Source organism: Bos javanicus, chromosome 8 (assembly GCF_032452875.1).
Source record: "Bos javanicus breed banteng chromosome 8, ARS-OSU_banteng_1.0, whole genome shotgun sequence".
Lineage (NCBI taxonomy): Eukaryota > Metazoa > Chordata > Mammalia > Artiodactyla > Bovidae > Bos > Bos javanicus.
In genome coordinates this window covers 84,087,304-84,231,482 of record NC_083875.1, presented here as the reverse complement: position 1 = coordinate 84,231,482, position 144,179 = coordinate 84,087,304, and the positions used below count along the sequence as shown (strand labels likewise).

Genomic DNA, 144,179 nt, shown 5'->3' with positions numbered 1-144,179 from the left:
TGCCTACCACTCAAATTCCTTAAAGGAAATTGGAAACATATTTTACAATTCTATCACTCTTTTAGAGGATTTCAAATCCTCTCATAGGTTCATGTGAGTTCCTGGAGGGGAGACCTTCCTAGGACAATAACATGAAAAAAAGGGAAGAAATTTGGCAGAGGATCATCCTGAATGGGAAGGATGCCAGCTCCCATGGTTTTGTGGTAATTGAGGGCTGTTTCCCTGGATCTAGTTCCAACCTTCTCTACTGCCTTACAGTAGGATTCTAGATGAATGATAAAAGCAATAACATGACCAACAGATCATATCTCAGTTGCAACAGAGGTCATGGCAATGTTAATGTACCTTTGGAATGAATGTCATTCAAGGATATGTCCATTTTAGAGAGAGAAATTCTGAATGTGGCTGCTTGTATCAGTATTCATGTTATCTCATTTAATTTTTAGTACAATCTTACGAGGTGATTAGTATTATCCACATCTTATAGTGGATGAAACCACATCTTATAGTGAAGATATGGTTTGAATCTTCAAGGATGAAGCTTGGAGAGGATATGTTATTTGTACAAAGTTTATGACTACCAAAGTTGAGCTTGGAACTATCTATATTTTGAAGAGAGTGCAACTGGGTAGTAAATTGGGTCAAAGCCTACTGAAAATTGTTGCTTTTATTGGTTTGTCATTTTTCCACTGACTTTTTCATGAAGACATGGTCATAACATAGAAGAGTTTTAAAGTAGAAGTTTTAGAATATTATTTAATTGGATATCAAAGTTTAATGTTTTCAGCAAAGAATTTTTATTTATCAGTTCTCTCCTCCATTTCAATCAAAATAATAAACAGGAAGAAGAGAAAGTATAAATGTTTTTCACAGCTTCTCAATCCAAAAGAAAGACTGTAAAGGTAAAACAGAAATGAAAGTTCACACAAGTCCCCAGTGTTTCCTGCTCTTTCACTAACTGAGCAAAATGATCAAACTATCAGCTTTCAATTGCAACTCCCCATTGTTCTTACAGAAAGATTTCATTGTCTATTGGATTCAGTGCCTAGATTTTCAGAGTATTCAACAGAGGGAAATGTCACATGATACCAAATGAATTTATTATGTTAGTACAGTGTGTTCTTGGAAATCACTAGATTAAACACTTGATTAGATGAGTCTTACTTGCATGCTCATTTTTACTATTTCTCTCATGCATCTCTATTTCTTTTTCCTTAATGTCCCTTTGCTGCTGCTGCTGCTGCTGCTGCTGCTGCTAAGTTGCTTCAGTCGTGTCCGACTCTGTGTGACCCCATAGATGGCAGCCCACCAGGCTCCCCTGTCCCTGGGATTCTCCAGGCAAGAACACTGGAGTGGGTTGCCATTTCCTTCTCCAGGGTTCTCCTAAGAGAGGTGCAGGAGAAGACTAGCACACCTCCTTGGGATCAGGCAGGAATGAGAGCTTCTTGGCTTACCATCTAAAGAGGCCACTTACTGTTACCTCCTGGACTGCCTTGGTGGATTCCAGCAGAGTTCTAGCATCAGGACTCTGAGGATGGGGTGGTGAGACTCAGGGCACCTTTGCTGATTAGCTCCTGATCTTGGAGACTCTCTAAGGAAAGAAATAGTTCTAAGCTCCCTATGGTATTTCTAAGCATTTGAAAGATAGTGAAGAGGGTCTAGGATTTCTGTGTTCTGGGAGCAAGAGAAGTTTCCCAAGTCCACGGGAGACCCATTGATTTCTGGACCAAGTACCATGGTCCCCAGGAAATTGTAGTCAAATTGGCAACAATCCCTGTCTTAGCCCAGTGACTGTCATTCTGCAGTGATGTTTATTGCATGTCTGTCACACACTGGAGACCCCAAGACTGTAAAACAAAGTCTTTGTCCTCAAAATGATTTTGTTGGGGAGATCAAATATGAAACTTAGCTTTGTCAGTCCTCCTTGTGCAACTAAAACACATATTTTTACATCAAATTATCCTTTAGTTCCATTTCCCCTTTTGAACTTGGAGAAAAAATTCTTCTTTTACCACTATCCAAATTTACACAAATTCCATTCACTTTCCACATAGTCATGCAACCATCACTGAACACTGTTACTGAGCATTGCATGACAATAATTTTTACAGTAAGTCTGCGGAAATGTTTCTTATTTTTACTTTTATTTAATTTATTTATTTATTGGCCTTGACACACAGCATGTGGGATCCTAGTTCCTTGACCAGGAATTGAATCCGGGCCCTTGGCAGTGAAAGCAGAGTCCTAACCACTGGACTGACAGGGAAGCTTCAAAACTGGGAAAGTGTGTGTTAGGGGTAAAATGCTATGCAGAGGGGTGGGTGCATTTAGAAGACATACATGCCATATCCTCAGTGTAGATGCTAATTAGCCTTGGAATGGCCACCTTGTGTGATCTTTGTTCTTTAGACAAGAAGCATAGCATGATGGAAAGGAAACACTCAGGCAGAATAATCAGACTGCAAGCTTACTAATTCAATGGTGTGGTGGGGCTACAAGACTGGTCAGAACCTATGCATTCTGCCATCTGCCTGTTTTCTCTTCCTGGAGTTGGAGAACACCATCTTCAACCAGAGTTGTGTGTTCTATACAGAACTCTTACATGCTATTTTATCTGGCCATGTTAGCAGTGATTCCCAAAAAAGATCAGATTCCATATTTATAAGAGTAGGTTAGTTCTCAAAGTAGAAGCTGAGTTCCTCCGTGGATATTATGGACATAAGGATAAAGTTTAGATGTGATTGAGACCACAGCTATAGGACTGCTTTGAGGACAATGAAACTAAGATAGAGTGGTAGCAATCACAGGTTTTTTTGGTGGGGGGCAGGGAGTGGAGGGTTGAATACACAGGACACAAGAAAAAGCATACATAAATGACCAGAGTGGATTCGGTAACTCAGCAAAATTACCAGAGCTTCTATTGCAAAAAATTCCCTGGTTTTGGTTTTTGAGATGATCATATAGGGAATTGGGTATACCTAATTCTATGGTTATATTTCCTTTTTGTGGCTTCAATTTTTAAAAAATGGAATATTTCATGTGTGTGTTTTTATGATTGGTGAATACATGAGCTTCTCAAAATCATGAGTTGTTGAAGCACTGTCATCAAAGGTAGGCTTAAAAATCTAACAATGACTTGATTATAGGGAAGACATAGAGCTTTTGTCTCTGAGAAATGATCAAGCAGGGAAACACTCAGGAGGCACAAGCAAAACACCCTGCTAGAAGCTGATCCGGTGGAAAGAGGCCCAGCCCAGGGCAGGCATGACTCCTCAGGCAGTCACATGCCTTCTGTGTGACTCACCTATCTTTTCCTCCTTTCACATGACACCAGGTAAGCCAGCATCAGCATTGAACTCCAGAGCCTGGCCCTGAGAAATTGTGGTTCCTTATCTCACGTTTCCTCAGTGATCGTGCTTCATTTTCCTTGTGCCCTCTGGCAACCAGAATCCAATTTGCAGAGTGAGGGATGGGGGCTGGGGGTGAGGGACAAAGGCCAAGTCTCCAAAGCTCAGCTTCCTTTTCTAAGCTCTGCCTGCCTAGAGTGCATTTATTTCTTCACTTTAGAGAGGAATCTGGCACCACCCTTGGTTCTGTATAGCCCACTGCCATGACCATCTCCATCTGTAAAATGGGGCACCCGTCTCCTGGGGCAGTCGTTCTCCAAGTGGGTCCCCTTATCTGAAACATCTACATCACTTGTGAACTTATTAGAAGAGCAAATTCAGGAACCCTATGCCAGATCCACTGACTCAGACACTGGGGGTTAGAGGTCAACAATCTGAGTTGTTACAAGCCCCTGCCCTGCCCCCAGGTGATTCTGATGCACTTCAAGTTTGAGAATTACTGTCATACTGTTGTTGGGAACTTAAATGAAGGCACACAAATAACATTCTTAGAACAGTGCCTGGCACCTGTGTTATTTAGCTATTAGAATCATCATTATCATCAGGGGACTCTTTTCTGATTATATTTTAATTTCCAGAAGTACCAGGTATTCACAGATGGAGTTATCTTTCCTATGAAACACTGCTCCCCCATACCCCCACCCCATGAATATATGCAAGCTCTATTAACAGCACAAAGGTCTTCTCTGTCTTGACCTCTTTACATAATGATGCAGTATGTTCAGGGAAAGACTATTAATAGGGATGATTGCAATAGAAAGATGCTCAAAGCCTAAACCAGAAGTATCTCAGGGTAGGAGTGGGTGAGCAATGCTTTTATATGCAGAGACCATGGAATAGGTGGTTGTGAAAAGAGGGAAAGGGAGGTAATAAAAACTGCTGTGTGGGAGTCTTGAAACCTAAAAAAACTGTGTCAAACTTTGCACTAACAGGAGAGTTAAGGCAAAACTGTTGTCTGCAATAGAGTACATGAGCAAAAAAGTTACAGAGTGGGAAGGTGCCATACAGGGCTTAGCTGTACTAGTGAAGCCAGCCTAAAGATATGTTAAACACAAGTTTGAAACACAGTCAAAAAAACTGATTCTCACTTATACCATTCTTTACATATACCATGTTGGGACCCCAAACATACAAGGTCTTAATTCTTGGAACCTGTAAATGTTACCTTACATTATAAATATTTTGCAAATGTGATTACATATTTGCAATGGAAAGATTACCCTGCATTATCTGGGTGGGCCTAAATATTCTTATAAGACGGAGGTGAGGGGATATGTGACACAGACTGAAGGGGAGAAGGCAATGTGACCACAGAGGCAGAGATGAGAGTGATGCAGCCGCAAATCAAGGAGTGCCTGGCGGCCTCAGAAGCTGGAAGAAAGGAGGAGCAGGTTTTCTCTTAGAGCCTCTGGAGGGAGTACAGCCCTATCAACCCCCAGTTTTCAACCCAAAGGGATGCTGATTTTGGACTTCTGATCTTCACAACTGTGAGAGAATAAATTCTTGTTGTTTTAAGCCACCAAACTTGTGGGAATTTGCTATAGCAACCATAAGAAACTAATATACCTTGTTTCATTAACAGACTTTCAGATTTTAGGAAGAGATCCTCATAATCTTAAATAAAAAATAAAAACGTTGCTCAGTCGTGTCTGACTCTTTGAAACCCCATGGACTATACAGTCCATGGAATTCTCTAGGCCAGAATACTGGAATGGGTAATGTTAGGTAGGTAGAATAGGGAAAAGGAGCCCAAAATGGCGGTGGCTAAAAGACAAGGAAGGGAAAAGCCCCTGAAAATAGAACAAAAGAAGGTCCAGGACTGGAATGAGGACCTAAGGTAAAACAAACAACACTCCTGGCTGGCCCAATTTACATAGGACAGGCCCAGGGAGAGATAAACATATAAAAAGAGGAGCCAAAGCTAGCTCCCTGCTCGAAGGGGCTCTCTCTCTCTCTCTCTCTCTCTCTCTCTCACTCTCTCTCTCTCTCTTTCTCTCTCACTCACTCTAGCTCTCGCAGGGCGCTCTTCTCCTCGTGTCTTTGGATTGACGTGCCCCCACACCTCGAAGATGAATTTTCCTGCTATCATCTAAATAAAATAGAGCTACAACACTGAGCTGTAACACTGGTTTGTCTAAGAGCTATAACATGGTCCATTCGAGACCTGAGAGCTATAACACGGTCTATCCAAGACCTGAGAGCTGTGACACGTCGAGGGGGCTTTAATGTCTGTCACTCTAAATCTTTGTTGTGACGAGACAAAGAACTGAAGAACATACACTCATGTGACATCTAGCCTTTCCCTTCTCGAGGGGGTCTTCCCAATCCAGGGATTGAACCCAGGTCTCCCGCCTTGCAGGTGGATTCTTTACCAGCTGAGCCACAAGGGAAGCTCCTTATAATCTTAGGAGTAGGGAAAATCCCCCAAGGTCAGCTCCTATGTTACCTACTGCACCAATATGCTTTGCCATAATCTCATTTAAATATATTAATCATGGCTGTGCACATATGCTGTAAAATCAAGACTACTGTAGTTAATCTTAGTTTGTTTAAATGGAAAGGCTGAGCTTCAGAAAAGCTGTCGGGAACGTTATATGTAGAATGTGCGTGCTGCGTGCTGTCACTCAGCTGTGTCCGACTCTTTGCAATCCTAGGGACTGCTGCCCGCCAGGCTTCGCTATCCATAGGATTTTCCGGGCAAGGATCCTGGACTTAGATTGCCATTTCCTCCTCCAGAAAATCTTCCTGACTCAATGATTGAACCCATGTCTCCCGTGTCTCCTACATTGCAGGCAGATTCTTTACCATTGAGCCAGTGGGGAAGTCTTTACATGTAGACATGTCTAAGAAAATGCACAAACTACACCAGGAGTGGTCAACAAGCACAAAGTAAGAATTTAATTAATTCTTGTAGATTGATTTACTCACTCACTTAACAAATTGGCTGTTTAACCCTATAGGATAAAGCAAGGTTACAGAAGCTTAAATAGGTTATTTCTTCTTCTTTTTTTTTTTTTAATTTTATTTTATTTTTAAACTTTACAAATTGTATTAGTTTTGCCAAATATCAAAATGAATCCGCCACAGGTATACATGTGTTCCCCATCCTGAACCCTCCTCCCTCCTCCCTCCCCATACCATCCCTCTGGGTCGTCCCAGTGCACTAGCCCCAAGCATCCAGTATTGTGCATCGAACCTGGACTGGCAACTCATGTCATACATGATATTATACATGTTTCACTGCCATTCTTCCAAATCTTCCCACCCTCGCCCTCTCCCACAGAGTCCAAAAGACTGTTCTATACATCAGTGTCTCTTTTGCTGTCTCGTACACAGGGTTATTGTTAGCATCTTTCTAAATTCCATATATATGCGTTAGTATACTGTATTGGTGTTTTTCTTTCTGGCTTACTTCACTCTGTATAATAGGCTCCAGTTTCATCCACCTCATTAGAAGTGGCTTTATTTGAACATCTAATCATAAACAAACTTTTCTATAAAATTATAAACACTTTTCTATTAAATTATAACTAGTAAAACACTTTACAAATGGATTAGATAATGATTTTTAGGAGTAATTAATGGCTTATTGAAGTTAAACAAATTAGAGGGGGCTGTTATATTGGGGAGAGATGTTAAGTGGCCTCAGGGTCTTGAATACCACCACATAAGATTTGTTCATTCCAGTATGGTTTACACTTCCAGAGATGGGATAAAGAATTTATATCCTGTTTCACAATTAAGCAAAAGAAATCTAGACAGATTCACACAAAAATATCCTTTCACAGATAGTTGTTAAGTTATACCAACTGCATTTTATCAAAAGCAGAGCTAAGGCTTGGTTACTTGGCTAAAATGTGACTGTTTCAATAATTAACACTCACCTAAGTTACTTTGCAAAAAAGTGGGAATAGAAGAAGAAAAGGAACATAATGGTTAGTAATAACACAACTTTGTAATGCATTATTTAAGAGATAATGTTGTTAGCATATTTCATGAGTTTTCCCGAATTTAGATATTTCTTAAATTTAGGGTTTGAGGATATTTGCTTAAAGGAAAAAAAGAGTCCATTTCCCCTACATTGTGTTTTTATCACATTCCAAGAAACAAAGGAGATGCCATTCTTTGGAGCAGCACCAGTTACACAGCCTCCCTTCAGGTATTGCTCAAGGCAAACAGTCAAGAAGTAAGCAGGTTTTTCCACCCTCTGCAATCTTAAGGAGCTGTGACCCAAGGGCAACTGTAAAACCCACGTGTTAGAATAACTTAGATTTCTTGTGATAGACTGAGTAAACAAACGGACAATGATTCGACTTCATACGACAATAGAACTCTTAACACACAAAAGAAAACGTTGCAGCAACCACTTCCGAACTGTCAGGACTTAAGTGAGTGGCTAACAACTTATTTTTTCTTTCCAATTCCAGGACAAACCAAAGAAATCAAAATATTCTCCCAAAACGTAAGATGTATCATTTCTAGGTACTCTTCTTCCAGCTTGCTTATAATAACAGCCTGCAATCAGGGACTTCCCTGGGGGTGCAGAGGGTAAAGCGTCTGCCTACAGTGTGGGAGACCTGGATTCGACCCCTGGGTCAGGAAGATCCTCTGGAGAAGGAAACGGCAACCCACTCCAGTACTCTTGTCTGGAAAATCCCATGGACGGAGGAGCGTAGTTGGCTACATACAGTCCATGGGGTCGCAAAGAGTCGGACACGACTGAGCGACTTGACTTCACTTCAATCAGGGATTATGGAAACTTTCCCCTTTTCTCATTATAAAGCTTTCCATCACCCAGACAAGAATTGCATCCTTCCCTATATCATGTTGTTTCCATGTAGGGAACAAGTTGTTCCCATGTAGGTGCTCTTCACTTATTTCCACGTGCGAATGATACTTGCGTTGACCGCCATGCGTGTGTACATACTCAGTTGTTCAAGTGTCCAATTCTTGCCACCCTATGGACTGTAGCCCACCAGGCTCTTCTGTCCAAGGGATTCTCCATGCAAGAATACTGGAGTGGATTGCCATGCCTTCCTCCAAGAGAATCCTCCTGACCCAGAGAGACGCATCTCCTGCATCTCCTGCATTGGCAGGCGGATTCTTTACCACTGAGCCACCTAGGAAGCCCCATTGATCACCCCAACTACTTCTAAATAAAGAAAAAAAAAAGAACAAAACAAAAATTTCTAGTGATTCACCATACAATATATATTTCTGTAACCACCCGAGAATTCCTGGCTGCTAGCTGTGTTTGAAAGGAAAGAGATTCTACTTCAAAGAACATAAAATAGACATTTTTAATAAATTGATTTTTAAAAATATTTGTACTTCTATGAAAGTTACTAATTTTAACTAAGTTTTCAAATCGATATGCACTATGACTATTTTTGTTATATACATACGAATGTTTCTTATATAATTTTTAAGTAACTTTTTAAAAAGTTTCTGAATTAATTTCCTCAAATCTTTAGCTCTCTATTTTTTCCTCTATCCAAAACTTTTCTTTTAACCATGTAAACTTATATCCTAACATTAAACATAATTAAACCACTGATTTTAGAAATGGATTTCTTACAACTCAAGAGAAGTACTTTGGATACTTCTCTTGAAGTAAGATAGTCTATCCTTCTCTTGAAGGAAGACAATAATCCATAATTCAGAAAGTGGGGAAGCAAAAGTGGTTTCCACCCTTTTTCCTCGACTCTTCTCATTTTTATTAAGACAAATTTTCTGTAAATAGCTCATTTCTGTTGGTTTTAAGACAGGCTTGAAAGGCGAGAAGACCCCCTGACTGGGAAAAACAGGACAGGGGCTTAACAAAATGCACTCCATCTCTGCAGACCCACCCAGCCCATCCCTTTGCCTCCTGAGTTTTGGGCACAAGCTTTGAGGAAATGCCATTCCGCTCTGATTCTTCTCAAATTCAGCTGGTACCACCCTCAACCCGGGAGGGAACACGTCTGCCTGCGGGCTCGGGGTTTCTCCAGGCTGCCCCACCTTTGCTGTTGAATAAGCGGGAATCCCTAGACAAGACAGTTCTCAGTGCTCCCGCAGATTTTCACCAAGGACTAAAGGAGGTACAGAGTTACACTGAAAATACAGTTGGGGCTCCCTGTAAGCTTCTTTTTGTGAACCCAGCCGAGCATAGGAATTCGAGGTAATTAGCTGATGTTGGTCCCCAGGAAGGCGCCGGACCCCTCCTCAACACTGCCCACGGACCCCCAGCTCTTCGTAGTCGGTCCCATTGAGGCTGGGACGGCCTTCCCTGGGACAAGTTGGAACAGAGTCGCATCACGCGCCCAGAGTACCCACGCCTGGAGGCCCTGCCCGCTGACCAGCTCAGCCAATCGCTGCGCGGGCAGGCGGGAGGGGCGGGGCCGGGCGGGCCGCAAACCCAGGCCTTAAAGGCTGAGTCAAGCGCGACCTGGCCAGCACCTCGGGCCTCGGCGACCTTTGGAGAGATAAACGTGCGACCGTGGAGTGCGCCTGCGCAGCTTTGGAAGCCGCAGGTCAGGAACCCAGTCGGGCTGAGGCGGGTCCGGGCCAGAGACTGGAGGAGGCGATATCCAGGGACTCCGGGGAGGGAGTAGGCGCGACCTCCAGGAAACAACAGCGTCTATCCGCCGGGAGTTAACGAAGTTGGGTCGGCACTGCCTCGAGCTTTGGCCTCCTTGAGGTGGTGAAGGGGGAAGGGCTATTTTGGGGAAACCCAGGGCGAAGCTGAGACCACAGTGGGTACTAGGCCGGTCAGTCTCTGGGCACAAAGTCCCGGTGGATCGCTGTAGTCGGACCTCCGAACGTAGGGTTACGGGACCAGTCGCTGGCTGCGCCACCGTAAACATCCTCTGGAAGCGACTGGCTAGTGTGGAGGAGGCCTGAGAGTGGGGCGGCACGTTCCTGGGCTGGCCCCACCTGCAGCGCTGGTGCGAGCTCAGCCCGGCAGGGTTCTCCGAGCCCTAGGAGTCAGAGTCGGGCCCTGTCTGGCACGAGAACTGGGGCTGAGGTCGCCGTCGTGATCGCGTGCCAGTTGGAGGGAGAGAGAAGGAGTGTGGGCTACACAGGACAAGGGGAAGGACGGGTGGAGGGCTGGGTGCACTTCGGCCCATTTTGTCTTGGGGAGGCTTTTCAGAAAGTTTTCAAGTAGCGGAGATTCGAAGGTGTAATTCTCCCTCTGCCGTATATTAATCAAGAAGAAAGGTGTGAGGTAGCACCTAATTTTTCGGAATTCATGTCTGTCCCTACTTTGGATCAGACGTCCTGATAAATAAAATTTTTCGTCACCTCCGTACCTTCTTCAGTAAGTAACCTGAACCAATGGTTTCTTAGCTATTATTGTCTGGACTCCGACCCGTAAGATGGCAGAGACCGTGCGTGCCTGCGTACATGTGCATTCAGTCTTGTCCGACTCTGCGACCCATGGACTGTAGCCGCCAAGCTCTTCTGTCCATGGAATTTTCCAGGCAGGAATATCTAAGTGGGTTGCCATTTCCTTCTCCAGAGGATCTTCCCGACTGAGGGGTTGAACTGGAGTCTATTTGGTCTCCTTCATTGGCAGGCGGGTTCTTTACCAGCTGAGCGATCCTTACCATGGTGAATTTTCAGTGCACTCATAGTGAAGTCGGTTTCAATTCCTATAGCACTTGTCAGCCTGTTTTTTCAATTTGATGGCTGAACCAAAAAGTAATAATTTTGTGTAATATTTTATCTGTTTTTCTCCATCTGTATCTTTAACCTTTTTCTACAGACCTTTCATAAATATTTGAGAAGAATCATTTAAATGTTCTCAGTCCACTATAGTAGCTGTAACATCTCAGAAGAAAGCTTTTTTTATTTAAGGATTGGCCTCATCAAATGCTTACTAATTTCTTTTTCTTTCTTAGGTTTTTGAAATATGAATCCTTCATTCTTCCTGACTGTCCTTTGCTTGGGAGTAGCATCAGCTGCTCCCAAACTTGATCCAAATTTAGATGCACATTGGCACCAGTGGAAGGCAACTCACAGGAGGTTATATGGCATGGTTGGTAACATCTGAAATATCCAGAGGGACCCCCACAGAGAATGGTCTGTGCTGTTGGTCTGAATAGTTTCTGGAGTAGTTTTGTCAACTTTGACCAAGGTGGTAACTTAATAGCATATATTTCTGAGCACAGCATGGGCATTCCTGTGTGGGAGTTTGGAGAACGGCTCCCAGAAGTATAAAGCCATTCCTGACAATTTTTCTCTGTCTGAAAATCCATTTGGTGAACATGGGTTGGGTTTTAAGGAGAAATAAAAATGATCAATTATATGTTTACATCTAGAATGAAGAAGAATGGAGGAGAGCAGTGTGGGAGAAGAATAAGAAAATAATTGACCTGCATAATCAGGAATACAGCGAAGGGAAACATGGCTTCCGCATGGCAATGAATGCCTTTGGTGACATGGTGAGTGTGGCATGAGTTGCTGAATTTTTTGTGCCTCCTCTCCTCTGTACTTTAGCAAAATAACTTCTTATTTTTTCTACATTTTATTTACTTTTCCTTAAAGACCAATGAAGAATTTAGGCAGGTGATGAATGGTTTTCAAAATCAGAAGCATAAGAAGGGGAAGCTGTTCCATGAACCTCTCCTTGTTGATGTCCCCAAATCTGTGGATTGGACTAAGAAAGGCTATGTAACTCCTGTGAAGAATCAGGTATGACAGTATTCAAATCCAGGTCTTCCTAGGAGTGTTTGGGTATATGGATTGTTGTTGGTCTTTGCATCTGGCTTGTAAACTGATGGCTCTTTTATTTTTAGGGTCAGTGTGGTTCTTGTTGGGCGTTTAGTGCCACTGGTGCTCTTGAAGGACAGATGTTCCGGAAAACTGGCAAACTTGTTTCACTGAGTGAGCAAAACCTGGTGGACTGCTCTCGGGCTCAAGGCAATCAGGGTTGCAATGGTGGCCTAATGGATAATGCCTTCCAGTATATTAAGGACAACGGAGGCCTGGACTCAGAGGAATCTTATCCATATCTTGCAACGGTAAAAGGAGCTCCTTATCTTGTCATTACAGCTCTGCTTTCTAACATTTTCAGAGATAAGAGACACCTTATTCAGCATTCACATTTTAGATGCAAACTGTTAGAACCGCCATTATAAATTATCAGCTATTGCAGAGGTCTGATTTTAGATGGTTAACATAGTTTGTCTTCTATGCAACATGGAGAATATGTGTGCCATTTCTATGCATGCATGCGTGCTAAGTCACGCCAGTCATGTCAGACTCTTTATGACATCATGGACTGTAGCCCGCCAGGCTCCTCTGTCCATGGGATTCTCCAGGCAAGAATACTGGGGTGGGTTGCCATGCCCTCCTCCAGGGGATCTTCCTAACCCGTGTCTTATTATGTCTCCTGAATTGGCAGGTGGATTCTTTACCACTAGAGCCAGGTAGGAAACACCATTCTGTATATAATGCACATTTCTCCATAGTGAAAAATTTATTATGGCCAGGTAGATCTTAATGGCCTCATTGAAGAAATATCTACTACTTTTTCAACTTCAAACCAATCAGTAGCATTTTTCTGGGCTGCTTTATAACAAAATTGACTTAGAAATCATTAAGTTGCAAACTGCTGAGTCTTAATGGTCCTAGAATTCATGTTGCCCAGGAGGTGAATGGTAGTAATCAAGTCTTTTTCCCCTTTACCTTTAAAAGGACACAAATAGCTGTAACTATAAGCCTGAGTGTTCTGCCGCCAATGACACTGGCTTCGTTGACATCCCTCAGCGGGAGAAGGCCCTTATGAAGGCAGTGGCAACTGTGGGCCCCATCTCTGTTGCTATTGATGCAGGCCATACATCCTTCCAGTTCTATAAATCAGGTAGGTGTTTGTCTTTTATTATAGAAATTCAGGCAGTCAAAATTGGAAGACACCACCATGATTGACTTTGGCATGGAGTCCTGTTTTCTAGGACTAAAGAATTTTAAGTGTATTCATTTAATAATGGTGTTTCCATTTGACATTATACTTTAAGTATTTTCTCATGATGACAAACTCTTCATAAATATTTTTAAATGGCTATGTAATTAATTCTTTATATACAACCTATATGTAACTATTCTTCAATTGTTGGGCCCTTTTTCAGAGTGTTTTACTATTATAGTTAGAACTGTAAAGAATCCAATAGTTCAAGTATTTTTTTAAGTGCAAAATTTATCTATTTTGTTGAATTTTGTTGATTTCTAGTAAGTTGTTTAAGTCTTATTTGGAATTTGTTTATGACATTTCTTTGAATTTTGAGATGCTTCTCTTTTAATTAGTCGATAGGATGGGTTACTTTCATGTGTCACTTGGAGCTCCTTATCCCAACATTGAATTTTACTCTCCCAGGTATTTATTATGATCCAGATTGCAGCAGCAAAGACCTGGATCATGGTGTTTTGGTGGTTGGCTATGGCTTTGAAGGAACAGATTCAAATAACAATAAATTCTGGATTGTCAAGAACAGGTATAAAACCCCAAATGTTATATTTTAAATTGAAAAGGGAAGTATTTAATTACAGGTACAAAAATTCTGAAATCCCAGAAAGTCTTTCTCCTTGTTAGAATAAACAGAGAAGTACTAATATGTGATTATAAGATTCTTTAGTGAGTTTGTTGGGGTTATTATGTATTTGTAACATTGCATTTTTAAATTCTGAAAATTTTCTTAATTCAGAAACACATTTAGCCCAAGGGTTTTAGATAAAGAATTTTTCACCTGTAGAGTTGAGAGCTGCCTTCCTTTTTCTGTCTCTAATTTTTGAACAAGGAATAGTGGGCAAAAAACATTTGCCTCTGCTGATTGTTTCAGTCTGAAAGATTGTCCAAGAGTCCAGTGGCCTCTGTGCATCCTTTCTTTCTATTATCATTTGATGTCCTGCCATTGCATTTTACTCCCAGTGATTAGAGGTCTGTGAGGGTTGTAAGAATCAATTTTCACAGCTAAAGCTCTTTAAAGTGAGGTGTAAGATAGCCTGTGGAGATGGACTGCTACATTGGAATCTCAGTTCTGCCTCAATTTCTTACCTTAAAAAGTAAAGATAAGGACCCACAGGAGTAATATAAATATATGTAACAGAACTTACAATTGTACCTAATACATGATAAGTACTGTTTTAATTATTAGTTGTTATTATTAATGAAACTAATGTGTACTTGATTCTTTGTATAAAATGGAAAACATGTTCTTCTTTCAGTTGGGGTCCAGAATGGGGCTGGAATGGCTACGTGAAAATGGCCAAAGACCAGAACAACCATTGTGGAATTGCCACAGCAGCCAGCTATCCAACTGTTTGAGCTAATGGATGGTGATGGTAGAGGACTTGAGGACAGCCTATCTGGAGGAATTTTATCTTAAAACTGACCAAACCCTTACTGTATAAGATCATACACTTGAATCATTGAGGATCCAAGTTGTGATTTGAATGCTGTGACATTTTTATAAGGGTAAAATGTTACCACTACTTTAATTACTATTATAAATAGCTTTATAATGTTGAAGACTCATTGCTTAACTCTAAGACTTTTGAATTTTCATTTTTTAAAAAGATATATAAAACTCTGCCTTTTACAATAAATTTTAATTCAATACATAAAGGTGGAACTTTTTCTTTTTAATGCATTAACTTGCAGTAGTTGGAGTATATAATTGGCCTATAAAGACATAAGTGACTATGTCAATGTTGCATTAGGACTAGACACTGGGTGACTTTGCAAATATTTTAGTTTTAAATACGCATATTTTATGTCAACTGTGTTACCTAGTGTTTCCAAAAGTAAATTTAATGGTTGTGATTAACAGATTTTCAGGTGCTTGTTAATAACTGGAGAAATGTGTTCAAGATCCATAAGAAATGAGGCTGAGCTACAAGAATAGTCCTCTGGCCTCAGAAGACTGATGAGATCACTAGGGCACACTTGGGCTTAGCTACCTAATCTCTGAATTAAAGAACCTCAGAAAGGAACAAAAGAGGCTAATCATATGGCTATACAGTGACTACAAATAAAACAGTATTTTTGTATACTTAAAAGATGGGAAGGAAATATGCCAAACTTCTGGATGAATTAGGGATGATTATTTTCTTTAAGCTGTTCTGAAGAAACCATGTATTTTTATTAGGAAAAAAATTGTAAAAATATATGTACATTTCCTGCAACCTAAAGAAGCACGCATACATGTTTTAAAAGTCTCATGTTCCCAGTCAAGGAAATACAAAGAATGCGCTGCAGAAGTATTTAATTTAGCCATAATCTATTGTGAAGGAAATAAGAAATGGAGGACAACTGGAACCTTATATCCCACAAAACCTTTAATAGTCTTTGTCCACAGCCATTTCTGGAAAATGCAGTTTATCACATTCAGTCAGGCTTCCCTTCATCTTACTTTACAACAGCAGGCTAACTCAGTGCTGTCTACAGACTCCTGAAACAACTGAAGACTAAGCAAACATGTAGATGCTAAATTGAGTGAAAGTATGGTGGATTTTTATTTAAATAATAAAGTTTCAAGTCTGTCAAAGCAGAATACCTCCTGTAGATGTCTAAATTGTATTTTAGTATATTTGATGTTTCTATAACTTTAGCTTGCAAAAAGTTCCAAACCACATCTGTCATCTAACAAGATTTTTTTTTCAGAGGAGACAATAGACTTGAAATAGAGCTGGAAACAAATTTGATCATCACAAAAATCTGAAGTACAAACTTACTACAAGTATTTCCTATAGTCCAGATATTTGAATAGTTCCTTATAATAGTAAAATTGCAAAGGAAGTAAAGAAAGGTGAGAGAGAATTCAGCAAATTAGTTTATGTGGGTATGTAGCTCTAACGCTTGCATGCATGTACGCTAAGTCACTTCAGTCATGTCTGACTCTCTGCAACCCAGTGGACTGTAGCCCACCAGGCCCCTCTGTCCATGGGATTCTCCAGGCAAGAATATGGAGGGTTTTACTATGCCCTCCTCCAGGGGACCCAGAAATGGAACCCATGTCTCTTACGTCTCCTGCACTGGCAGCAGGTTCTTTACCACTAGTGCCACCTGGGAAGTCAAAGGGAAGGAAAGGGCTCTGTAATAAAGCTTCATTCATAGCACATACTTCAGTCAGTATGTATTGAAGGTATTTGGGGGCTTCCCTGTGACTCAGCTGGTAAAGAATCCACCTGCAATGTGGGAGACGTGGGTTTGATTCCTGGGTTGGGAAGATCCCCTGGAGAAGGGAAATGCTACCCACTCCAGTCTTAGGGACTGGAGAATTCCATAGACTGTAGTCATGGGGTTGCCAAGAGTCAGACATGACTGAAGCAACTTATGCAGGCATGTAAGTGTTAGAGCTACATACCTATATAAACTGTTTTTACAAATTCTTAAAATTTGTAAACATTTTTTAAATCCTTAAAATCAAGTGTAGCCTGCCTATTTCTGTTAATAATTGGTGATTGACAAAAGTTAGAGCAATAAGGCCACATTAAGTGTTTTGCATGTAAAATTTGAATTTGGTCATATTTTCTAATCTTAGTTACCTTTTGACTGGTATATGAAAAGCAAAGGAAAACTTCTGGAATTTAGAAAAGCAAATATTAGTGAGATCTTCACTTTAAGCAGTGGAGAAGGAAATGGCAACCCACTCCAGTATTCTTGCCTGGAGATTCCATGGACAGAGGAGCCTGGTGGGCTCCAGTCCATGGGGTCGCAAAGAGTTGGACATGACTGACCGACCATCACTCACTCACCGACTCACTTTAAGCACAGAATTTCACAAATGTCCATGATCATCTCTATTTCTAAATAATAAACTATTGCCAAGAGCTACTCCATGGTCTTGTTCCTTAGTACCATATTTTGAAACTTTTGTAGTTTATGTACATTCAAGTATTAAAATCCCACTTTTATGTGACAACACTGGATGGGCTCTGGGGGCACGGGAGTAAAGCAAACAGTCACAGTCCCTCCATCATGGAGCTCACATTCTCATGTTGCTGAGCCTATGCATAACCTCCATCCCGGCCACAATGGCCACTTTGTTCACAAGCCCATTGGCAATGATAGGAGTGGCTGGGTAAAGAATCTGGTATCCACAGCACACTTCATCCTATTCACTTGATTTACTGAGGTCACCCTTAGGTGAGCATTCACCTAGGACTCAAATATACTTATGCTTTTTGCCCATTCAGAGAGCTCTATCCACATACCTCTTCTCCAGACCTCTATGTTGTCTCCAGACCAACTTTCCAGTTATGTTCCAGATCTCTGATCATCCAGCCAAACCGTGGCCACAGTCCATGGATCAGTATATACTCCTGGCCATTTTTCCTTCTAAGCAAAATGAACAAGATGCTCAACATTCTGCTTACAGGGAGAATTATCCTTTGTCCCTGTCCTAGGAATGTCCCAGAAAAGGACTTTAGTGCTGCAGCTGTCCATTTCACTTGGCGCCTGTATATCATGCAAAACCTTCTGTAGCCCATATTTAAACATTCATTCTCTACTAAGACCCAGTAGCAATATAAAAGCTATTTCTCAAAAGCATAGTTATCCACAGAGGATACCATGACTTTGTTCCCAAAGCCAAGGGTCTGCATTAAGATTTGCCTATCAGAGTCTCAGTGATTCCAAATAGCATCTCTCTTTGCTACTGATACTTTAAACACAATTAGATCTACTGGATCACTTAGCTCAAGTGGCAGAGCAGCTTACATGGCAACACTGGCATCCTGGACTTGTTAGAGAATCTTGTTCTGTTGTTCAGCTGCCCAGTCATGTCTGACTCTGCAACACATGGACTGCAGAACACCAGGCCTCTCTGTCCCTCACCATCTCCAGAAGTTTGCCCAAGTTCACGTCCCTTGCCTCAGTGATGCCATCCAGCCATCTCATCCTCTGACACCCTCTTCTTCTGCCATCAATCTTTCCCAGTACCAGGGACTTTTCCAATGAGTCAGCTTTTCACACACATCAAATGACCAAAACACTGGAGTTTCAGCTTCAACATCAGTCCTTCCGAGTATTCAGGGTTGATTTCCCTTAAGATGGATTGATTTGATCTCCTTGCTGTCCAAGGGACTCTGAGGAATCTTCCCCAGCACCACAATTTGAAGGCATCAATTCTTTGGCACTCTGCCTTCTTTATGGTCCAGCTCTCACAACCATACATGACCACTGGGAAGACCATAGCCTTGATTATATGGACTTTTGTTGGCAGAGTAATGTCTCTGCTTTTCAACACACTGTCTAGCTTGTCATAGCTTTCCTGCTAAGAAGGAAATGTCTTCTGATTTCATGGCCGCAGTCATCATCTGCAATGATTTTAGAGCCCAAGAAGTGGAAAGCTGTCACTACCACCTTTTCTCCCTCCATTTGCCATGAAGTCATGGGGCCGGATCACATGATCTTAGTTTTTTTAGTATTCAGTTTTAAGCTGACTCTCACTCTCCTCCTTCACCCTCATCAAGAGTCTCTTTAGTTCCTTTTCACTTTCTGCCATTAGAGTGGTATCATCTGCATATCTGAGGTTGTTTATGTTTTTCCCACCTATCTTGATTCCAGCTTGTAACTCATCCAGCCCAGCATTTCTCATGATGTGCTCAGCATACAGATTAAACAAGCAGGGTGACAGCAGACAGTTCTGTCATACTTCTTTCTCAATCTTGAACCAATGAGTTGTTCCATACAGGGTTATAACTGTTGCTTCTTGACCTGCATACAGGTTTCTCAGGATACAGGTAAGATGGTCTGGTATTCCCATCTCTTTAAGAGCTTTCCACAGTTTATTATGATCCACACAGTCAAAGGCTTTGGTATAGTCAATGAAACAGAAGTAGATGTGTTTCTGTAATTCCCTAGCTTTGTCTATGATCCAGCAAATATTGACAATTTGATGTCTGGCTCCTCTTCCTTTCCCAAACTCAGCTTGGACACTGGAAGTTCTTGGTTCGCATAAAGCTGAAGCTTAGCATGCAAGATTTTAACCATGACCTTACTAGCATGGTGGGGCTCAGCTGGTAAAGAATCTGCCTGCATTGCAGGAGACCTGAGTTCAATCCCTGGGTTGAGAAGAGCCCCTGGCGAAGGGAAAGGCTACCCACTCCAGTATTCTGGCCTGGAGAATTCCATGGACTGTATAGTCATGAGGTTGCAGAGTTGGACACGACTGAGCAACTTTAACTATCACTTTAGTAGCATGGGAGATGAGTGCAATTGTGTTTGTCTGAGTCCCACTCAAAACTAAGCTATTTGGGTTGCTCAAGCAATGGACCAAAGTAGCTTGCCCAAATGAGAACTATGCTGCCTCTAAAATCCTAAGAAGCACACCAAGCATTGGGCCTGCCTCTCTTTTGGTTATAAGAGGGGCCAGATGAAACAACTCATCCTTCTTCTTAGAAGGGATATCTTGACAGGTTCAACTGAACAACTAGAAATTTAACTGAGATGAGGAGCCACTGAATTTTTGTAGAATTTATTACCCACCCTTTGTGAAAGTGTCTCCACTAATGGGACAAATAAGTCTATGGTAGTTGCTACTTCTTGCTCACTAGTTTAACATAATGTCACCAGTGTAATGAATCAGTATGATGTCTTGATGAAGGAAAAGACAATCAAGACCCATGCAATCTAAATTATGAAATACAGCTAGAAAGTTGATATATACCCAAGGCAAGACAATTATAATGTATTACTGACCTTACCAGTTGAAGACAAACTGTTTCTAGTGATCTGTCCTAATATGTATGGAGAGAAAAGCATTTGCCAAATTAATATACTGTATACCAGGAACTAGGGGATTATTAATTTGCTTAAGCTACTTAACAGAACATCTGGAACAGCATCTACAGTTGGAATTACCACCAGGTTACATTAATGATAATTCACTGTATGTCCCCTAGATACATCTGTTTTCTTCACAGGTCAAATAGGCAAGTAGAATGAGAAGGGGGTGAAAGTTACAACCCCTGCAACCATCAAGTTCTTGATGGTGGTACTAATCATTGTAATCTTGAGGGAATGAGTCATTCCTTTTGGTTTATTATTAATATTGTGCTTGATAGAGGCAGTTCTAGTGGCTTCCAATAGGCTTTTCCTACCATAGTAGCCCTCAGCCCACATGTAACCCCTTCATGAATCACAACTTTGTCATGGTGAAGGGACTTGCATAACTCAATGAAGCCATACCATGCAGGGCCACCCAAGAAAGATGGGTCATAGTGAAAAGTTCTGACAAAATATGCTCCACTGGAAGAGGGAATGACAAACCACTTCAGTATTCTTGCTGTAAGAACCCCATGACCAGTATGAAAAGGCAAAAGTATATGATACCAGAAGATGAGCCCCACAGGTTGGAAGTTTGCTATTGGGGAAGAAGGGAGAACAATTAATAATAGCTCCAGAGAGAATGAAGAGGCTGGGCAAAAGTGGAAAAAATGCTCAGTTGTGGATGTATCTGGTGGTGAAAGTAAAGTCTGATGCTATTAACAATACTGTATAGGAACCTGAAATGTTAGTTCTATGAACCAAGGTAAATTCGATATGGTCAAGAAGGAGATGGCAAGAGTGAACACCAACATCTTAGGAATCAATGAACTAAAATGGACAAGAATGGGTGAATATAATTAATATAACCATTATATCCATGACTATGGGAAAGAATCCCTTAGAAGAAATGAAGTAGCCCTCATAGTCAACCAAAGAGTCTGAAATGCAAGACTTGGGTGCAGTCTCAAAAATGACAGAATGATCTCAGTTCATTTCCAAGGCAAACCATTCAACATCGTAGTAATCCAAGTCTATTCCCCAACCACTGATGCCAAACAAGCTGAGGCTGACCAGTTCTATGAAGACTTAGAAAACCTTCTAGAACTATAGGGGGTTGGAATGCAAAAGTAGGAACTCAAGAGATACTTGGAGTAACAGGCAAGTTTGGCCTTGGGTACAAAATGAAGCAGAAAAAAAGGTAATAGAGTTTAGAAAAAAAGGTAAGAGTTTTGTCAAGAGAACAAACTGGTCATAGCAAATACCCTCTTCCAACAATAAAAAAGACAGCTCTATACATGGACATCACCAGACAGTCAATACCAAAATCAGATTGATTATATTCTTTGCAGCCAAAGATGGGAAAGCTCTATACAGTCATCAAAAAAAGACCTGGAAATGACTGTGTCTCAGATCATGAACTCCTTATATCAAATTCAGACTTAAATTGAAGAAAGTAGGGAAAACCACTAGACCATTGAGAGAGTCATTTCCTAGGCAGGTTGATAAGAAGTCTAGGGGTCCCCAAGGAGAGAGGGGTCTGGAATTCTCAAGGAGGAAGAAAGGACAAACTTTTTTTCCCCTCTACATTCCTTAGGATTATATAACAATAATGTATCCTGCCTGAGGACAGTCTCTGGATTAAACCTGGCTAATCCTGTTATCTTAAAATGTAAGTTATGGGAGTAGGTCTGGTCTTTACAAGGATGATATAACAATAATGTATCCTGCCTGAGGACAGTCTCTGGATTAAACCTTCTGGCTAATTCTGTTATCTTAAAATGTAAATTATGGGAGTAGGTCTGGTGAGGACTTTACAACCTCCAGACATTCTTTTGATTCATTGGAGAGTATATAACTCCATTGCTAACACTAGCAAGGGGGTACTCTCTCTACCCCCTTCTGATGTCTATGTCAGAAGCTTTCTCTATCTCCTTTATACTTTAATAAAACTTTATTACACAAAAGCTCTGCACGATCAAGCCTCGTCTCTGGCCCTGGATTGAATTCTTCTCCTCCGGAGGCCAAGAATCCTGGAGTCTTTGCATGGTTCAGCAACAATCTTTCACCATTCAGGTATGACCTAAATCAAATCTCTTATGATTATGTAGTGAAAGTGACAAATAGAGTCAAGGGATTATCTCTGGTAGACAGAGTGCCTGAAGAAGTATGGATGGAGGTTCATAACGTTGTACATGAGGCAGTGACCAAAATCATCCCAAAGAAAAAGAAATGCAAGAAGACAAAGTGGTTGTCTGAGGAAACTTTACAAATAACTGAGAAAAGAAGAAACGTGAAAGGCAAGGGTGAAAGAGAAAGATATACCCAGCTGAAGGCAAAGTTCCAGAGAATAGCAAGGAGAGATAAGAAAGCCTTCTTAAGTGAATAATGCAAAGGAATAGAGGAAAATAATAGAATGGGAAAGACTAGAGATCCCTTCAAGAAAATTGGAGATATCAAGAGAATATTCCATGCAAGGATGGGCACAATAAAGGGCAGAAATGGTAAGGACCTAAAAGAAGCAGAAGAGATTAAGAAGAGGTGGCAAGAATACACAAAAAACTATACAAAAAAGGTCTTAATGACCTGGATAACCACAATGGTGTGGTCACTCAACTCTAGTCAGGCATCCTGGATTATAAAGTCAAGTGGGCTCAGGGAGCATCAGTACAAAGCTAGGGTAGGTAATAGAATTCCAGCTGAGCTATTTAAAAATCCTAAAAGATGATGCTGTTAACGTGCTGCACTCAATATGTCAGCAAATTTGGAAAACTCAGCAGTGGACACAGGACTAGAAAAGGTCAGTTTTCATTCTAACCCCAAAGAAGGACAGTGACAAAGAATGTTCAAACTACCATATAATTGCCCTCATTTCACATGCTAGCAAGGTTATGCTCCAAATCCTTGAAACTAGGCTTCAGCAGTATGTGAACCAAAAACTTCTTGATGTACAAACTGGGTTTAAAAGAGGCAGAAGAACCAGAGATCAAATTGCCAACATACATTGGATCATAGAGAAAGCAAGTGAGTTCCAGAAAAACATCCACTTTTGCTTCATTGACTACATGAAAGCCTTTGACTGTGTGGATCACAACAACTGTGGAAAATTCTTAAATAGAGGGGAATACCAGACCAGCTTACCTATCTCCTGAGAAACCTGTATGCAGGTCAAGAAGCAACAGTTAGAACTGGACATGGGACCATGGATTGGTTCAAAATTGGGAAAGAAGTACATCAAGACTGTATATTGTCACCCTGCTTATTTAACTTATATGCAGAGTACATCATGCGAAATGCCAGCCTTGATGAATAACAAGCTGGAACCAGGATTACCAGGAGAAATATCAACAACCTCAGATATGCAGATGATACCACTCTAATAACAGAAAGTGAAGAGGAACTAAAGAGCCTCTTGATGAGGGTGAGAGACAAGATGGCGGAAGAGTAGGTGAACGTGGAGTACATCTCTCTCCTTGGATGCATCAGGAATACACCTTAGACAAAGAATATCTTGCAGAATACCAGCTCAGAGTGGCCAGGAGTCCCTGACCACCAGAAAGGAATATATAGATCCATATAAAACTTGGTAAGATGAAGGAAAGAGGCGGGGGGGTGGAAAGGAGAGTGAGCGGGACTGGATTTGCATCCAGTGGGTGGGGGAACTGACACAGGGGTCAGCAATTCTTGCTGTAGCCCTACATACCCTGGACAGGGAGACAGTTCCTAAAAACCACAGTGGCTGGAAGCTCAAGTGCAGGGATTGGAGAGCAGTCCCAGGGTGAAGTCTGCTGTTGACTATGGGTAAACGGCCAAAGCGGATGTGAGTCAGGAGATCGCAGTTTGAAATGCCTGTGGAGGAAAGCTGAGCAGCTGTGGAGGCAAGGCAATACTCCTGAGTCACACACAGTGGGTGGAGCCATCACTGTAGACTCTCTTTTCCCACACACCAGCACCAGCAACAGAGAAATAGAGAAAGACTCCATAGAGGGTGGCCCTTTAAGTGCCTAATGTGTGCAGCAACAGAGAAGAACCAGCCAAAGAGGCCCTTGGAATGTTAACTGCCAGAGGCTAGGAAAATACTCTAATTGGGCCATAGTTCTTGCAGCTTCCCTCATAGCTCAGTTGGTAAAGAATCTGCTTGCAACGCAGGAGACACCAGTTTGATTCTTGGGTCGGGAAGATCCCCTGGGGAAAGGGATAGGCTATCCACTCCAGTATTCTTGGGCTTCCCTTGTGCCTCACTTGGTAAAGAATCTGCCTGCAATGCAGGAGACCTGGGTTTGATCCCTGGGTTGGGAAGATCTCCTGGAGTGGATGGCAACCCACTCTAGTATTATTGCCTGGAGAATCTCCATGGACAAAGGAGCCTGGTCAGCTGGAATTCCATCACCTCCACTAGCTTTGTTCCTAGTGATGCTTCCTAAGGCCCACTTGACTTTGCACTCCAAGATTTATATATTTTCCCAAATTTGAGAAGTTTCAGACACTATTTTTTCAAGTACTTTTTCAGTGCTACTCTTTCTCGCCTCTCTTTCTGTGTTTCTGATGGCATGTGTGTTAACTCTTTTGTTATTGTCCTACAAGTCCTTGAGATGCTGTCTTTTTTAAACTTCTATTTTGTAGTTGTGGTTTCTCACATATGGTGATTTCTACTGATTTGTCTTCATATCTCTGAATCTACCTTCTGTTGTGTCCACCTTACTATTGAGCTTATACAGCAAGTTTTTCATTCTGATTATTGTATTTTTCAGTTCTTTAATCTTCATTTGCTTATTTTTTGAATTTTTATTTCTTTGGTTAGATTTTCTATTTTTCACGTTTCCAAAAATATGTAACTGCTTGTTGAAACATTTTTAAGATGACTACTTTAAAACCCTTGTCAGACGATGCCACAAAAAAAGAAAACTAAGGCCAATATCACTGATGAACATAGATGCAAAAATCCTTAATAAAATTCTAGCAATCAGAATCCAACAACACATTAAAAAGATCATACACCATGACTAAGTGGGCTTTATCCCAGGGATGCAAGGATTCTTCAATATTCGCAAATCAAATTCTTCCATATCTGCAAATCAATTAGTGTAATACACCACATTAACATATTGAAAAATAAAACCCATATGATTATCTCAATAGATGCAGAGAAAGCCTTTGATAAAATTCAACATCCATTTATGATAAAAAACTCTCCAGAAAGCAGGAATAGAAGGAACATACCTCAACGTAATAAAAGCTATATATGACAAACCCACAGCAAACATTATCCTCAATGGTGAAAAACTGAAAGCATTTCCCCTAAAGTCAGGAACAAACAAGGGTGCCCACTCTCACCACTACTATTCAACGTAGTTTTGGAAGTTTTGGCCACAGCAATCAGAGCAGAAAAAGAAATAAAAGGAATCCAGATTGGGAAAGAAGAAGTAAAACTCTCACTGTTTGCAGATGACATTATCCTCTACATAGAAAACCCTAAAAACTCCACCAGAAAATTACTAGAGCTAATCAATGAATACAGTAAAGTTGCAGGATATAAAATCAACACAGAGAAATCCCTTGCATTCCTATACACTAATAATGAGAAAATAGAAAGAGAAATTAAGGAAACAATTCCATTCACCATTGCAATGAAAAGAATAAAATACTTAGGAATATATCTACCTAAAGAAACTAAAGACCTATATATAGAAAACTATAAAACACTGATGAAAGAAATCAAAGATGACATAAATAGATGGAGAAATATACCATGTTCATGGATTGGAAGAATCAATATAGTGAAAATGAGTATACTACCCAAAGCAATCTATAGATTCAACGCAATCCCTATCAAGCTACCAACGGTATTTTTCACAGAGCTAGAACAAATAATTTCACAATTTGTATGGAAAAACAAAAAACCTCGAATAGCCAAAGCAATCTTGAGAAAGAAGAATGGAACTGGAGGAATCAACCTATCTGACTTCAGGCTCTACTACAAAGCCACAGTCATTGAGACAGTATGGTATTGGCACAAAGACAGAAATATAGATCAATGGAACAAAATAGAAAGCCCAGAGATAAATCCACGCACCTATGGACACTTATCTTTGACAAAGGAGGCAAGAATATACAATGGAGAAAAGACAATCTCTTTAACAAGTGGTGCTGGGAAAACTGGTCAACCACGTGTAAAAGAATGAAACTAGAACACTTTCTAACACCATACACAAAAATAAACTCAAAATGGATTAAAGATCTAAACGTAAGACCAGAAACTATAAAACTCTTAGAGGAGAACATAGGCAAAACACTCTCTGACATACATCACAGCAGGATCCTCTATGACCCACCTCCCAGAATATTGGAAATAAAAGCAAAAATAAACAAATGGGATCTAATTAAAATTAAAAAGCTTTTGCACAACAAAAGAAACTATAAGCAAGGTGAAAAGACAGCCTTCAGAATGGGAGAAAATAATAGCAAATGAAGCAACTGACAAACAACTCATCTCAAAAATATACAAGCAACTCCTGCAGCTCAATTCCAGAAAAATAAACGACCCAATCAAAAAATGGGCCAAAGAACTAAATAGGCATTTCTCCAAAGAAGACATACAGATGGCTAACAAACACATGAAAAGATGCTCAACATCACTCATTATCAGAGAAATGCAAATCAAAACCACAATGAGGTGCCATTTCACTCCAGTCAGAATGGCTGCAACCCAAAAGTCTATAAGCAATAAATGCTGGAAAGGATGTAGAGAAGAGGGAACCCTCTTACATTGTTGGTGGGAATGCAAACTAGTACAGCCACTATGGAGAACAGTGTGGAGATTCCTTAAAAAACTGGAAATAGAACTGCCTTATGACCCAGCAATCCCACTGCTGGGCATACACACCGAGGAAACCAGAATTGAAAGAGACACGTGTACCCCAATGTTCATCATAGCACTGTTTATAATAGCCAGGACATGGAAGCAACCTAAATGTCCATCAGCAGATGAATGGATAAGAAAGCAGTGGTACATATACACAATGGAGTATTACTCAGCCATTAAAAAGAATACATTTGAATCCGTGCTAATGAGGTGGATGAAACTGGAGCCTATTATATAGAGTGAAGTCAGCCAGAAAGAAAAACACCAATACAGTATACTAATGCATATATATGGAATTTAGAAAGATGGTAACGATAACCCTGTATGTGAGACAGCAAAAGAGACACTGATGTATAGAACAGTCTTTTGGACTCTGTGGGAGAGGGGGTGGGATGATTTGGGAGAATGGCATTGAAACATGTATAATATCATATAAGAAACGAATCGCCAGTCCAGGTTCGATGCAGGATACAGGAAGCCTGGGGCTGGTGCACTGGGATGACCCAGAGGTATGGATGGTATGGGGAGGGAGGTGGGAGGGGGGTTCAGAATGGGGAACATGTGTACACCCATGGAGGATGCATGTTGATGTATGGCAAAACCAATACAATATTGTAAAGTAAAAATAATAATAATAATAATAAAATATATAAATAAATAAAACCCTTGTCAGATAATTATATCATATATATCTTGGGGCTGGTATCTGTTCATTGTCTTTTCTCATTTCTTTTGTGATTTTCCTGGTCTTGGTAAAACACGTGTTTTTTGTGTGTGTGTGTTTGTTTTGTTATTATATCTGAGATATTTTATATATTATTATGAGATTATGGATCTTATTTAATCTTCTTTTTAGCAGTCATAGTTCAAGAGCCAGGTGGGTGTATTTGTTCAGTTTCCTGTCAGGATCTTCCAAAGCATCCTGGCCAAAATGGGGCACTGACTCATGCTCCTTTATTGCAAATGGGTAGGGTAAAAGTTCAGATCCCTCATCACCTCATTGTCATTTGTCAGGCAAAGGTGGGGCAGTGACTCACATCACATTGTTTTCTCTGAGTGATGTTGTATGATCAATTCACTGCTTGGCTCTACTGCCTTCCAGGTGGGAAAGAAGAGTGAGCAGAAGTCTGACTTACACCATTTTGTTACTGTGGGTAGGGGTAAAGGGTCAGCTCCCCATGGGGCCCCACTGACATAAGGCAAGGGGAGAGGCAAAGCATGAACTTCCTCTCGTTGTACTAGTCCATTCTGCCTCTCTGATGCCAGATAAGGTAGAGAGTTAGCTCCCCAATAGGCCTTGATGACAGGGGTAAGAGAGGTGAAGCCTTGTTGTAACTACGTCTCCCTTGTACAACCTTGTGAAGTTTCACTGTTAGCATGTGGGAGTGGAGGATCAGTTCAAGGCTTGACCCCACTGATGTTCTCCTGAAGAAGCAGAGGGGAATCAGGCCACTGCCTGCATCTAGGAAAGTATGGAATTTCAGCCCTTTCAAATACTACTCTTTCTCTCCTTATTTGTGTCCGGGTTTCAAAAATATGATGGCTTTGCTTTGTGAGATCTCCTGTTTTTATTCTCCTCTCTCATTTCAATTTAAATCTCCTCTTTTCATCATCTGTTTTCCTTATCACACTTGATTTTGATTCAACTGCAAACAATTTCTTTTCATTGTGGGACTTTGTCTCACAAAAAGGGAACCCCGGCAGGTCAACTCAGAGTTCATAGCAGTTATATTGCTCTCTCTGTTTTTACTCTATCTTAACATAGGCCCCTTGCACTAAAGTGGTACTGGAGACAATGAACTTCCTTTTAGAGCTGCTGTTCTCAAACTAGCCCATCTCATTGTTTCCCTTGCATTCTCTTCCACAGATGCTACTAATGTGCAGATGGTGTGTCTCTACACCCATATTTTGGGATTTATGGGGCTATCTTGTCATCTTTTTTCTTTTCTTTTTTTTTTTTTTGGGTAAATTTATCCCTGATGCTTGATATTTAGTTTTGTTTTGATATCTAGTTGTTTTGTTTTTTTATGTAGTAGTTTAGAATGACTAAACAACTTTTTTGCCACTTTCATTGTCTTCCAAGAATCCCATCTCTCTTTCCATTCTTCATTTTCTATCATTCATTCTTCTCAGAACAGTCTGTGTGGTACTCTCTCTCTCCATTGTTTCTTCATGGATAAAGTGGCATCACAGGTACTCACAGGTTATCCAAACAGAAGAGAGAATTCTCATTTTGAGTCAATGACTGATTTAAGCCATCCCTCCCACAAGTTCAATGATGGTGTGCTCAGTCACTTCAGTTGCGTCCAGTAAACTCTGCAATCTATGGACTGTAGCCAGCCAGGCTCCTCTGTCCATGGGGATTCTCCAGGCAAGAGTACTAGAGTGGGTTGCCATGCCATCCTCCAGGGGATCTTCCCAACCCAGGAATTGAACCTATATTTCTGGGATCCCCTGCATTGTAGGCAGTTTCTTTACCCACTGAACCACCTGGGAAGCCCATTAGCGCATTCGGTTCAGTTCAGTTTAGTTCAGTCGCTCAGTCGTGTCTGACTCCGCAACCCCATGAATCGCAGCACGCCAGGCCTCCCTGTCCATCACCAACTCCCAGAGTTCACTCAAACTCACCTCCATCAAGTCGGTGATGCCATCCAGCCATCTCATCCTCTGTCATCCCCTTCTCCTCCTGCCCCCAATCGCTCCCAGCATCAGAGTCTTTTCCAATGAATCAACTCTTCACATGAGGTTGCCAAAGTATTGGAGTTTCAGCTTTAGCATCAGTCCTCCCAAAGAACACCCAGGACCAATCTCCTTTAGAATGGACTGGTTGGATCTCCTTGCAGTCCAAGGGACTCTCAAGAGTCTTTTCCAACACCACAGTTCAAAAGCATCAATTCTTTGGTGCTCAGCTTTCTTCACAGTCCAACTCTCACATCTATACATGACCACTGGAAAACCATAGCCTTGACTAGACGGACCTTTGTTGGCAAACTAATGTCTCTGCTTTTGAATATGCTATCTAGGTTGGTCATAACTTTCCTTCTAAGGAGTAAGTATCTTTTAATTTCATGGCTGCAATCACCATCTGCAGTGATTTTGGAGCCCCCAAAATAAAGTCTGACACTGTTTCCACTGTTTCCCCATCTATTTCCCATGAAGTGATGGGACCAGATGCCATGATCTTAGTTTTCTGAATGTTGAGCTTTAAGCCAACTTTTTCACTCTCCTCTTTCACTTTAAGACCCCCTAAACCTTGTTCCTATTAGCTCATGGTATCAGAATGAGGAGAAGTAAACCTACAGGTCTGTCTCCTGACTGCTTTCCTAAGGCATGTAACTGGTCTCTTATCAACTGCACACAGGCCTCCTGAATGCATAGTTTCTCTATCCCACAGAGCTCCTTAAACTGCTGTTGTAAGGGACATATGCAGTAAGCAAGGGCACCAGTATAAAGACAAATGCTAATCAAATAGTGTCAGAGCAGCATTTCACATACTCCCATCAAGCACAGGATATGAAGTGAAGAACAGAATGGAGAAATCATGTCCTAGAGAGGGCTGGTGGGCACTGCGAGTAGGCTGTGTAGGAGTGTCCTGTGCACTACCAAGAAGCCAAGAGATGCACTCCATACCATGTTTCTACCAAGAAATGGGAAGAGCCAGGTCTGACAGGGAAACATTCTATCCCTAAATTAAAACAGAGTGCAGTTCATGGACTGTGAATGCACATTTATGGCATAAAAGAATTTCAAATCTCTGTTTTCATAAAGCAAAAATCTCAAGTCTTTGTGATTGAGTTTCACATTAACTGGGACTTTATTTGCTTTCAACCTAAGCATTGTCAGTTTGAGAAGTAATCCACTGAGATACATAGATCTCTCCATCTAAATTCTAGGGTTTCTTCTTTTCATCCTTGATAAAAAATTTTTATCCAAGAAACAGAATAGATACATGAACCATTAGAGAATGAAATAGGGAATCAAGAAAGATTTAAGTTTTGGTGGCCCTTGCTTTTTTTTTTTAAGTTTTTTAAAGACTATAGCAGAATAAAAGGATCACTGGCTCCGAGTCTCCTAGAGACAACAAGTGATCAAACTAAAACAAACAAGCAAACCCACATCCCTAAACAAGTTTCAGTTCAGTTCAGTCACTCAGTCGTGTCCGACTCTTTGCGACCCCATGAATTGCAGCTCGCCAGGCCTCCCTGTCCATCACCAACTCCTGGAGTTCACTCAGAGTCAGTGATGCCATCCAGCCATCTCATCCTCTGTCATCCCCTTCTCCTTCTGCCCCCAATCACTCCCAGCTTCAGGGTCTTTTCCAATGAGTCAACTCTTCGCATAAGGTAGCCAAAGTACTAGACTTTCAGCTTTAGCATCATTCCTTCCAAAGAACACCCAGGACCGATCTCCTTTAGAATGGACTGGTTGGATCTCCTTTCAGTCCAAGGGACTCTCAAGAGTCTTCTCCAACACCACAGTTCAAAAGCATCAATTCTTCGGTGCTCAGCTTTCTTCATAGTCCAACTCTCACATCCATACATGACCACTGGAAAAACCATAGCCTTGACTAGACGGACTTTTGTTGGCAAAGTAATATATCTGCTTTTGAATATGCTATCTAGGTTGGTCATAACTTTCCTTCCAAGGAGTAAGCATCTTTTAATTTCATGGCTGCAATCACCATCTGCAGTGATTTTGGAGCCCCCAAAAATAAAGTCTGACAGTTTCCACTGTTTCCCCATCTATTTCCCAACAAGTTTAGGCAACCTCAATTCCCTGCCCTGCCCCATGGTAAAAAACATGAATACTTTAGGTAGCAGTTCAGAATTTATCTTTATCTCTTACCTGACCCATCAATGGAAGTTCAAAGTCATGATTTTTTTTGGACATCCATATTTTTGCATATAGAATATAAATTCGTATTAGATGATAACTGATTTTTTAAAAATTCAGGTAGAGAAAGAAGCAATGACTTTTAACTAAAACCTTCTACATTTTTTGATTACTGTTGAACTTGCTACCATTTAGCAAAAGCAAAATTTCATATGTTTACCTCAAATCTCATTGCTTTACAACTGTGGCATACATTCCACTAAAAATAAAAAGATGAAGCAGTTGATCCAGTGATTAATTTAACACTGCTTTCATTAGGAAAAGGGGGGAGGGGGTCATGACGAAGAGGAGACCAATAGACAAAAAAGGTAAATTAAACATACAATGGTTCCCTTAAAAAAAAAAAAGAAGAAGAAGAAAAAGAGTTATCATTTTCAATTATCAATTAGTATCAATTCAATTATCAATGGTGATAATTGAAGTAAAGGAAACTTCAGCTAGTCTTTTACATCCAACAATGTGGAAAGATGGGATGTATTTTTCAAGTTTAAAATTTCTATATTGACAGTAACATTTTATAATTAGGCATAATATAAATATGCATCCAGTTAAAATTAATACATAAAAGTCTTGCCACATGACTAAGAATGAGACTGATTTTTCCCTACTAATGCTTTTGCAATTTTTTAAGTGAGAGGCTTGGTTCCACAGTTGCCAAGCAATAGAGATTAAAATAAGTCTAAGAAAGTCATCTTTTAAAATGAAATAGAAAGTAATTTTATCAAGAAATTAATTTCTCTAGTTGAGAATCAAAGGATAATTCAAAATCCCTATTAAAGGAAGCCTATCCTTCTTTTAGAAATGGCCAATTTTCCATTGGTACTCAAGCTTAAAAGGAATTTATTATTTGAAATTTGCATAAGGAAATAATGAAAAACTTACTGGTTAAAGGCTACTAATATGTCTTCCTTATGGTGACTGCTGCTGCTGCTAAGTCGCTTCAGTCATGTCCAACTCTGTGCGACCCCAGAGATGGCAGCCCAACAGGCTCCCCAGTCCCTGGGATTCTCCAGGCAAGAATACTGGAGTGGGTTGCCATTTCCTTCTCCAGTGCATGAAAGTGAAAAGTGAAAGTGAAGTCGCTCAGTCACGTCCGACTCTTAGCGACCCCATGGACTGCAGCCTACCAGGCTCCTCCATCCATGGGTTTTTCCAGGCAAGAGTACTGGAGTGGGGTGCCATTGCCTTCTCCTTCCTCATGGTTACTAATAAATAAATATGCTATAATTCTAAATAACTAGGGCTGCTTCCCTCCAATAACTCAGCAAGTAGTTTATATTTTTAAAAACTAAAAGATCTTCATGACCCAGATAACCCAGATCACTCACCTAGAGCCAGACATCCTGGAATGGGAAGTCAAGTAGGCCTTAGGAAGCATCATGACAAACAAAGCTACTGGAGGTGATAGAATTCCAGATGAGCTATTTAAGAATCCTAAAAGATGATGCTGTGAAAGTGCTGCACTCGATATGCTAGCAAATTAGGAAAACTCAGCAGTGGCCACAGGACTGGAAAAGGTCAGTTTTCATTCCAATCCCAAAGAAGAGCAATGTCAAAGAATGTTCAAACTACTGCACAACTGCACTCATCTCACACTCTAGCAAAGTAATGCTCAAAATTCTCCAAGCCAGGCTTCAACTGTATGTGAACTTCCAGATGTTCAAGCTGGTTTTAGAATAGGCAGAGGAACCAGAGATCAAATTGCCAACATCCGTTGGATCATCAAAAAAACACAAGAGTCCCAGAAAAACATCTATTTCTGCTTTATTGACTGCGCCAAAGCCTTTGACTGTGTGGATCACAACAAACTGTGGAAAATTCTGAAAGAGATGGGATTACCAGACCACCTGATCTGCCTCCTAAGAAATCTGTACGCAGGTCAAGAAGCAACAGTTAGAACCAGACATGGAAAAACAGACTGGTTCCAAATTGGGAATGGATTATGTCAAGGCTGTATATTGTCACCCTGCTTATTTAACTTATATGCAGAGTACATCATGAGAAACGCTGGGCTGGATGAAGCACAAGCTGGAATCAAGATTTCTGGGAAAAATGTCAATAACCTCAGATATGCAGATGATACCACCTTTATGGCAGAAAGTGAAGAACTAAAGAACCTCTTGATGAAAGTGAAAGAAGAGAGTGAAAAAGCTGGCTTAAAACTCAACATTCAGAAAACTAAGGTCCTGGTACCTGGTCCCATTACTTCATGGCAAATAGGTGGGGAAAATAATGGAAGCAGTGAGAGACTTTATTATTTTGAGCTTCAAAATCACCACAAATGGTGACTGCAGCCGTTAAATTAAAAGACGCTTCTTCTTTGGAAGAAAAGCTATGACCAACCTAGACAGCATAAAAGGCAGAGACATTACTTTGCCAACAGAAGTGCGTTTAGTCAAAGCTATGGTTTTTCCAGTGGTCATGTATGGATGTGAGAGTTGAAAAATATCTTTATGTTGTTGGACAATATCTTTATACTGAGCGCCAAAGAATTGATGCTTTTGAAATGCTGTGTTGGAGAAGACTCTTGAGAGTCCCTTGGACTGCAAGGAGATCCAACCAGTCCATTCTAAAGGAGATTGGTCCTGGGTGTTCTTTGGAAGGAATGATGCTAAAGCTGAAACTCCAATACTTTGGCCACCTCATGCGAAGAGCTAACTCATCTGAAAAGACCCTGTTGCTGGGAAAGATTGAAGGTGGGAGGAGAAGGGGATGACAGAGGATGAGATGGTTGGATGGCATCACCGACTCGATGAACACGAGTTTGAGTATGCTCCGGGAGTTGGTGATGGACAGGGAAGCCTGGTGTTGTGCAGTCCATGAGGTCGCAAAGAGTCTGATATGAATGAGCCACTGAACTGAACTGATAGCCACATTTCTCACAGCCTTTAAAATCCTGATGTTCACAGAAAACTGTAGAATCTTTTAAATTTTATTTATTTATTTATTTTACTTTACAATATTGTATTGGTTTTGCCATACATTGACTTGAATCCGGCATGGATGTACATGTGTTCCCCATCCTGAACCCCCTTCCCACCTCCCTCCCCATCCCATCCCGCTGGGTCATCCCAGTGCACCAGCCGTGAGCACCCTGTATTATGCATCGAACCTGGACTGGCGATTCTTAAAATACAAAGTGACTTTTCATGAATTTAGGTCCCTTGAACTTAACCTATTTTTTGGTCAAATCAATCTACATAAATGTCAAGTAATTGACTAAATTCTTAACACTTTTAATCTAAATATGATTTTCCACATTTTATTAGATCTCTGATAATATGTTGTTAGAATAAACATACACACACATTTCCAAAATATTTCATTTTATGCAATCCAGGCACTTTTTATCAAATTAACAAGAAAAGTTTAATACTCAGATGGAAATGCAAAAGATCTAAATAACTAAAACAGTTTATAAAATAAAAATAAAATTGGAGAACTTATATTATTTGATTTGAAAAATTACTATAAAACTATAGTAATTGGCATGGGGTGGGAGGTGGGAGGGAGGGGACATACATATACCTATGGTCAATTTATGTTGATATATGGCAGAAACCAACACAATATTACAAAGCAATTATCTTCCAGTTAAAAGTAAACTTTTTAAAATGTCAAAAAAAACTTATAGTAATCATGATAGTGTGATATTGGCGTAAGGATGGACCTACAGAACAATAGAGCAGAATGGAAAATCCAGAAATAGACACAAACATTTGTCTGTTCAGTTAATTTGCTATACAGGAGCCAAGTACTTCAATGAACAATGATAGTCTTTTCCATAAATAGTGATGGAATAACTGAATATTTGTATAGGGATAAAGCTTAATCATTACCCCATACTCCATATTATGCATAAAAATTAACACAAAGTGGATCAAAATCCTGACTTTAAACATTAAAAATATAGTTTCTAAAGGGTGAAAATGTTTTAAACAAGGATTTCTTTATAAATAACGTTAAGCAAAAAGAAAAAATCAATAAATTAGACTTCATCATGATTAAACCTTCTGCAATTTGAGAGTCTCTTAAGAAAACAAAAACTAACCATGTGATGAAAGGTTTTATATAACATGATCATCGATGTTAAATCCTGGTTATGATACTTTGCAAGATATTACCATTGGAATAAAATGGGTACATCTCTTTACATTTCTTTTCTTTTTTTTTTTTTTTTTAAACTTTACATAATTGTATTAGTTTTGCCAAATATCAAAATGAATCTGCCAAAGGCATACATGTGTTCCCCATCCTGAACCCTCCTCCCTCCTCCCTCCCCACACCATCCCTCTGGGTCGTCCCAGTGCACCAGCCCCAAGCATCCAGTATCATGCATCGAACCTGGACTGGCAACTCGTTTCTTACATGATATTCTACATGTTTCAATGTCACTCTCCCAAATCTTCCCACCCTCTCCCTCTCCCACAGAGTCCATAAGACTGTTCTATACATCAGTGTCTCTTTTGCTGTCTCGTACACCATCTTTACATTTCTAGAAACTGTATATTAATCTATCAGTTCAGTTCGGTCACTCAGTCATGTCCAACTCTTTATAATTATCTCAAATTAAAGGCTTAATCTAAAAAAAGCACATCACAGACTGAGAGAAAACATTCGCAAAATATATATCTAACAAACAGCCTATATACAAAATATATTTCAATATTTTAGATATAAAAAATAAGATGATGAAACTTAATAAAGGTAAAATATTTGAACAGACCACTCAGTGAAAAAGTTGCATACAAACAATGACAGGAAAATATGTTCAACATAATTGTTTATCCCAGAGATGCAAGTGAAATCTCCATCCAACTGAGTGGCTAAAATTAAATGACGGACACTTTTCTGGCTCCAGGCTAGATGTAAGCACATGCCCCTATCTATGTTCCTCACACTGCTTTCAAAACAAACAAAGAACCAAAATAATTCTAGATGAAATTTATAAAGCAAGCAACAAAAGATGCCAGAAGTAGAGTGAAGAAGATAGATTGTATAGAGACCCTGAGACTAGAGAAAAGCCAGTGGTGATTTCCTATAGGTTTCGTTTGTTTGTTTGTCTTTGTTTTTTGCCTCACATATCATAGCCTGGGCACTTACGAGTCTTGTGACCTGGAAAGAACAATGGGCAAAAGGAGAAAAACTTCCAGAAAAAGCCCACTTTCTCCAGCATAAGAACCAAGAAAAAGGACAAAAAACTTTTGACCATTCCTTCCCAATTTAGGGATACATAAAAGAGCACACACAAAAACACACACACTCACCCCTTAATTGTCACTGGCCATGGAAGCTGCAAGGATTGTAGACAGTCTTGTCTTTTACCCCACCCTGCAATAACAGGGAGGCACCTTCTTGTCAGCCATGGAGCTGACATGAAGTCCTGACACTCATTCCTGACAAGTAATACTGGAGTAGCACTTTACATTTACAGCCATGGAGACTCTGGGCAAAGACTGATTTTCGGTCTCTTCCCTTCAGTAACTAGGTGGAACTCAGCCCTCGCCAAATGACCACAGACTGTGGGAACACACTTGTCCTTCATCACTGATCTGCAATAGCAAGGTGGTGTCCCTTTCCCTCCACATGGGATGCTACAGCTGCAGAGAATACCAGCAAAGTTCTGTCTGTGCTTACCACCCTTCAGAAAAAGGGATACCCCTCCCGACTAAATAAGAGGGGATGGGGGTACAGAGGACTACAGAGAGAACTGAACTAGAAAGAGCAATTTTCTTAATCTTTGCATGAAGTCCTGTGCAGAACTCTGAACAGCCCATGCATAAACCAAAAAAATAAGAAAAGGTTTAAGAACTGAACACTGATGTGGACTTTTGCCCAGGTTTCGAATGCTGTCGTAATTTTAAAAAATTAAAAGTTAAAAAAAAACAAACCTGAATTTTGCAATAAGGAGCTCATGATATGAGCCACAGTCAGCCCCAGGTCTTGTCTTAGCTGACTGTACAGAGCTTCTCCATCATCATCTCTTGGGTTGTTGAAGAAGTTTGCTATGAACAGTGTTCTCTTGACAAAACTTTGTTACTCTTTGCCCTGTTCATTTTATACTCCATGGTGAAACTTGCCTGTTATTCTAGGTATCTCTTGACTTCCTATTTTGGCATTTTAGTCTGCTATGATGAAAAGGACATTTTTAATTTTTTGAGTGTTAGTTCTAGAAGGTGTTGTAAGTCTTCATAGAACCAGTCAAGTTCAGCTTCTTCAGCATCGGTGCTTGGGGCATAGACTTGGGATTACTGTGATGTTGAATGGTTTGCCTTGGAAATGAACTGAGATCATTCTGTCATTTTTAAGACTGCACCCAACTACTGAATTTCAGACTGTTTGGTTGACTCTGAGGGCTACTCAATTTCTTCTAAGGGATTCTTGTTCACAGTAGTAGATAAAATGGTCATCTGAGTTAAATTCATCCATTCTCGTCCACTTGAGTTCATTCTCGTCTATATGTCAATGTTCACTCTTGCCACTCCTGCTTGACCACATCCAATTTACCTTGTCGTGGACCCAACATTCCAGGTTCCTATGCAATATTGTAGTTTACAGCATCAGACTTTACTTTCACCACCAGACACATCCACAACTGAGCAATGTTTCTGCTTTTGCCCAGCCACTTCATTCTTTCTGGAGCTATTAGTAATTGCCACCCACAAGGGATCAGTTACACTGGGGCTTCCCAGGCGACGCTAGTGGTAAAGAACCTGTCTGCCAATGCAGGAGACTCAAGAGACATGGGTTCAATTCCTGGGTCAGAAAGATCCCCAGGAGGAAGGCATGGCAACCCACTCCAGTATTCTTGCCTGGAGAATCTCATGGACAGAGGAGCCTGGTGGGCAACAGTCCATAGGGTCGCTGAGAGTCGGACACAACTAAAATGACTTAGCATGCACACACACTTCCTCAGTAGCATATTGGACATCTTCCTAGGTGTCTTGTAAGGGGAGCTTATCTTCTAGTTTCATATATTTTTGCCTTTTCATACTGTCTATGGGGTTCTTATGGCAACAATACTGGAGTAGTTTACTATTCCCTCCTCCAGTGGACCATGTTTTGTCAGAATTCTTCACTATGACCTATCTGTCTTGAGTGGCCCTGCCCCGCATGGCTCATAGCTTCACTGAATTGTGCAAGCCTCTTCATTACACAAGTCCCTGTGATATATGAAGGGGGTTGTTCCACTGCCTTCTGATATTTTTCAAGTGACTTCATACTTCCATCTTTCCAAAATTTTTATCTTTTTGAGCAAAGAACCCTTCCAGGTACCTTTTATATTCTTCCAGGGAATTGAAATTTTTTGCAATAAGCAAATTTTGTAAAGACAAAAATAAATGGAAATCTGAAGGTGTAACGTCTAATAAATACGGCAGATGAATCAGAACTTCCCAGACAAGCTGTAACAGTTTTTGCATGATCATCAAAGAAACATGAGGTCTGTTTTATCCTGATGGAAGATTATGCATTTCCTGTTGCCAATTCTGGAAGCTTTTCTGTGAGTGCTGCTTTCAGTTGGTCTAACTGGGAGCAGTGCTTGTTGGAATTAATTGTTCAGTTTTCCAGAAAGAGCTCATAATAGAGGACTGCCTTACAATCCCACCATATACACAACATCACCTTCTTTGGATGAAGACTGGCCTTTGGTGTGGTTGGTAGTGGTTTATTTCACTTGCCTCGTGATCTCTTCCATTTCATATAATTGTATAGCATCCACTTTCCATCACCCATCACAATTTGTTTTATAAAGGGAACATTTTCCTTATGTTTCAGTAGAGAATTGCATGCATAAATATAGTCAAGAAGGTTTTTTTCACATAACTTTTGTGGAACCCAAACATTAAAGTGATTAACATAACCAAACTGGTGCAAATGATTTTCGATGCTTGATTTATATATTTTGAGTATGTCAGCTACCTCCTTCATGGTATAACATTCAGTTTAGTTCAGTTCAGTCACTCAGTCGTGTCCGACTCTTTGGGACCCCATGAACCGCAGGATGCCAGGCCTCCCTGTCCATCACCAACTGCCAGAGTCTACCCAAACCCATGTTCATTGAGTCAGTGATGCCATTCAACCATCTCATTCTCTGTCGTCCCCTTCTCCTCCTGCCCTCAATCTTTCCTAGCATCAGGATCTTTTCAAATGAGTCAGCTCTTCGCATCAGGTTGCCAAAGTATTGGAGTTTCAGCTTCAGCATCAGTCCTTCCAATGAATATTCAGGACTGATCTCCTTTAGGATGGACTGGTTGCATCTCCTTGCAGTCCAAGGGACTCTCAAGAGTCTTCTCCAACACCACAGTTCAAAAGCATCAATTCTTTGGCACTCAGCTTTCGTTATAGTCCAACTCTCACATCCATACCTGACTATTGGAAAAACCATAGCCTTGACTAGACAGACCTTTGTTAACAAAGTAATGTCTCTGATTTTTAATATGCTGTCTACGTTGGTCATAACTTTCCTTCCAGGTATAATATTGATTGTTCTTAATTAATGTCTCAATTTGATTGCTATCAACTTCAACTGGTTTACCCAACCATGGAGCACTGTCCAGCAAGAAATCTCTAGCACAAAACTTCGCAAACCACTTTTGACATGTTTGATCAGTCACAACACTTTCTGCATACACTGCAGAAATCAAGTTTTGTGTTTCAGTTGTGTTTTCACCTTTCTTGAAACAATAAAGCATAATATGCAAAACGTTACTTTTTTCTTTCATCTTCAATATTAAAATGGCTACACAAAAATTCACCAATTTTGATAAGGTTTTTCTAATGCATGTATTGTGACAGCTGTCACAATACAATCTAATTGTTTCAAATGAAGTTAAAGACAAGTAAGTGCTACTAGAGCCATCATAAGAAGAACAAAAATTAAAGAACCTTTTGGCCAACCCAATAAATCACAGAGAGAAAAAAACCTGAGGGACTTGTGGGACAGAAACCAAAGGTCTGACATTTAAATCATCAAAGCACCAGAAAGAGAAGAAAGAGTGTGAATTAATATTTACTGAATAAATATTTGAAGAAATAGTAACTGCAAAGTCCTAATACTTAGAAAAAGACACACACAAAAATCTAATGTCTGAGGAAGCAGAGCCAACACTAAAAGAAAAATCCAAATAATCTGTACCAAGACATATCAGAAGAAAATTTTTGAAAAATAAACACAAAGAAACATCCTGAAAGCAGCCAGAGATAAATGAGGGTTAAACCTACAGGAGAATAATGATTTGAGTAACAGCTGATTTATCATTAGAAATGATGGAAGCCAAAAAAGGCACAACCTTTCTAAAGTGCTGAAAGAATGAACCAAAGTTCATTGTCAATGAACCAAAGTTCATTGAACCAAAGTTCAATGTCAACCAAAGTTATACATCCAGAAAAAAATATTCTCTAAGAACAAAGATGAAATCTATATTTTCAAATGAAACAAAATTCAGAGAATCTGTCACCAGCAGATCTTCTCTAAAAGAATGATTAAAGTAAGTTCTTCAGACAGAAAGGAAATGAGAGCAAAAGAAAACTTAGAACACCCAAAATGGAGAAAAATCAACAGGAAGAGTAAATATATAGTTAATACAATATACTATTTTTTCTATCTTTTGAGGTTTTCCTTTTCAGTGGGTGAAAGTAAAAATGATAACACTGTCTAATGTGATTCTCAGTGTAAGTAGAAGTAATATTTAAGGCAATCATATTATAAAGAGGGAGGTTAAGGGCTGATAAAGTTTCTATATAATCTTTGAAGCAGTAAAATATTGATACTAGTAGCCAATGATATGTTACAGAGATTGGGAGAATGGATTACAAAAGATGAAGACAAAATTTTAAAAAACCAAACTACATGTTATGCACAAAATCTCACATGAAATGTAATGATTTAGGTATGCTAAACCTAAAAGTACCAAAAAGATACACCATGCAAACACTAAGCCAAGAAACCTGGAATGACTATATTAATATCAGACAAAGTAAATTTCAGAGCAAAAAAAAATGACCAGAGACAAAAACAATATTATATAACTATAAAATAGTCTATTCATGAAGAAAAGATAACAGTTCTAAATATATATTCATCAAACAACAGAGATTCAAAGCACAGTAGATGAAGTAAAATCTGACAGAATTGAGAAGAGAAACAGACAATAGATTATAATTATAGTTTGGATGTTGGGCTTTCCAGGTGGTGCTAGTGGTAAAGAACCCTCTTGCCAAAGCGGGAGATGCAAACAGATTCAGGTTCTATCTGTGGGTCGGTAAGATCCCCTGATGGAGGACATGGCAACCCCCTGCAAAATGCTTATCTGGAGAATCCCTTGAACAGAGGAGTCTGGAGGGCAATAATGCATAGGGTCACAAAGAGTCAGATGTGACTGAAGTGAGTTCGCACACACACACAGTTTGGGATTTTAACACCCTTCCCTCAATAATTGACAGAAGTAATGAACAGGATTCAGAAGAGAAAGAAAAGAATTGAAGGACCCCATCAATCAACATAATCTAGGGAACTCCTTGGTGGCCCAATGGTTAGGACTTGGTGCTTTCACTGCTGTGGGCTGGGTTTGATCCTTTGTAGGAGAAATAAAATCCCACAAGCCATGTAGCATGGCCATACACACATACACAAGCAAAAAACCAGGATCTAAGTGAAATGTACTGAACAACAGCAGAATACATCATTTCAAGTATACCTAGAAGATAAAGACAGTCTATGTCCTGGGTGTTCATTGGAAGGACTGATGTTGAAGCTGAAACTACAATACTTTGGCCACCTGATGCAAAGAGCTGACTCACTTGAAAAGATCTTGATACTGAGAAGGATTGAGGGCAGGAGAAGAAGGGGACAACACAGGATGAGATGGTTGGATGGCATCACTGACTCAATGGACATGGGTTTAGGTGGACTCCGGCAGTTGGTGATGGACAGGGAGGCCTGGCGTGCTGCGGTTCATGGGGTCGCAAAGAGTCAGACACGACTGAGCGACTGAACTGAACTGATGTCCTAGGATATAAAACAAATATGAAAAACATTAAAAGAATTAAAGTCATACAAAATATATTCTCTGACCACAGGGGAATCAAACTTGAAAGCAATAACAGTGATCAGAAAGTCTCCTGACCTTGGAAATTAAACAACACTTTTCTCAATTATGACAAACTCAACATTCCAATGGTCAAAATGAAGCTTCATGAAAATAATGTATTATGAGAATAAAAATACAGCATAACATCTGTTGGATGTGGTTAAAGCAGTGCTTATCAGGAAATTTAGAGAACTAAAGTTATATAGTAGGAAATAAAACCAGTAATCTAAGCTTCCACCTCAAGAGAACAGTAAAAGAAGAGAAACTAAACAGAAAGCTAGAAGAAAGGGAATGATAAAGATAAAAACAAGAATCAGTAAAACGGAAAACATGAAAGTAAAAGAGAAAATCAAAGTCAAAGCTTTGGGCTTTTTAAAAATACAAATGAAATAGATAAACATCTTAGCAAGACTGACAATGATAAAAGGAAGATACAAATTACCAACATCAAGGATGAAAGCGAATTCCTACAGAACCCACGGATATTAGAAAGGATAATAAGACAATAACATGATCAAGTCTATACATAGAAATTCAACAAATTAGACAAAATGGCCCAATTCCTTGAAAACCACAAACACAGGATGAAGCTGATTGTTTAAGTAGTCTTATGTTAAATAAATTGAATGTGCAGTAAAAAGAAAACCAAAAAAAAGAACTTGCAAAAAAGGAAATCTCCAGATCAGTTGTCTTCACTGGTGAATCTACCAAACATTTAAAGATGAATTAATGTGTGGAATCTAGTCAACCTCATGGAAGCTGAGAGTAGAATTATAATTGCCCAGGGTTGGGAGGGGGAGGAAATGAGGAGATGCTGGTCACAAGGTATAACACTTCAGTATGCAAGATAAATAAATTCTGGAAATTGAAAGAACAGTGGGATATGTGATGACTATAATAACAGTACGTGAAATTTGCTATGAGATTAAATCTTAACTGTTCTCACCCCAGAAAAAAAGAAAAAGAAAATGCTAACTGTGTGAGGTGATGAATATGTAAATTAGATTCTTTGTGATGATCACAATATATATGTAAATCAAAGTACCAAGTTATACACCTTTAATGTAAATGATTTTTGTCAATCATACCTTAGTGAAAGTGGGGGTGATATAACATCGGAAATTGAAATTTTTAAAACATATTATGATTATTTACAATTCTCCAAAAAAATAAAACAAATTTTATAAAACATGAGCAGGATCTGTATGGCAAAAAATACAAAATGTTGACTAAAAAAAATAAAACAAATGGAGATACATGCCATGTTCATAGATTAAAATACTCAGTATAGCTCAGATTCCTGAGGTTTCGGAGAAAAGTTTGCCTTTACCTCATGATAACCATCTTCCATCTGAAAAGCAGCTTCTGATTTGCCATTGGATCCTGACAGACACTAAACTCCTGAATATAAGAAAGCAAGTGATTGCTGCTGCTGTGTTGCTTCAGTCGTGTCCGACTCTGCGCGACCCCACAGACGGTAGCCCACCAGGCTTCCCCGTCCCTGGGATTCTCCAGGCAAGAACACTGGAGTGGGTTGCCATTTCCTTCTCCAATGCATGAAAGTGAAAAGTGAAAGTGAAGTCGCTCAGTCGTGTCCAACTCTAGCGACCCCATGGACTGCAGCCTACCAGGCTCCTCCATCCATGGGATTTTCTAGGCAAAAGTACTGGAGTGGGGTGCCATTGCCTTCTCCGAAGCAAGTGATTATGTGACCCAAAATATCCATCATTTACTTATGTAATCTGCTTCACTGAATTATAATAATGGATACATAAAGCTATTTCATTGTTAAACGGGATAGCAAAATGTAAGACCAGACCAGAGCCTCCCTGTGGTCCAGTGGTTAAGAATCCACCTGCCAATGCAAGGGACACAGTTTTGGTCACTGGTGCTAGAAGATCCCACATGCCGAGGGGCACCTGAGCCTGTGTGCCACAACTTCTGAACCCATGCTCTGGAACCTGCCAGCAGTAACTACTGAAGCCCATGCCCTGTATAGTTCATGCTCTACAACAAGAGAAGCCACCGCAATGAGGAGCCTGCTCACTGCAACTGGAGAAAGCCCACACACGGCGACGGAGATCCAGTGCAGACAAAAATAAATAAATTATATTTAAAAAAGAGACCAGAGCAAAACAGAATCAGAAAGTATAAGCAAACTGTATAATAAAGTAGTTCACAGTGTCATGGTATCAATACTTATTTTAGAAAACTGTTGACCAAAGCCACCTGCATACTTGGGCAGCCATAATGATAATCACTTACAAGAGCTGTTTTGCAACAGAGGTCCAGATAAGGAATAAGGTGCTGTAGTCAAAAACTAACTGGGAGAATTCAGGAGGGGCCTAAAAGAGGAAGGAGATGTCAATCTATATTCTACCAAACTCCCATAATCCTTCTCACTCAAATTCATCTTGGCTGAGAGACACACACACCACCAGGAAGGACCCTGAGTCATACCGAACACAGGTCAAGCAAGGTGATTGGCCAGAGAAAACCCGGAAACTAATCCCATTACCATAAAACCCGAGATTGTAAGCCACATGATAGAGTGGTTCTCCTGGTTTCCCTTACTTTGCTGCTCTCTGCCTGAATACCACTTCCCAATAAAATCTTTTGCTTTGTCAGTATGGATGTCTCCTTGGACAATTCATTTCCAAGTGTTAGACAAAAGCCCACTCTCAGGCCTTGGAAGGGGTCCCCTTCCTGCAACACTTACTCTTATTGACTCAACACATGACTCCCCAATGCACCTTAGAGCCCCATGGGGAGTCCCCTATAAACATTTAACAGAGGAGGAAAGAGTACTTTTCTTAGGTTACGGATGTATCTGCAAGGGATGGTGGCAGAATGGTGACCCTAAAAAACTGTAGTGAAGAGAAATCCTCCTTAGTGGGCAGAGTTTGGGGAGGTATATTTAATTGTCCACTTTGTTCGGAGGAAGATATGTTTAAAATCATACTAATTCTCTTGGACTGCAAGGAGATGCAACCAATCCATCCTAAAGGAAATCAGTCCTGAATATTCATTGGAAGGACTGATGTTGAGGCTGAAACTCCAATACTTTGGCCACCTGACGGGAAGAGCTGACTCATTTGAAAAGATCCTGATGTTGGGAAAGATTGAAGGTGGGAGGAGAAGGGGACGAGAGAGGATAAGATGTTTGGATGGCATCACCAACTCAGTGGACATGAGTTTGCGTAAACTCCGGGAGTTGGTGATGTTCTGGGAGGCCTGGCGTGCTGCAGTCCATGGGGTCTCAAAGAGTCGGACACGACTGAGTGACTGAACTGAACTGAGCTGATGTTGAAAATCATACTAACTCAAGATTAATGATTCAATGAGTTCACTGGTAGTCTGGGACTGGAAAATTATCAAGGAGACTTGGAAGAGACTATGTGGATGCACTTCTAGGAACCAAACAGAGAGGGAGGATACAAATAATCACTACTGGACAGGACAAGAGGGTGAAAAACAAGTAGAATTTGGGTATTTATTCCTTTGGCCCTCTGCATGAAGCCTTGAGTTGGCCATTTTAATGTTCCTCTTCTGAAGACCATAGCTCCTCTTGGGGCAATTTCTTGCCAAGCTGTAGTTATATACCCAGCCCCCCACCATAGGTCTTGTGGTGAGAATGGCTCCATACAGCTACTAGTCACAGGGTGTGTCTCAACAACCCTGCTCGTATTTTATTAGATCTCCTTAAGTATCCCATTGTTTCCTAACAACTGACCACAGCAACCCTGATCATAAACTCCACAAGAGTAAGGATTTTTATCTCTTAATATTGTTTGTTAAAATCCCAGCATCTAGGATCATGTCTACCGCACAGCAGGTTTTCAATAAATGTTTGTTGAACAAATATATGTATGGCCCATTTTCTCTCCATTAGAACACTGTAGACTTAAAACTAGTCACAACCTAGAAACTGAGAGTTATGTTTTTGGTTTCTTTTGTTATTGTTGGAATGTTTAGGACTTCAAGCCTGGGAGACAGCATCTCAAGTGACCCTCAGAGAATTGTTCCGAAGAGGAAAGGGGAAGGAGTCAGGCCATATTCAAATTTGCAACAAAGGGGGCAGGTAGTCTGAACATCAAAGATTATTGTTTCAAGTTAAGAATTTAGCACTATTCTGTGCAAGAGAAGATGCAAGGGTCTGGGCTCACTAAAATCATTCCTTTCAGATGCATTTCAGCTGTCTGTGGCCAGCATCTTGGGTTTCCACACTCCCTACAGGGAGTGCCTCAGCCTGATGGCTATTAGATAGCAGATATTCTTCTTCCTGAATTCCCTTAGGACTCACTGGCTCACACAGAAGAGCTGCAACACTCATGACTGTGACATCATCGTTTACTGATATGGCAGGAAATAAATACTCCATTTCACAACATGAATAGCAATTCATATGGCATCACTAATAATTAGTTTTCAAAAATGCATGTTATCTGCTATCTGGTATTGGAATGGATGTGAGAAAACAACATAAACTGATACAGTTTTTCTGAGGACAATTTATTCAGTTCAGTTCAGTTCAGTTCAGTCACTCAGTCGTGTCTAACTCTTCGAGACCCCATGAATTGCAGCACGCCAGGCCTCCCTGTCCATCAGTGAACAGAGTTCACTGTTAGCGTCTGTTAAATATTTAACATTGACAGGGCCTACATGGAGGCTCATGGTTAAAATGGCTCATTATGTTGACCTCACAAAGAATGAAGTCACATTGACCCTTGAGACTGATCGCATTGCTCAAGCAGACATTCTGTTTTCCCACTAGTGCCGACTTTCTCAAGGCTATGCGAGCACCAGATTCCAGACCTCAGGTTACGTGACCACAAGACCCTAGCTGCAGGCTAAAAATTAACCACCTGCTCAAAGAATTTTTCATTGGCAAGGTATAAGAAGGACCCCGTCAGGAAGAGAGGACACTGGTTCTTCTCAAGGGCCAGTCACTTTCTTGGTTTCCCTTGAATAAATTTCCTTTTCTTGACTGACTGTCTGGCTCACTCTCTTTTCTCCACACTTGCCTTACAAACATGACCTTTTTTTTTTTAATGCCATCTGGCTTTCAGGATCTTGATTCCCCTGCCCAGGGACTGAATCAGGCCCTTGATAATGAAAGCACAGAATCCTAACCACTGGACCACCAGGGAATTCCCATGTGTATACACTTTAACTGGGCAAGTCTATCATTTTGGCATTTCTGTTAAAGAAATAATTACAAACATACAAAAAATGTATGGGCAATGATGTGTGCTATATATTATTTATAAAAGTGAAAACTGGAAACAAACTGAACATCAGTCACAAAGAGACTGATTAAATAAACATGATATACCCCTACAATGCAGCCAAGAAAAAGAATGCTTTAGTTCTACATAGCCTGACTAGATGGGCTTCACTGGTGGCTTAAACTGTAAAGAATCTGCCTGCAATGCAGGAGACCAAGGTTCAACTCCTGCTTCAGGAAGATACCCTGGAGAAGGGAATGGCTCCCAGTATTCTTGCCTGGAGAATTCCATGGACAAAGAAATCTAGTGGGCTACAGTCCATTGGGGTCACAAAGAGTTGGACACAACTGGAGACTTCCACTTCACTTTTAACCTGACCAGATAACTGGATCAGGAGACACTTTGTGCAAAAACAAGTAGTAAATAAGTAGTGATCATGCTTTTTGGAAAACGCAGTTAGCTCTAACATAAAGTCTAGAAGTCAACATCAGTTAATACTGGTTTTATACGGACGATGGGATGGAGAGTAGAGGGAAATTCCATTATCCGGCAAGGACTTATAATTTAAAGAGAAACATTAAAATATACTTACATTAAAAAATAAACAGGGACAACTGAAGTGTTTAAAAGAAAACAGGCTTATTTAATAGCTCTGCTCAGCACAGAATGTAAGGATGATAAAATATCAAGTTGCGAAGCTTATTACAACACTAATAAATGTAGTCGGGATGACCATCTACTGAACTGTCACATTTTGCTTTCCCAGTACAAGTTCAATGGTATTTACCTTAAAAGCTGCATTTAAAGAAAAAGAAGGGTATTTGATTATTAACAAACCAACTGCATTGTTTATGGAAAACACATTTTTTTGTCCTTCCTAAAGAGTCCACATGACACTGAGTGGGTCCATTTTTGCAAAGATGGAAAATTCAATATGATTAACGAGGTATATCCATGACCATTGGGAGTTGACCAACACAGAAGACTCCTTACCCAGTTGAGGTAAACCTGAATTCCTTTCACTCTGGCCTGGGGCCTAGCCAGGGAAGAGGGTCGAGGGTGGGGTGTGGGATGTGGCAGGAGCTCATCTCCACGGGAGACGTGCCTAGATTCCGGCTGCGGGGAAATCCACCCTGTCTCCCAGTGAAGAGGAAAAGTTAAAATTTTACATAACCTCCTGCTCCTTCTGCCTCTCTAACTCAGCTTACTCCTTGCAAAGTCTGGATCACGTAGGTCATATAGTTTCAGAAAGGGGGGACTTACAATACTAGGAACTGGAGCTTATCTCACTCACCCTTGTCCTGCTCTTTGCAACTGCCCAGCCCCTGCAAACCTGCTTAATCATGCCTGTCCATGTAAAGGTCAGGCATCCCCCTCCCCATCTTGACTGCTGTTTCCAAGCGTGCAAAACCCCTTAGTTTAAACCAGCCTATTAGCAGCTAGTGTTGCCCACTATAGTCATTCTATAAAAACTCTGTAACCCCTTTGTTCTGGGCTCAGAGCTTAGAATGTTAACTCCTTTGGGCCCGCTGGCGTAATAAACTTGAGTTCTCCAACTCTCCCGAGTGTGGTGCTTGGTTTCTGCAACACCAAAACCCAGGCGTGGGAGCACGCCCACAGACTCCTGCAGGGCAGGTGAGGACGCGCCCAGTCGAGCACTAGCACATCCACTCCGGCGGGGAGACGCCTCCGGATCCAGCCAAGCAAGGCGGGAGAACACGCCCAGACGCAGGACTGCGGTGGATTCCCTGAACGAGGCATAGCGAGGCCAGAGGATGCCAAGATGGAGCGGCAGCGGTGGTGGCTGGGAGCAAGGGAAGAGCCCGTTAGCACCCGCTGAAATGCTCCCACTGCCCTCTCTGCTGGCCCAGAGCCCTGTCCACCCTGGCAGCAGGGAACTGAGGAGGCTGAGCACCAGGGGCAGGGTGTTCCAGGCACGGGTCAGGCTGAGAATTTCCTAGGAAAGCTGCTGACGCTTTATGTCTCTGGTCACGTAAATTGCACTAACTACTTGATGATTGTATTCCTTTTTTCATCTTATGAATAGGACCAAACTTTAAAAATCATTGTTATAGAAAAAATGTTTGATGTGAATTAATATGACCTTATTAATATTAATTAAATTACATATAGTTAATATATTAACTTTAAATATATAAATATTTATTGCTACTGCTACTGCTAAGTCACTTCAGTCATGTTCGACTCTTTGCGACCACACAGACGGCAGCCCACCAGGCTCCCCCCTCCCTGGGATTCTCCAGGCAAGAATACCAGACTGGATTGCCATTTCCTTTTCCAATGCATGAAAGTGAAAAGTCAAAGTGAAGTTGCTTAGTCATGTCCCACTCTTAGAGACTGCAGCCTACCAGACTCCTTCATCCATGGGATTTTCCAGGCAAGAGTACTGGAGTGGGGTGCCATTGCCGTCTCCAAATATTTACTAGTGATTTATATTAATATTAACTAGAATCTAGTTAATATTAATATATATTAATACATTAGTTCTTATTTAGTTAATATAGTAACATATTGCAGATGTTAACAAGCACAATATATGTAATTTAGTTAAAAGATGTCCTTATAATATTATTCTCATATGTACCTAATTTGGTTAAAAACAAACCAGGATGTTTACTTAAGGTGGCAGCAGAGTCATCTCTGAGAAATACGTGTTTTTTGTTTTTGCCGCACTGTTGTGGGAGCTTAGTTACCTGACCAGGGAACCAAACCAAGGAAGCTCAGAGTCTTAACCATGGAACTGCCAGTGCTTTTCTTGATAATCATTTTCTTATTTTGGATTGTGTGCATTTTCATACATTAATCATTTTTTAAATTCCTCTTTTCCCTTTCCTGAGATAAGTTCTGTTTGTCTCAAATACTTTCTTTTATAGTATCGCTGTGCTCAATGTTCAAATGTCTTATTTGCCTTATTCCCAAAATGTGTCTTGACTTCTTTTGGCAACCTTGAGTTTTAATGGGAGCATTGATGGAAAAAGAATGCCTATTCTTTTCTTTGTATTAAAAAAAATGTGAAAAACATAGTGATGGAATAAATGTTAGGTATTAAAGCAGGACTCCAAGCAACAGTTAGAACCAGACATGGGACAACAGACTGGTTCCAAATTGGGAAAGGAGTACGTATGTCAAGGTTGTACATTGTCGCCCTGCTTATTAAACTTATAGGCAGAGCACATCATGTGAAATGCTGGGCTGGATGAATTACAAGCTGGAATCAAGATTGCTGGAAGAAAATATCAATAAACTCAAATACATAGATGACACCACCCTTATTGGCAGAAAGTGAAGAGGAACTAAAGAGCCTCTTGATGTAGGTGAAAAAGGAGAGTGAAAAAGCTGGGTTAAAAGTCAACACTCAAAAAATGAAGATCTTGGCATCAGTTCCCATCACTTCATGACACATGGATGGGGAAACAATGGAAACAGCAAGAGACTTTATTTTCTTGGGCCCTAAAATCACTGCAGATGGTGACTGTAGCCATGATATTAAAAGATACTTGCTCCTTGGAAGAAAAGCTATGAACAACCTAGACAGCATATTAAAAAGCAGAGACATTACTTTACTGACAAAAGTCGGTATACTTAAAGCTATGGTTTTGCCAGTAGTCATGTATGGATGTGAGTTGGATTATAAAAAAGCTGAGCACCAAAGAATTGATGATTTTGAACTGAGGTGTTGAAGAAGACTCTTGAGAGTCCCTTGGACTGCAAGGAGATAAAACCAGTCAATCATAAAGGAAATCAGTCCTGAATATTCATTGGAAGGACTTATGCTGAAGCTGAAGCTCCAATACTTGGGCCACCTGATGCTGAGAACTGACTCATTTGAAAAGACCCTGGTGCTGGGAAAGATTGAAGGCAGGAGGAGAAAGGGAGGACAGAGGATGAGATGGTTGGATGGTATCACTGATTCAAGAGACTTAAGTTTGAGCAAGCTCCTGGAGTTGGTGATGGACAGGGAAGCCTAGCGTGCTGCAGTCCATGGGGTCGCAAAGAGTCAGGACACAACTGAGAGACTGACCTGAACACATATTCAAGTTTCCCAAACTGTCTCTTTTATGAAAAAACTGCTATTTCAATCGGGAGGCAATAGAAGACCACCCGTCGCATTTGGCAGTTAAGTTAAAATTTAACCTGTTCTCTTCAGGATCTTTGAGATTCTGGGCAGGTTACTTTTTAAGACACTGCTCTACTGCTTTCTAAAATGCATAAAAGCCTCCAGAGAGACCACAACTGTGGACGCGGAGGTCTATGGGAAATGTAGTCTTGAATCCGTCTGTTTCACCGCGCGGCACTCTGGGAAGAGCATTCTGGGCTTCTTCAGCGCGTGTGCAGCCGTAGCCCCGCCTCCTCACTCGTCTCTGAACTCTAGGGGAGCGGTGTCGTTACGTGGGGTTCTGCTCGGAAAGTGAAGGGTGCGCACCTGGGGTGAGAGTGCGAGGGGGCGGGGGGTCAGCTGGGAGGGGGTGCCTTTGTGCCTAGGGATGAGAGCGGAAAATCTTTGACACGCACTCCCACCAACGCTGGTGTACATGCTCGAGCGGGCCCTCAGCCTGGGGAAGGCCAGTAAGGAGTGACCCGGGCCCTCGGGCTCCGAGTGTTCAGGTCGGGTTGGTCTGGTTAAGAGCAGGTGTTCAGTCTAGGCCTGGTTGTGTGGGACCTTGGATTTGGCCTCGCCTGCAGCCTAACAGGGGGAAAAGCCCATGTCGGCTACAGGAGAGAGAGTGAATTTATACCGCTGATGATGGCCATGGGTCTGCAATGAGAACCCTAGCTACGGAGCCAGAAGAGCCTGGGTAAATGCCAGGTCTGTCACCTGTAAGCAGGATTACAGAAGGAACCTGGATAAGAGTCCAGTTTCTCATGAAAATGATACTAATGATGACTGTTTCATGGCGTTGTTTTGAAACTTAGACCTAAGTCATCCCTTGCAAAGTATTTACACAAGTGCCAGATAATGAGCACTGCATAAGTTCCAGTGCTATTATAGTTGGAAGACACTTTATTCTTTTTCACTGGACGGCTTTATGTAACCTCACAACCACTTTAACAAAAGGGGAGGCTCGGGGTGGTGGAACGATGTGCTCAGGTCATAAGTTAGTGGTGAGGGAATTCAGATTGGAGAGTAGGTGTGCTTTACTTACAACCTCAGGCTTATCTAAATATCACACCAGCCTAAAACCGTCATTGTAGCCTTCACAGCCCTTAATATAGTGGCCTGCCTCCAGTTTCCAGAAATACAAGGAACGTGAATGTAGATGGAATCCTACCATGTGTCAGATGTGTTCTGGGAATTCTACTGTCTCTTCCTGTCACTTAGGGCAGACAACGGTCCCTGGCCTCTTCTGCATTGTCAGGAAGTCTCTCTTTTACGTGTAGTATTATAATAAATTCCAAGAATTAGGCGTTTGCTCCTAAAATGAATTTGTTTCTTAGATCCACATCCCACTTACCTTGAAATAAAGCCATCCTTGTGAGGTTGGAAGCAGGGAGCCTCTATAAAAGGGAGTCTTACCTGGAAGAGAGCATGCATAAGACTTTAGACCTCGCTCCAGAATCTCCTAGCAGAGACAGACTGGGCCTAGAAAGGAGTAGATGCTAAATTTGCAAGATCAGAAGCTGTTCTTAATCCCCCTGCTCAGAATGAGCCAGTCTTGGTGAAGATGCCACCTCCAGAAGCCATCAAACTCTTGACCTTGGGGAGTTTGGGCCATTGCTGAGAAGAGCAAAGTGAGCTGAGGTGGTCCAGGGGCAGGCTACTCAGGAAGAGACATTTTGTTGGAGAGCTTATAAGGACAAGGGCTGGGGGTAAGAAATAACCAGCAGAGGGAGGAAATGCTGTCTCTCCTCCCCTTGAATGGCCCCACTTATTACAGATGCTGTGCTGCTGTCACATGTGTCCATCACATGTGACACTTGTGACATCCTGACCTCACAGGATCCCAGGATGATACTATGTGAAGGGCTTTCCAAGGTCGTCTATTTTAACTCTCTTGAAAACTTTAAAGACATTGAACCTGAAAGGTTCAGTAATTTGTCCAGGGAAACTCAATTTGTGACAGAATTAGGAGAACAGTGCACTCGATGCTGTCATAGGTTAGTCACCAAAAGCATCTTATCAAAAAGGCCTTTTAACAAATACATCACAGCTAAAACAATTTAAAATTATTGCCTTATAGCATCCTATCTAGGCTTTCTGTGGATTGTTTATACCAGGGGGTGAATAATAGTATTAATAGTAAGAAAAATAGATAAATGATTCATACTGAGTATTTTTCTGCTAAGTTAGTTTTAATGAAAGAATAGTGTCTTATTCTTTGGTGTATTTGATTAAACTAAATCTCTTGTTTTTATTTATTTGTGTTAGAAGGACACATGTATTATTTTTAAACAGTTGAGAAAAGTTTACATTCACTTGGTAAAAAACCACAGATGTAATCCTCATGGTCATCTCAGAGTCACACAAAGAGAGGTGGTGCCACCTGTACATGATCCCTCTCATGCCTTTTCAAGGCCCAGAGGAAGATGAGGAAAATAAGGAAGATGATCCCCAACTGGGGTGCTGAGATTTGGGGAGGTGAATCTGGGAGCTATACAACAGGTTAAATCTCATGACATCCATCTTCTTTCTGTCCTCTCAGCTGAACCACAATTCTCTACTCTCCCAAAAGCAGAAAATGAACATAATTCAGGTGAGCTCTTTATTCTTTCTCCATTCTGCATTGTATTGGATTTATAAGTCTAAGAAGCATACATATATTAATGGAAAAGGAAAACTAGAAATAGATCAAGTCAATCTTGAGGGATAATATATACACTGTCTTACTATTCACTGTGATGTTTGCTGTCAGCCTTTGATAGGTAACCTTTGTCAGGGTAAGTAGGTTACTTCCAGGAACCAGTTTGCTAAGATTTTACATTAGTCATGAATGCATATTAAATTATGTTGATTAAAGAACCTGCCTGAAATGCAGGAGACCCAGGTTTGATCCCTGGGTTGAGAAGATCCCCTGGAGAAGGGAATGGCTACCCACTCCAGTATTGTTCCCTGGAGAATTCCATGGACAGAGTATCCTGGCAGGTTACAGTCCATGGGATTGCAAAGAGTTGGATACGACTGAATAACTAACACACACACACACACACACACATTTTGTTATCTATTGGAGAAAAACTATAGCTTATTTCCTTTATAAATACTGTAAACAATATAATAGATTTTCTAGTGTACTAAACGGAGAAGGCAATGGCAACCCACTCCAGTACTCTTGCCTGGACCATCCCATGGTTGGAGGAACCTGGTAGGCTGCAGTCCATGGGGTTGCTAAGAGTCGGACACGACTGAGCGACTTCACTTTCATGCATTGGAGAAGGAAATGGCAACCCACTCGTGTTTTTGCCTGGAGAATCCCAGGGACGAGGGAGCCTGGTGGGCTGCTGTCTATGGGGTCGCACAGAGTTGGACACGACTGAAGCGACTTAGCAGCAGTAACAACAGTGTACTAAAATCCGTGTAGACCTTAATTGCTAATAAGTTTGGTAAGTTGCTTCTTACATGTTTTCCTAGGACTTTTTGCTAGTACTGTATTTAGGATGTTTATTTTTGTATTCACAAGTTGAACTACATATACTTTCTTGTTTCTGTGTCCAATTATGGTATCATGGCATGGTCATAATCTCATGAAAGGAAATGGGACATTTTCCTGCTCCTTTAATGTAGATGAGAAAATTGTGTTTATGTGTAGGTTTTGTAAAGCTCACCTATGACTTAGGACCTTATGAAGACTTTTTGCATGAAGATTTTCAGTATTTATTGGTCATAAGTCTATGGTGGATTTGTATTTTTTTCTTTCATCATTACATTTTCATAGAAAATTGTTCATTTTTATTTAAATGTATTTATATAAGCTTGTTTATAGTATTCTCTTAGGATTTCTAAGTATTTGTTTCTTTTATCAGCAGTATCCTTTTTGATCAGCTTTAAAATTTTATTCAGTATAATTGTTGCCAATCAGGAAAGGACAAAGTATGTTCTATTAGGCCCAATCTAAAGCTAAGAATTTCTGTGTCTGAGGGTCTTAGTATTCTGTGCTAGCAGTGGAATCTAAATATTGTGAGTAGAAGAACATACACTTGCCTTGTTTGTGATTTTTACCTTTGGGTACGTTTCTGTCAGCACCCTTTGTTGACAAGAGTATGCTTTCTCCATTGAATTGCATTAGCATTTCTGAGGGAAATCAACTAGTATCCTACGTATGGATCTGTTTCTGGATTCTGTTTACTTCTTTTTTTATTTTCTAAATATTTTTATTGAAGTATAGTTGATTTACAGATTTCTGCTGCATGACAAATTGACTAAGTTGAATATATATGTGTGTGTGTATATATATATATTTAGTACATTCTTTTTTATATTCTGTTCCATTATAGTTTATCACAGGATATAGAATATAGTTCCCTGTGCTACACAGTAAGACCTTGTTGTTTATCCATCATATATATAGTAGTTTGCATCTGTTAATCCCAAACTCCCAGTCCTTCCCTCCCCTGTCTCTGCTCCCACTTGGGAACCACAAGTCTACTTTTTATATCTTTGTGGACTCTGTTCATTTCTGATGATCTTAAATCCTTTTGCTAATACCACATTTTCTTTATGAGTGTCTCTTTACAGTAACTGTTGAAATAAATAACATGTGTCTTCCTACTTTTTTAAAGAGTGTTTTGGAGATTCAAAGTTCTTTGCTTCTCTATAGAAAGTTTTGAAAATCAGCTTGTTGATCTCAGGAAAACCTGCTGAGATTTTGATTTTGACTTCACTGACTCTATAGAATCTGTAATATAGCTCAATTTGAGGAGAATTGGCATCTTCTTCAAAGTGAGTCTTCCAATTCATGAGCACATTATCTCTCTCACTGGGGGATTCAGAGGGTTTTCATTTTTTTTTAAGTTTTTTTTTTTTTTTTTTTGATGTGGACCACTTTTTTCAAGTCTTTATTAAATTCCTTACAGTATTGCTCCTGTTTTGTGTTTTGGGTTTTTAGCCATGAGGCGTGTGGGGTCTTTGCTCCCTGACCAGAGATGGAACCCACACCCCCTGCGTGAAATCTTAACCACTGAGTCTCCAGGAAAGTCCCAAGGTTTTCATTTTTATTCTTTTGAGTCAAAATCATAGTTCTGACTTACAGTTTTTACAGTTTAAAAGAAAAGTCTGTGTTTTGAAGATAAGCTCTAGTGGTGTAGTAGTGAAAGCAGGAACAATATAGGAAGCTATTTCTGTAATCCTAGCAGGGATGATGATCGTGAGAGAGTTATTTACAAGAAGTAGTGGGATTCTGGAGGTACCTTAGGTAAGAGCCAGCAGTCTAAGAGTGTGTGTTTCTTCTCTACAACCTTACAAATAGAGTATGTCATCAAACTTTTTGCATTTCTACAAATGTGATTAAAAAATGATAACTAAAATTTAGTTTTACAAGCTTTCTTCTTCTCATAAGTGAAGTAGAACATCTTTTTTGTTTGTAATTCATCTATATTTCTTTTTTATTGAACTGTTTATTTCTTAAACATTTTCCTGTTGATGTGCTAATTTTTAATTACTATATCCAGCATAGCTTTATAGCCATTTTATGACAATATAAATTGTACAATTTTCCTAGTTTTTTGTATTTTTTCTCTGCTCATGCTTTTTATTTTTATTTTTTAACTGGTGAATTGTTTGGGCGTTTGAAAAATATTTATTGAAATATAGTTGATTTACAATGTTGTGTTAGTTTCAGGTGTATAGCAAAATGATTCAGTTATACAAATATACACACACATATTTGTACACAAACACAGACACATGTATATATATATATACAGTGTATATATTCTTTTTGAGATTCTTTCCCATTAAAGGTTAATACAAGATAATGAGTATAGTTTCCTGTGCTATACAGTCAGTCCTTGTTGGTTATCTATTTTATATATAGTGATGTCCATATGTTAATCCCAAACTCCTATTTTATCCCTCCATCCTTTTTCTGTTTGGTAACCATAAATTGTTTTCTATGTCTTTGAGTTTATTTCTCTTTTGCAAATAAGTTCATTGGTATCTTTTTAGATTCTACATATAAATGATATCCTGTATTTGTCCCATTCTCTTTATGCCTTACTTCACTTAATATGATAATCTCTGGATTCATCCATGTTTTGCAAATGGCATAATTTCTTTTTTGTGGCTGAACATTATTCCATTGTATGTATTCATGTATGTCTGCTTTTGTGTATATGTATATCTTCTTTATCCATTTTACTGTGGAAGAACATTTAAGTTGTTTCTGTGTCTTGGCTATTATAAATCCATTCAGTTCGGTTTAGTCACTCAGTCGTATCCGACTCTTTACGACCCCATGAACCACAGCATGCCAGGCCTCCCCGTCCATCACCAACTCCTGGAGTTTACTCAAACTCATGTCCATTGAGTTGGTGATGCCATCCAACCATCTCATCCTCTGTCGTCCCCTTCTCCTCCTGCCCTCAATCTTTCCCAGCCTCAGGGTCTTTCAAAATGAGTCAGCTCTTCACATCAAGTGGCCAAAGTATTGGAGTTTCAGCTTCAACATCAGTCCTTCCAATGAACAGCCAGGACTGATCTTCTTTAGGATGGACTGGTTGGATCTCCTTGCAGTCCAAGGGACTCTCAAGGGTCTTCTCCAACACCACAATTAAAAAGCATCAATTCTTCGGTGCTCGGCTTTTTTTATAGTTCCACTCTCACATCCATACATGACTACTGGAAAAACCATAGCCTTAACTAGACAGACCTTTGTTGACAAAGTAATGTCTCTGCTTTTTAATATGCTGTCTAGGTTGGTCATAACTTCCCTTCCAAGGAATAAGTGTCTTTTAATTTCATAGCTGCAATCACCATCTGCAGTGATTTTTGAAGCCCCCAAAAATAAAGTCAGCCACTGTTTCCACTGTTTCCCATCTATTTGCCATGAAGTGACGGGACCAGATGCCATGATCTTCGTTTTCTGAATGTTGACTTTTAAGCCAACTTTTTCACTCTCCTCTTTCACTTTCATCAAGGGGCTCTTTAGTTCTTTTTCACTTTCTGCCATAAGGGTGGTGTCATCTGCATATCTGAGGTTATTGATATTTCTCCCAGCAATATTGATTCCAGTTTGTGCTTCTTCCAATCCAGTGTTTCTCATGATGTACTCTGCATATAAGTTAAATGAGCAGGGTGATAATATACAGCCTTGACGTACTCCTTTTCCTATTTGGAGCCAGTCTGTTGTTCCATGTCCAGTTCTAACTGTTGCTTCCTGACCTGCATATAGATTTCTCAAGAGGCAGGTCAGGTGGTCTGGTATTCCCATCTCTTTCAGAATTTTCCACAGTTTATTGTGATCCACACAGTCCAAGGCTTTGGCATAGTCAAAAAAGCAGAAATAGATGTTTTCTGGAACTCTCTTGCTTTCTCGATGATCTAAAGGATGTTGGCAATTTGATCTCTGGTTCCTCTGCCTTTTCTAAAACCAGCTTGAACATCTGGAAGTTCATGGCTCACATACTGCTGAAGCCTGGCTTGGAGAATTTTGAGAATCACTTTACTAGTGTGTGAGATGAGTGCAATAGTGCAATAGTCTGAGCATTCTTTGGCATTGCCTTTCTTTGGGATTGGAATGAAAACTGACCTTTTCCAGTCCTGTGGCCACTGATGAGTTTTCCAAATTTGCTGGCATATTGAGTGCAGCGCTTTCACAACATCATCTTTTAGGATATGAAAGAGGTCAACTGGAATTCCATCACCTCCACTAGCTTTGTTTGTAGTGATGCGTCCTAAGGCCACTTGACTTCACATTCCAGGATGTCTGGCTCTAGGTGAGTGATCACACCATCGTGGTTATCTGGGTCATGAAGATCTTTTTTGTACAGTTCTTCTGTGTATTCTTGCCACCTCTTCTTAATATCTTCTCCTTCTGTTAGGTCCTTACCATTTCTGTGCTTTATCGAGCCCATGTTTCATGAAATGTTCCCTTGGTATCTCTAATTTTCTTGAAGAGACCTCTAGTCTTTCCCATTCTGTTGTTTTCCTCTATTTCTTTGCACTGATCACGGAGGAAGGCTTTCTTATCTCTCCTTGCTATTCTTTGGAACTCTGCATTCAAATGGGTATATCTTTCCTTTTCTCCTTTGCTTTTTAACTTCTCTTCTTTTCACAGCTATTTGTAAGGCCTCGTCAGACAGCCATTTTGCTTCTTTGCCTTTCTTTTTCCTGGGGATGGTCTTGATCCCTGTCTCCTGTACAAAGTCACGAACCTCTGTCCATAGTTCATCAGGCAGTCTGTCTATCAGATCTAGCCCCTTAAATCTATTTCTCACTTCCACTGTATAATCATAAGGGATTTGATTTAGGTCATACCTGAATGGGCTAGTGGTTTTCCCTACTTTCTTCAATTTCAGTCTGAATTTGGCAATAAGGAGTTCATGATCTGAGCCATAGTCAGCTCCCGGTCTTGTTTTTGCTGACTGTATAGATCTTCTCCATCTTTGGTTGCAAAGAATATAATCAGTCTGATTTCGGTGTTGGCCATCTGGTGATGTCCACATGTAGAGTCTTCTCTTGTGTTGTTGAAAGAGGGTGTTTGTTATGACCAGTGCGTTCTCTTGGCAAAACTCTATTACTCAAAACTCTTTGCCCTGCTTCATTCTGTACTCCAAGGCCAAATTTACCTGTTACTCCAGGTGGTTCTTGACGTCCTACTTTTGCATTCCAGTCCCTTATAATGAAAAGGACATCTTTTTGGGGTGTTAGTTCTAAAATGTCTTGTAGGTCTTCATAGAACTGTTCAGCTTCAGCCTCTTCAGTGTTATTGGTCGGGGCATAGACTTGGATTACCGTGATATTGAATGGTTATTATAAATAGTGCTGTGGTAAATATTGGGGTGCAGATATTTTCAAAGTATGGTTTTCTCCAGATATATACTTAGGAGTGGGATCGCTGAATCATATGGTAACTCAATTCTTAGTTATTTTAAGGACCTTCCATAATGTTCTCCATTCTGACTGCACCAATTTACATTCCCACCAGCTGTGTAGGAGGGTTTTCTTTTCTCCACACACTCTCCAGCATTTGTTACTGGTAAATGTTTTGATGATGGCCATTCTGACTGGTGTGAGGTGATACCTCATTGTACTTTTGATTTGCATCTCTCTAATAATTAGTGGTACTGAGCATCTTTTCATATGCCTGTTAGCCATTTGTATGTCTTCTTTGGAGAAAGGTCCATTTAAGTGTTCTGCCCAGTTTTTGATTGGGTTACTTGATTTCTTTTGTTATTTAGTTGTATGAGCTGTTTGTGTATTTTAGAGAGTAATCCCTTGTTGGTAGCATCATTTGCAGATATTTCTCCCCGTGTGTAGGTTGTCTTCCATTTTTTTATGGTTTCCTTTGCTGTGCAGAAGCTGTTCCATTCAATTTAGGTCCCATTTGTTTATTTTTGTTTTTATTTAAATTACTGCAGGAGATAGTTCCAGAAAAATGTTGCTGCGACTTATGTCAAAGAGTGTTCCACCTGTATTTTGTTCTAGGATTTTTATATTATCCAGCGCTCCATTTAGGACTTTAATCCATTTATTTTTCTGTATAGTTAGTTCATTATTTTACATGTAGCTGTTCAGTTTTCCCAGTACCACTGGTTGAAGAAGAGACTCTGTTTTCTCCATTGTGTAATCTTGCTTCCTTTGTTGTAGATTAATTGACCATAAGTGTTTGGGTTTATTTCTGGGTTTTCTATCCTGTTACATTAATCTGTATGTCTGTTTTTGTGCCAATACCATATTGGTTTTTTTCCTATTTATTTTTTAACATATTTTTAAATTGGAGGATAACTGCTTTAATAATCTCATCATAGATCACAGCCTTATCATGGAGAAGGGGCTTGCATACCTCACTGAAGCTATGGGTGGCCATGCAGGGCCACCAAAGACGGACAGGTCATAATAACAAGTTCTGACAAAATGTGTTCCACTGGGAAAGGAAATGGCAACGCCCACCAGTATTCTTGCCTGGAGAACCCATGGAAAGTATGAAAAGGCAAAAGGATACAACACCAAAAATGAGCCTCCCAGGTCAGAAGGTGTCTAGTATGCTACTGGGGAAGAGCAAGAGATGACCCTACACATGGACATCATCAGATGGTCAGTACCGATTTCGGATTGATTATGTCCTTTGCAGCAAAAGTGGAGAAGCTCTATACAGTCAGTTAAAATAAGACCTGGAGCTGACTGTGGCTCAGATCATCAGCTCCTTATTGTAAAGTTCAGGCTCAAATTGAAGGAATTAGAGAAAACCACTAGGCCATTCAGGTATGACCTAAATCAAATTCCTTATGATTATACAATGGAGGTGATGAATAGATTCAGGGGATTAGATTTAGTAGACAGAATACCTGAAGAACTGTGGACAGAGGTTCATAAAATTGTACAGTGTTACAGTGACCAAAACTATCCCAAAGAAAAAAATATAAGAAGGCAAAGTGGTATTTGAGGAGGCTTTACAAATAGCTGAGGAAAGAGAAGCAAAAGGCAAGGGGAAAAGGGAAAGATATATCCAGCTGAATTTACAGTTCCAGAGAATAGCAAGGAGAGATAAAGACATCTTCTTAAATGAACAATGCAAAGAAATAGAGAAAAACAATAAAATGGGGAAGACTAGAGGTCTCTAAAGAAAATTGGAGCCATCAAGGAAACATTTCATGCAAAAATGGGCATAATAAAGGACAGGTATGGTAAGGACCTAACAGAAGTAGAAGAGATTAAGAAGGAAGAATATTCAGAACCATATAATAAAGGTCTTTTTCAGTTATGATTTTCTCAGGGTACGTGCCCAGTAGTGGGATCGCTAGATATATGGTAATTTTATTCCTAGTTTTTTTAGGGACTCTCCATACTGTTCTCCATCGTGGCTGTAGCAGTTTGCATTCCCACCAGCAGTGCAAGAGGGTTACTTTTTCTCCACACCCTCTCCTGCGTTTATTGTTTGGGGATTTTTCGATGATGGCCATTCTGACTGGTGTGAAGTGATAACTCATTTTAGTTTTGATTTTCATTTCTCTAGTAATGAGCTGTCTTGAGCATCTTATCATGGTGTCATTGGCCATCTGTATGTCTTCTTTGGAGAAATGTCTGTTTAGGTCTTCTGCCCATCCCAGTGTTCAATGCAGCACTATTTACAATAGCTAGGACGCTGAAGCAGCCTAAATGTCCACTGACAAATGAATGCAGAAAGAAGTTGTGATACATATATACAATGGGATACTACTCAGCCATAAAAAGGAACACATTTAAGTCAGTTCTTGTGAGGTGGATGGACCTGGAGCTTGTTATACAGAGTGAAATAAGTGAGAAAGTAAAAAATATACCTTAACATATATATATGAAATCTAGAAAACTGCTACTGATGAATTTATTTGCCAGGCAGGAATTGAAATGTAGACTTAGAGAACAGATTTAGGACACAGTGAGGGAAGGGGAGGAAGGGACAAATCGAGAGAATAGCATTGAAACATATACATCACCATATGTAAAATAGAAAGCTAATGGGAAGTTGCTGTATAACTTTGGAAGCTCAATGCAGTAGTCTGTGATAACCTAGAGAGGTTGGATGGGATGGGGGCGTGGAGGGGAGGTTCAAGAGGGTGAGGACATATGTATACATACAGCTGCTTTCATGTTGTTGTATGGCAGAAGCCAACACTATATTGTAAAGCGGTTATTCTCCAAGCTAGGCTTCAGCAATACGTGAACTGAGAAAATACAGATGTACAGGCTGGATTTAGCATCACATCTTGCTTAAGCCTAGCTTGAAGGATTTTGAACATGACCTTGTTACCATGTGAAATGAGTGCAGCTATATGTTAGTTTGAACATTCTTTGGCACTGCTCTTCTTTGGGATGGGAATGACAACACCTTTTCCAGTTCTGTGGCCACTGCTGAGATTTCCAAATTTGCTGATATACTAGGTGCAGTACTTTAACAGCATCATTTTTTAGGATTTGAAATAGTTCAGCTGGAATTCTGTCACCTCCACTAGCTTTGTTTGTAGTAATGCTTCCAAAGGCCCACTTGACTTCATAGTCCAGGATGTCCTGCTCTAGGTTAATGACCACACCATTGTGGTTATCCAAGCCATTAAGAACTCCAGGCTGGGTGAATCCCAAGCTGCAATCAACATTGCCAGAAATATCAACAACCTCAGATATGCAGACAATACCACTCTAATGGTAGAAAGTGAAGAGGAACTAAAGAGACTCATGGTAAGGGTGAAAGTGGAGGGTGAAAAAGCTGGCTTGAAACTCAACATTCAAAAAACTAAAATCATAGCCTCCAGTCCCATCACTTCATGGCAAATGGAAGGGGAAACAGTGGAAGCAGTGACAGATTTTCTTTTCTTGGGCTCCAAAAATCACTGCAGATGCTGACTGCAGCCATGAAATTAAAAGACGCTTGCTCCTTGGAAAGAAACCTATGACAAACCTAGACAGCATATTAAAAAGCAGAGACATCAGTTTGCCAGAAAAGGTCTGTATACTCAAAGCTATGGTTTTTCCAGTAGTCATGTACGAATGTGAGAGTTGGGCTGTATAGAAGGCTGAGCACTGAAGAATTGATTTAGGCTTGTGGTGCTGGAGAAGACTCTTGAGAGTCCCTTGGAGTGCAAGGAGATCAAATTAGTCAGTCCTAAAGGAAATCAACTCTGAATATTCATTGGAAGTACTGTTGCTGAAGCTCCAATAATTTGGCCACCTGATGTGAAGAGCCAACTCGTTGGAAAAATCTTCTCCAGCACCACAGTTTGAAAGCATCAGTTCTTTGGTGCTCAGTGCTAGAAACGACTGAAGGGAAGAGGAGAAGGAGGCATCAGAGGATGAGATGGTTGGAGATGAGACAGCATCCCTGACTCAATGGACATGAATTTGAGCAAACTCTGGAAGATAGTGAAGGACAGAGGAGTCTGACATTCTACAGTCCATGAGGTCGCAAAGAGTTGGACACAACTTAGCAACTGAACAACTCAACAGCAACTTGGTTTACAGTGTAGTGTTGATTTCTGCTGTACAACAACATGAATCAGCCATAATTTTATATATATATATCCTCTGCCTCTTGAGCCTCCCTCCTCACTCCCATCTCACATCTCTAGTTTGTCACAGAGTGCCAGGCTGGGCTCCCTGTGTTAAATAGAAGCTTCACACTAGCTATATATTTTACACATGATAGTGTACAGATGGCGATTCTACTTCCTCACTTCGACCTTCTCTCTCCTTCCCCCACTGTGTCCATGAGTCCGTTCTTTACTTCTGTGTAGTAGAACTGTACTATTTTTCTAGAAACCATATAGATGCATTATTTGTTTTTATGTTTCAGATGTATTTCATTCTGTATAACAGGCTCTAGGTTCATTCACCTCACTGCTGCCGCTGCTGCTAAGTTGCTTCAGTCGTGTCTGACTCTGTGCGACCCCATAGATGGCAGCCCACCAGGCTCCCCCGTCCCTGGGATTCTCCAGGCAAGAACACTGGAGTGGGTTGCCATTTCCTTCTCCAATGCATGAATATGAAGAGTGAAAGTGAAGTCGCTCAGTCGTGTCCGACTCTTAGCGACCCCATGGACTATAGCCTACAAGGCTCCTCCATCCCTGGAGTGGGGTACCATTGCCTTCTCCACATTCACCTCATTACAACTGTATAAAATTTGTTCCTCTTTAGGCTGACTAATATTCCATTGTGTATATATCACATCATCTTTCTTGATTCATCTGGTGATGGATATCTAGGTTGCTTCCATGTACTGTTGGTGGTGTTGTTCAGTCACTAAGTTGTGTCTGGCTGTTTGTGAGCCCATGAACTGCAGCATGCTATCCTCCCCTGTGCTTTACTATCTCCTGGAGTTTGGCTCAAACTCTTGTCTATTGAGTCAGTGATGTCATCCAACAATCTCATCCTCTTTTGCCCCCTTCTCCTCCTTTCTTCCGTCTTTCCCAGCATCACAGTCTTTTCCAGTGTGTTGGTTCTTTGCATCAGGTAGCCAAATTATTGGAGCTTCAGCTTCAGCATCAGTCCTTCCAATAAATATTCAGGGTTGATTTCCTCTAGGGTTGACTGGTTTGATCTCCTTACTCTCCAAGGGACTCTGAAGAGTCTTCTCCAGCACCACAGTTTGAAAGCATCAGTTCTTTGGTGCTCAGTGCTCTTTATGGTTCAACTCTCACTTCCAAATATGACTACTGGAAAAAACCATAGCTTTGGCTATACAGACATTTGTTGGCAAATTGATGTCTCTGCTTTTTAATACACTAAGTTTGTCATAGCTTTTATTCCAAGGAGCAAGCATCTTTTAATTTCCTGGCTGCAATCAACCGTCTGCAGTGATTTTGGAGTCCAAGAAAATAAAGTCCATCACTATTTCCATTTTCTCCCCCATCTATTTGCCATAAAGTGATGGGGCCAGATGCCGTGATCCTAGTTTTTTTTTAATGTTAAGTTTAAGCCAGCTTTTTCACTGTCCTCTTTCACTTTCATCAAGAGGCTCTTTAGTACCTCTTCGCTTTCTGCCATTAGGGTGGTATCATCTGCATATCTGATGTTGTTGATATTTCTCCCAGCCATCTTGATTCCAGCTTGTGAGTCATCCAGCCTGGCATTTTACATGATGTATTCTGCATAAAAGTTAAATAAGCAGGGTGACAGTATACAGCCTTGACATTCTCCTTTCCCAATTTGAATCAGTCCATTGTTCCATGCCCAGTTCTACCTGTTGCTTCTTGACCTGCATACAGGTTTCTCAGGAGACAGATAGGTTGGTCTGGTATTCCCATCTCTCTTTAAGAAATGTCCACAGTTTGTTGTGATCCACACAGTCAAAGGCTTTAGCATGGTCAACGAAGCAGAAGTAGATGTTTTCCTGAAATTCTCTTGCTTTTTCTCTGATCTAGTGGATGTTGACAGTTTGGTTTCTGGTTCCTCTGCCTTTTCTAAATCCAGCTTGTACATCTGGGAGTTCTCAGTTCACATATTGTTGAACCCTAGCTTGAAAGATGTTGAGCATGACCTTGGTAGCATGTGAGATGAGGGCAATTGTACAGTAGTTTGAATATTCTTTGGCATTGCTCTTCTTTGGGATTGGAATGAAAACTGACCTTTTCCAGTCCTGTGGCCACTGCTGACTTTTCCAAATTTGATGGCATATTGAGTGTAGCACTTTAACTGCATCATCTTTTAGGATTTTAAATATCTCAGCTGAAATAATATCATCGCCACTAGTTTTTTTTTGTAGTAATGCTTCCTAAGGTCCACTTGACTTCAACTCCAGGATGTTTGGCTCTAGGTTTGTGAGGACACCTTCATGGTTATCTGGATCATTAAGATCTTTTTTGTATAGTTCTTCTTTGTTCTTGATATCTCTTCTTAATCTCTTCTGCTTCTCTTAGATACTTGTTTCTGTCCCTTATTGTGCCCATCTTTGCATGAAATGTTCCCTCAGTATCTCTAATTTTCTTGAAGAAGTTGCTAGTCTTTTCCATTTTATTGTTTCCCTCTATTTCTTTGCATTGTTCACTTAAGAAGGCTTTCTTATCTCTCCTTGCTATTCTTTGAACTTTGCATTCACTTGGGTATATCTTTCCCTTTCTCCTTTACTTTTTGCTTCTCTTCTTTTCTCAGCTATTTGTAAGGCCTCCTCAGACAACCATTTTGCCCTCTTGCATTTCTTTTCTTTGGAATGGTTTTGTTCACCACTTCCTATACAACGTTATGAACCTCCATCCATAGTTTGTCAGGCACTTTGTCCATCAGATCTAATCCCTTGAATCTATTTGTCATTTCCACTGTATAATCAAGGGATTTCATTTAGTTCATACCTGAATGGCCTAGTGTTTTTCCCTACTCCCTTTAATTTAAGTCTGAATTTTACAATAACGAGCTCATGACCTGAGCCATAGTCAGCTCCCAGTCTTGTTTTTCTTGACTATGTAGAGCTCCATCTTTGGCTGCAAGGAATATAATGAATCTGATTTAGGTATTGACCATCCATTGATGTCCATATGTAGAGCCGTCTCTTGTGTTGTTAGAAGAGGGTGTTTGCTATGATCAGTGAGTTATCTTGGCAAAACTTTTGTTAGTCTTTGCTCTGCTTCATTCTGTACTCCAAGGCCAAACTTGCCTGTTACTCCAGGTGTTTCTTGACTTCCTACTTTTGCATTCCAATCCCCTGTGATGAAAAAGACATCTCTTTTTGGTGTTGGTTCTAAAATGTCTTGTAGATCTTCAAAGAACTGTTTCGCTTCAACTTCTTTGGCATTATTTTTGGGGGCATAGGCTTATATTACTGTGATGTTGAATGGTTTGCCTTGGAATTGAACCTAGATCATTCTGTCATCTTAGGGATTGCACCCAAGTACTGCATTTCAGACTCTCTTGTTGACTATGAGTGCTGCTCCATTCCTTCTAAGGGATTATGTCCACAATAGTAGATTTAATTGTCATCTAAATTAAGTTCGCCCATTCCCTTCCTAGGGAGAAGGCAGTAGCAACCCACTCCAGTACTCTTGCCTGGAAAATCCCATGGATGGAGGAGCCTGGTAGGCTGTAGTCCATGGGGTCACTAAGAGTTGGACAGGACTGAGTGACTTCACTTTCACTTTTCACTTTCATGCATTGGAGAAGGAAATGGCAACCCCTCTAGTGTTCTTGCCTGGAGAATCCCAGGGATGGGGGAGCCTGGTGGGCTGCCATCTCTGGGGTCGCACAGAGTTGGACATGACTGAAGTGACTTAGCAGCAGCATTTCCTTCCTAAAATGTTGATGTTCACTCTTGCCATCTCCTGTTTGACCACATCCACTTTACCTTGATTCATGGACCTAACATTCAGGTTCTTCTGCAATATTGTGCTTAACAGCATTGGACTTTACTTTCATCACCAGATACATCCACAACTGAGCATTTTTTCCACTTTGGCTCAGCCTCTTCGTTCTTTCTGGAGCCGTTTCTTCACTCTTCTCTAGTAGTATATTGGACATCTACCAACCTGGGGGATTATCTTCCAGTTTTATGTCTTTTTGCCATTTCATAGTGTTCATGGTGTTCTCAAAGCAAGAAAAATGAAGTAGTTTGACATTCCCTTCTCCAGTGGACCTCATTTTCTCAGAACTCTCCACCATGACCCATCTGTCTTGGGTGTCCCTGAATGGCACGGCTCATAGTTTCATTGAGTTACATTGAGTTACAAGGCTGTAATTGATGTTATCATTTGGTTAGCTTTCTGTGATTGTAGTTTTCATTCTGGAGGTCATGGTATTGCAGTTCTTGCTGCTTCTGTCTACCCTCTGATGGATGAGGATAAGAGGCCTGTGCAAGCTTCTGATGGAAGGGAATAGCTGTGAGGATAACGGGGTCTTGCTCTGGTGAGCAGAATCCTGCCCAGTAAATCTTTAATCCAATTTTCTGTTCATGAGTGGGGTTGAGCTCCCTCCCTGTAGTTTGCCCTGAGATGGACCCATCCTGGCGTCTGCATTTTCTGTGGTAGTGCTAATGTCAACCTCCTCCAAGAGGACTTATGCCAACACACCATACCTAGCAGGACTGCTGCTGCCAGTGCCCTTGACCCTGTGGCAGGCTACTATCAACCTACACCTCTGCAGGAGACTCCCACACACACACAGGCAAGTCTGGCTCAGTCTCTTGTTGGGTCACTGCTCCCTTCCCCTGAGTCCTGTTGCCACAAGGTTTTCTTTGTGCCTTCCAAGAGTCTCTGTTTCCCTCAGTTCAGTTCAGTTCAGTCGCTCAGTCTTGTCTGACTCTCTGCGACCCCATGAACCACAGCACGCCAGGCTTCCCTGTCTATCACCAAGTCCCAGAATTCACCCAAACCTATGTCCATCAAGTTGGTGATGCCATCCAGCCATCTCATCCTCTGTCGTCCCCTTCTCCTCCTGCCCTCAATCTTTCCCAGCATCAGGGTCTTTTCAAATGAGTCAGCTCTTTGCATCAGGTGGCCAAAGTATTGGAGTTTCAGCTTCAACATCAGTCCTTCCAATGAACACCCAGGACTGATCTCATTTAGGATGCACTGGTTGGATCTCCTTGCAGTCCAAGGGACTCTCAAGAGTCTTCTCCAACACCACAGTTCAAAAGCATCAATTCTTTGGCACTCAGCTTTCTGTATAGTCCAACTCTCACATGAGTCCAACTCATGACCACTGGAAAAACCATAGCCTTGACTAGACGGACCTTTGTTGGCAAAGTAATGTCTCTGCTTTTTAATATGCTGTCTAGGTTGGTCATAAATTTCCTTCCAAGGAGTAAGCGTCTTTTAATTTCATGGCTACAGTCACCATTTGCAGTGATTTTGGAGCCCAGAAAAATAAAGTCTGACACTGTTTCCACTGTTTTCCTGTCTATTTGCCATAAAATGATGGGACCAGATGCCATGATCTTAGTTTTCTGAATGTTGACTTTTAAGCCAACTTTTTCACTCTCCTCTTTCACTTTCATCAAGAGACTCTAGTTCTTTTTCACTTTCTGCCATAAGGGTGGTGTCATCTGCATATCTGCTGCTGCTGCTGCTGCTGCTGCTGCTGCTAAGTCGCTTTAGTTGTGTCCGACTCTGTGCGACCCCATAGACAGCAGCCCACCAGGCTCCCCCGTCCCTGGGTTTCTCCAGGCAAGAACACTGGAGTGGGTTGCCATTTCCTTCTCCATCTGCATATCTGAGGTTATTGATATTTCTCCTGGCAATCTTGATTCCAGCTTGTGCTTCATCCAGCCCAGTGTTTCTCATGATGTACTCTGAATAGAAGTTAAATAAGCAGGGTGACAATATACAGCCTTGATGTACTCCTTTTCCTATTTGGAACTAGTCTGTTGTTCCATGTCCAGTTCTAACTGTTGCTTCCTGATCCGCATACAGGTTTCTCAAGAGGCAGGTCAGGTGGTCTGGTATTCCCATTTCTTTCAGAATTTTCCCCAGTTTATTGTGATCCACACAGTCCAAGGCTTTGGCATAGTCAATAAAGCAGAAATAGATGTTTTTCTGGAACTCTCTTGCTTTTTCGATTATCCAGTGGATGTTGGCAATTTGATCTCTGGTTCCTCTGCCTTTTCTAAAACCAGCTTGTTTCCCTAGTCCTCTGGAAATTGTTCTGTAGTCAAATTGCACTGACCTTCAAACCTGGGGATTCCTGGTCCCTTTATCAGATCCCCAGATTGGGAAGTCTGATGAGGGGCCTAGAACCTTTGAATCACATTGAGAACTTCTTTGTTATAGTTGTTCTCCAGTTTGAGCATCACCCACGTGGCGGCTCTATGATAGGGCTCCAGGCGCTATGCTAGGGCTAATGTCAACACATTGCACCTCCCAAGACTGCTGCTGCCACTGCTCCTGTCCCCACAGCAGGCCACTGCTGACCCACACCTCCTCAGGAGACCCTGAAACACTCACAGGCAGGTCTGGCTCAGTTTCTTGTGGAGGTCACTACTCCTTTCTCCTGGGTCCTGGTGCGCACAAGATTTTATTTGTGCCCTCCAAGAGCCTCTGGCAGGTATGTGGTTTGATTTTAACATGATTGTGCCCCTCCTACCATCTCGTTGTGACCTCTTCTTTGTCCTTGGACGTGGGTTATCTTTTTTTGGTGGATTCCAACATCCTTCTGTCAGTGGTTGTTCAGCTGCTAGTTGGGATTTTGATGTTCTCACTGGAGGAGAAGGGTGCACATCCTTCTCCTCGGCCATGTCCTGGCTATTGTAAATAATGTTCTATGAACACTGGGGTGTGTGTCTTTTTGAATTGTCATGTTTTCATGCTATATGCTTAGTAATGGGGTTGCTAGGTCATATGGTAAATTTATTCCTAGTTGGTTAAGGAATATTCATGATGTTCTCTGCAGTGGCTGTACCAATTTACATTCTCATCAGTAGTACAGGAAGGTTCCCTTTCTCCACATCCTCTCCACCATTTATTGTTGGTAGATTTTTTGATGATGACAATTCTAAATGGTGTGAGGTGATACCTCACTGTAGTTTTGATTTGCATTTCTCTAGTAATGAGTGACATTAAGCATCTTTTCACGTGTTTGTTGTCCATCTATGTCTTCTTTGGAGAAATGTCTGTTTAGGTCTTGTCATTTTTTTAATTCGGTTTTGTTTTCCTTATATTGAGCTATTTATGTTTTTTGTAGATTAATTGTTTGTCAGTTACTTTGTAATTATTGTCTCCCATTCTGAGGGTTGTCTTTTCATCTTTACAGTTTCCTTTGCTGTGCAAAAACTTTTAAGTTTAATAAAGTTCCATTTATTTATTTTTGTTTTTATTTCCATTGCTCTAGGAGGGAGTCAAAGAGGATCTTGCTGTGATTTATGTTAAGGAGTGTACTATCTGTGTTTTCCACTAAGAGCTATATATTTTCTGGTCTTACCTTTAAGTCTTTAATTCAACTTGACTTTGTTGTTAGGAAGTATTCTAATTTCATTCTCGTACATGTAGCTGTCCAGTTTTTCCAGCTAAGAGGCTCTTTTTTCTCCATTGTATATTCCTGCCTCCTTTTTCAAAAATAAGGTACTCATGAGTACATGGGTTTATTTCTGGGGTTTCTCTCCTATTCTGCTTAGCTGTATTTTTGTTTTTGTGCCAGAACCATATTGTCTTGATGAGTATAGCTTTGTAATATAGTCTGAAGTCAGTAAGATTGATTCATCTAGCTCCATTTTTCTTTCTCACAATTGCTTTGCCTATTCGAGGTCTTTTGGGTTCCCAAACAATATGTAAAATTTTTTGTTCTAGTTCTGGAAAAATTCCATTGGTAATTGGATAGGGATTGCATTGAATATGTGGATGACTTTGGGTAGTATTCTCAAATTTTCACAATATTGATTCTCCTAATCTAAGAACATGGTATATCTCTCCATCTGTTTGATCTCTTTTATCAATATCTTATAGTTTTTTGCATACATGTCTTTTATCTCTTTAGGTAGGTTTATTCCTAGATATTTTATTCTTTTTGTTTTAGGGATGAACGGGATTGTTTACTTTCTGATTTCCCCTTTTGATTTTTTATTGTTAGTATAGGATACAGGGGATTTCTATGTATCATTTGGTATCTTGCAACATTACTGAATTCATTGATTAGCTCTAGCAATTTTCTGGTGGCATCTTTAGGGTATTCTGTTTAGTATCCTGTCATCTGCATATAGTGAAAGTTTTGCTTCTTGTTTTTCAGTCTGGCTTCCTTTTATTTCTTTTTCCTTTCTGACTGCCATGGCTAGGACTTCCAAATCTATATTGAATAATAGTAATGAGAGGGTCAATTCCTAGGCAGGTTGATAAGAAGTCTGGGGTCCCTGAGGAGGAGAAAGGGGTCTTGGGCTCTCAAAGCAGAGATAGGGGTCTGGAATTCTCAAGGAGGAGGAAAAGACATCTTTTTTTCCCCTCTACATTCCTTAGTCTAATGATTACACAACAACTCAGTTTAAACTCTGTACTAAGGACTGATGTTGAAGCTGAAACTCCAATACTTTGGCCACCTGATGCAAAGAGCTGACTCATTTGAAAAGACCCTGATGCTGGGAAAGATTGAGGGCAGGAGGAGAAGGGGACGACAGAGGATGAAATGGTTGGATGGCATCACCGACTCAGTGGACATGAGTTTGAGTAAACTCTGGGAGTTGGTGATGGACAGGGAGGCCTGGCGTACTGTGTTCATGGGGTTGCAGAGTTGAACACGACTGAGTGACTGAACTGAATTGAAGGATTGTATAAATGGCAACCCACTCCAGTATTCTTGCCTGGAGAATCCCATGGACGGAGGAGCCTGGGCGGCTACAGTCCACGGGGGTCGCAAAGAGTCGGACACGACTGAGCGACTTCACTCATAACAACAAGGTGCCTGCTTGAGGACAGTTTCTCCTCCTGAAAACCTTCTGGCTAATCCTGTTATCTTAAAATGTAAATTATGGGAGTGAGTCTAGTAAGAGCTTTACAACCTTGAGACATTCTTTTGATTTATTGTAATAACTAATTTAAAAAGTATATAACTCGCTTGCTAACACTAGCAAGGGGGGCATTCTCTATCCCCCTTCTGATGTCTATGTCAGAGGCTTTCTCTGTCCCTTTTCTTACTTTAGTAAAACTGCTACACAAAAGCTCTTTTGAGTGATCAAGCCTGGTCCTTGGTCCCAAAGCTAAATCTTCTTCGGAGATCACAAATTTGACATCATTCACCGTAAGCTATCAGTGGCAAGAATGGGCGCCCATATCATGTTTCTGATCTTAGAGGAAATGCTTTTAGTTTTTCCCCATTGAAAATGTTGTTTGGTGTGGGTTTGTTGTATATGGCCTTTATTATGTTCAGGTAGGTTCTTTCTATGCCAGTTTTCTGGAAAATGTTTATCATAAATGGGTGTTGAATTTTGTCAAAAGCTTTCTCTGCATTTATTGAGATGATCATATGGTTTTTATTTCTCAATTTGTTAATATGGTTTATCACATTTATTGACTTATGTATATTCAAGAATCCTTGCAGCCCTGGGATAAACCCCACCTGATCATGGTGTATGATCCTTTTAATGTGTTGTTGGATTCTGTTTGCTGTCATTTTTTTGAGGATTTTTGCATCTGTATTCATCAGTGATATTGTCCTGTGATTTTCTTTTTTTTGTGGTATCTTTGTCTCATTTTGGTATCAGGGTGATAGTGGCCTCATAGAATGAGTTTGGGAGTATTCCTCCTTCTGCAGTTTTTTGGAAAAATTTGAGTAGGATCAGTTCAGTTCAGTTCAGTCGCTCAGTCGTGTCCAGCTCTTTGCGACTGCATGAATCGCAGCACACCAGGCCTCCCTGTCCATCACCAGCTCCCAGAGTTCACCCAGACTCACGTCCATCGAGTCAGTGATGCCATCCAGCCATCTCATCCTCTGTGGTCCCCTTCTCTTCCTGCCCCCAATCCCTCCCAGCATCAGAGTCTTTTCCAATGAGTCAACTCTTCGCATGAGGTGGCCAAAGTACTGGAGTTTCAGCTTTAGCATCATTCCTTCCAAAGAAATCCCAGGGCTGATCTCCTTTAGAATGGACTGGTTGGATCTCCTTGCAGTCCAAGGGACTCTCAAGAGTCTTCTCCAACACCACAGTTCAAAAGCATCAATTCTTCGGCGCTCAGCCTTCTTCACAGTCCAACTCTCACATCCATACATGACCACTGGAAAAACTATAGCCTTGACTAGATGGACCTTTGTTGGCAAAGTAATATCTCTGCTTTTGAATATGCTATCTAGGTTGGTCATAACTTTCCTTCCAAGGAGTAAGCGTCTTTTAATTTCATGGCTGCAATCACCATCTGCAGTGACTTTGGGGCCCCCCAAAATAAAATCTGACACTGTTTCCACTATTTCCCCATCTATTACCCATGAAGTGATGGGACCAGATGCCATGATCTTAGTTTTCTGAATGTTGAGCTTTAAGCCAACTTTTTCACTCTCCACTTTCACTTTCATCAAGAGGCTTTTTAGTTCCTCTTCACTTTCTGCCATAAGAAAAGGGTGGTGTCATCTGCATATCTGAGGTTATTGATATTTCTCCCAGCAATCTTGATTCCAACTTGTGTTTCTTCCAGTCCAGCCTTTCTCATGATGTACTCTGCATATAAGTTAAATAAGCAGGGTGACAATATACAGCCTTGATGTACTCCTTTTCCTATTTGGAACCAGTCTGTTGTTCCATGTCCAGTTCTAACTGTTGCTTCCTGACCTGCATACAGATTTCTCAAGAGGCAGGTCAGGTGCTCTGGTATTCCCATCTCTTTCAGAATTTTCCACAGTTTGTTGTGATCCACACAGTCCAAGGCTTTGGCCTAGTTAATAAAACAGAAATAGATGTTTTTCTGGAACTCTCTTGCTTTTTCGATGATCCAGTGGATGTTGGCAGTTTGATCTCTGGTTCCTCTGCCTTTTCTAAAACCAGCTTGAACATCAGGAAGTTCACGGTTCACATATTGCTGAAGCCTGGCTTGGAGAATTTTGAGCATTACTTTACTAGCATGTGAGATGAGTGCAATCGAGTAGGATAGGTGTTAACTATTCTCTAAATGTTTGATAGAATTTGCCTGTGAAGCCGTGTGGCACTGGGCTTTTGTTTGTTGGAAGATTTTTGATCATGGTTTTGATTTCAGTGCTTGTGATTGGTCTGTTCATATTTTCTGTTTCTTCCTGGTTCAGTCTTGGAAGGTTATACTTTTGTAACAATATGTCCATTTCTTCCAGGTTGTCCATTTTTTTGGCATGTAGTTGCTCCTGATAGTAGTCTTTTATGATCCTTTGTATTTCTGCATTGTCTGTTGTAGCTGCTTTTTCATTTCTAATCATATTGATTTGAGTCTTCTCCCTGTTGCTTTGATGAGTCTGGCTAATTGTCAACTTGGTTTATTGTCTCAAAGAACCAGCTTTTAGTTTTATTGAACTTTGCTCTTATTTCATTATTTTTTCATTTATTTCAAAATAAATCAAACATCTGATCTCTATGCTTTCTTTCCTTCTACTAACTTCATCAGGTTTTTTGTTCTTTTTCTAGTTGCTTTATATTCTAAGGTTAGGTTGTTTATTTGATGTTTCTTGTTTCTTGAGGTTAGCTTGTATTTCTGTAAACTTCCCTCTTAACACTTCTTTTATTGCATCCCATAAGTTTTGAGTTGTCTTTTTTTGGGGTAGTAACATACTGTTTTGATGACTATAGCTTTGTAGTATAATCTCTAGTCAGGTAGCTTGATCCCCTCTCCCCATCCCCCCAGTTCTATCTTCTTTTTCAAAATTACTTTGTCTATTTAGGGTCTTTTGAAAATATTTGATCTTTATATTTTTGAATTTAGCATTTTTTTCTTTTATGTTTTGTTGATTTTTAGTCATTGTTGGCCATTACCCACTATAACGATATAAAAGAATTGTTCTGTGTAGTCTTTTAGAATATGGTTTTATTTTTTACATTTAAATCTTGAATATATTTTAATTTTTCCTGCTCTGTGGTGTGATACATAGACCTCTCTTTTCCAGATGGCCATCTATTTATCCAAATGACATTTGTATCCAGCCTTTCCTCACTCATTAAATGATATTATCTGTATTTAAATAGGAAAGTGATTCTGTTTATCATTCTTCCTACTATCCACTTTCTCTAATTTCAGCTTAGACATCTTTCTGGGCTCTCACTAGTGCACTGCTCCTTTTGCCCACTTCTATGTTTGCATTAGACTGTGGATAATAGTATTCTATTTTTCTTTTAATCTAGTATTACCTTACCCTCTGTCTTCCAGAATTTTTTCAAAATTCAGGCCTTGTGCTGAGGTTTTTCTGCATTCCTGTTTTGTCATATTTTTATTACTTTTAAAAGTTTTGTATTTTATCTGAATGTGTTTTTGGAGACAGGAGATATAAGTATGTGTGTTTAGTCTATTCCCTTAAACTAGAGAAACAATTTTTGGTTGTAATTCTCCCTGGTGGCTCAGACAGTAAAGCGTCTGCCTGCAATGTGAAAGACCTGGGTTTGATCCCTGGGTCGGGAAGATCCCCTGGAGAAGGAAATGGCAACCCACTCCAGTACTCTTGCCTGGAAAATTCCATGGCCAGAGGAGCCTTGTAGGCTACAGTCCCTGGGGTTGCAAAGAGTCAGACATGACTGAGCAACTTCACTTCACTTCACTTCACTCTTAATATTTTTGTTTTCTCTTTTTACCACTGAGAATTTATTTCTCAGCCTTCCTGGCTTATCTTTACACCTTACTTTTAAATTTTGGTATTCCCTTGAATTTATTCCTTGGTTGTTTTCTTTCCTAAAATTTCTATATCCTTTCTGAACCAGCCCTTTTTCTCTAATGACTTCACTTACCATCTTAAGGACTAATGTCTCCTAAATCCTTTTTTTCATTTTAGATCTTCCTTCTCCATTCCAGGATCATGCAGCCAATCATGAAATAATTCCATTTGTAAATTCTGCAGGTGTTTTGAGTACAATTGAACAACATCTACTCTCTGTGACCCAACTTGTGATTCTTATTTATTTTTCCAGTCTCTGTATATGGCATCAGCATCTATCTTGGTTGTGGAGCATTTCTTTGTATAGTTATAAAAAAAAATAGTGACCAGATTTTTTTCCTCTAAGAATTAATTCCCTTTCTTTATCTCTGTTGCTTTGCCTTAGGATACATCATCCCTAAAATTGGGTTGTTTGTTTTGTTGCTGAAGATATTATCCACTATTCATATAGAGTGATAGTTCTAATGAGGAGAGATTTTTCTTCTAGGAGACATTTGCAAGTATTTGAAGATATTTTTGATTGATGCTATTGATATCTGATTAGTAGAAGTAGGGATGCTGGTAAACATCCTGGAATACACAGGACAGTCTTCCACAGAAATAGCTTTATCTGGTCTAGAGTGTCAGTAGTGCCAAATTGAAGAAACCCTGTTCTAGTGTAAAGGCGGAGTTGCTCATCTTTTATAGCATTTTGTTTTAAACTCTAAACAGTTAAACATATGTTAGGAGAAAACCATGGTTTGAAAGTATACACTCACCCCAGTGTTCATTGCAGTGCTGTTTACAGTAGCCACAGCCTGAAAGCAGCCTAAGTGTTCATCAAAGACTCTATATAGATACGGTGCATATATACAATGGAATGTTACTCAGCCATTAAAAAATGAAATAATGCCATTTGCAGCATCATGGATGGAAAGGTGGGGAGGGAGGGATAAATTGGGAGTTTGGAATTGACATATACACACTGCTATGTTGTGCTACTGTATAGCACAGGGAACTCTGCTCAGTATTGTCATAACCTAAATGAGAAAGGAATTTGAAAAAGAATATATATGTATATATAAATCTCTTTGCTGTACACTTGAAACTTACAGAATATTGTAAAACACCTATAGACCAATATAAAATAATCATTAAAACATAAACAGAAAATATAGTAAGAGTTAGTTTTCAAAAATATTTTCTACGTCCTGATTCTGAACCCTCAGATTGAGTAGAAATATATTGTTACAGGCATCAGTGTCATTCAAGGATGTGACTGTGGAATTCACCCAGGAAGAGTGGCATCAGATGGACTCTGCTCAGAGGACCTTGTACAGAGATGTAATGCTGGAGAACTACAGCCACCTCGTCTCAGTGGGTGAGCAGACCTTACCATGCAACTTCCTCAAGAATGCAGATTCAGTTTTTTCTTTTTTTAAATATTAATCACTTTTATTGAAGAATATTAAATGAAAAATAAAATTCAGCACTTCATTATACAAATCAATAAGTTTAAAAAGTTATGCAGTAGCTTACTATCATCAGAGTCATGGTTTGGAATATTTTCATCATCCCCCCAAAATTCCTTGTACCCCTTTGCAGTGAGTCCCTTCCTCTCATACCTCTTCTCAGATGCCAGCCAATCACTGATCTATTTTCTATTTCAATACTTTTTCCTTGTTTTGAATCTTATATAAATGAATTTATATATAGTATCTTTTGTCTGACTTCCACATTTAGCATGATGCTTTTGAGACTCCTGTGTGTGTATCACCAGTTTATTCTTTTTAGCCTGAGTAGAATTCTTTTGTGTGCATATACTACAGTTTGTTATTCTTTCAGCTCATGGATACATGGGTGTTTTTCCAGTTTGGAGCTGTTATGAATAAAGCTTCTATGAACATTCACATATAAGTCTATGTTTTTATTTCTTATGTAAATACCTAGGAGTGGGCTTACCTAGTCTTCTGGTAAGTTTATATGTAACTTATTCAGAAAGTTCCAGATGTTTCCCCATTGGGTCTACTGTGTTTCATGCCTATAAGCAATGCCTAAGAGTTCTCACTGCTGTTACCAGCAGTTGGTTTGGTAAGTCTTACTATTTTTAACCATTGTAGTTGATGTCTAGTTGCATCTTATTGGATTTTAATTTGCATTTCTCTGGTAATTAACAATGTTGAATTTCTTTTCATGTGCTTTTTAACCATTCATAATCTCCTTTAATGACGTGTTTCATCAAATCTTTTGCCCATTTTTTTGTTTTGTTTTTTGGTTTGGGTCTTATTGTTGAGTTGAAGGAGTTCAGACCTTACCAGATACATGTTTTGAAAATGTTTCTTCTCCAGGTCTGGCTTGCCTTTTTAGAAGAAAATGTTTACAGATGGTTTTGGTTTGCTATATACTTAAAAAAATTTTTATATGATATGATTAAGATTCAGGGATTTAGATCAATTGTATTCTTCATGTTTCCCCTAATGGTTATTATATCTTACATAACTATAGTATAGTCTTAACACAAGGAAATAGGCATTGGTACAATGAATGTGAATAGCTTTGTATCATTTTTTTACTTTCTAATTTTGTATTGAGGCATGGTTGATTTATAATATGATGTTAGTTTCAGGTGTACAGCAGAGTGATGCAGTTATATATTCTTTTCCAGATTCTTTTCCCTGATAGGTTATTACAAAATACTGAGTATAGTTCTCTGTGCTACAGAGTACATCCTTGTTGTTATCTATTATATATTGGGTTGGCCAAAAGGTTCATTTCTTTTTTTCCCATAAGATGGCTCTAGTAGTGCTTTAGTTGTCTTTAATGTCATTCGAAACCAGTTTGTTAGATTTTATTGTGACAGCAGTCATATCAGTATACATTTAAAAATTGGTGAATTTTTGTGTAGCCATTTTAATATTGAACACAGAAGAAAAAAAAACAGTTTTGACCTGTTATGCCTTTTATTTCAACAAAGGTAAAAATGCAACTAAAACACAAAAATAGACTTGTGCAGTGTATGGAGAAGGTATTGTGACTGATCAAACATGACAAAAGTGGTTTGTGTAGTTTTGTGCTGGAGATTTCTTGCTGGACAGTGCTCCATGGTCAGGTAGTTGAAGTTGATAATGATCAAATAGAGACATTAATTGAGAAGAATCAATGTTATATCATGTGGGAGATAGCTGACATACTCAAAATATCCAAATCAAGATTTGAAAGTCATTTGCACCAGCTTGGTTATGTTAATCACTTTGATGTTTAGGTTCCACCTAGGCTAAGTGAAAAAACCTTTGTAACCATATTTCACATGTGTTTCTCTACTGAAACATAATAAAAATGTTCCATTTTTAAAACAAATTGTGATGGGTGTTGAAAAGTGGATACTGTACAATAATGTGAAATGGAAGAGATTGTGGGGGCAAGTGAAATGAACCACCACCAATCACACCAAAGGCATCTTCTTCCAAGGAAGATGGTGTTGTGTGTATGGTGGGATTGTAAGGGAATCCTCTGCTATGAGCTCCTTCTGGGGAATCAAACAATTAATTCCAATAAGAATTGCTCCCAGTTAGACCAACTGAGAGCAGCACTTGATGAAGAGTGTCCAGAATTAGTCAACAGAAAATGCATAGTCTCCATCAGGATAATGCAAGACCACATGTTTCTTTGATGACTAGGCATAAACTGTTATGCTTTGGCTGGAAGTTCTGATTCACCCACCATATTCACCAGCCATTGTACCTTCAGATTTCCTTTTATTTTGGTCTTTACAAAATTCTCTTAATGGAAGAAATTTCAGCTCCCTGGAAGACTGTAAAAGGAACCTGGAACAATTCTTTGCTCAAAAAGATAAAAAAGTTTTGGGGAAATGGAATTATGAAGTTGCCTGAAAAATGGCAGAAGGTAAAGGAACAAAACAGTGAATTCATGGCACAATAAAGTTCTTGGTGAAAATGGAAAATGTGGCTTTTTTTTTTTTTTAATCAAAGGAACTTCTTGGCCACCCCAATACATAGCAGTGTGTATAGGTTAATCCCAAACTCCTAATGTATCCCTTTCTTCTCCTTTACCCTCTGGTAACCATACGTTTATTTTCTGTGTCTGAGTCTGTTTATATTTTGAATTAAATTCATTTGTATCTTTTTTTTTATTCTGCACAAAAGCATGAAATATCATGATACTTTTCTTTTTCTATCTGGCTTACTTCACTTAGCATGATAATTTATAGGTCAGCCATATATCTGCAGAAGGCGTGATTTTATTCTTTTTGTGGCTGAATAATATTTCATTCTGTGTATGAGATTATATCTATATCTATCTTACCACAATTTCTTTATCCGTTCATCTGTGTATGGACATTGGGTTGCTTCCATGTCCTAGCTATCATAAATAGAGCTGTGGTAACATTGGAGTATATGTATCTTCAAACCATGGTGTTCACCAAATATATACCTAGGATTTGGAGAAGGAAGTGGCAGCCCACTCCAGTATTCTTGCCTAGAGAATCCTGTGGACACAGGAGCCTGGGAAGGCTACAGTCCGTGGCGTTACAACTTAGCGACTGAGCACACGCCTAGGATGTGCTTCCATGGATCATATGATAGCCCTATCATTTTCAGTTTTTTAAGGAACCTCCATACTGTACTCCATAGTGGCTACACCAGTTTACATTCCCACCAGTAGTGTGGGAGGATTTTTTCCTCCACACCTTCTCTAGCATTTGGTACTGATAGATGTTTTGATGATGGCCATTCTGACTGGTGTGAGGTAATAACCTCATTGTAATTTTGATTTGCATTTCTCTGATAATTAGTGATATTCAGCATCTTTTCATATGCTTATTAGCCATCTGTACATCTTCTTTGGAGAAATGTCCATTTAGGTCTGCCTATTTTTTGATTGAGTTGCTTGGTTTCTTTTGTTACTGAGTTTCATGAACTGTTGTATGTTTTGGAAATTAATTCCTTATTGGTAGCATCATTTGCAGATATTTTCTCCCAGTTTGTAGGTTATCTTTCATTTTTATTGTGGTTTCCTTTGCTGTGCAAAAGCAAAAGTGTTGTTAGGCCCCCATCTGTGTATTTTTGTTTTTATTTCCATTACTGTAGGAGACAGATCCAGAAAAATATTGCTGCAATTTATGTCAAAGGGTGTTTTGCCTGTATTTTCCTCTAGGATTTTTATAGTCTCCAGTCTTACATTTAGGTCTTTAATCCATTTTGAGTTTATTTTTGTATATATTGTTCAGTTCAGTCTAGTCTCTCAGTCGTGTATGACTCTGTGACCCCATGAATCGCAGCACACCACACCTCCCTGTCCATCACCAACTCCTGGAGTTTCTCATCCTCTGTCATCCCCTTCTCCTCCTGCCCTCAATTTCTCCCAGCATCAGGGTCTTTTCCAATGAGTCAACTCTTCGTATGAGGTGGCCAAAGTATTGGAGTTTCAGCCTCAGCATCAGTCCTTCCAGTGCACACCCAGGACTGATCTCCTTTAGGATGGAGTGGTTGGATCTCCTTGCAGTCTAAGGGACTCTCAAGAGTCTTCTCCAACACCACAGTTCAAAAGCATCAATTCTTCGGCGCTCAGCTTTCTTCACAGTCCAACTCTCACATCCATACGTGACCACTAAGAAAACCATAGCCTTGACTAGACGGACCTTTGTTTGCAAAATAATGTCTCTGCTTTTGAATATGCTATCTAGGTTGATCATAACTTTCCTTCCAAGGAGTAAGCCTCTTTAAATTTCATGGCTGCAATCACCATCTGCAGTGATTTTGAAGCCCCCAAAAATAAAGTCTGACACTGTTTCCACTGTTTCCCCATCTATTACCCATGAAGTGATGGGACCAGATGCCATGATCTTAGTTTTCTGAATGTTGAGCTTTAAGCCAATTTTTTCACTCTCCTCTTTCACTTTCATCAAGAGGCTTTTTAGTTCCTCTTCACTTTCTGCCATAAGAAAAGGGTGGTGTCATCTGCATATCTGAGGTTATTGATATTTCTCCCGGCAATCTTGATTCCAGCTTGTGCTTCTTCCAGCCCAGCGTTTCTCATGATGTACTCTGCATAGAAGCTAAATAAGCAGGGTGACAATATACAGCCTTGACATACTCCTTTTCCAATTTGGAACCAGTCTGTTGTTCCATGTCCAGTTCTAACTGTTGCTTCCTAACCTGCATACAGGTTTCTCAAGAGGCAGGTCAGGTGGTCTGGTATTCCCATCTCTTTCAGAATTTTCCACAGTTTATTGTGATCCACACAGTCCAAGGCTTTGGCATAGTCAATAAAGCAGAAATAGATGTTTTTCTGGAACTCTCTTGCTTTTTCGATGATCCAGTGGATGTTGGCAATTTGATCTCTGGTTCCTCTGCCTTTTCTAAAACCAGCTTGAACATCTGGAAGTTCACGGTTCACATATTGCTGAAGCCTAGCTTGGAGAATTTTGAGCATTACTTTGCTAGCATGTGAGATGAGTGCAATTGTGTGGTAGTTTGAGCATTCTTTGCCATTGCCTTTCTTTGGGATTGGAATGAAAACTGACCTTTTCCAGTCCTGTGGCCACTGCTGTTTTCCAAATTTGCTGGCATGTTGAGTGTAACACTTTCACATCATCATCTTTCAGGATTGAAGTAGCTCAGCTGGAATTCCATCACCTCCACTAGCTTTGTTTGTAGTGATGCTTTCTAAGGCCCACTTGACTTCACATTCCAGGATGTCTGGCTCTAGGTGAGTGATCACACCATCATGCTTATCTGGGTCATGAAGATCTTTTTTGTATAGTTCTTCTGTGTATTCTTGCCACCTCTTCTTAATATCTTCTGCTTCTGTTAGGTCCATACCATTTCTGTCCTTTATCGAGTCCATCTTTGCATGAAATGTTCCCTTGGTATCTCTAATATATTGTTAGAGAAAGTCTATAATTTCATTGTTTTTATGTAGCTGTTCAGTTTTCCCAGTACCATTTGTTGGGGAAGAGACTCTTTTCTCCATTGTATAGTCTTGCCTCCTTTGTCATGGATTAATTGACCATAAGTGTGTGGGTTTATATCTGGGTTTCTGTCCTCTTCCATTGATCTCTGTGTGTTTTTGTGCCAGTACCATGCTGCTTTAATGACTACAGCTTTGTAGTAGGGTCTGAAGTCAGGGGCCCTGATTCCCCCAGCTCTGATTTTCCTTTCTCAAGATTGCTTTGTCAAGTTTCAGGATCTTTTGTGTTCCCATTCAAATAAAAAATATTGGGTTCCAGTTATGTGAAAAAAGCCATTAGTAATTTGATACAAATTGCATTGAATCTGTAGACTGCCTTTGGCAATATGATCATTTTGAAAATACTGATTCTTTGAATCCAGGAACATGGTATATCTTTCCATTTGTTTATGTCATCTTCTCTTTCTTTCATCATATCTTGTATCAACAGTTATCAGAATATAGGTCTTTTGCCTCCCAAGGTAGTTTTATTGCTAGGTACTTTATTCTTTTTGATGCAGTGCTAAAAGGATTGTTTCCTTAATTTCCTATTCTGATCTTTCCTTGCTAATGTATAGAGATGCATAGATTTCTGTGTATTAATCTTGTATCCTGCAACTTTACTAAGTTTATATATAAGCTCTAGTAATTTTCTTCTGTGTATTCTTGCCACCTCTTAAATCTCTTCTGCTTCTGGTAGGTCCTTGCTGTTTCTGTCCTTTATTATGCTCATCTTTGCATGAAATGTTCCTTTGGTATCTAATTTTCTTAAAGAGATCTCTAGTCTTTCCCATTCTATTCTTTTGTATCTCTCCTTGCTATTCTTTGGAATCTACATTCAATTGGGTATGTCTTTCCCTTTCTCCTTTGCCTTCATTTCTTTTTTTTTCTCAGCTCTTTGTAAGGCATCCTCAAACAACCATTTTGCCTTCTTGCATTTCTTTTCTTTGGGATGGTTTTGGTCACTGCCTTCTATGCATTATTAAGAACCTCCAACCATAGTTCCTCAGGCACTTTGTCTACCAGATTTAATTACAAACTGCCATCCATAATTCCCCAGGGACTTTGTCTATCAGATCTAATCCCTTGTCTAACCTATTTGTCACTTCCAGTGTAACATAATCATAACAGACTTGATTTAGATCATACCTGAATGGCCTCGTGGTTTTCCCTACTTTCTTCAATTTAAGTCTGAATTTGGCAATAAGGAGCTCATGACCTGAGCCACAGTCAGCTCCAGGTCTTGTTTTTGCTGACTTGTGTAGAGCTTCTCCATCTTTGGCTGCAAGAAATATAATCAATCTGATTTCAGTATTGACCATCCCATGATATCCATGTGTAGAGTCGTCTCTTGTGTTGTTGGAAGAGGGTGTTTGCTATGATCAGTGTGTTCTCTTGGCAAAACTCTTGTTTGTCTTTGCCTTGCTTCATTTTGTACTCTAAGGCCAAACTTGCCTGTTACTTCAGGTATCTCTTGACTTCCTACTTTTGTATTTCAATCCCCTATGATGAGAAGGATATCATTTTTGGGTGTTAGTTCTAGAAGGTCTTGTAGGTCTTCATAGAACCGTTCAACATCAGCTTCTTTGGCATTAGTGGTTGAAGCATAGACTTGGATTACTGTGATGTTGAATGGTTTGCATTGGAAATGAACAGAGATCATTCTGTCAAATTCTTGTTCACTATGAGGGCTACTCCAATCCTTCTAAGGGATTCTTGCCTACATTAATAGATTTAATGGTCATCTGAATTAAATTCTCTCATTCCTGTCCATTTTAGTTCACTGATTCCTAAAAAGTTGATGTTCACTCTTGCCATCTCCTGTTTGACCACATCCACTTTACCTTGATACGTGGACCTAACATTCCAGATTGCTACGTTATTGTTCTTTACAGCATCAGACTTTGCTTTCACCACCAGACACATCCACACATGAGCATCATTTCTGCTTTGGTTCAGCCTCTTTATTCCTTCTGGATCCGTTTCTCTGCTCTTCCCCAGTAGCATATTGGAACCTACCAACCTGGAGGCTCATCTTCCAGTGTCATATCTTTTTGCTGTTTCATGCTATTCATGGGGTTCTCGTGGCAAGAATACTGACGTAGATTGACATTCCCTACACAGAAGAACTGTATAAAAAAGGTCATAATGACCCAGCTAGCCATGATTGTGTGGTCACTCACCTAGAGTTAGACATACTATAGTTGAAGTCCAGTGGGCCTTAGGAGGCTTTACTATGAAGAAAACTAGTGGAGATGATGGAATTCCAGCTGAGATAATTCACATCCTAAAAGATGATGCTGTTACAGTGCTACACTCAGTCTGCCAGCAGATTTGGATATCAGCAGTGGCCACAGGACTGGAAAAGGTCAGATTTCTTTCCAATCCCAAAGAAGGGCAATGCCAAAGAATATTCAGACTACTGTACAATTGTACTTATCTCACATGCTAGCAAGGTCATGCTCAAAATCCTTCAAGCTAAGCTTCAATAGTACATGAATCGAGAACTTCCAGATGTACATGCTGGATTTTGAAAAGCAGAGGAACCACAGATCAAATTGCCAAAATCTATTGGGTCATAGAAAAAGCAAGAGAGTTCCAAAAAAACATCTACTTCTACTTCATTGACTATGCTAAAGCCTTTGACTGTGTGGATCACCATAAACTGGAAAATTCTTAAAGAGATGGGAATACCAGACCACTTTACCTCTCTCCTGAGAAACCTGTATGCACGTCAAGAAGCAACATGGTACAGTGGACTACTTCAAAATTGGGAAAGGAGTGTGTCAAGGCTCTGTATTTTAACCCTGCTTATTTAACGTCTATGCAGGGTACTTCATGTGAAATTCTGGGCTTGATGAATTACAAGCTGGAAACAAGATGGCTGGGAGAAACATCAAAAACCTCAGATATACAGATGACACCATCCAAGTGGCAGAAAGCCAAGAGGAACTAAAGAGCCTCTTGATGAAGATGAAAGAGAGTGAAAATGCTGGCTTAAAACTCAACGTTGAATAAACTAAGATCATGGTGTCCAGTACCATCACTTCATGGCAAAATGATTCAGAAAAAATGGAAACAATGGCAGATTTTATTTTCTTGGGCTCTAAAATCACTGCAGATGGTGACTACAGCCATGAAATTAAAAGATGCCTGCTCCTTGGAAGAAAAACTATGACTAACCTAGACAGCATGTTAAAAAGTAGAGACATCACTTTGCCGACAAAGATCTGTATAGTCAAAGCTATGGTTTTTCCTTTGGTCATGTACAGACATGAGAGTTGGATTGTAAAGAAGGCTGAACAATGAAGAATTGATGCTTTAGAACTGTGTGCTGGAGAAGACTCTTGGGAGTTCCTTGGACAGCAAGGAGATCAAACCAATCACTCCTAAAGGAAATCAACCCTGAATATTCATTGGAAGGACTGATGCTGAAACTGAAGCTCCAGTATTTTGGCTTCCTGATGCAAAGAGCCAACTCATTGGAAAAGACCCTGATGCTGGAAATGATTGAGGGCAGGAGGAAAAGGGGGCAACAGAGGATGATATGGTTGGATGGCATCACTGACTCAATGGATATGAATTTGAGCATACTCTGGGAGATAGTGAAGGACAGGGAATGGTGTGCTGCAGTCCATGGGATCGCAATGAGTTGGATATGACTTAGTGACTAAACAACAACAAAGGAGTATTCTGGTAGTATTTTTAGGATTCTCTGTTTATAGTATCATATCATCTGCAAACAGTGACAGTCTTACTTTTTCTTTTTAAATTTGGATCCTTTTTTTTTTTTCTTTTTCATCTGATCCTGTGGTTAAGAGTTTCAAAACTATGTTGAATAAAAGTATCAAGAGTGGACACTCTTGTCCTGTTCCTGATCTTAGAGGAACTCCTTTCAGATTATAGCATTGTGTATGATGTTAACTGTGGACTTGTCATATATGGCCTTTATTGTGGTAGGTTCCCTCTGTGCCTGCTTTCTGAAGAGTTTTTATCATAAATGGAAGGTGAATTTTATCAAAGGCTTTTTCTGCATCTGTTTAGGATCACATGGTTTTTATTTTTCAGTTTGTTGATGTGTATTACACTGATTTGTGGTTATTGAAAAATCCTTGCATCCCTGGGATAAATCCCACTTGATTATGGTGTATGATCCTTTTAATGTATTCTTGGATTTGATTTGATAGTACTTTGTTGAGAAATTTTGTGTCTATGTTCATCACTGACACTGGCTTTCTTTTTTGTGGTGTCCTTGTACAGTTTGGATGTCAGGATGGTGGTGGTCTCATAGAATGAGTCTGGAAATGTTCCTTCCTCTGTGGTTTTTTGAAATAATTGCAGAAGGATAGGTGTTAGCTCTTCTCTAAATGTTTGCTAGAATTTACCTGTGAAGCTATCTGGTCCTGGACTTCTCTATGTTGGGAATTTTATAAAACACAGATTCAGTTTCAATACTTGTAATTAGTCTGTTTATATTTTCTGTATCTTCCTGGTTCAATCTTGGGAGATTTTACCTTTTAAGGATTTAACTGTTTCTTCTTGGGTGTCCATTTTATTGTTGATTTTTGTTGGCCTATGAAAACTCAGCAGTGGCCACAGGACTGGAAAAGGTCAGTTTCCAATTCTAATCCCAAGAAAGGCAATGCCAAAGAATGCTCAAACTACCACACAATTGCACTCATCTCACATGCTAGTAAAGTAATGCTCAAAATTCTTCAAGCAGGCTTCAGCAATATGTGAACCGTGAACTTCCTGATGTTCAAGCTGGTTTTAGAAAAGGCAGAGGAACCAGAGATCAAATTGGCAACATCCACTGGATCATCGAAAAAGCAAGAGAGTTCCAGAAAAACATCTATTTCTGCTTTATTGACTATGCCAAAGCCTTGGACTGTGTGGATCACAATAAATTGTGGAAAATTCTGAAAGAGATGGGAATACCAGAGCACCTGACCTGCCTCTTGAGAAATCTGTATGCAGGTCAGGAAGCAACAGTTAGAACTGGACATGGAACAACAGACTGATTGCAAATAGGAAAAGGAGTACGTCAAGGCTGTATATTGTCACCCTGCTTATTTAGCTTCTATGCAGAGTACATCATGAGAAACGCTGGGCTGGGAGAAGCACAAGCTGGAATCAAGATTGCCGGGAGAAATATCAATAACCTCACATATGCAGATGATACCACCCTTATGGCAGAAAGTGAAGAGGAACTAAAAAGCCTCTTGATGAAAGTGAAAGTGGAAAGTGAAAAGTTGGCTTAAAGCTCAACATTCAGAAAACTAAGATCATGGCATCTGGTCCCATCACTTCATGGGAAATAGATGGGGAAACAATGGAAACAGTGTCAGACTTTATTTTTGGGGGGCTCCAAAATCACTGCAGATGGTGACTGCAGCCATGAAATTAAAAGATGCTTACTCCTTGGAAGGAAAGTTATGATCAACCTACATAGCATATTCAAAAGCAGAGACATTACTTTACCAACAAAGGTCCGTCTAGTCAAGGCTATGGTTTTTCCATTGGTCATGTATGGATGTGAGAGTTGGACTGTGAAGAAGGCTGAGCACCGAAGAATTGATGCTTTTGAACTGTGGTGTTGGAGAAGACTCTTGAGAGTCCCTTGGACTGCAAGGAGATCCAACCAGTCCATTCTGAAGGAGATCAGCCCTGGGATTTCTTTGGAAGGAATGATGCTAAAGCTGAAAGTCCAGTACTTTGGCCACCTCATGCGAAGAGTTGACTCACTGGAAAAGATTCTGATGCTGGGAGGGATTGGGGGCAGGAGGAGAAGGCGACGACAGAGGATGAGATGGCTGGATGGCATCACTGACTCGATGGATGTGAGTCTGAGTGAACTCCGGGAGTTGGTGATGGACAGGGAGGCCTGGTGTGCTGCAATTCATGGGGTCGCAAAGAGTCAGACATGACTGAGTGACTGAACTGAGCTGAACTGAACTGTACATTTGTCTTATATATTGTGGTCCTCCTGTGCTGGGTGCATACATATTTTGAATTCTTTTATCTTCCTCTTGGATTTGCTCGATCTTGCTCGATCATTATGTAGTGTCCTTCTTTGTCCTCTGTAACAATCATTATTTTTAAAGTCTATTTTGTCTGATACGGTATTAATACTCCAGCTTTCTTTTGATCTCCTTTTGCATGGAACACCTTTTTCCATCCCCTCACTTTCAGTCTGTACGTGTCTCTAGATCTGAGGTTGGTCTCTTGTAGACCACATATGTACAATTCTTTCTCTTTCTGTCAATTCAGCTAGTCTTTGTCTTTTGGTCAGAGCATTTACTCTGTTTACATTTAAGGTAATTATCCATATGTAAGTTGTTATTGCCATTTTGTTCATTGTTTTAGATTTTTTTTGCAGACCTTTTCTTTCTTTCCTTTGTTTTCTTCTCTTGTGGTTTGGATTCCTTTTCTTTTCTGTGTGTTTATCATGGATTTTTGTTTGCAGTTACCATGTTTTCATATAGCAGTATGCATATATTGATATATACTTGATTGTTTTAAGTTGCTTATCTCTTCAATTTACATTTCAGAAAGCCTTGTACTTCTACTCTCCATATCTCACAATTACTGGTTTTGATATATTTGTGTGTGAATAATTTCCTACCTTATTATATGTTTGTCTTTACTAGTGAGCTTTCCCACTATGTAATTTTCGTGTTTCTAGTTATTGCCATTTCTTTTCCACCTAGAGAAGTTCCATTGGCATTTATTGTAAAGCTAGTTTGGTGGTGCTGAATTCTCTTAGCTTTTGCTTGTCCATAAAGCTTTTGATTTCTCCATCAGATCTGAACACAAGCCTGTTCTGGGTAGAGTGTTCTCGTGTGTAGGTTTTTCCCTTTTAGCACTTTGAATACATTGTGCCAGTCCCCTCTGGCCTGCGGAGTTTCTGCTGAAAAATCAACTGATAGTCTTATTTCCTTGTACGTTATTTTTTGCTTCTACCTTCTTTTAATATTTTTTTCTTTGTCTTTAATTTTTGTCAGTTTGATCTCAGTGTCTTGACATGTTCCTCCTTGGGTGTATCCTGCATGGAATTCCCTGTTCTTTCTGGACTTGGGTGATTGTTTCCTTTCCCATGTAGGGGAAGTTTTCACCTGTTACCTCTTCAGATGTTTTCTCAGTCCCTTTCTTTCCTTCTTCTTGGATCCCTACTATCCAAATGCTATTGCATTTGACCTTGGCCCGGTGGTCTCATAAACTATCCTCATTTCTTTTCATTCTTTTTTCTTAATTCCGTTTCACAGCAGTGATTTCCATCACTATTCTAGCTCACTGATTTATTCTTCTGCCTCGTTTATTCTATTGCTTTTTTCTGGTGTATTTTTGTTTTAGTTACTGTATTCATCTACTCTCTTTGGTTGTTCTTTATACTCCTAACTCTTTGCTAGAAACCTCTTGTAACTTCTCACTCTATGCATCCATTCTTTTCCTCAGTTTCGTGTTCATCTTTACGATAATTACTCTGAACTCTTTCTCTGATAAATTGGTTATATCCACTTCACTAAGTTGTTCTTCTAGGTTTTATCTTGTGTCTTCATCTGGGCAATGCTGTTTTGCCATCCCGTTTTAAATTTCTATTTGTATTTTTATGAATATAGTACTTATGTGGTTTTTTTTTTACTTTGGGTAACTGGCCTTCTGTAGGGGATGTCCTATGTGTCCCATCAGTACATTCCCCTCTCATCACATAAGGGCCAGAGATCAGCTGGTCCTAGGATAGGTTCCAACCTGTTTGAGGACTCAGTTCTTCAGACTGCATGATTGTAATTTTTTTGCTTCTTATGTCTGTCTCCTGGTAGGTGAGGTTTTTCTGGAACCTTTGCATGCTTCCTGGCAGGAGGATCTGGTACCTGCCTGCTGGTGGAGGAGCTGGGTCTTGTTGCTCATGTAGGCAGGGCTGTGTCAAGGGGCATATCTAGAAGTGCCTATAGGCTCAAGATGTCATTAGGCAACCTATCTGCTGATGGATTGGGCTTGCTCCCACCTTGTTGGTTGTTTGCCTGAGGTATCCCAGCACTGGAGCTTTTAGGCTGTTGGGTGGGGCAAAATCTCATTGCCAAGAACCAAAAATGTCTACTTCTAGCCAGAGTTTATGTCCCTGCTGTGTCCGCCACCAGCTTATAGACCCCAGAGAGAGCTACAGCCGCCATAGGAGACCTCCAAGACTGGTAGGTAGGTCTGGCCCAAGCTCCCATGGAGTCACAACCTTTTCTTTTTTTTTTCATTTTGGAGTCACTGCTTTGCCCCTGGGCCCAGTGTGTGCAGGGCCTTGTATGTACCCTCCAAGAATGGAGTATTTCCCCAGTCCTGTGGTACTCCTGTAATCAAGCCCCACTAGTCTTCAAAGCCACATGGTCTGGGGGCTACTCCTCCCTATTCTGGACCCCTAGACTGAGAAGTCTGGCATGGGGCTCAGAGCTGTCACTCCTGTGGGAGAATTTCTGTGACAATTATTTTCCAGTTTGTGGTTCACCCACCTGGGTGATGTTGGATTTGATTACATTGTGAGGACTCCCCCACTACTGTGTCATGGTTTCTTCTTTGTCTTTGGATGTAGAATATCCTTTTTCTGGTAGATTCCAGTCTTTCTTATCAATGGTTATTCAGCACTTATTGTGATTTTGGTGTGCTAGGCCATTTTATCATATGTGGATTCGTGTAATCACCACAACAATTCAGACTCAGAACTATTCCATCACCAAAAAGATTTCTTCGATGCTACCTCTTTATTTTCATATTCATCCTTTCTCCTACACTATGCATAATCTCTGCCAACTATTAATTGGCTCTTCATCTGTACAGTTTCCAGGACATTATGTAAATGGAATCATGCAGATTCTGACGTGTTGAGATGGAAATCCATCCAAGTTGTAGTGTGTGTGTATCAATAGTTTATTTTTTACTACAATGGTATTCCACTCTATAAATGAATGTGTTACAGTTTGTTTAGCCATTCACTTATTAAAGCATATTTGGTTGTTAATAATTTGGGGCTATTATAAATAAAGATGCTATGAACATTCATGTTCAGATTTTTGTGTAAGACAAATTTTTCTCTGGGATAAATGCCCAGAAATGTGATCAGAGTTGTATGGTAAGTATATTTTTTGTTCTTTAAGAAACTACCAAACTCTATTATCAAAAAGATTACAAATAACAAATGTCGGCAAACATATGGAGAAAAGGGAACCTTCGTACTCTATTGGTGGGAATAAAAATTGGTGCAGTAAGCAGTAAATGTGGAAAACAGTATGAAGTATCCTCAAAATACCAAAGATAGAACTACTAGCAATTCCACTCCTGGGTATATATCCAAAGGAAATTAAAACACTAATTCAAAAAAGATATATGCACACCAGTATTCATAGCATTATTTACAACAGCCAAAATATGGAAGCTACCTATGTTTCCATCCACAGATAAATATATATGTATATAATGGAATATTTACTCAGCTATAAAAAATTTTCTATATACAACAGCATAGATGGACTTGGACTGCATTATGCTTTAGTGAAATAACACAGACAGAGAAAGACAAATACTGTTCGGTGGATTAGTCACTGAGTTGTGTCCCAGTCTTGTGAACCCTATGGCCTGTAGTCTGCCGGGCTCCTCTGTCCATGAGATTCTTCAGGCAAGAATACTGGAGTGGGTTGCCATTTCCTTCTCCAGGGGATCTTCCTGACCCAGGATTGAACCTGGGTCTCCTGCATTGCAGGCAGACCAACTGAGCTACAAAGGAAGCTTTGTATTTGTAGTTTTCCCAATACTGTATAATATCACTGTATTATATAGTGGAACCAATATAATATGTGGAACCTAAAAATAAGACAAACTAGGGAATATTACAAAAAGAAACAGACTCACAGAGAAAGCAAACTAATGGTTACCAGTGAGGAAAGTGAAGGGGGTGGGGTAAGATGGAGGTAGGGGAGTAAGATGGACAGACTACTATGTTTAAAATAAATAAGGTACAGGAATATATTGTATAGCATAGAGAATGTAACCAATATTTTATAGTAATCATAAATGGATTATAACCTTTAAAATTGTGAATGACTATGTCATACACCTGAAACTTATATAATTTGTAGATTGATTATGCCTCAATTTAAGAAAATAGAAACTGCCAAATTGTTTACTAAGAGTGGCTATACCATTTTGCATTTCTACGAACAGTTTGTGAGAAATCCAGTTACTTTTTATCCTTCTTAGTACTTGGTATTGTCAGTATTTTTTGTATTAGAAAAATGCTTTCCCTACATCTTTTGAGATGGTTTTTTTTTTCTTTCATTTATTTAATGTGGTATGGCACATAAATTGATTTGCATATAGTTAACCATCCTTGTGTCCCAAAGGTAAACCCCACTTGTTCATGGTAATAAGTGTGTAGTAATATCTCATCTTGGTCTTAACTAGCCTTTTTTAAATAGCTAGTGATAATTAAAATATTTTTTCATGTGTTCATATGCCATCTCTATATCCTTAGATAGTAAATGTCTGTTCATGACTTTTGCGTATTTTTTCTATCTTTATTGAGGTATAATGTCAAAAATTGTATATATCTAAGGTATAAGACACAGGGAAGCCCTAGTGGGTTAGCAGTAAAAAATTTGCCTGCAATGCAGGAGACTTGCAGGAGATGCGGGTTCACTCCCTGAGACAGGAAGATCCCCAGAAGTAAGAAATGGCAACCCAGTCCAGTATTCCTACCTGGAAAATTCCATGGACAGAGGAGCCTGTCAGGCTGCAGTCCGTGGGGCTGCAAAGAATTGGACATGACTGGGCAACTAAACAAAGCAACAAAGGTGTAAGACTTGATGTTTTTATATATGTATACTTTGTGAAATAATGGCCACAATCAAGCTAATTAACATACCCAGCACCTGACATAGCTACCTGTTTTGGAGGTTGGGGGTGGAGCCATGAGTACACAAAAGATCTACTCTCTTGGCAGACTTCAAGTATAAAATACAGTATTGTTAACTATAGTCACATTTGTGTATTAGATCTCCATAGCTTATTCATCTTGGTTAATTGAACTTTGCATCCCTTTAACCAGTATCTTCCCATTCTCTAGCTCTCCAAGCCCTGGAAACCAACATTCTACTCTCTGTTCCTATGAGTTTGTTCTGAATTCCACCAAGATTATGCAGTATTTGTCTTTCTGTTTCTGGCTTATTTCACTTAGCATAGTGTCCTCTAGTTTTATCCATGTCAGGGCAGATGTCAGGATTTCCTTCCATTTTGTGGCTAAATAATATTCTACTGTTTGTATGTATACCGCATCTTCTTTAATCATTCATCTGCCAATAGACATTTTTGGATTGTTTAAATATCTTGAGTATTTTGAATAATACTGAAGTGAACATGGAGTGCAAATACTGATTTCACTGGCTTTGAACACCCAGAAGTAAAATTTCTGGCTCAGAAATCAGTTCTGTTTTTAGTTTTTTGAAGAAACTCTATTGTTTTACATAACGGCTACACTAATTTACATTCCCATCAACTGTGTAGGATGGTTCTGTTTTCTCTACATCCTCAGCAACACTTACCTTTTGTCTTTTTGATAATCACCGTTTTTTAACAGGTGTGAGGTGATACCTCATTGTGGTTTTGATTTGCATTTTCCTGATGATTAGTGATGTTGAGCACATTTTCATATTTCTGTAGGACATTGTATGGCTTCTTTTTGAGAAATGTCTACTCAGGTCCGTTTCCCATTTTTAACCTGGTTATTTGCTTTTATCCTATAGAGTTGTAAGACTCTTACTTTTTTTAGATATCTACTCATAATTATTATTTTTTTTTTGAAAATGCATTTTATTTTATTTTTTTAAATTTTATTTTATTTTTAAACTTTACATAATTGTATTAGTTTTGCCAAATATCAAAATGAATCCACCACAGGTATACATGTGCTCCCCATCCTGAACCCTCCTCCCTCCTCCCTCCCCATACCATCCCTCTGGGTTGTCCCAGTGCACTAGCCCCAAGCATCCAGTATCGTGCATTGAACCTGGACTGGCATCTCGTTTCATACATGATATTTTACATGTTTCAATGCCATTCTCCCAAATCTTCCCACCCTCTCCCTCTCCCACAGAGTCCATAAGACTGTTCCATACATCAGTGTCTCTTTTGCTGTCTCGTACACAGGGTTATTGTTATCATCTTTCTAAATTCCGTATATATGCGTTAGTATACTGTATTGGTGTTTTTCCTTCTGGCTTACTTCACTATGTATAATAGGCTCCAGTTTCATCCACCTCATTAGAACTGATTCAAATGAATTCTTTTTAATGGCTGAGTAATACTCCATTGTGTATATGTACCACAGCTTGCTTATCCATTCATCTGCTGATGGACATCTAGGTTGCTTCCATGTCCTGGCTATTATAAACAGTGCTGCGATGAACATTGGGGTACATGTGTCTCTTTCCCTTCTGGTTTCCTCAGTGTGTATGCCCAGCAGTGGGATTGCTGGATCATAAGGCAGTTCTATTTCCAGTTTTTTAAGGAATCTCCACACTGTTCTCCATAGTGGCTGTACTAGTTTGCATTCCCACCAACAGTGTAAGAGGGTTCCCTTTTCTCCACACCCTCTCCAACATTTATTATTTGTAGACTTTTGGATCACAGCCATTCTGACTGGTGTGAAATGGTACCTCATAGTGGTCTTGATTTGCATTTCTCTGATAATGAGTGATGTTGAGCATCTTTTCATGTGTTTGTTAGCCATCTGTATGTATTCTTTGGAGGAATGTCTATTTAGTTCTTTGGCCCATTTTTTGATTGGGTCATTTATTTTTCTGGAATTGAGCTGTAGGAGTTTCTTGTATATTTTTGAGATTAGTTGTCAGTTGCTTCATTTGCTATTATTTTCTCCCATTCTGAAGGCTGTCTTTTCACCTTGCTGATAGTTTCCTTTGATGTGCAGAAGCTTTTAAGGTTAATTAGGTCCCATTTGTTTATTTTTGCTTTTATTTCTGATATTCTGGAAGGTGGGTCATAGAGGATCCTGCTGTGATGTATGTCGGAGAGTGTTTTGCCTATGTTCTCCTCTAGGAGTTTTATAGTTTCTGGTCTTATGTTTAGATCTTTAATCCATTTTGAGTTTATTTTTGTGTATGGTGTTAGAAAGTGTTCTAGTTTCATTCTTTTACAAGTGGTTGACCAGTTTTCCCAGCACCACTTGTTAAAGAAATTGTTTTTAATCCATTGTATATTCTTGCCTCCTTTGTCAAAGATAAGGTGTCCATATGTGCGTGGATTTATCTCTGGGCTTTCTATTTTGTTCCATTGATCTATATTTCTGTCTTTGTGCCAGTACCATACTGTCTTGATAACTGTGGCTTTGTAGTAGAGCCTGAAGTTAGGTAGGTTGATTCCTCCAGTTCCATTCTTCTTTCTCAAGATCGCTTTGGCTATTCGAGGTTTTTTGTATTTCCATACAAATTGTGAAATTATTTGTTCTAGCTCTGTGAAGAAAACTGTTGGTAGCTTGATAGGGATTGCATTGAATCTATAAATTGCTTTGGGTAGTATACTCATTTTCACTGTATTGATTCTTCCAATCCATGAACATGGTATATTTCTCCTTCTATTAGTGTCCTCTTTGATTTCTTTCACCAGTGTTTTATAGTTTTCTATATATAGGTCTTTAGTTTCTTTAGGTAGATATATTCCTAAGTATTTTATTCTTTCTGTTGCAATGGTGAATGGAATTGTTTCTTTAATTTCTCTTTCTGTTTTCTCATTATTAGTGTATAGGAATGCAAGGGATTTCTGTGTGTTGATTTTATATCCTGCAACTTTACTATAGTCATTGATTAGTTCTAGTAATTTTCTGGTGGAGTCTTTAGGGTTTTCTATGTAGAGGATAATGTCATCTGCAAACAGTGAGAGTTTTACTTCTTCTTTTCCAATTTGGATTCCTTTTATTTCTTTTTCTGCTCTGATTGCTGTGGCCAAAACTTCCAAAACTATGTTGAATAGTAATGGTGAAAGTGGGCACCCTTGTCTTGTTCCTGACTTTAGAGGAAATGCTTTCAATTTTTCACCATTGAGGATAATGTTTACTGTGGGTTTGTCATATATAGCTTTTATTATGTTGAGGTATGTTCCTTCCGTTCCTGCTTTCTGGAGAGTTTTTATCATAAATGGATGTTGAATTTTGTCAAAGGCTTTCTCTGCATCTATTGAGATAATCATATGGCTTTTATTTTTCAATTTGTTAATGTGGTGTATTACATTGATTGATTTGCGGATATTGAAGAATCCTTGCATCCCTGGGATAAAGCCCACTTGGTCATGGTGTATGATCTTTTTAATGTATTGTTGGATTCTGATTGCTAGAATTTTGTTAAGGATTTTTGCATCTATGTTCATCAGTGATATTGGCCTGTAGTTTTCTTTTTTTGTGGGATCTTTGTCAGGCTTTGGTATTAGGGTGATGGTGGCCTCATAGAATGAGTTTGGAAGTTTACCTTCCTCTGCAATTTTCTGGAAGAGTTTGAGCAGGATAGGTGTTAGCTCTTCTCTAAATTTTTGGTAGAATTCAGCTGTGAAGCCATCTGGACCTGGGCTTTTGTTTGCTGGAAGATTTTTGATTACAGTTTCAATTTCCGTGTTTGTGATGGGTCTGTTAAGATTTTCTATTTCTTCCTGATCGAGTTTTGGAAAGTTGTACTTTTCTAAGAATTTGTCCATTTCTTCCACGTTGTCCATTTTATTGGCATATAATTGTTGATAGTAGTCTCTTATGATCCTTTGTATTTCTGTGTTGTCTGTTGTGATCTCTCCATTTTCATTTCTAATTTTATTGATTTGATTTTTCTCCCTTTGTTTCTTGATGAGTCTCGCTAATGGTTTGTCAATTTTATTTATCCTTTCAAAGAACCAGCTTTTGGTTTTGTTGATTTTTGCTATGGTCTCTTTTGTTTCTTTTGCATTTATTTCTGCTCTAATTTTTAAGATTTCTTTCCTTCTACTAACCCTGGGGTTCTTCATTTCTTCCTTTTCTAGTTGCTTTAGGTGTAGAGTTAGGTTATTTATTTGACTTTTTTCTTGTTTCTTGAGGTGTGCCTGTATTGCTATGAACTTTCCCCTTAGGACTGCTTTTACCATGTCCCACAGGTTTTGGGTTGTTGTGTTTTCATTTTCATTCGTTTCTATGCAAATTTTGATTTCTTTTTTGATTTCTTCTGTGATTTGTTGGTTATTCAGCAGCGTGTTGTTCAGCCTCCATATGTTGGAATTTTTAATCGTTTTTCTCCTGTAATTGAGATCTAATCTTACTGCATTGTGGTCAGAAAAGATGCTTGGAATGATTTCTATTTTTCTGAATTTACCAAGGCTAGCTTTATGGCCCAGGATGTGATCTATCCTGGAGAAGGTTCCATGTGCGCTTGAGAAAAAGGTGAAATTCATTGTTTTGGGATGAAATGTCCTATAGATATCAATTAGGTCTAACTGGTCTATTGTATCATTTAAAGTTTGTGTTTCCTTGTTAATTTTCTGTTTAGTTGATCTATCCATAGGTGTGAGTGGGGTATTAAAGTCTCCCACTATTATTGTGTTATTGTTAATTTCTCCTTTCATACTTGTTAGCATTTGTCTTACATACTGCGGTGCTCCCGTGTTGGGTGCATATATATTTATAATTGTTATATCTTCTTCTTGGATTGATCCTTTGATCATTATGTAGTGACCTTCTTTGTCTCTTTTCACAGCCTTTGTTTTAAAGTCTATTTTATCTGATATGAGTATTGCGACTCCTGCTTTCTTTTGGTCCCTATTTGCATGGAAAATCTTTTTCCAGCCCTTCACTTTCAGTCTGTATGTGTCCCCTGTTTTGAGGTGGGTCTCTCGTAGACAACATATGTAGGGGTCTTGTTTTTGTATCCATTCAGCCAGTCTTTGTCTTTTGGTTGGGGCATTCAACCCATTTACGTTTAAGGTAATTACTGATAAGTATGATCCCGTTGCCATTTACTTTATTGTTTTGGGTTCGAACTTATACACCATTTTTGTGTTTCCTGTCTAGAGGATATCCTTTAGTATTTGTTGGAGAGCTGGTTTGGTGGTGCAGAATTCTCTCAGCTTTTGCTTGTCTGAAAAGCTTTTGATTTCTCCTTCATACTTGAATGAGATCCTTGCTGGGTACAATAATCTGGGCTGTAGGTTATTTTCTTTCATCATTTTAAGTATGTCTTGCCATTCCCTCCTGGCTTGAAGAGTTTCTATTGAAAGATCAGCTGTTATCCTTATGGGAATTCCCTTGTGTGTTATTTGTTGTTTTTCCCTTGCTGCTTTTAATATTTGTTCTTTGTGTTTGATCTTTGTTAATTTGATTAATATGTGTCTTGGGGTGTTTCACCTTGGGTTTATCCTGTTTGGGACTCTCTGGGTTTCTTGGACTTGGGTGATTATTTCCTTCCCTATTTTAGGGAAATTTTCAACTATTATCTCCTCAAGTATTTTCTCATGGTCTTTCTTTTTGTCTTCTTCTTCTGGAACCCCTATGATTCGAATGTTGTAGCGTTTAGTATTGTCCTGGAGGTCTCTGAGATTGTCCTCATTTCTTTTAATTCGTTTTTCTTTTATCCTCTCTGATTCATTTATTTCTACCATTCTGTCTTCTAATTCACTAATCCTATCTTCTGCCTCTGTTATTCTATTTGTTGCCTCCAGAGTGTTTTTAATTTCATTTATTGCATTATTCATTATATATTGACTCTTTTTTATTTCTTCTAGGTCCTTGTTAAACCTTTCTTGCATCTTCTCAATCCTTGTCTCCAGGCTATTTATCTGTGATTCCATTTTAATTTCAAGATTTTGGATCAATTTCACTATCATTATTCGGAATTCTCTATCAGGTAGATTCCCTATCTCTTCCTCTTTTGTTTGGTTTGGTGGGCATTTATCCTGTTCCTTTATCTGCTGGGTATTCCTCTGTCTCTTCATCTTGTTTAAATTGCTGATTTGGGGGTGTCCTTTCTATATTCCGGCAGTTTGTGGAGTTCTCTTTATTGTGGCTTTTCCTCACTGTGTGTCGGTTTGTACAGGTGGCTTGTCAAGGTTTCCTGGTTAGGGAAGCTTGTGTCGGTGTTCTGGTGGGTGGAGCTGTATTTCTTCTCTCTCCTTTCGAAGAGTTGGGTTGCTTTTCTGGGTGCCTGATGTCCTCTGCCGGCATTCAGAAGTTGTTTTGTGGAATTTACTCAACGTTTAAATGCTCTTTTGATGAATTTGTGGGGGAGAAAGTGTTTTCCCCGTCCTACTCCTCCGCCATCTTCTCATAATTATTATTATAGTTTTCAAATTTTTTCACCCATTCTCTGAGTTAACTTTTTCATTCTTTTGGTCATTTCCTTCTCTATCCAGAAGCTTTTTAGTTTGATGCAATCTCACTTGCCTGTTTTTGCCTTTGTTGTCCATGCTTTTGTTGTCATATAACAACCATTGCCAAGACTGACGTCAAGGAACTTTTTACCTAAGTTTTCTTCTAAGTGTTTTGTGATTTCAGACCTTTATGTCTTCAATCCGTTTTGAATTGATTTTTGTATATAGTGTGAGACAAGAGTCCAGATTCAGTTTCTACATGTGGATGTCCAATTTTCCCAGTACTGTTTATTGAAGAGACTGTCCTCTCCCCATTTTGTGTTTTTAGCACTCTTGTGAAGACCAGTTGACTGTAGATGTTCAGATGTATATTTGGGCTCTCTGTACTGTTCCACTGATCTGTAAATCTCATTATGCCAGTGTAAAACTGTTTTCATTACTCTCATGACTATATCAGTCCAGTTCCGTTCAGTCGCTCAGTCATGTCCAACTCTTTGCAACCCCATGAACCGCAGCATGCCAGGCCTCCCTGTCCATCACCAACTCCCGGAGTTCACCCACACTCATATCCATTGAGTTGGTGATGCCATCCAACCATCTCATCCTCTGTCATCCCCTTCTCCTCCTGCCCTCATTACTGTATAGCCTTATAGTATATTTTGAAGTCAGAAAGTGTGGTGCCTCTAATTGTTCTTCTTTTTCAAGATGTTTTGGCTATCCAACATCTTTTTTGTTTCCATATGAAATTTAGGATCATTTTCTCTATTTCTATAAGCCACTAGGATTTTGATAGGGATTCAGTTCAGTTCAGTTCAGTCACTCAGTCATGTCTGACTCTGTGACCCCATTACTCTGATGACTATATCAGTCCAGTTCAGTTCAGTCGCTCAGTCATGTCCAACTCTTTGTAACCCCATCAACTGCAGCACGCCAGGCCTCCCTGTCCATCACCAACTCCCAGAGTTTACCCAAATTCATGACCTTGAGTCGGTGATGCCATTAAATCTATAGATCACTTTGGGTCACATGGACATTTTAACAGTATTTCTTCAATTTGTAAACATGGGATGTCTTTCCATTTACCTGTATCTTTAATTTCTTTCATCATTTTATAATATTCAATGTACAAGTCTCTGACCTCTTTGGTTAATTTCTAAGTATTTTTTTAATTTCCTTTTTGGATAATTCATTGTTGGTATAGAAACGCAACTGAATTTTGTAGGTTGATTTTTGTATCCTCTAACTATACTAAATTTATTTATTAGTTTTAATACAGTTGTTTTGGTTGAGTCGTTTGGATTTTCTACATACGGAAGTTTGTCATCTGCAAAGAGAGATAGTTTACCTTCTTAGTTTTTATTTAGATGTTTTTTGTTTCTTTTTCTTGTCTTATTGCCCTGAGTAGGACTTCTCATGGTTCTAATAGAAGTGACAGTATGCATTCTCACTTAGAGGGAAAACTTTCGGTTTTCCCCCTTGGTTATAGGCTTTTCATATGTTGCCTTTACTAAGTTGGGAAAATTGTCCTCTGTACCTATTTTGTTGAGAATTTTAATTTTGAATGGCTGTTGAACTTTGTCAAACACTTTTCCCACATTTTTTGTGATCTCTTCTTCTTTCATTTTATATAGTATAGCACATAGATTGATTTGCATATAGTTAATACACATCCTTGTGTACCAAGGGTAAATCCCACTTGTTCATGGTTTAAGTTCTTTTAAATGTGCTGTTAAATTTAGTTTGCTAGTCTTTTGTTGAGGATTTTTGAATGTCTGTTCTTTAGGGATATTAGCCTATAGTTCTCTTGCAGTAACTTTCTCTGGTTCTAGAATCAGGAGTGATGCTGACCTTGTAAAATGAGTTTGAAAGTGTCCCCTGTCCTTTTTAAAAAATGTGTGTATTGGAGTACAGTTGATTTACAATGTTGTGTTAGTTTTAGGCATATAGAAAAGTGGTTGAGTTATATGTATACATGTATTTGTTCTTTTTCAGATTCCTCACCCATATAGGTTATTACAGAATATTGAGTGGAGTTTCCTGTGCTATACAGTAGGACCTTGCTTTCCATTTTTTAAAAGAGTTTGGGAAGAATTGGTATTCATTCCTTGAGTGTTTGGTAGAATTCTACCATAAAGCCATCTGGCCCTAGACTTTTCTTTCTCAGGTTTTTGATTACTGGTTATTGTTGTTTAGTCGCTAAGTCCTGTCTGACTCTTGCAGCCTCATGGACTGTAGCCCACCAGGCTTCTCTGTCCATGTGGTTGCCATTTCTTTCTCTAGGGGATCTTCCTGACCCAGAGATTGAACCCATGTCTCCTGCATTGGTAGGTGGGTTCTTTACCACTGAGCTGCCAGCGAAGCTGCTTGATTACTCCTGGACAAATACTGGGTCAAAAAGGAAATGAAAAGGAAATTCTAAAAGTATCTTAAGGTCTCCTTATTTTTTAATAGGTCAGTTCAGGCTTTTGTTTCTTCATGATTCAGTTTTGACAGGTTGTATCTTTCTAGTAATTTATCCATTGTATCTATTGTAATATCTCCTCTTTTCATTTTTATTTTATTTATTTGAATTTCTCTCTTTTTCCCTTTAGTGTAAGGGTTTGTTGACTGTTTAGCTTTTCAAAAAAACAACTTCTAGTTTATATTACTCTGTTCTCTATTTCTGCTCTAATCTCTGTTATTTTCTTCTTCCTACTAACTTTGGCTTAGTTCTTTTTTCTAGTTCCTTGTGGTATAAAATTAATTATTTCTTTGATATGCTTCTTTTTTATGTAGGCATTTATCATTTTCTTCTTACACTGCTCTTGCTGCCTCTCATAAGTTTTAGTATGTTGTGTTTTTGTTTTTCTTAAGATACTTTTAGAATTCCCTTTTCATTTCCTTTTTGACCCAGGAGAGTATGTTACTTAATTTCCACATTTTTGAATTTTCTTTTTTTCTACCTGTTGATTTCTAGTTCAGTAAAGATGCTTAGAATGATTTCAGTCTTCTTAAGTTTGTCAAGGCTTAGTTTGTGACCAAACATCTATCATGAACAATGATCCCCCTGTGCTTGAAAGAATGTGTATTTTTCTCTTGGGTGAAATCTTCTGTATATATCTGTTTATATATATACACACACACATGCAGTCTAGAGTTAGATGTGTATATGTCTATAATGGTTATATCTTCTGTGGAATTGACCATTTTATCATTTTATGGTGACCTGTTTAGTCACCAGAGACAGTATTCTGTCTGCTGTAAGTATAGCCACTTATGTTTCTTTTTACCATTTCTGTGAAATATCTTTTTCCATCCCTTCACTTTTAGCCTATGTTTGTCTTAAATTTAAAATGAATCTCTTGTATTTAACATATCTCTGAATCTTGTTTTTTAATCCATTCATGTATTCTATGCCTTTGATTTGAGAATTTAATATGTTTACATTTAAAGTCATTATTGATAAGTCAGGACATACTGTTACCATATTGTTAACTGTTTTCTCTCTTACAGTTGTTTTGTCCCTTTCTTCCTGTCTTGTTGTCTTTTTTTATTATTTAGTAATTCTTGTATGATTTCTTTTGATTCTTTCTCTCAGTATCTTTTGCATGTCTATTGCATTTTTTTCTTTGTAGTTAGCTTGACTTTTGCCAAAATATTTTGTAGTTATAACCATCTATTTTAGGTTGATAGTCTCAACTGCTCACAAAAACTCTACACTTTTACTCTTTCCCCCATACTTTTTGTTCTTGCAGTCAAAGTTTGCTTCTTTTTATATTATGGATCTATTATATAATCTTTATCTAATTTTTGTCTTTTAATTTTTTATTAGCATAAAAATTATCTTAACTATTACAGTATTACATTATTCTGTATTTATTTGCCTTCATCAGTGAGACTTTTGATTTGCTGTTTAATATATTTTCACTTCATTTTGAAGAACTCCCTTAATTCAACATTTGTTATAAGGCAGGTCTAATAGTTACAAACTCAATTAGTTTTTTGAGTTTTATTTTTCTCAGAAAAGATTTCTTTTTCTTTGTTGCAAAGGATACTTTTGCTAAGCCTAGTATTCTAAGTTGGCAGGTTTTTTCTTTTAGTGTTTTGAAGGTGACACCCTACTCTCTCCTAACCTGCAAGGTTTGTGCTGAGTAATTGACTAATAGTCTTACGGGAGCTCCCTTCTATGCGATGAGTCACTTTTCCCTTGCTGCTTTCAAAATTCTGTTGTCCATAACTTTTGACAATTTGATGATGTGTCTCAATGTACTTTAGGTTAATTAATCTTATTTGGGACCTTTGAGTTTGATCAATCTGGATGTTCATTTCCTTTCCAAAGATTTGAGAACTTTTAAGCCCTAATACCTTTTTTATTCTTTTACTTTTTTATTAAAATATATTTGACATGTAACACTGTATAAACTTAAGGTATTCAACTTTGTTAATTTGATACATTATATGGTGATATGTTTGCCATTGTAGTGACAATTAGCACCTCTATCACACTACATAATTATTCTTTCAGCTAAGTCGTGTCTGACTCTTTTGTGACCCCATGGACTGTAACCCACCAGGCTCTTCTCTCAATGGGATTTCTCAGGCAAGAATACTGGAGTGGGTTGCCATTTCCTTTTCTAGGGGATGGATCTTCCTGATCCAGGGATTGAACCCGTGTCTCCTGCATTATGGACAGAAGCCACTGAGGAAGCTTTTCTTCTTAGTAGTTGGAGTAATTAAGTTATAATCTCTTAGCAAATTTGGTGATTATAATACACTGTTGCCTATTTTTACTGTGCTGTGAATTATATCTCTAGGGCTTATTTACCACTCATTACAAGTTTGTAATCTTAAATAACTTCTATCCTGCTCCGTACCACCTACCACCCTTGCCCTCCCCCTATTCTTGGAAACTGCAATTTTATTCTCTGTTTTTACAAGTTTGGCATTTTAAAATTCCACATATAGGTAATATCATACAGTATTTGTCTTTCTCTATTTGACTTTTCTCACTTAGCACAATGTATAGTGTGCTATAAGTCCATCCAGTGTTGTAAATGAAATGACAAGCTATCCTCCTGTCTCATGGCTAAATATTCCATTGTATATATGTACCACATTTTCTTTATCCATTCATCTATCAATAGACATTTAGGTTGTTTCTAAACCTTGACTACTGTAAGCAATGCAGCAGTGAACATAATGAAGATAAATGCCCAGAAGTGAAATTGTTGGACATGTTAGATCATTTTTTAATTTTCTGAGGAGCCTCCATACTCTTTTTCATCAAGGCTGCACCAGTTTACATTCCTACAAACAGTGTTCCCTCTTCTCCACATCCTCACTGCCACTTGTTATTTCTTATCTTTTTGACAATAGCTGTTTTAACAGGTGTGGTGTGATACCTCATTGTGGCTTTGATTTGTATTTCCTTGATGATTTATGATGTAGAGCATCTTTTTATATACCTGTTGGCCATTTATATGACTTATTTAGAAAAATATTATTCAAGTATTCTGCACATTTTTAATTGTTCTTTTGTTATTGAGCTGTATGAATTCTTTATATATATTGGATATTGTCATATATATGACTGGCAGATTTTTTTCTCCCATTCTGTATGTTGCCATTTCATGTTGCTGTTTCTTTTGATGTGCAAAAGCTTTTAAGTGTGATGTAGTGCCATTTGTTGATTTTTACTTTTGCTGAATTTTCTTTTTTTTTTTTTTTTTGGTGTAATATTCAGAAAAGTATTGCCAAGATCAATATTAAGGACCTTCTTCCTTGTGTTTTCTTCTGTTAATAAGAATTTTATTGTATCAGGTTTTGTGTTTAAATGTTCGATACATTTCAAATTAATTCTTGCGGGTGGTGTAAGTTAGGGCTCCAGTTTTATTGCTTTGCATGTGTTTATCCAGCACCACTGATTGAAGAGGCTATCTTTTCCCCATTGGGTACTCTTGGCTACCTTGTCAAATATTAGTTGACCTTATAAGCAAGTATTTAATTCTGGGATCTCTATTCTGTTCCACTGGTTTGTACATTTTTGTGCCCACACTATACAGTGTTTACTACTGTTGTTTGAAATCAGGAGGTATGATACCTCCAGCTTTGGTCTTTTTCCTCAAGGTTGCTTTGGCTATTCATGGTCTTTTGTAGTTCTATACAGATTTTAAGATTTTTTTTCTATTTCTGTGAAGAATGCCATCATCATTATGATGGAGATTGCATTGAATCTAGTGATGACTTTAGGTTATATGGACATTTTAGCAATTCTTTTTTTTTTTTTTTTAATTTTATTTAACTTTACAATATTGTATTGGTTTTGCCATATATCAAAATGAATCCACCACAGGTATACATGTGTTCTCCATCCTGAACCCTCCTCCCTCCTTCCTCCCCATACCATCCCTCTGGGTCATCCCAGTGCACCAGCCCCAAGCATCCAGTATCGTGCATCGAACCTGGACTGGCAACTCGTTTCATATATGATATTATACATATTTCCATGCCATTCTCCCAAATCATCCCACCCTCTCCCTCTCCCACAGAGTCCAAAAGACTGTTCTATACATCAATGTCTCTTTTGCTGTCTCGTATACAGGGTTATTGTTACCGTCTTTCTAAATTCCATGTATATGCGTTAGTATACTGTATTGGTGTTTTTCTTTCTGGCTTATGATCCATGCACACAGATCCATTTGTTTGTGTCTTATTTGATTTCTGTCAGCAAAATCTTGCAGTTTTCATTGTAGAGATTTTTACTTTCTTTTGTTAAGTTTATTTCTAAATGTTTTATTGTTTTTGATGCTATGGTGAATGGAAGAGTTTTCTTTCTTTTACATGTTTCATTCATTCTTAATGTATAGAAATAGATTTATACCTCAATATTTTATTTTGGGTGATTGTAAATGCTACTGTATTTTAAGTTTCTGTCTCCTTATCAGTTGCTAGTTTATAGAAACATTTTTATATGATGTTCCTTTATACTGACACCTTGCTGAACTTTCTTGTGAGTGATGAGAGTGGACACATTTGCCTTGTTTGCAACCTCAGAGGAAAAACATCTTGTCTTTCACCAAGTGATGTTAGAAGATTTTCTTCAGCTATTCTTCATCAACTTGAGGAAGTTTTCCTCTATTCCTTGTTTTCAGAGAGTATTTATCATGAATGAGTACTGAATTTTGTCAGACACTTCTGTTGTATCTGCTGCTGTGATTATGTTTTTTCCTTATTTGCCCCATTAACATGGTAGACTCCACTGGCTGATTTTCAAGTAGTAAATTGGCCTTGCATAATTGGAATAAACCTTACTTGGTCATATATTTTTATTTATTGCTCAATTACATTTGTTAGTATTTTTAAAGTAGTTTTTTCACTTTTATTCATGAGAGGCATTGGTCTATATTTTTTATACTGTGTTTATCTAGGATTTATAAATTTATAATGTAAATTTATATTATTTATATAATACTGGCCTCATTCAATTCGTTGGAAATTTTTTCCTCCTGTTCTGTTTTCTGGAAGAGACCATGTAGAAGTTTATTCTTCTTTAAATGTTTGGGGGAATTCCCTAGCAAAAGCACCAGGACCAGGAGATTTCCTTTTTGGATGTTTTAACTTACAAACTCAGTTTCCTTAATAGTTATAGTACTATTTAAATTGAGTCTATTAGATTTAAAGAGTAGAGTTTCTCATATTATTCTCTTATTTTCATTTTAATATCTGTAGGATCTGTATTTATATCCTTGTTTTATTCATCATGTTGATAATTTGTTCTCTCTCAAATAAAAGTTGTCAGTTTCATTGCTTTTTTCAACCAGCTTCTATCAACCAGCTTTCAACCAACTACAGACTTTTCTCTGTAGTTTTTCTGTTTTTAATTTCACTGATTTCTGCTCCTTATTTTTTTCCTTCTGCTTAAGTTGGGTTGTGGTCTTTTATAGTTTCTGACTGTGAGACTCTTTTAGATGTTTCTTTTCTAATGTAATAATTTAATGATATAAATCTCTCTCTCTTCACTGTTCTAGCTACATTATATAAATTGTATATAAAGTCACTAAAACATTTTTAATTTATATCTCCTTCTCTGATAGAATCATCACTTACATGATATATGATCTTGAAGAAGTGAAATTAAAGTATAACAACTGTTTGCTGTTGTTCAGTCACAAAGTCATGTCCGACTCTTTGCGACCCCATGGACTGCAGCACACCAGGCTTCCTGTCCGTCACTGTCTCCCAGAGTTTGCTCAAACTCATGTCCATTGCGTTGGTGTTGCCATCCAACCATCTCATCCTCTACCTTCCCCTTCTCCTCCTGCCTTCAATCTTTCCCAGCCTCTGGGTCTTTACTTAATACCTACTATTTGGTGGACCCCTGTACAGTCTTGAAGATATATAACATATCCCCAATTTTCATAGGGTGGTCTGAATACTCAGTCCAGTCATTGAACTAACTAGTAGAGAAGTATTAATAATTATGAACAAAACACAGAGCATCTCTGCTTTCAGGGAGCATGACATTTTGAGAGGGAAATAAATCATATAAACAAATGTAACTAAATTTGGTAGGCATCAGGAAGCAAAAATATGCAATGCAGTTTCTCTAGTAACAGTACTTTAGAGAGCGCCATGAAATCTTTCTATTAAAAAAAGTATGATATGAGGCTTCCTTGGCAGTCCAGTGGTTAAGACTTCATGCTCCCAAGGGGACATGGGTTTGATCTCTGGTTAAGGAAATAAGATTCTGTGTGCTTCACAGTGCAGCCTGAAAACTTTTTTTTAATAAAAATTAAAATGTCTGATATTTGTTAGTACGGAATGAAGAATACATCAGGAGAGGTATTCAGTGAACTATGTACTATTTTATAAAGTTTTTTAAATTCAAAAAGAATTATTAAGATAAAGTGATGCTTGAACACATCTCTAAAGAAAGTACAGGAAGAAATGAAATAAGGAAATATAAGTATTCCAAGGAGTATATGGTGTTCTTTCAGTTCAGTTCAGTCACTCAGTTGTGTCCGACTCTTTGCGACCCCATGAATCGCAGCACGCCAGGCCTCCCTGTCCATCACCAACTCCCGGAGTTCACTCAAACTCACGTCCATCGAGTCAGTGATGCCATCCAGCCATCTCATCCTCTGTCATCCCCTTCTCCTCCTGCCCCCAATCCCTCCCAGCATCAGAATCTTTTCCAGTGAGTCAGCTCTTCGCATGAGGTGGCCAAAGTACTAGAGTTTCAGCTTTAGCATCATTCCTTCCAAAGAACACTCAGGACTGATCTCCTTTAGAATAAATAGACTGGTTGGATCTCCTTGCAGTCCAAGGGACTCTCAAGAGTCTTCTCCAACACCACAGTTCAAAAGCATCAATTCTTCAACATTCAGCTTTCTTCACAGTCCAACTCTCACATCCATACATGACCACAGGAAAAACCATAGCCTTGACTAGACAGACCTTTGTTGGCAAAGTAATGTCTCTGCTTTTGAATATGCTATCTAGGTTGGTCATAACTTTCCTTCCAAGGAGTAAGCATCTTTTAATTTCATGGCTGCAGTCACAATCTGCAGTGATATTGGATCCCCCAAAAATAAAGTCTGACACTGTTTCCACTGTTTCCCCATCTATTTCCCATGAAGTGATGGGACCAGATGCCATGATCTTAGTTTTCTGAATGTTGAGCTTTAAGCCAATGTTTTCACTCTCCACTTTCACTTTCATCAAGAGGCTTTTTAGTTCCTCTTCACTTTCAGCCATAAGGGTGGTGTCATCTGCATATCTGAGGTTATTGATATTTCTCCCAGCAATCTTGATTCCAGCTTGTGCTTCTTCCAGCCCAGCGTTTCTCATGATGTACTCTGCATAGAAGTTAAATAAGTAGGGTGACAATATACAGCCTTGAAGTACTCCTTTTCCTATTTGGAACCAGTCTGTTGTTCCATGTCCAGTTCTAACTGTTGCTTCCTGACCTGCATACAGGTTTCTCAAGAGGCAGGTCAGGTGCTCTGGTATTCCCATCTCTTTCAGAATTTTCCACAATTTATTGTGATCCACACAGTCAAAGGTTGCCTGCAATACAGAAGACATGGGTTTGATCTCTGGGTCGGGAAAATCCCCTGGAGAAGGAAATGGCAACAAGAAAGCAAGAAGGCATATGGTATAACATGTGGAAAAGGACCAAGAGAATACATTGAAGCCATGTTCTGAAGTTTTTAAGCAATACGTAGACATTAGTGTTTTAAATAAAATAGTAACTCAATCAGATTGTTCCTTTAATAAATGTACATTTTTGAGACTAAAAAAAAGTCCAGGTGTATTAGATTTTACATAGCAACTTCATCTCCAGGAATCTATCCTAAAGCTATATCTGCACAGATATAATATAATACATACACAAGGTCATTCATCACAACATAGTTGATAATAGGAATAAAACAACAACAACCCAAACGTTCATCATTGATTGATTGATTTAGATTACATCTACCCACAAATGACTGTTATGCAGCCATAATATAAGAAGAGTTTATACACAGATAAGGAGTAATATTCAGTATATATTAAATGAAAAAGAAGTAGAACAGTGTGCATTAAAAGTTATCTTTTGAGTAAAGAAAGGGAGAGAGGAATATATGCAATTGCTTATATCTTAAAAAATGAAAATACTGGAAGAAAATCAGAAAATAATAAAAATGGGAGGGAGGGGAGTGACTGGAGGGGACAGGAATAAATGTGGGACTTTAATTATACCTTTTTATACAATTTGAATTTTTTAACTACATGAATATTTTACATACTTAAAAAGCTACAGAAAAATTTTAAAGCAGTTTTTGTTAAGTGTGAAAATTTGGAGACTGTTTCATACAATTTTGATTAGACATACTTCACCTTGTTCCTTCTCTTAAATACAGCTAAAACCCTAGACATTATATATAAAACAAACATAATACTTTGGACAGTGGGTTAAAAAAACAATCCAGAAACACCAACAGAACAGACAAAAAAAATAAATAAAAGCCCAAGTAAAACCTGCTTCCTCTAGTCGGGGAAAAGAATAGAGGCGGCATAGAAAAATAGAAAATTTTAGATAGCTGCCCTACCTCAGCTAAAACACCATGGAAAAACTGAAGCCCATCTGCATTAGTAAAGACTGACTTCCATCATTCTGCTCTAACAAGTACCACTCCACCTTTCCAATAGCATGATGACAGAGAAAGCCTGATGGGGAACCAGGACTTTCAGCACTGACTAGCAGCAAAAAGTGGCCCCAGTCCCTCCCTCATGGTGTCTGGTGAGAGGCCAAGTGGAGAACCTGGACTTCAAACCTCATCTGGCAGTAAAAAGCAGTATCTCTCTAGCTTCCATGGTGTCAGAGGCAGCCTACTATAATAGAAGATAAAGAAGATTCACAGTCACATAACATAATGCTTAGAATGTTCAGGATGCAGTTGAAAATATTAACAGTAACAAGTTATAAGGTGAATTAAAGCATATGGATAAGTTAATGACAGCAGTAGCACAAGGGATGGCAAAGATCACAGGGAATAAGCTATTAACAGGTGCCTGCACTAAATTAGAAGTGAATTGTTACAGTGTTACTGTAATACAGACACAGATTACTTTAAAATGTATATTGTAAACATTGGGCAACCACTAGAAAGATTTTAAAAGAAGTGTAAATGATACACTAAGAGAAGAAATGAAATGGATTCATATAAAAAGAATGGCTACAAGAGTAATACACCATGATAACACTAACCAAAAGAAAGTGTAAGTAAATATATTAATTTTAGACAAAGTATACTTTAAAACGAGGAAGATTACCAAGAATAGAGAAAATTGTATACTGAAGTCAGTTCTCTAAGAAGACATTGAAGTCCTAAATATTTATGCACCTAACATAAATTCAAATACAGGAGGAAATTCAAATTCAAAATACAGAAGGAAAAAACTGATAGAACTGGAAAGAGAGACAGTTAAATCCACTATTAGAGTTGGAGCCTTAAACTCTATTCTGTCACTATTAATAGATCAAGAAGGCATAAAATTAATAGGGATATAGATGACCTGAACAGTGCTGTCAACCAGTTTGGATATTGATACATACACACATACATATATATGTGTACACACACACACACACACACACACAGACTATTCCAGCTATGAGAGAATACACTTTATTTGCAAGTATACATGAAATATGTATTCCAATACTTTGTCCACCTATTGTAAAGAACCAACTCATTGGAAAAGATCCTGATGCTGGGAAAGATTGAGCACAGGAGAAAAAGGGGGCAACAGGATGAGATGGTTGGATAGCATCATCGACCCAATGGATATGAGTTTGAGCCAACTCTGGGAGATAGCAAAGGACAGGGAAGCATGGCATGCTGCAGTCCATGGGGTCGCAAAGAGTCAGACATGACTTAGCAACTGAACAACAATGAAACCACAGATACATTGTTAACCAAAATAGAACACATTCTAGGCCAAAAACACACTTTAACAAACTTAAATGTATAGAAATTAAAAGTATATTCTCAGATTACACCAAAAGTAAACAAGAAATCACATATAGAAAGATAGCTGGAGTACTCCAAAATATTTGCAAATTAGCCAAAACATTTCTAAATGGTGCATGAGTCAGAAAAAGAGGTTATAAGAGAAAGCTTGAGAATTTTTTAATGGGAAAAAAAAAAAAAAAAACTTGTAGATGCAGCTAAAGCAGTACTCAGAGGTTAGTTTATAGTACTAAGTGCACATAGTAGGAAAAAAGATCTAAGGTCAGTAACCAAAGTGTCCATCTTAGGAAACTAGAAAAAGGAAATTAAACCTAAAGCAAGCAGAAGAAGGAAATAATAACAAAGCAGAAATCAGTGAAATTGAAAATAGGAAAAAAATGAAGAAAAATAAAACAAGTTCTTTAAAACGATCAATAGATTAATCCCTAGCTAGGCTAACAGAGAAAAGAAGAAAGACAAATTACCAATATGAGTTATAAAAGAACAGTCAGCACTACTGATCCCTTAGACACTAAAATATATATAATAAGGGAATACTGCAAACAGTTCTCTGCCCATAAAGTTGATTATTTGAATGAAATAGACCGATTCCTTGAAACACAAATGTCCATATGTACTTGTGATGAAATACCTTGAATAGTTCTATATCTGTGAAAGAATTTTTATTTAGAGTTTAAAACCATCTAAAAAAGAAAGTGCCAGACATAAATGATTTCACCAGTAAATTCTATCAAATTTTTAAGGAATAATACCAATTCTCTACAAACTCTTCCAGAAAAGTAAGCAGCAGGAAAGAATTCCCCACCATTTCATTAGTCCAGTATTAACATACAATGGGAAAACTAGAAGAAAGCTACAGACTTAATATTTCTCATGGACTTAGATCTAAAATCTTTTATAAATATGAAAAAACTAAATATAGCAATTTATTAAAGGGTGATATATTCAAATTTGTTTCATTCCAGAAAGGCAAGACTGGTGCTACATGTATAAACCAATAAATGTAAGTCACAGTAACAGACAGTAAGAAATACTGTGTGATCATAGCAATGGAAAATTTTTAAAATTTCACTAAATTTCCAAGGTATTTGTATATTTGCATCCCCCACAATATCATGTTGAAATCCCAGCCTTCAAAGTATTTAAAGGTGGGGCCACTCAGCAGTTATTTGGTCATGAGGCCAAAACTATCATAAATGGGATCAGTGTCCTTAGAAAAGGAACCCCAGAGAGCTTACTCACCATTCTATCATATGAGGATACCTCAAGAAATCAGCCATCTCTGAACCAGGAAATGGGTCCTCATCACGCAACGAATCTACTGGCACCTGGATCTTGGACTTCCCAGCCTCCAGAACTATAAGAAATAAATGTTTGTTGTTTATAGACCACGCAGTTTATGGAATTGTTACAACAGCCTGAATACTAAGACACAGTTCATTGCGAAAAAAGTAAAGAATCACTCTCAGAAAATTAGGAATATGAGAATATGACCCAATAAAGGATATATATGAAAGATCTAATGCTAACAACATACTTGTTGTGGGAGATAGAACACTTTCCCTCTAAGTTAGAAAATAAGGTAAGGATCAATTTCTCATCACTATTATTTAGTGTCTTCCTGGAACTCCTTACTAGTAAAGTAAGGTTAAGAAAAGGGGGAAGAAAGTATATAGATTGAAAAGGAACAAATAAAACTGCATTAATTCACACATGACATTTCCTATAGAAAACCCCCCAAAATATACCAAAACATTCCTGGAAATAATAAGCGAATATAACAACTTTACAGGATCCACGGTCTATTTGTAAAAGTTATTTCTGTCCTGTATATTAAAAATGAACAATTGAAACTTAAGTACAAAAAATAATAATAATTTTGTTAAAAAGAGGAAGTCAGATCAGAACAGTCGCTCAGTCGTGTCCCACTCTTTGCGACCCCATGAATCGCAGCACGCCAGGCCTCCCTGTCCATCACCAACTCCCGGAGTTCACCCGGACTCACGTCCATCGAGTCAGTGATGCCATCCAGCCATCTCATCCTCTGTTGTCCCCTTCTCCTCTTGCCCCCAATCCCTCCCAGCATCAGAGTCTTTTCCAATGAGTCAACTCTTTGCATGAGGTGGCCAAAGTACTGCAGTTTCAGCTTTAGCATCATTCCTTCCAAAGAAATCCCAGGGCTGATCTCCTTCAAAATGGACTGGTTGGATCTCCTTGCAGTCCAAGGGACTCTCAGGAGTCTTCTCCAACACCACAGTTCAAAAGCATCAAATCTTTGGTGCTCAGCCTTCTTCATAGTCCATCTCTCACATCCATACATGACCACAGGAAAAACCGTAGCCTTGACTAGACGAACCTTTGTTGGCAAAGTAATGTCTCTGCTTTTGAATATGCTATCTAGGTTGGTCGTAACTTTCCTTCCAAAAAGAGGAAGTACTTAAGGATAAATCTACAAAATATGTTTGCAGAAAACTACAAGATGCAGATGAAAGAAATTGAACAATATCCAAATAATGGAGAGATGTTTTTTATTTATGGATTGGACAACTTAAGATATCAGTTCTTTCTGCTATCTTGATCTATAGATTCAAGGCAGTATCTGTCTTGATTACAGGAAATTTTTATCAGTAAACTGATTCTAAGATTTATATGGAAAATCAAGGGGTCTACAATAGCCAAAATGAATCTGATAACAGAGAATGATATTTCCCAATTTCAAGGTATATGATATTGGTGAAAGAATACTCTTGTTATTGAGTGGAACAGAATGGAAACTTGAGTAGATATACACAAACATAATAAAGTGAATTTTGACAAAGTTCAAAGGCAATTCAATGGAGAATGTATAACCTTTCATCAAGTAGTGCCAGAACAATTGAATGTCCATATGTTATAGAAACAACAACCTCAAATTCAGGCCTCATATCTTACCCAAAAACAAGCTTAATATAGATCATAGGCATAAGTGTAAAATGTAAAACAGAACCATCTAGAAGCCAAAAACATAGAATATCTGTGAACTAGGGTTGTCAATACATTTTTACATAACAACACCAAAAGAAGATTTATGAAAGAAAAAAATTGATATTTTGGACTTCATTATAATTTTAAAATGGTGCTCTGAAAGACACTGTTAAGAGAATGAAAACAAAAACCATGGACTGGAAGAAAATTTGTTAATTGTACTTGTACTCAGGAATTGTACAGAATATACAAAGAGCTCTTAAAATTCAATAGTAAGAGATAATGTTGTCAATAAAATAGTGAGCTAGAAAACTCCAAGCTCTCATTCCCCCGTAGAAACAATGTTTTAAAAGTTTGTCAGAACTCTGAAGAGTGAAGTTTTATAGTTAAGCAACTAAACAAATACACGATCAAGAAAAGGTCATCTACAAAATGGTAGAAAATTCTTTAGTGTTTTTACTCATATTTGTCCCACACACTGCTGAGTACAGTGATGGTCTTGGTCTTGAGCAGATGGCTTCCCAGTTCCCAGGTCCTTCCTCAAACCAGAAAATTTACAAATTAATTTGCAAATTATTTTGTATGTCTGTTCTGACCTATTGGGGGGGATACCTAAAGGGTTAACTCAAGGTGTTCATCTGTTTCACATAATACAGAGTACGGGCGGGAAAAGTGACAAGACATGCTCCTAAAAGACACAAAGCAGACTACAAGTCCATAGATGCCTGGGGCAAGAGATTATGAGTGGAGATATACAATAGGCCATGTAAGACAAAGAGGATAAGCTGGGGAAAGATTCTTGAAAATTAGGACACTCAAAAGTAGCCAAAAACATAGGTGAATTTAAAAAGCCATTGACTTGCCTGGGCAAGACACATACTCAGAATCTAAGACTGGAGAAGACCTTAAGCTTCCACCACAGTCTGACTTCTGGCATAAAACAAACCTAGGTAAGTGGTGACGGAGTGCCACAGAATAGATCCAGTTTGCAGATAGGGAGAGGTGGTTCTCTCATTTTTGTGTTGTTTGTTTTGGGCAGTTTTTTATTTTTTAGCTTCTATCAAGGAATTCCATCAAAATATCAGCTAAATGTGAACCAAAGGAACAGAGAGTTTGGTGATCCACACAGTACAAGCAATTGACTGTACAAAAAAATAGTTTGGGTAAATCTCAAGACACTTGGACTACTACAGCCTCCAACAGTCAATAATAATACTAGCAAACCCTGGGAAAGAGGAAAATCTGATTTCCAGAGTTGACACATTTTAATAATCAAATGCCCTATTTTCAATGAAACATCACAAAGTATACAGAGGAATTGACAGGAAAAACCACCCTTGAGGAACCCAGACATCAAATTTTCTGGAGAAGTACTTTAAGATAACTGTCTTAAATATGACCAAAAAGCAAAGAGAAAACATGGAAAAGAACTAAAGGACATTAGGAAAACAACATATGGATAAAATTAGAACAGCAAAAAAAAAAAAGGAAAAATTTAAAGGAACAAAACAGAAATTCTGCAGTTGAAAATTTTTCTGAAATGCAAAATTCACTATAGGACTTCAACAAGAGACAGAAAGACAGAAAAAGAGCTAGAAGATAGGACAATTGAAATTACCTAATCTGAGAATCACAAAGGAACAAGAATGAGGAAAAGTGAACAGACCAAAAGACTTTCGGGGTACCATCAAGAGGAAAAATGAATGCATAGTGTGAGTCCCAAAAGAGAAGAAAAAGGAATAAAAAGTTACTTGAAAAAATAATGGCTAAAAACTCCAAACTTGATGAAATACATGAATCTATAAATCCAACAAGTTCAATGAACTCCAAGTATAAGCCCCAAAAGACCCAAACTGAGAAACATACTCTGTCAAAATATATACAGAGAATCTTAAAAGCAGTAAGAAAAGTGACTCATCACATGCATGGGACCCTGAGCACAATTATCTCCCTATTCCCCCCAGAAACTTTGGAGAACAGAAGGCAGTGGGATAATGTATGCTGAAAGAAATGAACTGTCAAGTGAGAATTCTATATCCATAGGAAATGGCAACCCACTCCAGTGTTCTTGCCTGGAGAATCCCAGGGACGGCTGAGCCTGGTGGGCTGCCATCTATGGGGTTGCACAGAGTCGGACATGACTGAAGCGACTTAGCAGCAGCAGCAGCAAGATAGTGCTTTAAAATTGAGGGAGAAATTAAGAAATTCTAAGAAAATTAGAGGGAGTTCATTACCACTGGAGGTGCCCTTAAGGAATGTTAAAGGAAGTCCGTCAGGTTGAAATGAAAGGATGTTAGATGGTGACCGGCATCTAAAATCTCCAGTAAAGCCCAAGGTATGGACAAATAGAAAAGCCAGTTTTAGTTTTCACTTTGGTGTGTTGCTTCACTTTTTATATTCTGCAAAACTAACAAATAAATAAAAATGATTATGCATCTATATTATTGGGCTCACAGTGTAAACAGATGTAATTTGTGAGATGAGTAGCATAAACGTAGAGGACAGAACTGTAGGGGCTTTCATATGATTGATGTCAAGATGATATCGATTTAAATTAAATTCTTATAACTATGTATATAACCCCTGTGATAACCACAAAAAAAATCTACAGAATATACATAAACAAATGAGACAAATCAAAATTTATCAGAACAAAACAATCAGCTAAACACAAATGGTGCTAGTCATGGAGAAAATGAGGGCAAAAAAACTATAATATATACCAAAGGCTGGTGGCAAAGTGGCTAAAGTAAGTCATTCCTTGTCAGTAAATACTTCAAGTGTAAATGGATTAAACTGTATCAAAAGAGAGAGATTGTTAGAATTTTAAAAATGAACCAACTTTATGCTGTCTTATAAGAGACTTAATTTAGATCTAAAAACACACTTAGGTTGAAAATGAAAGATGGGAAAAGATATTCTATGCAAATAGTAACCAAAAGACAGTAGAGAAGGCTATTCTATTAATAGACAAAATAGACTTGGAGTCAGAAACTGTTACAAGAGGAAAAAAAAAAAGAACATTATATATTGACGAAAGGGTCAGTCCACAAAAAAAAAAAAAAAAGAAATGCATAAGCATATATGTATCAAACATCAGAGTCTCAAAATATATGAAGCAAACACTGACAATTGAAGGGAGAAGCATATGATTCTACAGTAATGAACACTTCTGTATTCCACTTTCAATAATGGATTAAACAACCAGAGAAAGATTAAATAAAGGACTTGAACATCATAAAACAACTGAACCTAACAGAGAAGACTCCACCCAAGTTCAGTAAACTACATATTTTTTTCTGATGTGCACGTGGATCATTCTCTAAAATAGACCACAAAACAAGTTTTAACACATTCTAAAAGACTGAAATCATATGTAGTGTCTATTCCAAACACAATAAATCATTAACAGAAAATGGAATGTCATAAATATATAGAAAATAGAAAGTGAAGTCACTCAGTCGTGTCTGACTCTTTGCAGCCTCATGGACTGTAGCCCACCAGGCTCCTCCGTCCATGGGATTTTCCAGGCAGGAATACTAGAGTGGGTTCCTATTTCCTTCTCCAGGGGATCTTCCCGACCCAGGGACTGAACCCGGGTTTCCCTCATTGCAGGCAGACGCTTGACTGTCTGAGCCACCAGGGAAGCATATAGAAAATAGCATGCTCTTAACCAGTGAGTGAAGAAATCACGAGAGAAATTAGAAAATATCTTGAGACAGTAAAAATATAAATACAATATACCAAAACTCATGGGATATGGTGAAAGTAACACTAAGGTGGGAATTTATACCTGTAAACACATATATCAAACAAGAAAAAAGCTCTAAAATCAATGACCTGACTTTACACCTTAAGGAAGTAGAGACCAAAGAACAAACTAAACCTAAAGTTAGCAGAAAGAAGAAGATATTATAATACAGATTAGAAAAGAGATAAATAAATGGATAAACAAGAAATTAGTGAAACCAAAAGTTAGTTCTTTGACAAAGAAGCAAAATTCACAAACCTTAGCTAGATGAATAAGAAAAAAAAAGAAGGCTCAAATTACCTAAATCAGAAATGAAATTGGGGCAATATTACCAATTCCACAGAAATAAAATATTTATGAAAATACTATGAGTAATTATATGACAGCAGATTGGACAACCTAGACGAAATGGTCAAATTCCTAGAAACCCTTTGTCTTCCAAAACAAAATTATAAAGAAATAGAAAATAACATAGATCTATATGTAGTTTCTAGTATAATTTTCCAATTAAGAGAAACCAAAGTTCCTTGGAGAAATGGCTGGTTCTAGAGCTGGAACATGGAACATGCAAGATGAGTATGTAAGAACATAAGGAAATACTCAAAAAACAGAATGATGGCGGTATGTCAAAGACCATAGGAGCCTAACCGAAAGACCTTGCAATAGCTAAAGCTGTAACAATTTGAACAATAAAATGATACATAATAAAATAGTGTTGGTTTATAACTCAAAGTATAAATTACTTATGAGTCCATACTAGTAAGTGTGGTTGATTAATACAATTAATCATACAGATAAGTATGATTAAGTAAGTAAATGGGAGAGAACCGTAAAATCTCCAACACAGAATTACTAACAATATAGTTACTGTACCTTCAAGGAAGTGGAGCAAAATTTCCCACCGCTTGCTTCCCTTGTGGTTCAGTTGGTAAAGAATCCACTTGCAATGTGGGAGACCAGGGTTTGATCCCTGGGTTGGGAAGATCCCCTGGAGAAGGAAATGACTACCCACTCCAGTATTCTGGCCTGGAAAATTCCAAGGATTGTAAAGTCCATGGGGTTGCAAAGAGTCAGACATGATTGAGTGACTTTCACTTTAGTGGGTTTTGCCTAGTGACTTTCTTCTCAGAGTACAATATAGGGACTTAGCTGATAGTCTGATGTTTAAGACTCCCCACTTCCACTGAAGAGGGCACAGGTTCAATCCCTGGTCAGAAAAAAGATCCTGCATGCCACTCTGCATGCTAAAAATTAATAATAATAATGATAATAAAGAATATGTATCGGGTGAGGTTGGGAAGTAACTACATTGGAGAATCCTGATATAATTTTAACCAGGTTATCATCATTGATTAATCATATTGATAGCATGTACCCTTGATTTGGTGGGGTAAGAATGACAGTCATTTTACCTCTGTGGTCCTTCTCCCAGAAACACAACACCATTTTTAACTATGAGAAAAACACCAGACAAACCAAAACTGAAGCCTTCTTACAATGTCCTCTAAACTGTCAAGATTATATTTTAAAAAATGATTACTTATACTCCAGAGGAGGCTAAAGAGACAAGATAACCAAATATAATGTGGTATCCTGGATGCAATTGTGGAACAGGAAAAGAAAAATGATTAGGTTAAAAAACAAGGAAATCTGAATAAAGTATAGATTTTACTTAATAATAGTATATCATTATTATATTAATAGGTACGTCAAACATGCTAGTGATAAAGAATGTTAACAGTAGGGTAAGTTGGATACAAGTTATACAAGAATTCTCCTTTCTCTCTGCCATTTTTCTGTTAATTTAAAAGTATTCTTAAATAAGACATGTATGGGGCGGGGGGGGGGGGGGGGCTCCTCAAGGCATGAGTACAGCAGAATGGAGAGGAAAGGGAGAGGGGAATCACTGCATGACAGAACAATATAAATGGCTCAGTCATTACAGAGAAAAAAAATAGAATACAGATAAGCAGAACATCTCTAAGGGAAGGTGCATTATTTGGGCAATCTGATTGTTGCTGCTAATGCTGTGGTTTTAAAAAGTGAATCCAAAATTAGAATAAGCTCACTTTGAGTAGAATTTAATATGTAAGTTTTTAACTTATATGCAGAGTACATCTTGCAAAATGCTGGGCTGGATGACTCACAAGCTGGAATCAAGGTAGCTGGAAGAAAACAACCTCAGGTATGCAGATGATACCATTCTAATGACAGAGAGCAAGGAGGAACTAAAGAGCTGAGGATGATGAGGGTGATGAAAAAGCTGGCTTGAAACTCCACATTCAAAAACTAAGATCATGGCATCTGGTCCTATCACTTCATGGTAAATAGGTGGAGAAAAAGTGGAAACTAGTGACAGATTTTATTTTCTTGGGCTCCAAAATCTCTGCGGAGAATGACTGCAGCCATTGCTCCTTGAAGAAAAACTAGGACAAACCTGGACATCATATTAAAAAGCAGAGATGTCACTTTGCTGACAAAAGTCCATATAGTCAAAGTTATGGTTTTTCCAGCAGTTCTGTATGGATGTGAGAGTCGAACCATAAAGAAGGCTGAGTGTCAAAGAATTGATGCTTTCAAATTTTGGTTCTGGAGAAAACTCTTGAGAGTCTCTTGGACAGCAAGATAAAGCCAGTCAATCTAAAGGAAATCAACCCTAAATATTCATTGAAAGGACTGATGCTAGAACTGAAGCTCCAGGACTTTGGCCACCTGATATGAAGAGCTGACTCACTGGAAATAACTGTGATGCTGGGAAATAATGAGAGCAGGAGAAGAAGGGGGCAACAAAGGATGAGATCGTTTGATGGCATCACCAACTCAGTGGACATGAGTTTGGGCAAACCTAGGGAGATAGTGAAGGACAGGGAAGCCTGGTGTGCTGCAGTTCATGGGGTCACAAAGATTCAGACAAATCTTAACAACTGAACATTAACAAGAATAAAAAAGTGTGGTCTAAATTTCAGTTCCATCCTCTTCACTTAATTCTATTTTGTTAATATATCAGAAAGGTAATCTGAAGTTTGGTACAAGGGTAAAGATTTCCAAATTAAGTGACAAGAAGCATTAACTCTGAGTTGCAATGTAGAAACAAAGCTGGCATATCTGTTGTAAATAGTTGAAAACAGTAAATTCAGAAGTGGAAAGATATTTAAAGTTTAACCAAAACCTAAAGCTAGATTTCTTTCTCTTTAGATATTGAGACATAAAATGCATCTGTTGGTTCTTTTGAAGTTTGGGCTTATGAAGATCTTCTGTCAGGCTTCCCAGCCTGGGGATCCAACAGAGGGACTGGGAATCCCCAGGGAATCTGAACTTGAAGGCCAGTGGGATTTGATTATAAGACTTCCACAGGACTGGGGGAAACAGACTCCAGTCTTGGAGGGCACCAGCAAAATCTTGCATACACCAAGACTCAGAGGACAGGATCTGTGACCCCACAGGAGACTGAACCAAAACTACCTGCTGGTGTTGGAAGGTCTCCTGTGTAGGCATGGATTGGCAGGCGCTCACCACAGGGATGGGGGCACTGGCAGCAGCAGTCTGGGAAGGTCCCCCTTGGTGTAAACCCTCTTGGAAGTTGCCATTAGCCCTACTAAAGAGCCCATATACCCAAGGCCTGGGTAGCTTCAGGCCAAAAAACTACCAGGGAGGGAGCACAACCCCACTCATCGGCAGGTACTTGAATTAAAGCTTTATTGAGCATGGCCCTGCCGAACAGAGCAAGACCCAGTTTTTCCCCACTGCCAGTGCCTCCTATCAGGAAGCTTACACAAGCTTTTTAACCTCCATCAGAGGGCAGACAGAAGAAGCAAAAATAACCACAGTCCCACAGTGACTAAAACAAAAGCCACATTACAGAAACTTAATTAGCTTGGAAAAGCAGAAAGTTATGTCCTAGATGAAGGGACAAGATAAAACCTCAGAAAAAAACAACTACATGAAGTGGAAATAGGCAACATTCCAGAAAATAATTCAGAATAATGATACTGAAGATGATTGAGGATCTTGGAAAAAGAATGGAGGCAAAGATTGAGAAGATGCAAGAAATGTTTACCAAAGACCTAGGAGGACAAAGAACAAACAGGGATGAATAATACACTAGAAGAAATCAATAGGAGAATAACTGAGGCAAAAGAACAGATAAGTGGCCTGGAGGACAGAATGGTGGAAATCACTGCCGCAGAACAGAATATAGAAAAAAGAGAATGAAAAGAAATGAAGACAGCCTATTTTAAATAATAGGCTGGGACAGACCTCTGGGACAACATTAAACGCATTACAAGGGTCCCAGAAGGAGAAGAGGGAGAGGAAAAGGACCTGAAAAAATATTTGAAGAGATAATAGCTGAAAACTTCCCTAACATGGGAAAGGAAATAGGCAACCAAGTCCAGGAAGCAGAGAGAGCTCCAGGCTGGATAAACACAAGGAGGAACACACTGAGACACATAGTAATCAAACTGACACAAATTAAAGGCAGAGATAAAATATTAAAACCAACTAGGGAAAAACGACAACATAAAAGTGAGCTCCTATCAGGCTATCAGCTGATTTCTCAACAGAAACTCTACATACCAGAAGGGAATGACATGATATATTTAAAGTGATGAAATGGGAAAACCTACAACTAAGAATACTCTACCCAGAAAGAGTCTTCTTCAGATTTGTTGAACAAATCAAAAGCTTTCCAGATAAGCAAAAGTTAAGAGAATTCAGCACCACCAAACCAGCTTTACAACAAATGCTAAAGGAACTTCTCTAGGCAGAAAACAAGAAAAGAAAAAGACCTACCTACAGAATATAAACCCCAAACAATTAAGAAAACAGTAATAGGATCATACATATCAATAATTAGCTTAAATGTAAATGGATTAAGTACACCAAAAGATATATAGACTAACTGAACAGATGAAAACATGTGCATGTATCCAGTTCCACTTAACCACATGACTCTACTTGATCCCCCCAGATTGTATATAATTATTTTATATTGTTAGGTTAATCATGTTCCCATTATGACTTGCAACTGTAATTATCTTTTTGTCTATTGATTGTGAAAACTGATAAACATCTTTCTCTATTGTGATTATGTAACTGTAGCAATACCATTATATCATCATTGGTCAACAGAAAAATGATAGAATTCTATATCACCAAAAGTACCATTTAATAGAAAAACCTGTAATCACTTTTTACAATTCAGATGCATAAAATTCAGAATTATCTTGGAATTTTTTGAAAATGCCCAGGTTTTGATTTTTTTTTTCACCAGAGCTCCAGATATGTTTCTAATGAGTAGCCATGTTTAAAGACTGCTGGAATATATGAAGATCTTTTTTGATGTTCTTTCTCAAGCCTTTATCAAGCATAGTAGAAACGCTCTTGTATACACATATATAAATAATATGTATAATATATATATATTTTAGAAAACCTATGAATTTTTCTAACTAAAAAATTTATGGCATTTTTATTGTACTTGTTTGACTTAGTATAAATAGAATGTTAGATTTCTAACTTAAATAGATATGCAACAAGCAACAAAAGTTTACTGTATAGCACAGGAAGCTATGGTTAATATCTTATAATAACCTATGCCACTAAGTCACTTCAGTCGTGTCCGACTCTGTGCGACCCCGTAGATGGCAGCCCACCAGGCTCTGCCATCCCTGGGATTCTCCAGGCAAGAACACTGGAGTGGGTTGCCATGTCCTTCTCCAATGCATGAAAGTGAAAAGTGAAAGGGAAGTCACTCAGTCGTGTCTGACTCTTTGCGATCCCGTGGACTGAAGCCTACCAGGCTCCTCCATCCATGGGATTTTCCAGGCAAGAGTACTGGAGTGGGTAGCCATTGCCTTCTCCATATAATAACCTATAATGGATAATAATTTCAAAAATAATATATGCGTATATGTATGAATCACAAAAAGAATTCTACTTTTTGAAATTTAGTAATGTTTATCTTTTTGCCAGTTTTTCTAAATGTCCTATGGACATCTAATAACAATGTATGAGATACAAAATTTTAAATATATTTGTATAGGATATGAGTACTATAAATAGAAATCTATTATATTTAAATTATTAATGACCTCATTCAAGGTGCTTCTATTATTTTTTCTGCACTTGATAAAATATTCTCAGAGAAATGTTATTATGTCTTACAATGATTATATATTTTTTGCTTTCCCTTATATTTCTTATTTTTGTTTTATGTATCTTTGTTTCTTGGTTGTTAGGTATCTAATGGTTTATGATGTCTATCTTCTTTGAGAGTTGTATCTTTTATTAATAAAATATTCATCTTTGTTTCATTTTAAGAGAAAAAAAGACAATTTGGTACTGACACAAAAACAAATATAGATCAGTGGAACAGGATAGAAAGCCCAGAAATAAACCCATGCACCTGTGGTCACCTAATCTATGACATATGAGGCAAGACTAAACGATAGCAAAAAGGCAGTCTCTTCAATAAGTGGTACTGGGAAGACTGGACAGTTACATGTAAAAGAATGAAATTAGAACATTCCCTAACACCATCTACAAAAATAAACTCAGAATGGATTAAGGACCTAAATGTAAGACTGGACCCTATAAAACTCTTAAGAGGAAAACATAAGAACACTCTTCGAAGGAAATGGCAACCTACTCCAGTATCCTTGCCTGGAAAAATCTCCTGGACAGAGGAGCCTGGTGGACTGCAGTCTGTGGGGTCGCAAAGAGTCAGGCACAACTGAGCGACTAACACTTACTTACCTACTTGACATAAATCAGAGCAAGATGTTTTTTGACCCACCTCCCAGAGTAATGAAAATAAAAATAAACAAGTGGGACCTAGTTAAAAGCTTTTGCAGAACAAAGGAAACCACAAACAAGACATAAAGACAACCCTCAGAATGGGGGAAAATATTTGCAAACAAAGCAACTGACAAAGGGTCAATCTCCAAAATATAAATAATTTTAACTTACATAGTAAAAATGTCATGCAGTTGACAGTGTAAACACAGGAAACAAATCAATCATTTGTGGGTGGGTAAGCCAAAGAATGCTTAAACTACCACAAAATTGCACTCATCTCACATGCTAGTAAAGTGATGCTTAAAATTCTCCAAGCCAGGCTTCAGCAATACGTGAACTTCCAGATGTTCAAGCTGGTTTTAGAAAAGGCAGAGGAACCAGAGATCATATTGCCAACATTTGTTGGATCATTGAAACAGGAAAGGAGTACCAGAAAAACATCTGCTTTATTGACTAAGCCTCTAACTGTGTAGATCACAGCAAACTGAAAAATTCTTCAAGAGATAGGAATACCAGACCACCTGACCTGACTCCTGAGAAATCTGTATGCAGGTCAAGAAACAACAGTTAGAACTGGACATGGAACAACAGACTGGTTCCAAATAGGAAAAGGAGTATGTCAAGGCTGTATATTGTCACCCTGCTTATTTAACTTATATGCAGAGTACATAATGCGAAATGTCGGGCTGGATGAAGCACAAGCTGGAATCAAGATTGCCAGGAGAAATATCAATAATCTCAGATATGCAGATGACACCACCCTGATGGCAGAAAGCAAAGAAGAACTAAAGCGCCTCTTGATGAAAGTGAAAGAGGAGAGTGAAAAAGTTGGCTTAAAACTCAACATTCAGAAAACAAAGATCATGGCATCCGGTCCTATCACTTCATGGCAAATAGATGGGGAAACAATGGAAACAGTGAGAAACTTTATTTTGGGGGCTCCAAAATCACTGCAGATGGTGACTGAAGCCATAAAATTAAAAGACACTTGCTCCTTTGAATAAAAGCTATGACCAACCTAGACAACATATTAAAAAGCAGAGACATTACTATTGCCAACAAAGGTCCATCTAGTCAAAGCTATGGTTTTTCCATTAGTCATGTATGGATGTGAGAGTTGGACTATAAAGAAAGCTGAGTGCCGAAGAATTGATGCTCTTGAACTGTGGTGTTGGAGAAAACTCTTGAGAGTCCCTTGGCCTGCAAGGAGATCAAACCAGTCAATCCTAAAGGAGATCAGTCCTGGTTGTTCATTGGAAGGACTGATGCTAAAGCTGAAGCTCCAATACTTTGGCCACCTGATGCTAAGAACTGACTCATTGGAAAAGACCCTTGTGCTGGTAAAGATTGAAGGCGGGAGAAGGAGATGACGGAGGATGAGGTGGTTGGATGGCATCACCAACTCAATGGACATGAGTTTGAGCAAGCTTCAGGTGTTGGCGATGGACAGGGAAGCCTGGCATGCTGCAGTCCATGGGGTCGCAGAGTTGGACACAACTGAGCAACTGAACTGAACTGAACTGAACTTATAATAAATATTGGTAAATTTCTCAGCAACTCTGCATGCTTCATCTACATAAGTTTAAAATCCCCAATATTCCTAACTCTCACTATTTCCCATCTCCTACAGTACATTATTGTTGTTTTAAAACACAATTTACTATTTTTAAGAGTTCTGAAAATGATAAAAGTTTATTTTATTTTTATCCACTTGTGTCCAGATTATGGTGCTCTTTTTTTCTATATATTAATCCAGATTTCCACCTGATCTCATTTTTCTTCTAGCTGAAGAATTTCTTTCAGAGAATTAACTTTCCTGTAATACATATCAGTTGGTGATAAAGTCTTTCAATTTTTATTTGTTTGAAAATGCCTTATATTAGTCATGTATAAAATTCTAGGCGGGCTCTTTTCTTTCAGTACTTTAAAATTGTTACTTCATAGTCTTCTGACATATAATTTGTGACAAAAAGTAGGCATCCATTCTTTTTTCTTCTTCCATACATATTATGTCTTTTTCTATTCAACATTTTCTTTTTATCTGTGACTTTAGCAATTTAATTATAATGTATCTTGGTGTGGTGTTCTTCATGTTTCTTCTCCTTGGTGTTTATTTAGCTTCTTAGGTCCATGGATTTATACACTTCTTGGGTTTCCCTTGTGGCTCAGCTGGTAAAGAATCTGCCTCTAATGCGGAAGACCTTGGTTCAATCCCTGGGTTGTGAAGATCCCTTGGAGAAGGGAAAGGCTACCCATTTCAGTATTCTGGCCTAGAGAATTCCATGGACTGTATAGTCCATGGGGTTGCAAAGAGTCAGACACAACTGAGCGACTTTCACTTTCACTTTGCTTTTCAAAAATCTAACTTTTGCCCATTATTGCTTTTTCCATTCTCTCTTTGTTCCTTCTGAAATACTAGTTACCCATATTAGACAACTTTATCCCATAGGTCAGAGATAACTGTTTATTATTTTCTAGTCTTTATTCACTGTGGGTTTCTTCTTTCATAGTTTTTAACCTTAAAGTTATCCATTGTGCCTTTTGTCATTTAACCTTCCATATGTAGTGTGTGTGTGTGTGTGTATATACTGTTATTAATCTTATCCATTTTTTTTTGTTTCTTGTTTGGTTGATTTGTTTACTCATTTCAGATATTTTTCATACTGAGAATTCCAGTTAGGAACTTTTTTTAATAAATTCTCTTATCATATTCATGAACATATGGAGTATTTTTACTGTTTTAATGGCCTTGACTATTAATTTTATGTGTCGTTTCTTACTCTGTGGCTTACTGATTCATTTTTCTTCTTGATTACAATAATATATCCCTTTTATTCATATTAAGTAATTTTTTATCGAGGGCTAGATGTTACAGATTTTACGTTGTTAAGTGGTAGTTTTGCTGTATTGTCTGAAATCTTCTGGGCCCTTTCCTAGGATGAATTTAAATTACTTGGAATTACTTTAATCCTTTTAAGGTTTGCTTTAAGTTTTGTTATATTGGATTCAGAACTCATTTTACTCTCAGACTCATTTGGCCCCTCTACCAAGGCAATAAATGCCCTTCTGGTTACTGTATCCAATTGGCCATGGGTTAGGAAGTTTTATACCTCTCTGTGTGCTTTGTGAAATTTCAGCCTACGCTTTTCCGCTGGTTTTTCCCCAACCTCAAGTGTTTTCCTTACATTTTCAAAAGTTAGTACTCAGGAGACCCTTCTGTGGATCAGACAAAGACTCTGTATCTTTCTTCTCTTGTATTTTCTCTTACAAATCCTATTTGTCATGACTTTCTTGAGGTCCAATTCTATTGCCTTAACTTAGTGAGTCCACCAAGCGGTTTTGGTGGTCTCTTTTTGTTTAGGGTTGAAAACTCTCTAAGCAATAAGCTTTGGTAATCACAGGGCTCACCTCATTTGTTTCTCTGTTCTCAAGTATCACTGTCTGTACTGCCTGTTTTCTAAAGTCTAAAACCCATTTCATACACTTTGTATGGTTTGTTTAGATGTCTGATATGGAGGTGTGTGTGTGTGTGTGTGTTTGTGTGTGTGTGTGGTTGCTTCAGTCGTGTCCAACTCTGTGATCCCATGGACTGTAGCCCACCAGGCTCTTCAGTCCATGGGATTCTCCAGGCAAGAATAGTTGAGTGGATTACCATGCCCACCTAGGGATGTAACCCGCATTGCCTACATTAGCAGGCAGGTTCTTTACCACTAGCACCACCTGAGAAGCCCTCATGGAGAGGTAAATTGGTTCTTCTACTCCATTATGGCTGGCTATAGAGTCAGTCCTGATGAAATCTTGTTTAAGGAACAGACATTGACAATTTTAGAACTTAATGTTATTTAGGCTTGTGACTTACGGGTTTAAGAAGAATGATCCCTTATAAGTATAAGAAAATGGTTTTTGCTATCATTCCCTCCACCAAAAAAAAATTCTAGCAAGCACCCTCAATGTGCCATTTCTGAAGCTGTACCTTTCTTCACATTCAGAAACAATGAAACCTATGCAGCTAACTCAAGTGCTAAAGTATTTCCCATTTACAGGGTACTGCTTTACAAAGCCAGAACTGATCTTCATGTTGGAACAAGGAGAAGATCCATGGTTATTAGAGAAAGAATTTATAAACAGAAGTTCCCCAGGTGAGTTACTGAATACTGGCAGAAGGCATCCAAGAAAATTAAATCCGAAGTGATCACCTAGATAGAAGTCAGCAGTTTGAAATGTTTTTCAGCACTCTCCTATTAGAGGTCTTTACATTTGAAATTTTAGAAATAATAAATCTAATAAAATGTGAGAAGGGGACAACTAAAAGCAATGGAATGTAAGCATGTTGATATTCTCATCTTTAGAAGATGGGAGCTAAGTATACCCTTTGAAACTGAAAAATTAAGTAATGGATGCATATTTAACAGTAAAAAGGTAAAAACTAAGAAAAGTTAATAAACTGAAATTGGGAGTAACAGAGCAGAAGAGAGAAATAAATTAATTTTATCATTATATAATAAATTACTAGATACAATCAAAATTAATAGATTAAGAAATTGTATAGTTAGAAAGGATAAAGACTAGAGCAAAGTGCAATCCTCCTAATTGTTAAAAGTTATTTACATTTGACAGACTAAAGAAAACAGACCTATTAGTAGAGAAGTTTCTTATAAATACTATATCAGGGTCCTCAGGATCATCATCAGGTTTATTAATTCACCTGGAGGACTCAGCACATAGGCATACTCGTAACTAAGATTTATACTGTGAAATCATGCAGAGCAAAATCAGTAAAGAGAACAGATGTATGGGGCAAAGTCAGTAGAAAACCAGTTATGACAACTCGTGTGAAATATCTACCTGGAAAGTTCATTTGCAATGAAGAGTCTGATGCTGGGAGGGATTGGGGGCAGGAGGAGAAGGGGACGACAGAGGATGAGATGGCTGGATGGCATCACTGACTCGATGGACGTGAGTCTGAGTGAACTCTGGGAGTTGGTGATGGACAGGGAGGCCTGGCGTGCTGCATGAATCATGGGGTCACGAAGAGTCGAACACGACTGAGCAACTGAACTGAACTGAACCCAGAGTTTTTACTGTAGGCACCCATATATCAAAATTCTAGGCTTTCTGATAGAAGCTAATTATTCAGCATAAATATATTTTTTGTACAAACAGTTTAAGTACATTGAGCCCCTCTTAGCAATTCTGGTAACCATCTTGAAATCTGAGTTCCCAAATGCTAGTTAAGGGCTCATCTTGTAAGCAGGCTTTTCTAAGGGTAACAGTCTAGGCCTGCTGTGTTAAAAATTTTCACCACAAAAGCTATGCAAACATACAACATAAAACAGAGGAAGACAAACATATCTGACATATCAACTCTCAATGTAAATGGATTAAATACACCTATTAAGAGAAAAGGCTATCATATTGTATCAAAGAAATTGTTCTTGCTTAGTCACTAAGTCATGTCTGACTCTTTCACGACCCCATGGACTGTAGCCCTCCAAGCTCCTCTGTCCATGGGATTTCCCACGCAAGAATACTGGAGTGGGGTGCCATTTCATTAGCCAAGGGATCTTCCCAACCTAGGGATCGAATCCACGTCTCCTGTTTGGCAGGCAGATTCTTTACCACTGAGCCACTAGGGAAGCCCATCAAATAGTACATCTACAAAATAGTTTAGGAAGTTTGAAAATGTAGTCATGGATTATTAAGCCAGTAAACATAAAAGCAACTCAGTGTTTATTTATTTCGCAGTTCAGTTCAGGTCAAAAACAGGTGGAAAAAGGACATTTTGATAATGCTAAAGAAGATACTTTTTAAAGGATACAGAAAAGTTCAAAATATTAGTACACCAAATAAATTGTCATCAAGATTCATAAAACAAAAAACTGCAAGAGTTATAAGGAGAAACAGGAACTTATTAGAAGTAGTCAACCTTAATATCCCTCTCTAATTTTGTTTCACACCCTGTGGACTCTAGAATGTGTGTGTGTGTGTGTGTGTGTGTATGTGTTAGTTGCTCAGTCATGTCTGACTCTTTGCAACCCCATAGACTGCAGCCCACCAGGCCCCTCCGTCTATGGGATTCTCCAGGCAAGAACACTGGAGTGGGTTGCCATTTCCTTCTCCAAAAGGAACTATAGAAAGAAAGAAACTAAAGTCACTCAGTCGTGTCTGACTCTTTGCGACCCCATAGACTGTAGCCTACCAGGCTCCTCCATCCATGGAATTTTCCAGGCAAGAGTACTGGAGTGGATTGCCATTTCCTTCTCCAGGACTCTAGAAGAGTGCTTGGAAAACTGTGGCCCACATGCCAAATCCTGCCTACTGATTGTTTTGGCAAAGAAACATTTATTGGAACACAGCAATATCCATTTGTTTACATATTCAAGCTACAAGGCAGACTTGAATAGCTACAGTAGAGACTGAATAACCAGTAAAGCCTAAATCATTAACTCTGTGGCCTTTCACAGAAAAAGTTTACCAACCTCTTATCTAGAAATATAAATAGCATATTTTATAAAGATGAATGTAGTATGTTCTGAAAACAAAGCTATGCAAACACGCTACATAACTAAATTTATAGAGGGATGCAAAGAATATCACAGTGAAGGTTTTATTTTGGAAAAGTGAGCAAAGCTTCATAAAGCATAGCTATGGTGCTATAGATTAAAAGGTGAACTATTATTTTAGGTACAACCAAGAAAGAGAAAATGCTTCTCATTTATGGGTTTTCCTTCAATTTTAAGATGCCTCTTCATTTTGGTGATGGGTATTTACTGTAAAGTCACAGATATGGGTGCTTTTATCCCTTTATAAAGTGAATGATATACAGGTAGTAGCTTCTTTCAGGTTTTAAAATAAATGTTGCTTAAATTTGTGAGAAGGATGTTAACAAACTTTGTTTTTTGTTGTTAAGATTTGGGAAAATAGTGTGCCCTACCTGAAGGGCACTTACGTTCTCAAGGGTTCTAAGGCTAGAATGGAGGATAATTTAGGGAAAGAATGTGAGTATGAAGTTATTGTTGGAAATGAACCACTTAATGAGGACTGATACGCTATCAAAAATTAGAGCAGAAAATAATGTGTACTAGACAGGAAACCTGGGTTCGATCCCTGGGTCAGGAAGATCCCCTGGAGGAGGAAATGGCAACCCACTCGAGTATTCTTGCCTGGGAAATTCCATGGACAGAGGAGCCTGGTGGACTATAGTCCATGGGCTTGCAAAAAATCAAACACAACTGAGTATGCATGCATGCTCATGCTAAGAGGATTGGTAGCAAGAACACATAATGAGCATATAGTTAGTGTAAAACTTTCTTTTTCTGAATTACATCACTTTAATCTTTCATCTGTTGGTACCTAGGGTAGTATAACCAAAGCCTTCAAATATTTTTAGCATGGGCATGACATTTTTGCATGGAGTGTGGGTAACAAGAGGACAATAGCAGTCAAATGTTCATAGGAAATTTGTGGTAAATAAATATAAAAAAGGATACTTAAAAGATTTTTAGGGCCAACTTGAAACACAATCCTTAAGATCTTGCAGTGAATAAAAACTAGATATGTGGAAAAATAGATGGAAATTAAGGATTGGACAGGAGCAAGACTAGTCTGGAGGACATAAGTGAACAAATTAAAAAAAAGGAAAGTAAAGATTTGATGATTAAGAGGGATTCACTACTGAACAACCCTGATATAATACCAAGGCACTAGAACCAGGAAAGAGGGGTAACTCCAACACAGGCAGAAAAATTACTTTAACTCTCATCAGGTTTCTCACTTCCACCTATACACTTATGTTTCTGATTCTTTCTTTCAACATAAGAAAGTTGGTGCCATGATTTTTGTTTGTTTGTTTGCCATACATGTAGCTTGAAGAATCTTAGTTCCCAGACCAGGGTGGAGCTCCAGTTGGAAACATACAGACTAGTGGTTTTCTTATCATTGTACTCTATGTTTCACTGTGAATATAGTCACTGGTGTGCTTCCCTAAGGCAAACTCTATCTCAGTAAAGCCACTAAAAGCAATTCTCCATTGATACATTTTGTTATCTACTTAGAGCAAAATCCTTGTCGAATTCATTCCAGTCTTTGTTTTCTCTGTTCCCAGGATTCAGCTCTCTTAAATATATTCTCTTTTCTTAATTGTTGCTTTCCTTTATATCCTCTTCTTTTTCCAGTTTTGAAAATTATGGTTTAAGTTACCAAAGATATGTGTAATTTCATTTCTAGATTGCTCTCTCTTTTTCCACTAGAAAAAGTTTTTAACAACAAAAGAAGAGAGAATATAAACTTGAAATTATTTTGGGGAAAGAAACTGAGCCAGACACCAAGGAGTCAAACACATAATGGGGCATAGGTATATAAATCTCATTTTATAAGTGTGTTAAGTATCATAAAATATTTTTAATTTTCTCATTTTTAGAAGAATTCCAACCTGATGAACTCTTAGAGGAGAGCCTAGAAAACCAAGGCAAACATTTGAGGCAAGTTTTATTCATCAACAAATCATTGACTATGGAACAAGAAATATCAGGAAAACCATGTACTCTGGACATAAACATTTTTCCTGCAGAAACAATACCCTGTAAATTTGACACTACAGGGTCTACTTACTTGCTTCTTAGCTCACTGGCCCCACACTGTCAATATTCAAAAAAGACTTATGCGCCTAATGTATGTGAGAATTGGCTTTTCAGTATTAAGGACGGCAGAACTAATACTGGAGAGGATTCTTTTGTTTGTAGTAAAAATGTGAAAACCTTTGGACATAAAGACAAAGTTATCCAGCATCAGACAATTCAGACTTTGCAGCAAGCTTTTGAATATAATGAATGTAGAAAAGATTTTCTTGATAAGACTGCCCTTGTTATGTCTAAGAGTACCCATCCAAAAATGAAACCTTATGAATTCAATAAATTTGGGGAAAACCAACATGAGAAATCAACCTTGATGGTTTCTCAGAGCAGTCATCCAGAGGAGAAGAGTCACTATGAGTTTAATAAATATGAATGTACTAAAAACAGAAATAATTTTAGTAAGATCACTCAAAAAACTGACATAGAAGGGAAATCTTTCAGCCAAAAATTACACACTAAAGAACAGGAAAAATTTTATATAGGGGTGAAATCCTTTGAATATGGAAAGAATTTCAGCCATAATTCAACCCTCCCAGTGCATCACAGAATTCACACAATAGAACAAACCTATGAATATGGCACATGTACAGACACTTTGGGTTACCAGTCAGCTTGCAATGTGCATAAGAAAACTCAAATAATGTTGAAACCCTATGAGTGTAATGAATGTGGAAAATCCTGCACTAAAACTTCATGCCTGATTCAGCCTCAGAAAAGTCACATGGAGGAGAAACCCTTTGAATGTCATCAATGTGGGAAAGCTTTCAGTGAGAAGTCACGTCTAAGAAAACATGAGAGAACTCACACAGGAGAGAAACCCTATAAATGCGACGGATGTGAGAAAGCTTTCAGTGCAAAGTCAGGACTAAGAATACATCAGAGAACTCACACAGGAGAGAAACCTTTTGAATGTAATGAATGTGGGAAATCTTTCAACTATAAATCAATTCTCATAGTACATCAAAGAATTCATACAGGGGAGAGACCCTTTGAATGTAATGAATGTGGAAAATCTTTCAGCCATATGTCAGGCCTAAGAAATCATCGGAGAACTCACACAGGTGAAAGACCATATAAATGTGATGAATGTGGGAAGGCTTTCAAACTGAAGTCAGGCCTAAGGAAACATCATAGAACTCATACAGGGGAGAAGCCCTATAAATGTAATCAGTGTGAGAAAGCATTTGGCCAGAAATCACAACTCAGAGGACATCATAGAATTCACACAGGGGAAAAACCCTATACGTGTAATCATTGTGGGGAAGCATTTAGCCAGAAGTCAAACCTTAGAGTACATCACAGAACTCACACTGGGGAAAAACCCTATAAATGTGATGAGTGTGGAAAAACTTTCAGGCAGAAATCAAATCTTAGAGGACATCAGAGAACTCACACTGGGGAGAAACCCTATGGATGTAATGAATGTGCCAAATCTTTCAGTGAGAAGTCAGTCCTAAGAAAACATCAGAGAACTCATACAGGAGAGAAACCCTATAATTGTAATCACTGTGGTGAAGCTTTCAGCCAGAAATCAAACCTCAGAGTACATCAGAGAACTCACACTGGAGAGAAACCCTACAAATGTGATAAATGTGGAAAAACTTTCAGTCAAAAATCAAGCCTTAGAGAACATCAGAAAGCCCATACAGGGAAATAAAAATATAAATATAATGAAGATGGAAAAACTCTGAGCTGAAAATAAAGTCTCACAATACAAAATACATATGAGAGAACTCCTAAGAATATAATAAAAACTTGGAAGTTCTTATGCAAGATACTAGTTTCACTCAACATCAGAAAACTTAACATGAGCAAATCTCTTGGAATATATTTTATATGGGCAGTTTCATCTTGAGTATAGTCCTCATTGTAGATCAGAGAATTCAATCCAGTAAAGAAACTAAAATAATACAAGAAATACTCTAGGCATTCAATCCTTAGAAAACTCACACTGCAGAAGAACTCTGGGAATGTAATGAATATGTCATAACTTTGTCCCAGCAAATCAAAATTCACTCATCATCAGAGATATCAAACAGTGAGAAAATTGGGAATGGAGTAAATGTGAGAACTGTTAGTCAAACACCAGTTTTTTCAATAAGCAGAAAATAACATAAAGGGTAGAGACCTTACAGTATATTAAAACAGACAAGAAAACAAGGTAATGGATGTGGGGAATCCTTCTACTATGTCCAACCTCTATTTGACTAACATAAGGGTAATAACTATATGACATATAATGGCATATGTCATATGATATATGACATAATGATATATTCATTGTTCACCAATAACCATTTCCTCTTTTTCTAATGCCATACCTAGCTTAAATTTCTCAACCACTGTCATCCAACTTGAAATCCTATTTTTAACCTCTAGATAGTGAAATGTAGGGCTTAATGACAGGTCTTACTAAATACATCTCTCAAATTCTTAATGTTTTCTCCTGTCCCTTGTCAGAATGCAGTGGATATTACCCCCAGCAAAACCAAGGGGCTTATGCACAGAAGATGAAAGAGTACAAAATAGAAAGAAACAGGGCCAAAGAATAAATATTGAATGGAATTTTCTCCTGCATGTACACAGACATTTTGCTATGAGGAAATAGAATTGTTCTTTGCTGAGCTTCTGCAGGTTCGAGTATACTTAATACTGACATATACTCAAACCTATGAATATGATTTCTGTGGACATGTGAACTCAGTGAAGTATATCAGAAATATCACACAGGAAAAAGCCCTGGCAAATCCTGAATGACCATAGCTTTTGTCCATATCTCTTCCTCATCAGTCAGGTGAGTATCAGGGGAAGATATCTAATATTACTGCATATATAAGTAATCCATTACCCAAAAAATGAGATCTCATTGAATATCTGATAACTGAGCTGTCAAAGCTCAATTTGAATATGTCAAAGCTTTTAATGAGTCATCAAAGTTTAATATCACTCAGTTTGTTATAAGGGAAAAATTTATCAGTTTGAGAAAGTTAATAATAGCCTTTATGTTAATCAAAACTGTTGTTTCTTGTGTAATATTAAGACATTTAATGAACTATAACAGTATTGGTTCATGGACATTTACTAGAATAAGAAGATTTTTAAAAATAAGAAATAAATGATAAGTTACACAGTGTTGAATATATGCGAATATTTTCTGAGTTTTCTGTTGTCTACATCAGTTTGTATGTGCATGCCACTTAAATGTTTGTTTTGTATGTATCCTAGAACTCTACAGCATTGTAATAGAATTATGTACCCCTTATTTAGTAACTGTTCTGATATTAATACATCATCTACGTGTATACTAATAACAAATAAACCTTTCACAGGAAGTATCTGAAAATTCGAAATCCTATACCACATTTCTTTTCTCTTGTTGCCTCCTGACATGTGCATATAGGAAAGGCCATTTTTACTAAGCTGTCTTTTTTCAACAAAGACAAACCCTGTTTTCTGTGTACTTTTGTATTATCTCAGGGTCACTAATACAAATATTGTGTTGAAGCCTACACACATACAAATTTATGTAAATGTGTTTGTATCCTGCCTCTCTTCAATGTCACTGAATCCTTCCTCAGTTGTATCAAGTATACTGATAATCCATCCCTTAAAAGGCATTCTTCATTTGTTGGTTTTTTTTTATTTCCAGCATTTAAATTTTACTATAATTTCTCTCTCTTCTGAACTAACCTATCTGATCTTGAATGTTATTTAGCTTTTTTTACAATCATTTTATATGGTTTGTGGCATTCTCTGTCTCAGTTAAACAACTGCTTGAGTTCTCGTTTCTCCCTGCAGCTACCTAGCTCTCCAGACTTTGGACTCGTTTTTTGCCCCATAATCTCAGATATCTGATGTAGTCAAAAAAAAGTTGTTAATTGAAATTCTTCCCAGCTATCTTCTTATTTAAGAATAGAAACAATGCTTTTTCCTGCTCTCTAATGATCTGAAATGTAACTGAGAGTTGTTAGTTGATTTTTGACATATGTTCCTGGGTAATTTGATATGGAAATGATGATAAAATAATTGGATATTCACATATTTCAAATGCACCTTGAAATTTATACAATAATTAAAGTTTTATTCAAAATAGATTATAAACTTAAAATAGCTAACAGTATAAAATTTCTGTTGGGAAACATAGAAACTGCTTTGAAGCATGGAGAGATTTTTAAGATGTAATACAAAGAATTGTGTGAGACATAAAAGCAAAAAAGATAAGCTGGAGTTTATTAAAATTTAAAGTGTTTGCTTTTCAAGATTTTATTTTGAAAACAAAAAATCACACATTGGGAGAAAATGTCTCTAATAGATGTATCTGTCAAAGTACTGAAATTCACAATATTCCATGTTCATAATGCAATAATTCCAGGCCAGAATACTGGAGTGGGTAGCCATTCCTTTCTCCAAGAGATCTTCCCACCCCAGGGATTGAACCCAGGTCTCCCACATTGCAGGTGGATTGTTTATCATCTGAGTCCACCAGAGAAGCCCAATAATACAAACAACTCAGTTTAAATTGGGAAAAAAGATAAGATTAAAACAGGTATTTCACAGCAGAAGATATATAGATAGCCAGTAAGTACTAGAAAAGATTCCAAAGCTTTAATCATCAGGAAAGTGTAAATTAAAACTATAATGCTATAATGTGATAGCATTAAAAATCCATTTGATAATTCCTTGTAAAAGTAATGCTGCTGCTGCTGCTGCTGCTAAGTCACTTCAGTCGTGTCCGACTCTGTGCGACCCCAAAGACGGCAGCCCACCAGGCTCCCCCGTCCCTGGGATTCTCCAGGCAAGAACACAGGAGTGGGTTGCCATTTCCTTCTCCTATGCATGAAAGTGAAAAGTGAAAGTGAAGTTGCTCAGTCGTATCTGACTCCCAGCGACCCCATGGACTGCAGCCCACCAGGCTCCTCTGTCCATGGGATTCTCCAGGCAAGAGTACTGGAGTGGGGTGCCATTGCCTTCTCCAAAAGTAATGCTACCTTATCTAAAACCAACCATTTCAATTCTAGGTGTTTACGCCTAGCAAAACTTAAATTATTGTAAAAAATAAAATAATTTTTTAAAAAGAATTGTATTAAAATGTTCATAGAATCTTTATTTATACTATCCCCAAGTTAGAAAGAACCAAAATGTCCATCAGCAGATAGATGTATAGTCAGTGATGTTGCCTAACAATGGAATACCACTCAGTAGTGAAAATGAAGAACCTATTAATATTACACTAATACATGTAACAACATTAATAATAAGATCAGGCTGAGCAAAGGAAGCCAGGCACCAGAAAGTAGAGCTGTATGATTCTATTTATGCAAAATTCTAGGAAAGACGTCTAATCTAGAGGGATAGGAAGCAGTCCATTGGTTGCCCTGGTGTGGGGTAAAGATTAATTTGGTAGGGGAACGAGGGAATGTTTTAATATGACAGAAAGTTCTATGCAGATTGTGATGGTATTTACAAAGGTATATAAATTTTCAAAACTCATCAGAAGGTATCAAAAATGCATGTTCATGTTAGTCGCTTAATCGTGTCCAACTGTTTGCAACTCCATGGACTGTAGCCTGCCAGACTCCTCTGTCCATGGAATTCTCCAGGGAAGAATACTGGAGGGGGTTGCCATACTCTCCTCCAGGGGATCTTCCTGACCCAGAGATCAAACCTCGGTCTCCAGCATTGCAGGCAGATTGTTTACCATCTGAGCCACATATTTATATAAATTACACATCAATATATCTGATTTTAAAGATTATAGAAGTGAATTTTGGATCTCCAGCATATTATGGGACTCAGATTCTGAATTCGTCACATGGTTCACTTGCTTTACTCCTTGTATATTTATTCCCTTCTCCCTCCCATGTGGCTGTGTGACCTTGGGCAAGGCAGTTCTCCTTTATATCCCTCAGTTTCCTCATTTGGTAGGGGTGCATAATGATGGTAATTACCTACAATGCTTCTTGAGGGCATTTTCTGAGTTAATCTATATGTCAGTTATTTTAAACTATGCCTGGCACAGAGTAAATGAGCAATAAGTAATAACTAACCATTATCTTTTGAATTGTGGTGCTGGAGAAGACTCTTGAGAGTTCCTTGGACAGCAAAGAGATCAAACCAGTCACTGTGAAAGGAAATCAACCTTGAATATTCATTGGAAGGACTGATGCTGAAGCTCCAATACTTTGGCCTCCTAATATAAAGAGCTGACTCACTGGAAGAGACCCTGATGCTGGGAAAGATTGAGGGCAGGAGGAGAAGAGGGTGACAGAGGATGAGATGGTTGGATGGCATCATCAACTCAGTGGACATGAGTTTGAGTGAACTCCGGGGGACAGTGAAGGACAGTGAAGTCTGGTGTGCTGCAGTTCATGGGATAGCAAAGAGTCAGACTTGACTTAGCAACTGAACAACAGCAAACCATTACCTATTTTACTACTACTATTAAAAACAGAGCTTAAAGCAAGATTTTAGCTGATATAATAAAAAATACATTAGGCCTAAAGGAGATTCAGCCTTGATATAGGTGGGAATTCCTCATATTCTTGAGGCATTACTTTTTATCTGATGATACAATTCCTGAAATTTTGGAAGCTTCAGACCTGTGCACTGGCCTGTGTACCTCAGCCAAATTTCCAAGTGTCCAACTCCCAGGAAATTTCTTTTCCACAACAGCAGGAAAATCACCACCTGTGACTATCTCTCCCCTTCCCCCCAGAGCTTCTCTCTGATAGAAGTCTGAACTAAACTGGAATATTGTCACTTGGGTTCTCTGTTACAAGTTCTTGCATCCAGGGTAGGAGTTACACAGCAGATGTATAACTATTCTAGACAGAAGTCACGCTTTAAGATAGAACCAGCAACACACACACACACACATCCTCTAATGGTCACTACTGCCCTGAGTCCTGTTTCCTTGCTATACTGAAGGTGATTCCATTAATGCCTTTTAACACAGGAACTGCATCTTGAGTTCTCTTGTGTACAGGAGTCACTTCATGGTGACCTCTCTGACAAAAGATTTAGAGATCAGCAGGTGATTTGGCCCTAATCATGGGCAAAAGGCATGAAATTTTTCCTTCTTTACCAGAGCTTATGTCAGAACCTTAAAAAGACACCATTTCAAGTAGT

The 144,179-nt window shown here is 38.7% G+C and overlaps 2 protein-coding genes across 6 annotated transcripts; both read left to right on the top strand.

Annotated features, from left to right (window-relative positions):
• The first annotated feature begins 9,832 nt into the window (after window positions 1-9,832).
• On the top strand, window positions 9,833-15,940 carry CTSV (cathepsin V). Of its 3 annotated transcripts, none has more exons than XM_061426150.1 (8): window positions 9,833-9,919; window positions 11,291-11,427; window positions 11,711-11,833; window positions 11,937-12,083; window positions 12,188-12,412; window positions 13,089-13,254; window positions 13,765-13,882; window positions 14,613-15,940. In XM_061426150.1, exons 2-8 carry the CDS (start codon window positions 11,302-11,304, stop codon window positions 14,710-14,712), a joined length of 1,005 nt encoding a protein of 334 aa, XP_061282134.1. In that variant the 5' UTR covers window positions 9,833-9,919; window positions 11,291-11,301; the 3' UTR covers window positions 14,713-15,940. The 3 variants fall into 3 exon arrangements, with proteins under 3 accessions (XP_061282134.1, XP_061282135.1, XP_061282136.1); XM_061426151.1 differs by lacking the exon at window positions 9,833-9,919 and adding an exon at window positions 9,997-10,086; XM_061426152.1 differs by lacking the exon at window positions 9,833-9,919 and adding an exon at window positions 10,620-10,707.
• Window positions 15,941-52,561: 36,621 nt separating this feature from the next.
• Window positions 52,562-143,120, top strand: LOC133253028 (zinc finger protein 782-like). 3 transcript variants are annotated; one of them, XM_061426187.1, is made up of 5 exons: window positions 52,562-52,666; window positions 54,893-54,943; window positions 79,321-79,447; window positions 132,462-132,557; window positions 136,838-143,120. In XM_061426187.1, the coding sequence occupies exons 2-5, from the start codon at window positions 54,929-54,931 to the stop codon at window positions 138,706-138,708; spliced, it is 2,109 nt and encodes a 702-aa protein (XP_061282171.1). In that variant the 5' UTR covers window positions 52,562-52,666; window positions 54,893-54,928; the 3' UTR covers window positions 138,709-143,120. The 3 variants fall into 3 exon arrangements, with proteins under 3 accessions (XP_061282171.1, XP_061282170.1, XP_061282172.1); XM_061426186.1 differs by having other exon boundaries at window positions 52,569-52,679; XM_061426188.1 differs by lacking the exon at window positions 52,562-52,666 and adding an exon at window positions 52,699-53,058.
• Window positions 143,121-144,179: the final 1,059 nt, after the last annotated feature.

Excerpts from the sequence above, each read along its gene's own strand:
- CTSV (XM_061426150.1), top strand. The coding sequence starts at position 11,302 with ATGAATCCTTCATTCTTCCTGACTGTCCTTTGCTTGGGAGTAGCATCA. Across the intron at positions 11,834-11,936 it reads TGAATGCCTTTGGTGACATG|ACCAATGAAGAATTTAGGCA; the intron begins GTGAGTGTGGCA and ends TTTTCCTTAAAG. Across the intron at positions 12,413-13,088 it reads CTTATCCATATCTTGCAACG|GACACAAATAGCTGTAACTA; the intron begins GTAAAAGGAGCT and ends TACCTTTAAAAG.
- LOC133253028 (XM_061426187.1), top strand. Across the intron at positions 79,448-132,461 it reads CAGCCACCTCGTCTCAGTGG|GGTACTGCTTTACAAAGCCA; the intron begins GTGAGCAGACCT and ends TCCCATTTACAG. Across the intron at positions 132,558-136,837 it reads TATAAACAGAAGTTCCCCAG|AAGAATTCCAACCTGATGAA; the intron begins GTGAGTTACTGA and ends TCTCATTTTTAG.